Here is a 142642-nt window from a genome sequence, read left to right as displayed (position 1 = left end):
ATGTATCAATACCTTCACATACTGTGTAACCGTCACCACCGTCCTAGAGTTCATAATGTATCAATACCTTCACATACTGTGTAACCGTCACCACCGTCCTAGAGTTCATAATGTATCAATACCTTCACATACTGTGTAACCGTCACCACCGTCCATCTTCAGAACTCCATCCTCCAAAACGAAATTCTGCCCTCATGAAACGCCAACTCCTCCCGACCCCCAACCCCCGCCAGGCCCCGGCACCATCTGCTTTTTGTCTCAATGAATGTGACTCCTGTGGGAACCTCCCGTCAGTGGAGTCACGTGGCACGGGGCCTCTGCAACTGGTTTACTCCCTGTAGAGTGTCCCTGAGGCCACCTAAGCTGCGGCCCACGTCAGCATTCCCTTTTGTTTTAAGGCCGAATCATATTCCGTCATGAGTATACCGTCACCGTGTCTTCAGAAAAGCTATTTCTAAAAACATAATAAACATTTTTTCTCCCCAAAAGCAAGTACCAGCAGTCCACTTTAGAAATGCATATTTTTCTTTCACTGGTATTATCTAACTTCTTCTAGGAACTGACCCTAAGACCTTAAGAGTGGTTTCTCCCCCCACATCTGGCCTGGTCTGTGACTCGTGGGACCGCAGCTGATCTGCTGAGATTTGGGGCAAGTCTTGCGGTTGTCCCGTGTCCCGTCAGAAAGAAGCCTCCACACAGAATCCCCTCTTCACACCCACCCGGCATCCGAGCTCTGAACATGAGAGATGGACGTGGGAGGCAGCGGGGATGCAGAGAGGTGAGGCTGGAAGAAGCCAAGAGGGGCGCCCCCAAGGCCCCTCGGCCCCCCAGACCCTGCTTCCCACCAGCAGGTCCCAGGGCCCCTGCCGGAGCAGGAGTCATCAGCTCCAAGACCTACAGGACCGCAGCACACTGGAAGCCCGGCGTATTCCGGCACATCTTATTAGAGCACAGGTTTTGTTTCATTTAGATGAGAGGGGCGTGGATTTCTCTTTGGAAAAATAACACAGATCTCGGTCTTCTGAGGCGCAGGTCGCCAGGGCCAGCTTCTCCCCATCTCCTGTGGTTCCGGAGGCCATGGCAATTCAAGGCACTTTCTCCCTTCCTCTGTGAAGGTCTATGTTTTGTTCAGGGAAGATGACAATGAAAGTGATAGACAAAGTATTGATTCCAGACACCTGTGAAAGTACGAGGTTGATATTTCCCTTTTCTGTAGAGCAACACTGAAAACAGTGTTCTCAGAATAGGAGCTATTTGTCCTATTTGTCTCAAAGTCAGGGCGTTTATCTGGCTATAAATTCCATGGCTCTGAGGCAGAGAAAATGACCCCCTTGTTTGCAGGTGAGCTGGGCGTCCTCCAAAACCGGGGCTCATGTAGCACCACAGACGTTCAGCTTTCAGCCGGATCCACACTTTTTTTTTCTTTTTTGAGACGGAGTCTCACTCTGTTGCCTAGGCTGGAGTGCAGTGGCGCAATCTCGGGTCACTGCAACCTCCACCTTCCGGGTTCAAGCTGAATCATATTCCATCGTAAGTATACCGTCAGTGTCTTCAGAAAAGCTACAGCCTCCTGAGTAGCTGGGATTGTAGCCTTGTGCCACCACACCCGGCTTTTTTTTTTTTTTTTTTTTTTTTTAGTAAAGATGGGGTTTTACCATGTTGGCCAGGAGGGTCTGGATCTCTTGACCTCGTGATCTGCCCGCCTCGGCCTCCCAAAGTGCTGGGATTACAGGTGTGAGTCACCGCGCCCGGACCACACATTCATGGCGAGATGCCCCGACTTGGCCTCGCCACCTCCCTGGAAGTGAGCTGGCCAGGTAAGCGGAGCTGGCACTCCCGCCCATTTTACAGAAGAGAGAACTGAGGGGAGTCGAGGTGACTTGGCCAGGTCAGCATGCGGGGAAAGGGCAGCCCTGGCTCCAGGCTGGGTTTTCTGTTGCTGTTTAAACCACTGGTGGAAGTCCCAGGACACAGCTGGGGCAGCACAATGGGCCAGGAGCTGCACCCCGTTTGAGTGCCACCCGCTGATCATCGGGCCCCGACTGCTCTGGAGCTCTGGTCAGCAGGGAAGGCAGTGACGGCACCTTTGAAAGGCACCGTGTCACATCCCTGCTGAAACCCCAGCATGGATCTGATTGTGTTCCCCTGGGTGGGATGGGCTCACCGGTGCCTCTAGCGTGGAGGAGGCAGAAGACGCCCAGCCGCTGTGAACACCTCTGACCACAGTGTGCGTCTTCTGGCTGCCATCCAAGCTAAGCACCTCACTGATCCCATCAAAGGCACCAGTGCCAAGCGTCTCCCCTCTGCGGAGCTGTGATGACCACAACCCAGGCTTCCTGCAGCTGAAAGGTGCTTCCTCACAGCGCCTTTTTCAGAAGGGGAGGGGCACAGCCACCAAACAAGAGGGTGCCAGCTTGGCTGCCTCCCCCCGGACTCACCATAGAACCAGGCCACTCCGATGGCTTCGATGAGCACTCCAAAGAGGATGGACGTGCCGGCTGCAAAATGGTCCAGGAGCGTGAAGACGTAAATGCCACCCTGGAAGAGAGGGGAGCCTGTGGACCTACAGAAGGGCTTTCCCCAGAGGTAAACCCAGCCTGGGGATTCACTGTGCACACAAATTGTTTCACTCACTGCAAAACTCTGGTTTGAGTGCCTAAAATTCAACCCACATGCAGCTTCTTAGGGCCACGTGTATTACAAAAAATAAAAATAAAAATGACCTCTCCTTTCCCTTCCTAGGGCTTCATGTGCAATTAGAAATGGAAGCAACCGAATGTGGAACTTGGCAGTGCCTCCCTGGGAGAGGGAGTGGCCTGGGCTCCCTCTCCCACATAGATAGGCTCTGCCACCACACCCCCAGCGTCTCCTAGTCCCCAAACCCTAGAAGGAGGCAGCTTCAGCCTGGGGTGCTTCTGGGGGAGCTGTCCAGGTGCTGAAGTGACTCTGGGACCAAGCTCTGGATGTGCAGTTACCCTGTGCACTGCTACGAGTCATTTTCTGGGGTGGGTGGGTTCGCAGCTCCCTGGAAGTGCTGCGGTTCTGTCTGGCCTGACAGTCCCAGCCAGGGCGCCCCGTGCCACATGCTAAGGAGACATGACCAGGAGAAGGCGAAGCCGGCGATGGTACATACGTTGGTGACGCAGAACAGGGACAGAAGGAAGGTCGCCAGGACGATGAAGAGCGTGAAGAGCTCACGGTGTCTGTGCAGCAGCTGGAACTCATCGATGAGCCCGGTGATCACTGACTCCATACCGCCCATCTGCACACAGAGCACAGGGTTGGGCTGCAGGCTGGCGGCGCTCCTGACCGCAGCCTGGGCCAAGACCTACTTGTCACCCAGTGGACGCACACCCGGGGATGGACACGGAACAGGGGCCACATGGCTGTCCAGGGTGCAGGATGCCTGGTAGTGAGGACAGCTGTTGGCGAGGGCTTCTATGGCGGCACGACCACAGGAGAGAGGACCCAGAGGGACCACTGTATCCACGGTAGGGGGTTTGCAGCCTCTTTGACGTCTCTGGGCGGGTAAGATGTGGCATGGCTAAAACAATGCCACCCCGTCCACTGCTGCTGCACGGGCTCAGCTTGGCCAGATTTTCCTGAGCAAGATGCGTCCCCCACACAAAGCTTTCAGCTGCACCTGGCCTTGTCATTGGCTACGCCTTCCCGATGGAGCCTCCTGACTCCCGGCATCCTCCTGTGGGACACTGTCCAGGCACCTGACTCCTGCTTAGTGACCCTCTTCACCTTGCTTGGTCCAGAGCCCCCTTCATGCTCTCATGTCAGGAACATGAGGCCTGTGGTCAACCCAGGAGCCGTGAATGAGGTGGATAGGATATGAGTGGGGGCGGGGTACATGATCAGCTTTTATAAGGCAAGGCATTCTGGGTTCTTTGGTCCCAAGTAGCTGACAGGGAAGAAGGAGCCTGAGAAAGTGCAGCAGGCCCAGGGCCGATCAAGGGCTGGACCCGCTGCCCCCAGCAGCTGGAGGTGCAGGGGCCACACACAAAGCATTCAGGGCCAGGCCTGGGATTGGTGGGTGCCAGGAACTTCTGTTGCCCTCCTCATTCCTCGTGGGGTAGCTGAGGCTTCCAGGGAAAGCCACGAGATATGAAGGACCTGCCGTGTGCCCTCCAAGGCCCCACCACTCTGGTGTCCGGAGCCAAGTCTTTGGTGGCTGGGGCCCTGCTGCACGTGCATGCATGTCTGTGTGTATGTGTGTGTGTATGTATGTGTGTGTGCATGTGTGTGTTCGTGTGTGTGTTCATGTATGTGTGAGTGCATGCATGTATGTGTGTGTGCATGCATGTGCGTGGTGGTGTGCATGTGTGTGTGTTCGTGTATGTGTGTGTGCGTGTGTTCGTGTATGTGTGTGTGCATGTGTGTGCACATTTCCAGGATCTGTAGGTGGCTCAGGGCAGGGCACACAGGTACCCCAGAGTAGGGGGATAAAGGGAAAGGTAAACTCCAGTCACCACTCACCCCAGCCCCGAGAAAGGTCTCCCAAATAATCACGGGGCTCGCCCAAGTCAAGGACAGGAGGTCTGGGGGCCGTCCGTGAGCCCAGGGATCTTGCCTAGCCCTGGGAGGGCAGGGCCCCCTCAGGTGGAAGGAACCCAACTGCCGAGGACAGGGCCGGGCGGTGCGGGTTACTCACGGCGCTGTCGATACCCAGGGTGAGCAGCATGATGAAGAAGACCACGGCCCAGGCCGAGGACAGAGGGAGCGTGGCGATGGCTTCCGGGTAGATGATGAAGATCAGCCCCGGCCCTGAAACAGAACCCGCCCTGCTTACCACAGAGTCCACGCTGTGCTCTCTCACCCATCCTGCCCCACCCTGCCCCGAGAAGCATGGCCTGCCACAGGCCTGTAGAGACTAGGGCTGGTGCAGCTCTGCTGAAAATCCCCCTTCTGTATGTCCAGTAGACCTGGCCTGGGACTCAGGAAAGCGGAAACCCAGAACTGATCAGAGGGCTTTGGTTCATGCCCACCACCCAGCAATGGGGCTCCTCCAAATTACCTGGGTCCTTTTGGGCTATGGGGGTGCTTGGGGAAGAAAGGGGCAGAAACAAGGAGAGGGCAGGAGGGGTTTCCAGGCTGGTCCTGCCCTTCATCCCAGGGACACCTGCTAATGTCCTTCTAGTTAGTTTTTCCTGCACATATCATGTAATATACACACACAGACCCATGCGCGCACATGTATGAACACTCATTTGTGCATTCAAACTCATACATGCAAGAACACATCCACATGCACGCACACAGACCCATGCACATGCATGCACAAACATACACACACAAACACACACAAATCACACACGTCCACACTATTTAGTAGCCTAATTTCTAAAATTAGCAAAACATTTAGGGATACATTCCTGACCTCTGCCTTCCAGGCACACGGGGAAGCTGAGGTCCTCCCACCCTCCCGTGAGGTTAGACGTGGCTGCACTTGGCCAATGTGCTGTGAACCCACAATGAGCGGGTCCCTGCGAGTGAAGCTTGGTAGAGGAGTGTGTGGCTCCTTCACCACCTCCCCTGCCGCGGGGTCCCGCAGGCCATATTGAGACAGGCTCCTGTCAGCTGGGGCCCTGAGGGCTCAGAGGAGCAGCACATCCTGACGGATACAGGGGCCCAGATGGTGGCTTCGGAGATAAGAGATAAACCTGCTACGTTGCTATCCCTGCCAGCGAGGGGCACGCCAGGCTGAGGGCAGCATGGCAAAGGCGGAGGGGGGTGTTCCCCCACAGCTCTCTCGGGAAATGACACGTGCTTCCTGCTACCAGCAGGCAGACTCGGATGGAGGTGGAGGGGATGAGAGTGTGGCAGGCACGCGACCAAAAGTCAACGCAGTTTGGTCTCTGATGACCCCAAAGTAAAAACCAGTCCCATAGGCAATTGACCTTTGACCATTTCAGAAGCCTCGCATCCTCCACTGGCTGGCACCGTCTCCCGAGCCCAGTCTGCCTGCAACAGAGTCCCCTGTTCTCAGCAGGCACGTGTCTGGCCCTAGCCTGCAGGAATAGGCCTGCCCTGGCCTTTTAAATAATCAAAGGCCAGAGCCAGGGGCCGTTCCTAAAGGTCTTTCAGGGGCCTCACTGTCAGCCAAGCAGTGGGGTCAGACCTGGGCTCTCGCAGCTCCCAGATACCCTGGTGGATGGGGACAGCCTCCACGTGGGGTGGGGGAGGCAGGCTCGCCTGAGATGTTCCAGGGCTTAGATGGTACCAGCCAGGAGCCTGGGAAGATATTCATCAGCTCAGGGAATGTAATGTCAACACCCTTGCCTTCGTTTCTGTACCTAAGTTAACATTTCACCCTATTTTCTTGAGAATTAAGGCTGTAAATGACATTTACTTTGCTTGTCATGAAATGCACAGAAGAACATTCAACTTTATTTTCAGGGGTTAATAGAGGTTTTTGCAAACTATGCTAGTTATCATAATAAAGGGCAAAAAGAATGAAGAAAATGCATAAATGCGGCACCGAGTAAATTTCACTGCTCTGCATTTATTTGCATGATGTTCCCTTTCTCCCGCTTTGACTGAATTTTTTTTTCCTAGTGGAAAGAACATGGGCTTAGGAGGCCCACCTCTGAGCTGTGGCTCCAGCTCCGACCCTGGCTTTCTGTTGCAAGCATGGAGGGGCCCTTTCAGGTCTCCCAGCGTGTTCCTACCTGCGGTGCGAGGGTCCTAGTGCCCCACTCTGTGAGACTCAGGTGCGGTCAAGGCTGCCCCCGCTTGGTGCTTGTCGCTCCCCGCCTTCACTGAGACCCAACATCCAGGCAGAGATCAGTCAGCAACAACACCCACACAGGACAGGGGCTTTTCTGAGCACAATCATTCCTCACTAATGTAGTACCCCCACCCCACCCCCGGAGAAGACAGTCCAGAGGAAGCAAGGATGGGGACGCAGGATGGGAGCCCACCCAACCCAGGCCCGTGTCTGGAGGGAAAGGGCCTCCTCCACATCCATGTGGCAGAGCAGGCCGGGAGGCAGGCGGGGGCTCTGCTGGCTGACAGAGACCGAGAAGCCTTGGGACTCCCTGGAGCTCTCGGTTGGCCCAAGTTAGGGCTGCCAACGCCACAGCTTTCCACTGCAAGCACCGGAGCCAGGCACGTGGCCCCAAGTGCCTGGGCCCACTCTCAGCCCCTGCATCTGTGCCCGTCCTGCCAGCTCCATCCTGCCTGGCACACTTCTTGCTGTGGCCGAGGCCTCCCCGCACCACTCACCTGTGCCTGCCCGAGACCTGGACCCCTCCCCACCCTCTCGGAGACAACTCCAGGTGTGCAGGGACACTCAGCGTCATGCGTCGGCCTGGGGAGCGGGCAGGGACACCCTGTGCTGGAGGCCCCAGGGATCTCCCGGCTGCTCTGTGGCCAAGCTGATGTTTGCGGCATCCCAGCCTGCCTCCAGGTGTTTCTGGAACAGCTCATTCCTCCCCTTCCCTGAGCTGCATGTTCCCACACCACATGGCAAGCAAACATCTAGAGGGCCCTCAGTGACAGCATCTACGCCAGACCCTGGTGGGGCAGCCTCATGTGGCATCTGCAGGGAGCAGTCGAGGGACCGAGGCACCAACTGTGCTGCTCAGCTGCATTTGGGCTTGAGGTTCCCCAGCCCAGGGTGGAGGCCCCGAGAGGCACAGGGCAGGGAAGGCACTGGGTGGAGGGCCCGGAGGGGCAGGGCAGGAAAGGCACTGGGTGGGGGGCCTGGAGGGTCAGGGCGAGGAAGGCACTGGGTGGGGGGCCTGGAGGGTCAGGGCGGGGAAGGCACTGGGTGGGGGGCCGGGAGGGGCAGGGCGGGGAAGGCACTGGGTGGGGGGCCTGGAGGGTCAGGGCGGGGAAGGCACTGGGTGGGGGACCCGGAGGGTCAGGGCGGGGAAGGCGCTGGGTAGGGGGCCTGGAGGGTCAGGGTGGGGAAGGCGCTGGGTGGGGGGCCTGGAGGGTCAGGGCGGGGAAGGCGCTGGGTGGGGGGACGGGAGGGGCAGGGCGGGGAAGGCGCTGGGTGGGGGGCCGGGAGGGGCAGGGCGGGGAAGGCGCTGGGTGGGGGGCCGGGAGGGGCAGGGCGGGGAAGGCGCTGGGTGGGGGGCCCGGAGGGTCAGGGCGGGGAAGGCGCTGGGTGGGGGGCCCGGAGGGTCAGGGCGGGGAAGGCGCTGGGTGGGGGGCCCGGAGGGTCAGGGCGGGGAAGGCGCTGGGTGGGGGGCCCGGAGGGTCAGGGCGGGGAAGGCGCTGGGTGGGGGGCCTGGAGGGTCAGGGTGGGGAAGGCGCTGGGTGGGGGACCCGGAGGGTCAGGGCGGGGAAGGCGCTGGGTGGGGGGCCTGGAGGGTCAGGGCGGGGAAGGCGCTGGGTGGGGGGCCCGGAGGGTCAGGGAGGGGAAGGCGCTGGGTGGGGGGCCGGGAGGGGCAGGGCGGGGAAGGCAGTGGGTGGGGGCAGGTCTGTACTGTGATGTGTACTGCCATCCTTCAAGAGTGAGGTAGCAACTCTCACTGAAGTCGCTCAGGGCCCGTGCGTCTCCTTCCTCTTTCACAAGGAAAAAGGCTTTGCTGAGAGCTCGGTGCTGGTGCTACACGGAGCAGGCCCAGGTGCAGCAGGAGGGGCTCACCGTCCTTGGCCACGTCCCCGATGGGCACACTGTGCTTCTGTGCCATGTACCCCAGGAAGGAGAAGACGACGAAGCCGGAGGAGAAGCTCGTCAGGGAGTTGATGGAGGTGGTGACAATCGCGTCCCTGTAAGAACAAGACACGCCGTCTCAGGAACTAGCTGAGCTGCAGCAGCTGCAATTTTCCAGTCATTATTCTTAATTTACTGTGTCTGGGGAAGGGGGCGGGAGGTCTTCGGAGGGGCTACTTTTCCCAGTGAGCACGGCCAGCTCCTTAGCAGCCTGGCAGAGCTGTCCTTGGGCCACCTTGGTCCCCTGGCTGAGCTGCTCAAGGCTCAGCCATCAAGGCTCAGGGTGGGCAGAACAGACGGCCACCCCTGTGCCCTGCGAGTCTTGCTGTGGACACCTCACCCAGGGCAGATCTTCCAGAAGCTCTAGGAGCACACACCTCCCGGGGACCTCGCTAAGATGCAGATCCTGACTGGGCGGGTCTCATGGGGTCTCGGCGGCTGTTTCCCTTGAACTCCCAAGGGCGCTGGTGCTGCGGGCCTGGGGACCCCACTCTGAGGGCTGAGAAACCAGAGGGCTGGAGGCAAGCGAAGGAGGAAGAGGGAGGGTCCTGGGGTCGGTCAGGGCACCAGTGTCCTCCTCCAGGGTTCCTGTGTGGCCTGTCACTGGGGTGGAAGGACCACACACTTCATCTGCAGAGCACCTGGACCCAGGTGGACACAGGTGGGCTGCGGGCAGGCGCTGCCTCGGGACCTGCCTTCCAGCGCCCACTCTCAGTGAAGCCTGCTTGTGGTCTGCCTGGCCATTCTGCTGCACACACTGTCCTTGTATTTTTACCGTGTTTCTAGCCTCGTGATATGAAAGAAAGTAAGCACAAGTCCATAAAGGTCAAAGCAAGCAGATCCCGGATAAAATTCTGTTTCTGTTTTTAGAAGGATTTGGGGTCCGGCACGGGGCTTCAGGTGCCTGCCAGTAAGTAACACGGGGTGCACATGGGATGGGGGGACACACTCAGGGGGTTGTGAAGCTGGACCCTGAGCGAGGGAGGACAGAGACCCCCCGGGGCTGGTGTGAGGGAGGAGGGTGTGTCCTTGTGGAGGGAGGGGCAGGCCTTGCCACTCGGGGCCCTCAGTGGGGAATCTGGCCACAGGTCAAACCTGGGCAGGTCCCTCCCAGGAGGCGACACACCCACTGGCTTCAGTGCCTTCTTTAAAGTTGAAATCAAAATCGTGTTGGGAGCTGCCTCGCTGTCGCTTCTGTCTGAAAGGCCACGCAGCTCACAGGTTTGCGGGTTCAGTGGATCCGCCCTGTTCTCATGCAGGGACACACTATTTCTGGAAGTCAGCAACCTCTCCCCAGTATTGATGAGGCCCCTACCTGGCCCTGCTAGGGGCTCACCTGTAGCAGTTGTTGGTGAACTTGTTGTAGCTGGAGAAGGCGATCAGCACCCCGAACCCCACGCCCAGGGAGAAGCACACCTGGGTGGCCGCGTCGATCCAAACCTGCAGAGCCAGAGGGCGGTGAGAGGCTGTCCCAGGAGAACGCAGGCCACAGGCAAAGGACCTGAACACCCTTCCTGTCCCAGCCCCACGCCGAGGCCTCTAAACTCAACACCATCCTCAAGAAGCAAATGGCAGCAGATGACTGGTGGAAGACGCAGCCTCAGGAAGTGGACCCTCCCGGGCCAGCGGCCTGGAAGAGCCTGAGAAGCAGGGGGCTGTCTGTGTTCATTGATCTGGGATTCCCCATGGAGTATCAAGGCAGCGATTCCACAGAACCAGAGGTGCCCTGCTCCATAGCCCTCAGAACAGCATGGACTCATCCACACATGACATGACCACAGCATCCTAATAACCCTCGGAACAGCACGGCCTCATCTACACACAACATGACCACAGTGTCCTAATAACCCTTAGAACAGCACAGACTCATCCACACACGGCATGACCGCAGCATCCTAATAACCCTCAGAAGAGCACGGACTCATCCACACACAACATGACTGCAGCGTCCTAATAGCCCTCGGAACAGCACGGACTCATCCACACACGACATGACCGCAGCGTCCTAATAGCCCTCGGAACAGCACGGACTCATCCACACACGACATGACCGCAGCATCCTAATAACCCTCAGAAGAGCACGGACTCATCCACACATGGCATGACCGCAGCGTCCTAATAACCCTCGGAACAGCACGGACTCATCCACACACGACATGACCGCAGCATCCTAATAACCCTCAGAAGAGCACAGACTCATCTACACGCGGCATGACCGCAGCGTCCTAATAGCCCTCGGAACAGCACATGCTGTTCCACATGCTGCATAATGGTGGCACCCTGATAACCCTCAGAAAGTCATGAACTTACCCACACACGACATGATGACGGCACCCTAATAACCCTCAGAACAGCATGGACTTATCCACACTCACACCAGCCCTAGCGGGGTCTCCATCCTCCCTTGATCAGGGTCCAGCTTCACAACCCCCTGAGTGTGTCCCCCCATCCCATGTGCGCCCTGCTGCATGATGGCAGTGCCCTGAAACCCTCAGAACAGCATAAACTCATCCACACACTACATGATGGTGGCGTCCTGATAACGCTCAGAACAGCACAGACTCAACCACAGGCTACATGATGGCGGCTTCCTGATAACCCTCAGAACATCATGGATCATCCACAAGCTGCATGATGGCAGCGTCCTGATAACCCCCAGAACAACATAAACTCATCCTGAGGCTACATGATGGCGGCGCCCTGATAACCCTCAGAACAGCATGGATCATCCACATGCTGCATGATGGCAGCACCCTGATAACCCTCAGAAAGGCATGGACTCATCCACATGCTACATGATGATGGTGTCCTGATTGGATGCACACCAGCAATGCCTGCTTTGTATCTTTCCCAAAACATGAGCAGTACAGGTGCACAGTGGCACCTGGGCATGGCCAGGAGCCCACCTGCAGCTTAGACACTGGTGCTGTGCCTGCCCAACTCGGTGGATGGCACCCACAACTCTGGACGTGAAAGGAAAGGTGGGTGGGTCCACGATTGGACCATTGTGGTATTTTAAAAAGTCAGCCACAACCTGCTAAGGTGAGGGCACTGCGGAGACCATTCAGTGACTCAGATGCCCACCTTGCCCCTCCCTGGGCCTTGGATGGGGGAGAAGGAGCAGCCAACCCCCCCTTGGAGGCGTTTGAGGGACTGGTCAGTTAGGGCTGTTCCTGCAAGTCCCTGGAGCCCATGGTACAGGCCTGTGGGCCAGGATGCTGAGGCAGAGACACCAGATGCTCCTGCTGGGGAGGCCAGGTGGGTCTCAGGGCATCCCAGGTCCCAGGTCAAGCTTGCCTGAGCTTGACTGAGCAAGGGAACTGGTGCTGCAGAGGGGGCGGGGCCCTCTGTCCTTTGGGCAGCATGTCAGAGCCTCAAGGCAACCCCAGTTCCTGGGACAGTGTGTTTGGAGGCAGATGGCCAGGCCCCGCAGTCAGGACTGTGCAGGTGGCCAGTGTTTCAGCATGAGGGGAGGAGCCAAGCCGAGAGTGGCTGGGTGGGCAGTGGGTGGAGAGGCTTATACCCTGATGTGGCTCCCATGCTGGTCATCGTGGGCTGGATCAGGTGTCACAGGGGAGCACCTGCCTCCTCCTCACCCTGATCTGTGTGTGCAGCTCAGGCCTCTGCCCAGTGTCACCCCAGAGCCAGTGCCCATGGCTGCCTCCCTGGGCCTCACCTCATACACTTTCACTCCAGGACCTGCAATTGTCCTTTCCTTCCATTTCTTTCCTGATTTCTCTTCACTATACATCAATCCATCATCTATTATCTATCAATCAATCATCTATCTATCATCTATCACTGTCATCTATCAATCCATCACCAAACTATCATCTATCTGTCATCTCTATAATCTATCAACTGTCTATCATCTATGAATATATGAAGTACATGTGTGTGTATGTATCTATCTCCATCCATCCTATTGTATATCCATCCTATCTACTTACCTATCATCCATCCATCCACCCATCCATCATCCATCCATCCACCCATCCATCATCGTTCCATCCATCCATGCTATCCAGCTACCTGTCATTCATCCATCCACCCATCTGTCCATCATCCACCAATCCACCCATCATCCATCCATCCATCCATCCATCATCCATCCATCCATCCATGCTGTCCAGCTACCTACCTATCATTCATCCATCCACCCAAACATCCATCATCGAGCAATCCACCCATCATCCATCCACCCATCCATCATCCATCCATTATCCATCCATCCATCCTATCTAGCTACCTACCTATCATTCATCCACCCATTCACCCATCCATCATCCATTCATCATCCGTCCATCCATCCATCCATGCTATCCAGCTACCTACCTATCATTCATCCATCCACCCATCCATCATCCATCCATTATCCATCCATCCATCCTATCTAGCTACCTACCTATCATTCATCCACCCATTCACCCATCCATCATCCATTCATCATCCGTCCATCCATCCATCCATGCAATCCAGCTACCTACCTATCATTCATCCATCCACCCAGCCATCCATCATCCAGCAATCCACCCATCATCCATCCACCCATCCATCCCATCCATCATCCATCCATTATCCATCTGTCCATCCTATCTAGCTACCTATCATTCATCCACCCATTCACCCATGCATCATCCATTCATCATCCATCCATCATCCATCCATCATCCAACCATCCATACTATCCAGCTACCTACCTATCATCCATTCCTCCATCCACCCATCCATTATCCATACATCCAGCCAGCCAGGCTTCCATCCACCCATCCTATCTATCCATTCTATCCACCTACCTATCATCCATCCATCCTATCCACCTACTTACCTAGCATTCATCCATCCATCCATCCATCCATCCATCCATCCATCCAATCTATTCACTGTCTCCACCTAATTTTTGACATCTCATCTTTGTAATTTGTTCTCCGATGAGCATCTTTTCACACGCACTGGTGTTTGTTTTGCCTCCTCCTGGGGCTGCCTATTCTTCCTAGCTGGAGCACTAGGCTCTACGTTGTCCTTGTGGTATTTTTCTTTGATTCTATAACATGCCATGGTCCTGCAAACACACCCCTTGGCTTCATTTTGGCCTTTCTGGGGTCCAGACGCCCTGCTGACTTCACAGTTTGTCCGGCTCCAGCTCTGCACTTGTGGGCCCCCGGCCACAGCTGATTTTGCTGCCCTGGTTGTCCTCCTCTCTCTTCCTTGGCTCCCGTGGGTCACACGCCTGCTGCACCCATGGCTCCTGTCTCCACAGGGCTTCCCCTTCAGTGCTGCAGACACACTTCCACCCCCACCCCCACCCAGCTGCTTTGCAGGCTCATAGGTGCCATGTCCAGGTGCCCTCTGTCACTGCACCTGTCAGCTGCTGCCTCCCTGGGGCTTCCTGGGAGGCTTGCAGCCATGCCCGCCCATCCCTTCTCCCCTTCCTTCCCACTTCTGCCTTGGGTTTACACTTGCGTCATGACCCCCAGACCTGGCTCCACCGGCCCACCCACATAGGGCAGCACCTCTCAACGGCCTCCTGCCTCACACCCCAGCTGAGATGGCCCCTCCCCTCTTGCTGCATTGTCCTCCCACAGCAACACGGATGCCCCTGGGTGGCTTTGGGGCGTGCCACCTCCCCCACTTAGTCCACCTGATTTCCACGATGCCCCAAGGGAGCTGCCATTTTTGTCATGCCAGCCTTCCACCAACAGCTGCTTCTGTTTCTGGGCCTGTTTGCCAGGAATGGTGCAGCCCTTTCTCCTCCCTTTCTGGACAAGGGACCCATCCCCCATGGCCCAGCTAAGTCTCCTCTCTCCGGGAGGCTTTCTCCAAATATTTTAACCCTGAATTATTTCTTCTTTTGCTGACCAAATCTGCAGCCTGAGTCTAGATGGAGTTTCTGATGTAATTTGATTTAGATGAGTCATGCTGTATCACAGGTACTTGGGATTTGGCTTCCCGAGGAAAGAACCCTGGTGTCTGCAACTCTGACACATCTCAGCCCTGGCAGGCAATGAATATGGAAACCTGGGAATGCCAGAGCCCCTGTGGACTGTGAAGCAGTGAGCAGATTGTACTCACAGACGCCTCGCAGAGCCGGTAGAAGTCAACGCTCAGGTATGCTCTGATGCCGTCTATGGCTCCAGGGAGGGTGACCCCACGCAGGAGCAGGGCAGTGAGGACCACGTATGGCATAGTGGCTGTGATCCATACCACCTGCAGGAGAGGACAGTGTCACCAGGCTGCACAGGCAGGGCCCTTGGTGGGAGCAGACACTGGCACAAGGGTACCGGGTTGCCCTGACAGCTTGTCCTCTGATTGGGAGGCCCAATTCCCAAACATTTCCTGGGACGCCAGCTCAGCAAATGCTCATCGGAGTGAGAAGGTCAGACACTTTCTGTCCTGCACACCCTCCCCAGGGATGGAAAGGGAAGAACAACTTGGCAGGGAAAGCACATTCCTTTTCTGCATTCGGTCCGCCAGAGTAGCTGGGAGTGGCTGATGGGGGTTTTCTGATGCGTGGGATGTGAGTGGATTCACACTGGTGAACGGCACTGTGGCACGATGAAGGGCAGCTCTGGGCTGTGTCCCTGCGGGAGGCTCCCATGGCTGGTGCCATACTACACGCACTATTCCAAGGGAGGGGTCGCATCTTGGTCAAAACTGGTTTTGGCCCATATAACAACCAAAGGTTTGTTTTTTTTTGAGATGGAGTTTTGCTCTTTTTGCCCAGGCTGGAGTGCAGTGGCATGATCTTGGCTCACTGCAACCTCTGCCTCCTGGGTTCAAGCAATTCTCCTGCCTCAGCCTCCCACGTAGCTGGGATTATAGGCACGTGCCACCATGCCTGGCTAATTTTGTATTTTTAGTAGAGATGGGGTTTCATCATGTTGGCCAGGCTGTTCTTGAACCCCTGACCTCAGGTGATCTGCCCGTCTCAGCCTCCCAAAGTATTTTTATCAACAAAAAAATCATGTTGTGTGTGCCTTCCTGCCAGAAACACTGCTGTGGGTGCTTCCCTCCTGAGGCCCTTCCCCAAACACAGCCACATATGGACCCAAAACCCAACTGTGCCGTGTGTCCACCCAGCCCAGCCACGGCCACGTGTCCCCCCACCCACCCATGGCCAAGCGTCTACCCAAGCGAACCCGGCACAGCCACAGGTGTACCCTCAATCATGGCCACGTGTACACTCCCAACCTGATCATGGCCATATGAGTCCCTCAAACTCAACCATGGCCATGTGTCCACCCCAACCTGGCCATGGCCACATTTGTAGCACAAAACCCAACTGAGGCCACATGTGCACCTCCTGTCCAGCCACGGCCACATGTCCACTTGGTGGCCCCATGTCTACAGGCCCAATTGGTGACCCCCGAGCCTCACCTTCCCTGAGGTCTTCACGCCCTTCCAGAGGCTGAAGTAGAGCAGCACGATGACCAGCACCAGGCAGGCTGTGAGCTGCCACCGCGGAGGCCCCAGGTCGTCGATGCCATGGCTCTGGTGGAGGTGCAGCACGCCACGTCTGCAGAGGGGAGTCAGCGGGGGACTCTGTGGGTGGCTGTCAACCCACCTGAAACTGGACGGCTGAGCTTGTCTGGGGACCTGCCCTCCCCATCTCAGCAGGGCAGAAAGCATCCAGTCTGATGGACAAGAGATGCCTTCCAGGGAGGTCTGGCCCACAGGCCCTGGCAGAGGTGTCAGGGCTGCCCTTGAAACCCGTGGAGCACATGGGAGGCCCAGGAAGCCCTGCCTCACCATCTGCCCTTGGCACCACTGCTCACTGGAGCTGGGGAGGGGAAGGGCACCTTGGGTCTTTGAAGAAAAGGAGCCACAGAAACCAAAAGGAAGTTGCTGAGCAATGCTGGGTGCCCACCACTGCCCACAGTGCTGCCCACAGTGCTGGGTACCCACTGCTGCCCAGTGCTGCCCACGGTGCTGGGTACACACCGCTGCCCACAGTGCTGCCCACGGTGCTGGGTACCCACTGCTGCCCAGTGCTGCCCATGGTGCTAGGTGCCCACTGCTGCCCACAGTGCTGCCCACGGTGCTGGGTAACCACTGCTGCCCACAGTGCTGCCCACGGTGCTGGGTACCCACCACTGCTCACAGGTGCTGCCCACAGTGCTGCCCATGGTGCTGGGTACCCACCACTGCCCACAGGTGCTGCCCATGGTGCTGGGTACCCACCGCTGCCCACAGTGCTGGGTACCCACTGCTGCCCACAAGACAGCCCCAGGGTCCCTCTCCAGGGATGAGGCCGAGCAAACTCTAGCAATAACGCCAGGCACACAGGCGCCAGCCAGCACTGTTTTCTGAGGGGATGGCTCACGACACCTGCTCACAGCCCCTGCTGCTATGAGGATTCCACAAGGAACAGATTCAGTGGATGACTCTGCTCCAGCAGGAATCACTCACAGTTCCACTGTTTTTTGAAGGATCCCTCAGAAAGGGCAGAACAGAGGGTGAGGGATGGAGCTGACCATCGGCCGTGCTCCTTGCCCCAGGCACAGATCCTGGGCCCCCTTTCTGTGGGAACTCATTCCATCCTGGTGACACTCTCTGTGGGAGAACATGCACCAGGCTACATGCAGTCAGCTGCGTCACCACTGCAGACTGTGACTTGGGGCCAAGGCAACTGTAACAGCCATGCCGCTGCCACCGTAGAGTCAGGAGCTGTGACAGACAGGAGCCGCGTTATGAAAGGAGCTCCCACTTGCTTCTGTTGTGGGTCCACTGAGGTCCCCAGGAGATAACACCTGACACCCATGGTGGAGCCCGGCCGACTGCAGCCTTGGGGAGCTTTCCACCAGCTGCGAGGCATTCCAGGGCCACGTCCCAGGAATTTGGCTCTTCAAACTCCAGAATCATACCAGACACCCTGGCTGCTGCCAACAGGGAAGGCCCCACGAGCCCTGAAAGCGCTGGACAGTGCCTCCGTCCTATCCTGGAGGGCGCCCAGGCAGAGGCCCTAGGTTGGCACAGGCCCCAGGTTGGCCGGGTGGGCAGATGGCTGCACCACTGAAACCATCGCCACCATTCTCTGCTCTTCTCCGAGGGCAAGCCGCTCAGTCAAGAGGCTGTCTGTCACCCGCACTGTGCAGGGAAAGTCGTCTGAGCTGGTGGACGTCACGCCTGCCCTTCCTGGGGCAGTGGGGACTCCCAGGGCCTTCTTCTCACTCCTCCTGCCACACACCAGGCTCTGCCCCTGCTGGCCAATCCCTGTCGCTCTGCTCCCCCAGCAAAGTCTCATCACTGAGAGCTTCTGAGGCCTCACAGCAACTTTGTGCAGCCCGGACCACTCCTCCCTCACTGCCCATGGTGTCACTGACCCCAGCATGCCACCCGCCCACGCCTTGGCAGCCTCGGTGCCTCACACACACACGTGCATGAATTATACACCCAGACCAGACAGCACACCCTCTCCCCTTTCCCAGGTGCCTGGAGAAAATGCAAACTCAGTCAATGCCCATACGTGGCACAGGCCCTCCTGGACCTGAGGGGGAGGCCCAGGGAAAGTGCGCTGCCCCACTCAGGGCCTTCTCACAAGGTTGCGTCCACAGCACACACAGCTGGCTCAGCATTAAACACGAAAGCAACTTCAGATGCAGCACCTTGACACACTGGGTCGAGCCCCTTCTTGAGATTAGAAAGTCACTGTGCTTTGAGGTTATTTGAAAACCCACAGACAATTTAGAGAACCGGACACTCCTGAGTGCTGTCAACCTGAGAAGAGGGGTCCCCAGCGCTGACCACAGCATGGGAACCAGCCATGCCAGGAGCAGGGGAAAGCCGTGCATCTCCCAGCATGTCCATGCTTCTGAGGGCAGGGCAGGCGAGACAATCAAAGGACATCCGGGAAGGGGCATAAGTGCAGGCCCACGTGCAGGCGTTTCATAAGCCATAATAGTTGGGAGGACCAGAAAAGCGTTGGCCCAGGATGTTCACCAGGCGTGGAAAAGGCACGGCACCTCCCAATTTCTACTGGGCTCTTTTTCCTGGTGAATTCCTGGCCATGATTCAATTGGGTGACAGTGGAGCCACTGGTGGCGATCCAGGCATGCTCAGGCCTCCCATGCATCATTGTGATGACCTCACAGCAGCCCTCTCACCCCGTTTTACCAAGAGGGAGCCAAGGCAGTGAGGTGGTGAAACAAGCTTCCAAAGGATAAAATTGTGCCAAAGCACGTTAACTTCCTATTAGAACAAATCTAACACTCTCTAAACAAAGACGACAAGAGCTAAGTACCCATTAGTATAAAACTCACCAAGTCTAGCATCTAATAAAAAATTACTAGACATGACAAGAAGCAAGAAATGTGATCTACAACCAGAGGAAAATCAGTGAACAGCTACTTCACATGATATAGAAAAATTAACCCAAAATGGATAAAAGAGCCAAATATAAGGGCTAAAACCATAAAACTCTTGGAAGAGAACATAGGGTAAATTTTCACGATCTTGGACTTGGCAATGGTTTCTTAGATATGACACAAAAGATGAATTAGACTTCATCAAAATTTAAAACTTTTGTGCACTGAAGGATGCTATCAACAGAGTAAAAAGGAAAACTACAGAATGAGAGAAAATATTCACAAATCACCTATTAATCTGAAAAGAGAATAATATCTAAAATATGTAAAGAACTCCTAAAACTCAACAACAAAAAAACTGACAGCCCAATTCAAAAATGGGCAAAGGACCTGAATAGACATTGCTCCAAAGACGGTATACAAATGGCCAATAAACACATGAAGAGATGCCCAACAGTCACTAATCATTAAGGAAATACAAATCAAAAATACAATGACAGACCACTTCACACCCATTAGGATGGCTATTACCAAAACAAACAAGCAGAAAGTAAGTGTTGTCAAGGATGTGGGGAAATCAGAACCCTTGTTCCGATTTGCATCCACTGTGGGAAACAGCGTGGTGGTTCCTCAAAAAATTAAACACAGAATTATCACATAGCTCCAGCAATTCAACTTCTGGGTATCTACTCAAAAGCAGGTACTCAATATTGAAGTTCATAGCAGCATGTTTTTACAGTAGCCAAAATGTGGAAGCAACCCAAATGTCCATCAAAAGATAAATAGATCTGGCCAGGTGTGGTGGCTCACATTTGTAATCGCAGTGCTCCGGGAGGCTGAGGCGGGAGGATTACTTGAGCCCAGGAGTTTAAGGCAGGCCTGGGCAACATGGCAAGACCCCACTTTACAAAAAATTTTTAAAAATTAGCTGGATGTGGTGTCACATACCTGTAGTCCCAGCTACTTGGGAGTCTGAGGCAGGAGGATTGCTTGAGCCCAGAAGGTCAAGGCTGCAGTGAGCTGTGATCATACCACTGCACACTCCAGCCTGGACAACAGAGTGAGATCCTGTCTCTAAAAAGGAAAAAGATAAATGGATAAACAAAACATGATATATCCATACAATGGAATTGAAATATTATTTGGCCTTAAAAAGGAATGAAATTCTGGTTCTGAAATTCTTCAATAAACCTTGAAGACATATGCTAAGGAAAATAAGCCAGTCACAAAAAAATAAGTGATTCTACTCAGAGGAGGGACCTAGAGTAGACAAATTCACAGAGACAGAAAGTAGAATGGTAGCTGCCAGGGGCTGCAGTGAGGGAGGATGGGGACTTAGTATTTAATGGGGACAAAATTTCAGCTTTGGAGGAGAAGAAAGTTCCAATGGATGATGGTGATGGTTGCACAACATGTGATTGTACCTAATGCCACTGAACTGTGCACTGAAAAATGGCCAAGGTGGTAAAAGCAATGCTACGTATAGCTTACCACAATAGCCCCCCAAGAAGGCAAAATACTTTTGTGTAAAGCCCAAGCTGAATCACTGCCAGCAAGTCTACGCTATGAGAAATGTTAAAGGAAATTCTTTAGATGGAAGGAAGATGGTCTTAAATGGAAACCCCAATCTACATACAGGATCGGACAACACTAGAGATGGTGCCTATGCAGGTAAATATAAAACATTTCTTTGTTAGATTTATTTAAAATGTAAATGCTTAAAGCAGAAATAACAGCAAGGTATCATGGAGTTGATACATATTGTAGAAATAAAATCTATGACAACAATTGCACGAAGGATGTGAGGAAAACAGAAGTCTACTGTTGTAGGCCCTTCTGTTCTGTGAAACGGTATCATGTCACTTGAAGGTCAGTGTTGTAAACCCTATAAAATCCACGAAGAAATGAAAACAGAAAGCTACAGTTTATTAGCTAATAGTGTTGATAAAATGAAAGCCTAAAAAATTAATTCAAAACAGGGAATAAATAGAGGAAACAAGAAACAAAGAAGAGAGGGGGCAAAAAATTAGCACAATGAAAGACTTAAAGCCAGCCATGCTGACAATTATTGAATGGAAACTCTAATTAAAAAACAGAGATTGTCATATTGGATAAAAAGCACAACCAACTCGATGGTGTCTACAATAAATCCGTTTTATATATAATGACACATATAGTTTAAAAATAAAAGGCTGGAAAAGATAATACCACACAAACAGTAATCATACAAAAGTTGGGGTGGCCATATTACTACCAGACAAAGTAGACTTCAGAATGAGAAATCTAACCCAGAAGGATAGTTCAAATGGTAAAGCGGTCAATTCAAAGACTAATAATAATAAACATGTATGCACTTCATAGCAGAGTTTCAAAATACGTGAATGAAGCAAATACTGATAGAAGTGAAAAGAAATAGATAAATCTACAATTATAGTTGAGATTTCAGTACCCCTTTTTCAGTAACTGATAGAGCAAGTAGACAGAAAACCAGTAAGGATGTAGAAAACCTGAAAAACACAGTGACCTAACATGACCTCTCTGACATTTATGCAACTCTCCAACCAAAGACAGCAGAATACATATTCTTTCTAGGTGCATGTGGAACATTCACCAGTGTAAACCATCTAGTAGGTCGTAAACAAGTCTCAATATATTTTAAAATATTAAAGATGTATAAGCATATCATCTTGCCAAAACAGAATTAAATTAGAAATCAATAACAAAAATATCTAGCAAACCTCCAAATATTTCAAATTAAACAACAAACTTCTAAAAATGCCCTGTTAGTCAAATAGAAATCAAAAGAAAGATTAGGAAATACTTTGAACTGAATGAAATGAAAACACAGCATATCAAACTTTGTGGGATGCAGCTAATGCAGTCCATTTGAGGCAAATTAATAGCTTTAATTTATACCTTTATAATTTATATTGGGCAGTGTCGATAAGTATTTATGGAAGTGGGGAAACTGTAAACTGGTCAGAGTTATGTGGTCCTGTGTTGGGGTTTTGAAATGAAAACGCAGCATATCAAATGTGTGGGATGCAGCCAATCAATAATCTCCAGGTTCCTACAAGGAAGGGTTCCTTTCATTTCTCTCCAGGAACCATTTCTGCCACCTCCCTCTGGTGGGTGGGCTGCTGCCCAAGAAGGAAGTGGCAATGCAGGAAGGCTGGCTGGGACCCCTGGGGGCCAGGGGTGCCAGCAACTCCCACAGGATACATTTCATTTGCCAGCCCTGAGGAACACTGGGTGCAGGAGCCAGCACTGCACACGGCATTCATGGCACATGGAGGAAGCACTGTCAGTGGGGCAGCTCAGCAGTCTTTTCTGACTTAGGGCCCAGAAGACACGGCCAGCCTCTCACCCAGGCCTCATGGTTACTTCCTGAGGACCTGTAGTAAAAATGCACGATAAAGCCCTTTCAGATCTACTCTTGCTAACATCTTAGTTGTCAAATTTATGACACGGCATGTTTCGTACATTGTGTAGGAAACTCAATGCCTTTTGTGGTTACTGACAAAGTCAGGCATGCCCATTATCTAGGACAAAGAGCTGCACTGTCACACATCACAGCCACTCTGGCCTTTATGGCCTTTCACAGTGAGACATCCACTCCCTGATTACATGCGCTGGCAGGAACCTGACATCCTTTGTCCAGTGATCTGCTTTATAAAGCAGGTTTGAAATCCAGAAAACCCCTGGCAGACCTGAGCACATTACGACTGTCCTCCCTGCTCCCCAAGAGTCACTGGAGCCTGTTTCAGGGGACCCTCAGTCCCACTGGTGGGAAAATCACCTTCAGAAGGTGTGGGAGGAGTGCCAAGCACCTCAGTGCCTTGGGTCATTAATCATTTGTGAATTGATCTTAAACCTTCTCCAACTCCCCACGTCTGCTCTTGAGCTGCCGCCAGCTAAAGTGTACCACATGCCAGTGCGGACAGGGCTTCTGAGTGAAGGGCTGGGCACCTTTCTGTTTCCTTCCTTCCTTCCAGACTGAGAACTTCCAAATAGACTTCGCTAGTCTGATCGTTTAAAATAATAACACGTGTTCTTTCCTTCTAGCATTCTTAACAACGAATCACTGGACTAATCACTACACTAAGCTTTCCTCTCCAATTCTGTTATCTGAACATCACTTCAATGAGTCAACATTTCCCACACTGCCCAAACAAAAGGAAGGCAGTCCCCACATGGCAGCACTTGGCAGCTTTTTTTTTTTTTTTAATTTTATTTTATTATTATTTTTTTTAAATTATACTTGGCAGCTTTAACAGGGCGTTGGGTACCGGGAACTCTCAGGCTCTTGCCCCAGTGGCACCTCTGCGGCCACTGCCCCTGGCTCTGTGTGCCCCCCACTTTCTCCTGCTGTCCCCTCTCTTTGATCACATGCTAACCCTGAGAGCTGGGCACACAGCAAGAGCACATGCAGCCCAGGCCTGGGGTGTTCATAGAGTGTTTAATTAGGGAAATGTAGGTGTGAACAGGCCATCCACACGCAATGGGAGTTTTCTCCCTCGAGAATGTTAAAATCTACTTGGACAAATGGTGTGACTGTGCATTATTTGGACGATTTTATCATTTCCCGCTTGCCTGTCACCCACGAGAGTCCTGCCCAGACCCTCCCACGACCTTGCCTGCAGCTGCGCTTCCTATGGCGATGCTCGTCCAAGTGTCTTCAGGCAAACAGCCAGGACTCATCCCGGGTGCATCTTCTCTCCCGCCTGCCCCACCTTCTGAAACCAGCCCTCCTCCCATGAGCGTCTTCCTGGCGCCCCAGCCTGGACTCTCTCTCCTCCTGCTGGGTACTTGGTGAGCCACTCTCTCCCATCGTGGCACCGTCCTCCTCAGAGTTCGTCACTCTTGTCCAACTCCCAAACCACAAGAAAGGCCCACACAACGCTCACCCCACGCGACCCATGGTCTTCCTCATGCTCTAAGAAAAACGCCGGGTGGCCCCCCAAAACCTGCCTCCACCCCGGCTCCTCACCTCCGAAGCCAGTCCCGGCAATATGCTTCCATGCCCGAGGAGGAATTCTAGAACCAAGCACTTGGGTTCTGAATATCTGAGTGCAGAGCAGTTTGAGAGACCGAACGCCTGCCCACCATGAGAACTGGTCCCTTTCCGGCAGCATCAGCCCTACTTTCTCCAAGCCACACCCTCCGGCCTGCCCGAAGGCTCCATCTCAGCCATCTCGGACAAGACCCCCAGGAGAGGGCGAAGGTCCCTTCCTTGCAGGAAAAGACCTCAGTGATGTCTGTTGATACGGTTTTCAGATATAGAAAGCATCTCCCTGGGAGGCTGTGCACCCCGAAGGTGCCCTTGCAGACCAGGACCAAAGCTCTCGGGGATGATCCTCCCCCAGCAGAGGCGAGGTGGGGGCTTCTCTGCTCACCTCCCGCCTGGCTGTTCCTATCACCGTGACTTGTACAAACATAACATGAGATGCTTCATTTGCTTTCAAGCTCCCTGTTTTCTGACTCAAAACCGATTTTGCAAAGGCACCTACTGGCTGTTAAAACTGGAATTATTCTTATTGGTCAAAGTTCCTTTTCCTACCTTGAAGTGGACTCATTTTGGCATATAAACGTGAATAAGATGCGTCTAACTAGGCAAGCGAGCCCCCCAAACAGCAGCGCCCTGGCTGACGGGAAACACTGGATCTGGGGAGAATCACGCAGGCGTCCTCTCCTCCTCTCCAAAACGGCGGCTGAGTCGAAGAGTCCGCCTGTCAGAACGGCGACCCGGCACAAGGCCCCAGGCCCGGCTGGCGAGGGCAGGAAGATGTGGATGGCACCTGCCGGGTCCGGATTCTGGGAGGGGCCCAGGGGAAACAGGGAACCCCTGGGTGTCAGTAACGGCCCTTCCAGGCTGGGCCAGGCCATTGGTGATGAGGGAGGGCCAGCAGGAGCTGGCACGGGGCCCAAAAGGACTTCATGGGAGACATCGGGGTCCAGGAAAGCAGGTGCTGCAGGTGGATGGTGAGGGGCGGGCCTGGCCTGGGTGGACAGTGAGGGACGGGCCTGGATGGGGTGGACTGTGCGGGTTGGGGCTGGCCCGGGTGGACTGTATGGGTTGGGCCTGGCTGGGATGGACAGTGAGGATCAGGCCTGGCCGGGGTGGACAGTGAGGGATGGGCCTGACCAGGGTAGACAGTGTGGGTTGGGTCTGGCCGGGGTGGACAGTGAGGGATGGGCCTGACCAGGGTAGACAGTGTGGGTTGGGTCTGGCCGGGGTGGACGGTGTGGGGTGGGCCTGGCCGAGGTGGACAGTGAGGGAGGGGCCTGGCCGGGGTGGACCATGAGGGGTGGGCCTGGCCGGGGTGGACGGTGTGGGGTAGGCCTGGCCGAGGTGGACAGTGACGGAGGGGCCGGGCTGGGGTGGACTTTGTGGTTTGTGCCTGGCTGGGGTGGACGGTAAGGGTTGGGCCTGGCTGGGGAGGACTGTGCAGGTCAGGCCTGGCCAGGGCAAAGGGAGAAGGAGACAGAGACCCAGGAGGCTGCTGGACATGGGATACGCTGGCATGGGAGGTGGAAAGAGGCCCAGAGACAGAAATAAAGCCGTGCAGGTAAACAACAAAACAAAGTCTTGTGAAAAGCAGACGGCTGGGTCACCCTGGAGACAGAGGCTGCCTACTGAAGCCAGAGACTTCTTGCGCAGTGACACCCAGAAAGTTATCTTTTCTGGAGAGGGCAAGGGCCGGAGTGAGGCAGTTCGGCCCCATGCTATGCACAGAGAAAGGGTAGGAAGGAAGGGAGCCCAGACATGGGGCTGACTCACTCCAGAGGCACCACTGTAGCTCCCAGAGACTGGAGCTTGCCCACCTTCTGCACAGGGTCTGCTGTGTTCCCCATCAGCCCCCTACCGCCCTGAGCTGCTGCTGGGAGCAGCCAAGGGAGCTGCTCAGTGCCCCATCCTTGCTGAGGGCTCGCCCTACAGGAGCTTTGCTGAGCTCCTGGAGACCACCACAGTGATTCAGAAATGTGCCCCTCCAGAGCACTAAAGGGATGGAGTGCAGGAACAGATTCCCCCTCCCCGCACCCTGGGAGTCAGCAAGGGCTGGTGTCCAACCAAGGGGCTACCATGGGGGACCTGGCTGCGCCATCTCTCCCGTTCCCGAGGACCCGACTCCCACTTACTCAAAGTACTCGGCAGCAGGTGTGGTCCCAAAAGTGTCGTTGAGGCCCGAGCTGTCACCACTGGAGTCACCAGGATGGGCATCCGAGCAGTTGGGGCTGTTCCAGGAGTTGTTGCAGTGGATCCAGGGGAGCTCCGTGGTGAAGGAGGAGAAGAGATAGTGCAGCGCCCAGGCGATGATGACGTTGTAGAAGAAGCCGACATACAGTGAGATGAGGATGACCGTGAAGCCCACACCTAGCGGGAAGGGGGAGGCCATGGAGCCCACGCAGGTGGAGCACAGAGCCACCATCAGCAACGTGTCCCTTCCACCTCCCCTCACGGGAGACATTACCCTGAGCCCACAACTCCTGGACAGCCCTGATGCCAGACAGCATCTTCAAACATGCAGGGGAAGGCCCGTGAAAGGCTTGAGACCAGATTTCACGCTGTGACCACAGAGAAGAAGCTGCCCACTCCCCAAAACCATGCACTCCTACACAAGGACTTTCAGGGTGTCTCTGAGGGACATCCAGAGCCAGCAAGGTCACCCAGAGCTATGGCGAGTATCCAGGGCCACCCTTATGCACCCAGAGACCCCCAGGGACACCAAGGTCACCCCCAGCCACATATGGTCATCCATCCCCACCACAGCCATTCAGGATCCGTAAGAGTCATCCAGGATCATTGAGGCCATCTAGGGGGTACTCTGGGTGACCCAGGGCAACCCAACTCATGGTTAACCGGGGCTATCAGGCCCATGTGAAACCATCAGAATCATCCACGGCCACCCAGAAGCACCCAGGGCTACCTAGGGAACCCATGCAAATAGGGCCATCAAAGGTCGTCTAGGGTTACCCAGGAACACCCAGTGTCTCCCAGAGCCATCAAGACTGCCAATAGTCACTAAGGGACACCTGGGGTCCTTGACAGCCATCCACAGTCACCAGGCTCATTCAGGACTATGGAGGGCACCCAGGACCACACATGGCCACCCAGGCTAATCCAGGGCCACTTTGAGTTGCAAAGGGCCATCCGTGGCCATCCACAGCCATCTCCATTCATCCACAACTATCCACGGTCAGCTATAGCCATCCTCAACCATTCATGGCCATCCACGGCCATCCACATCCATCCACAGCCATCCACAACCATCCATCCATCCACAGCCATCCACAGTCATCCATGGCCATCCACATCCACCCCTGGCCATCAACAACAATCCACTGGCATTCACAACCATCCACAGCCATCTACAGACATCCACAACTATCCACGGTCATCCATAGCCATCCACAACCATTCATGGCCATCCACATCCATCCACGGCCATCCACAACCATCCATCCATCCACAACCATCCACAACCATCCACAGCCAACCACAACCATCCACATCCATCCACAGCCATCCATAGTCATCCATGGCCGTCCACAACCTCCCACATCCACCCGGCCATCCACAACAATCCATTGCCATTCACAACCATCCACAGCCATCTACAGACATCCACAGCCATCCACAGCCATCTGCATTTGCCCATAACTATATACGGCCACCCATGGCCATCCACAGCCACCCATGGCCATCCAGAGCCATCCATAGCCATCTATGGCCATCTGTGGCCATCTATAGCTGCTCATGCCTCTCCTGCAAGACTACTTAGAAGAGTCATCTGAGCTCATTTACGGTCATGTGGAGCCATCCAAGGTCACACTACCCGTGCATGACCATCCAGGGTTTCCTAGAATCACCCAGGGCCACATAAGACCACCAGGGTCCACCCAGGGCAGGTAAGATCATCCAGGGCTTCCTTGGGCCACCCAGAGCCTTGCATGACTATGAAGGACTACTCAGAGCCATGTTTGACCTTCCAAGGCCTTCCAGGGCCATGCAAGACCATCAAGGACCAGCCAGGGCCATCCATGGCCGTGCAATGCCATCCAGGGTCTTTTAGAGTGTCCTTTCCAGGATCACAGACCTGGAATTTGGGATCCATCATTTATGGGGTCTCCTGGTAAACTGGAACAGAACTCAGTGGTCAGCAGTCTTTGGAGTGGTGTCAGCCTGACTGGTGGGCAGATGGGCCTGGTGGTCCGATGACTTCCTCCTTGTTCACTGCTGGATGGGCACCATCACATTCTTGCTACTGGGGTTCACTTTACTAAGCTCCAGGAAGAATTTTTTTCATTTCCACATTTCTTCTCAGTTTACTGACATGATTAGTTTGGGTACAACTTTGATTTACTTTATTAAAACCCAGTAGGCGCCATGCCCTGTCTTGCCTGTTCATGGCCGGGGTAGGAGGATACCTTCAAGGTGACTTTTGCAGGGAGTGGCCTGGGTTGCTTTTTATAGTCTCAATCCTTAGGAGAAGCTGTTCTCATGCTCAGGGAACCTCAGTAAATTTCTCTTCCTACCTTGAAAGCAAAAAGAAGACTCAAAACTTTGTTTTAAACAGATCTAAGATCAGGAGTGCCGGTAATCCCTCTTGGAAAGCATGCTCAGTAGTGGTGATGATGAAAGCCAAGCTGCTGCCTTTGGAAGGTCTTCTCCTATGTGGATCTGGTCCATATTAAATAATTCTGTATTGCAGTCTGTCACGGATTGCCTTTGGAAGGCCTTCTCCCACGTGGATCTGGTCCATATTAAATAATTCTATATTACCGTCTGTCCGGAGTCCCTTAGGAGAGAGGCTGGGTTGTGATCCACAGTGAACTCACCCAGGCAGCCAGGTTGGGAGCCACACTGTCGGTGAGCCACATTGTTTCCAGAGAGCACTGTGGAGGGTTTTCCATGGTGGTAACTGACAATGGATGCCCAATTTGAAAATTTTGCAAGGTTAAAACTTTCTGTATCAAGTCCTTAGCTTGAAACCCTGGGAAGTCCTTGATCAAACAACACCAGAGTGGATCCCAATCCAGAGTCCGAAGGAAGGGCTGACTGTACCCTGGGTCCTTCCAGAGCCACTGCTTTTGTTTCCTGCCCTGCACCACAGATTGGCAGGGCCACCATGGGATCATGACGTCACCATGGCCACTGTGCATGACATCACCATTGGCCACACTGGCTGACACGGCTCCCAGAGCAAATGGGCCTGCTCTGATCCATGGGACAGTGCAGCTCCCACACCAGAGTCCCCCTTACCAAGAGGACCCCTCCTGGTTGTGGATGCTTCCCTGGGTACCTGGGTGAGGAAACAGCCTTGAACGGTGGTGGCCAGTCCCCTCCTGGATGCTTCCCTGGGCACCTGGGTGAGGAAATGGCTCCCTTGAACAGTGGTGGCCACTGTCAGCACTGGCCAGGCATTTGGTTGCTCCAAGCCCTGCCCTTCAGGAAGGCAGAGCCCCTGACCTGGGCCACTAACGTGTAGCCCCTCACCAACCAGCCAACTTCACCACAAGCTCCTCAAGCTCACTGAAGGCCCAGACACAGGAAACCCACTACCCTGTTTGCTACAGAACCTTCTAGTGATCTCTGCTCATGACATCACTGTGGGCTCCAGATGAAGCTTCACCTGACATATTTCTTAAACACCATTTAGTGACACGGGAGGCTGTCTCCCCAAGGAGGTGGCAGGCAAAGTCCCTGCTCGCGTTTCCAGGGAAAACATTCATGAGAACATGGTGCTTCCCTTCCCTCCTGTCTGACTCCCAGGAAGCTCGGCGCTAAGTGTGAATTTCAAGCATAGCTTTTAAGGTCCATTTCCTTAAATTTATTTTTGCTTAGTACCTTTCTTTTTTTATTAACCTTGTGTGTAGTTTGTTTTGTGTTTGAGAAATCACACTAAAATATGATTGACTATAAAATATTTTATATTCAATACAATCGAATGGTGGGGTTTCCAGGGCGTCTGTAAAATGGGGTTGCCCTTGGCAATGAAACCGAAACCTGACAAACAGAAGCTGGCTGAGGGTCGTGCCTGCAAATGGTGCTTCGCCCACCAGAGCACGGCCACCCTGCCCCACCCCTGAACACCAGTACACCCCAGGGCACCCACGAGAGCTGGCTTCAGGAGAGGGCGTTGTCAACGCATGCACGGATCCCGCTGGAGGAAGCCTCTGGTGGAGCAGCCCCTCCACACCTCACAGGAGGCATCAAGCAGGTCTTTGGAAGAAAGACGGGAGAGGGCCGGGCACGGTGGCTCACTCCTGTAATCCCAGCACTTTGGGAGGCCAAGGCAGGCGGATCATGAGGTCAGGCAATCGAGACCATCCTGGCTAACACGATGAAACCCGTCTCTACTAAAAATACAAAAAATTAGCGGGGCGTGGTGGCATGCACCTGTAGCCCCAGCTACTTGGGAGGCTGGGGCAGAAGAATCGCTTGAACCCGGGACGCGCAGGTGACAGTGAGCCAAGATCGCGCCTTTGCACTCCAGCCTGGTGACAGAGCGAGATTCCGTCTCACAAAAAAAAAAAAAAAAAAAAAAAGAAAAGAAAAGAAAGGGGAGAGGACGCCTCTCTGTGTCAGTCTGGGTGTCTTTAGTATGTGCTTGCTGTGTGTGCGTGTACCAGAGAGACAGAGAGGAGAAGAGACAGAACAGGAGAGACAGAGAGGAAAGGAGGGAGAGAGACAGAGACACAGGGAGAGGGAAAGAGAGCGAGGGGAAGGGAGGAGAGGGAGAGTTTTAAAGACCCACCTCTCAGGACCCTGGGGTGCACTGTGGGGCTGAAGGCCCCAGAGGCCCCTCTGGCTGTGGTGCCCATCCCAAGCTGCTCTGGCGAGACTATGGGAAATGCACGTGAGTCATGGCCGCCGAGCAGCTGGGCCTCACCATGAACTCCGCCCTCTGGCTTTCAAGGGTGGATCTTGGCTCCCAGTTAGGAGCAGGGAGCAGCTCGCAGGTCTGCAGGAGGGGAAGGGCCAGGAACAACCAGGCTTCCTGGAGAGCTGGCTTCATTTCCCCATGGAATTGCCACTTGCTCAGGGCTGGATGGCCTTTTAGCTCCACAATGATTGTTGTGGGCACTTTAGCTGATGTCTTAATTTACCACGTGGCACTTCTATTCAATGAGACATGAAAACGCATGCATTTTTATTAACCAAATTTTTAAAAAGGACAAAGGCACATGTATCAGGGTGCCGGGGGTGCATGGTGTACATCTGATTTCATAAGCAGTGTCAGTCTCCTCTACACTGGCGTCCTGAGCTTGACAGGTAGACAGAACAAACCGGACGCTGGCACCGGAACCTGCAGCGTTACCGAGATTCAACAACTCAAGGTATCTCGTCTCTAAAAAGAAGTCCAGCTTTCTTGCACTGATTCCTCTATCCCTTTGTGGGTCGAACAGTTCACTTTCTGTGATTTGCAATTTTCCTTCCTCACCAGGACTAGGTGAGTGTGAACAAGCTCTTCCCAAGATCCGCCCGCAGGGCCACGAGCCTTCCTTCCTGTGGCCACACTTTGCAGCCCTCCTCTGGGACTAGTCTTCAGAACGAAGCTGGTGGCATGGGATGTGGGATTGTGGGCACAGGGGCTGTGACACAGAGGAGACGACTGCCCAGCTTACCCTGGCTGTGCATTGTGGAGAACACGATGATATGCCCACATCCGCCGGCTGCATTTCTTCAGAACGAGGTGCCACTGCTCACGCTGATGGAAGTCAGAGGTTCTCTACTAGCCCAAGTCGAGCTGGTGCTCTGAAATTCTTAGAAATTGCTTCTTGACATTTTATGGACTACACCATGAAGACCCACAACGGCAGCTTTGTTGGTGAACATCCTTTCTGTGTGACAGACAGAAGGAAATGAGCTCTTATCTGCGGACCCACAGGTCCCTTTTTCTCCTGCCCTCCTCACCTGAATCCTGCATGTGAAGAGGTGATTTAACTTGCTCCAACACCAGGCTCACTGGCAGGAGTGGGGCACAGGGCTGTGCCATGTAAGACACTTGTGACAGACTCCAGGGTGGCTCTTGAAAATCCAGCAAAGCACAGTTGGATCCCGCTGCAGCCTGTGCCAGAGCACAATGTCATCTTTCCTCAGTTTCCCCTACCCCAGTGGGCCGGCTTCATCTCTGACTCAGCATCCCAAGGCTCTGAGCCCTCAGATACTCTCCAACACGGACCACGGTGCAAGCTCAGCGTCGCTTATGACTGCAGGCTCAGAGGCAGCATTCCTCTCTGAAACACATCCGTGCCGCTGGCCAGGGCCAGGGAGGACACAGGTAACGCGTGTGTGTCTTGAACTGTTAGCCTGGGTTCACCGCAATGCCGGATTTGACACGCGCACCTGTCTGTCTGTAACAACAGGCCTGGGTCTTCCGTTAGCTGCTGCATTCTTCCACTGGGGACCTGATATCAGGGACCTGACGACGAGGACGGAGGCATGTTCTGAGCAATTCTTGTACGGTTTGAATTCTACCTGCAGATCCCGCCAAGGGGTCGTCTGGCACCAGTGCATGCCCAAAGCATCTGTCTCTCACTCTGAAGATGTGTGTGGGGTGGGGGTGGGTGTGGGGGTGGGGAGGGAGGCCTCTTTTTGTAGCTCCATTTCAGTGCAGTCCAGTGAATGTGGAGCCCAGGAAGAAATTACTAAAGTCATAAGATTCACTAAGCAGCCCATTAAGAACGAATGAGTCTCGTGCCTGGGAAGAGCCATCACACCTGTCCGGTCTCAGCATTTCCACGGCTGCGAGACTGACTTCTCCTCCTGGAGCCTGACCTCAGCAGCTGTGAAATGCCATCTGTTCCCTCTCCTAAGGGAGGTCAGCGGCTCGCCTCTGAAGGCCCACCCCTGACCCATTGGTAATGCGTCCTGGGGCCGTGCTGGGCTCGGCTGTCTTCTAAACACACAGTTTTCCCAGAACTTCTATGAGTATCCAGAGGCTGACCTTCTAGTAGTCATTTTCTTAATGCCAATTTTCTGAGTGGTGCCTCTGAGTAAATGCCTGAATCCTCCCTGAACCACCAGCCCCTGAGAGGTGGCTTTGGCCCACTGGGCAAGTGTGACCTGCGTGCAGGGATTGGGGAGTCAGAAACATCTGGGATCAAATCCCACTCTGCTCTGATGGGGACACCAGGGGGAACGACCCCAGCCCCCTGGTCCTCAGCATCTGCATCTCCAACACAGAGACATAGTGCGTGCCCTTCCCGGGGTCTCATGAATATGGAGTCAGAAATGCCGGGAGAGGGCTTGGTGCTGGGCAGGCCACTTGCACTCAACACGAGGTGTGTCCATTTCATGGTGCCAGAGCAGGACACCAGCAGCCGGAAAGGTTCAGTGACAACTGGATGGATCAATAGCTAGTAGATAGGTGGATAGGTCGATAGGTGGATGGATGGATGAATCCATACATAGATGAATGGATGGATGGATGGAACAGTGGATAACAGATGGATGAATGGATAGATCAATAGATAGAAGATGGATGGATGGATAGATCCATAGATAGATGAATGGATGAATGAATGGATGGATGGATAAATAGATGGATCAATAGATAATGGATGGATGGATGGATGATAGATCCATAGATAGATGAATGGATGGATGAATGGATGGGTGGATGAATGGATTGATAGATAGGTGGATGGATCAAAAGAAAATAGATGGATGAATGGGTAGATGACAGATGGGTGAATAGATGATTGATAGATAATAGATAGACAGAATTGTGGGATGTGTCCCTCCCCCAAGTTCATCTGTTGAAGTTCTAACCCCCCAAACCTCAGAATGTGACTTTATTTAGAGACAAGGTCTTTACAGAGGTGATCAAGTTAAGTGAGGTCATTAGGGTGTCCCTAATCCAACAGGACTTCTGGCCTCATAAAAAGGGGGAATTTGGTTACAGAGATATGCATAGAAGCATGCAGTATAAAGAGGCACAGGGAGAAGACAATCTCTGAGCCAAGGAGAGAGGCTAGAACAGATGCTTCCTCACAGCCTCGGAAGAAATCAACCCTACAGACACCTTGATCTTGGGCTTCCAGCCTCCAGAGCTGTGAGACAATAAACGTGTGCCTTTTAAGCCTCCTAGTTTGTGTCATTTGTTACAGCAGCCACAGGAAACAGACACAGATAGATGATGATGATAGATGGATGGATTAGGTAGATAGGTAGATAGATGGGTGAATGATTGATATAAAGACCAATAATAAAGACAGATAATGGATAGATAGATAACAGATGACTGATGGATGGACGGATGGATGATAGGTAGATGGCAGATCCATAGATAGACATGTGTTTTATCTTAACTACATTTTAGCATCTTGACAAAGTAACACCACAAATGAATTGCAGGACCCTCACCTAGAGCAAGGGAATGAACTATCCAGTCCTTGTCGTCACAGATCTTTAAGGTGGGACCCAAGTTCAAGTGGCGTGTGCCATGCCTGTGTCTTAGCAAAGCAGGGCTGGATGCCCATGATGCGGCTGGCTTGCTTTGAAAGCTCCAGCGTCACCACCATGATCCACGCTGTGCCAGGGTGAAGGGAGGCACCCACACATTACCTTTCAGTATGGGGCAGATCTTCCAGACACCAGCGGCCCCTTCCCTGTTGAACTGGCCGAGGGCCAGCTCCATGTAGAAAAGTGGCATCCCAGCAATGACCATGAAGAGCAGGTAGGGGACCAGGAAGGCACCTGCGGGGCAGAAAAGCACCTTGAGTTTGGGGCCTCGGAAGGGCCCATCTCTCCTCATGGGAGCTCGGGCGGCTACCCCAGTCAACCACCCATGTCCTGGCCCGACCGTTTCACCCTACTCTCCAACGGGAAGTCCCAGGCTAGGGTAGATGAGTCCCAAAGCCCGCCCTCCACTGCTGTCAGTGCCTGACACGTCCCTCCTGGATCCCCTTGTCATTGCGCACCCCGAGCCATGAAGTCAAACCCAAGAGCAGCACAGGGAGGCCCTGCCCATGCTCAGCGGTGCTCTAGGTACTATCCTTCCCCATGGTGGTTCGGGGTGCCCTTCCCTGGCCTGCGCCCCCCACTTTGCCCTGATCCTCTTTGCCTCTTGAGTTGTGAATCTGTGACCCCCCAACTCTGCCCCTGAGCTGAGTGGGCCCTGCCGTCCTGTCCCCAGCTTCTGGGGCCCTCAGAGGCTGCCCCTGTTGACTGTGGCTGAGGGTCTTTGCTGCCCCAGGTGCTGGGAGCCCCTCCAGGGTAAGGCCTAGTTCCTCTGAAACCTGCACCTCCCCCGCCCCCAGCACAAAGCCCAGGGAGCCCCGGTCTCAACCTCCTAAATTCCCTCTGCTCCCCTGGTCTGACTGGAGTGAGGGAGAGCTTTGCCACTCTCTCTCCTGGGGAAGGGGAGGCGGAGGCATGGGGCCCCTCAGCTCTGTCTTTGGGCAACTTCCTGTACCTGCTGAGGCCTCTGTCTTCCCCTCTTCAAGATGGGCATAAAAATGCCAGCCTCCTCCCAGGCATCCTGTGAGGCTTCCCCCCAAAATTCTTCCCCAGGCCTCCCTTCCCAGACCTAGCATAGAGGCCAATGAGGGAGGCCAGGCAGGGAGGCTGGGAGGCCCAAAGAGGCTCCTGGGAAGGGATCACCAATGTTCTTGGACATCCCAGGTGGCCCTGCCTCGATCTTCGCTTTCTGGCTCTGTGGCTGGGTTCTGGAGGGTGCAGGGGACACAGGCACTTTCCAGGGGCCTCCTCTGCCACTCCAGGCTCCAGGGCCTCCACATGCTTTGCAAAGGCTGCCAAAGTCAGCCACAGGCTGTTCTTTGGACCTTTGAGAATTTTCTTTCCAAAGCGAAAATAGCCTCTGGAAACAGGAGGCAGAGCCACGCTGCTCCGTCTGCCGCCCCCCACCCCCCAGCTTCTACGCTGGCCTCCCTTTCCTAAACTCTGAAATGCAGGCGTGGGACAAGGCAGCTCCGAGTCCTGCTCTATGGTTTTGTGACGTCCTCTGGGAAGATCTGCACCGGCCGTGAGCTCTCACACGGAGCTCCGTCTTCGTGCATGGGAACAGCTTTATCTTGTTTGGGTGCGTGCCTTGGCCCCGGCTGCCCCCATGACCCCCGCCCGGCCAGCGTGCTCAGGGAGGCTGAGATGGGACTTACCCCCGCCATTTTTGTAGCACAGGTAGGGGAACCGCCAGACGTTGGCCAGGTCCACAGCAAAGCCAATGACGGACAGGAGAAAGTCGATCTTCTTGCCCCAGGTCTCCCGATCCTGGGCCTCCACGGGGCTCTGCCGTGGGTTGGTGAGGGTGGAGCTGGTGAGCTGCACTCCGTTCTGCTCCTTGACAAGGATGAGCTCCACCTCCTTCGGGCCCATGGCATTGGGCTCCTTAGCCGGGGCCACCACGGAAGACATGAGTCCCACGGAGCATTTGCTCTTACTCATGGGCACACTGGGAGTTGAGGAATTCTGTGCTTCTTCCCTCTTGGTCTTCAGCCAATATGAAAAATAAACACACAACAGGAATGCAACAATTCAGCAGCCAGGGCAAGGGACGCGCCTGGTGTGGAGGGCAGAGCCCCGAGGCATTCACGGGCATTCCTCTGGGAAGGGATGGGTGCATTCCCAGCGCCAGAGATGGCACAGCTGGGGCACAGGAGCTGGGAAGTGCCAGCCCTCACCACAGGGCTGGGGCCCTGGCCCATGGAGGCCTCAGGACAGACACTCTGGTTTGCCCCTCCTTCCCCTGCACCCCTCCTCACTCCTATCAAAGTGCAATGCTGTGTGAGCTCTAGCGTGGCTTTCTAACCACAATGCATGGATATCACTTCCACCTTCCCCCACACTTCCAGAGAGCAATTTTACAATCTTCTAAGAGCATTCAATAATGTCTTTATGACTGTTCATCTGTATTCTTTTTTCTTTTTTTTCTTTTTTAACATGAGGTCTCGCTCTGTCACCCAGGATGGAATACAGTTGTGATTACAACTCACTGCCTCAACCTCCTAGGTTCAAGTGATCCTTGCACCTCAGCCTCCTGAGTAGCTGAGACTACAGATGTGCACCACAGCACTGGCTAAGTTATTTTTGTGTGTATTTTTTTTTTTTTTTTGTAGAGACAGGGTCTGACTATTGTTGCCAAGGCTGGTTTTGAACTCCTGGTCTCAAGCGATCCTCCTGCCTCAGCCTCCCAAAGTGCTGAGATGACAGGCATGAGCCACCAAGCCTGGGCTTGTATTGTTTATACTCAGTAATAAAGAGCAAAATTTATATAAGCAAAATCAGCCACTGTAAAGAGAGTTTAGACATAACCATCACAACTGCTTCCTCAAAAAGTGTCTGTACAAGCCACATCCACCTAGGGCAGGTGGCACCACCCCGTGTGAGAGAGCTGGGCGGACGATGGACAGGGCTTCATCGCGGGAACTAGCTCCTGGGCCAGCAGGGCAACCCGGGAAATCCCGTCCAAACGGCTACATAAACCCCCCTGCAACGCTGAGCAGGAGAGCAGGAGCGTCTACACCGCCCCAGCCAGGGCGACTCCTGGCATTTGGATCCAGCAGCAGCGTGTTTCAGTCGAGCGCACGCACACACAGACACACAGACACACACAGACTCACAAACACACATACACACACACACAGGCGAGCACATACACTTACACACATACACACTCACACACACACACACAGGTACGCACACACACACAATGACTGAAGCAGGGCGCAGGTGGAGGCTCTAACAGGCAACTTTCCCCGCATCCAAGTTTGCACAAAACCTCACCCATGAGATATCACGAGCTATGCCACGCACCCGGTGACAACCTCAACCGGCACGACCCCTCCGATGGGTGAAACACCCGACGAAGGGGTTCCGCGGCGCGAGCAGGAGGCCGCGTTGGGAGAGGGCGTCGGGTGCGGAGCTCGCGAGTCTCCGGCAAGCCGCCGCCGCCCTGGGGCCACCTGACCCCGCTCCTGAACGCGGGGCCTCAGAGGCGAGTTTTGGGTCTACACAGCAAAATGTGGCCCGTTAGAAAGCGTCCTTCTTCACCGTGCCCAGAACAAGAAGCGGCGCTGCCTGGCGAGTCCTCACCCGGCCTCCCAGCCCTGCCCAGAGCACCAGCGCGCAGCCCGCGCCCGCCACCACCCCCAAAACAGACAAAGCCCCCGCGAGATGGAGCGGCGGTGTACAAAACCCACTCCGATCGGATCTGGGATGCGCCGCACCCCTAGTAGGGTTAAGTTCCACGAGAAGAAACCAGGACCCCAGAGTCACAGCCATAGACACCCACGCGTCCCCTAAGCCGGTGATTGCACCAGGTGCCCACCTGGTTCTGAGCCTGGAGCGGGGCCGGGGGCAGCCCTGCACCCTCCTCGCGCCTCGGACGGCCTCAGGGTCCCATGTGGCGCTATCGGGGGGCGCTCGACACCCGCGACTGTTGGCGACTTTGGAGACGGCGCGGTCTGCGGGACGCGGGGACCCCAGACTGTGCCCGGCCCCCGGCTCCCGCCCCTGCGCCCCACTTCAGGGTCTGCGGAAGGAGCGGCGCCCCCCGATGCGGCGAGCGACCCTGGCCTCACCTGGCCGCCCGGGCCTGGGCTTTGCACGCGAGTCCTGGCGCCGAGAGCGTTCCGCGAAGCCTCCCCTCCCGCTCCGCAGCGCTGGGCGGTTTCAGCCTCGGCCTCGGGCTCTTATCCAGTCGTCAGGGTCCGCCCCGCCCCGCCCTCCCGCCGTCGGGGTCGCCCTCGCGTCCTGGCTCCTCCTCCTCACCTCCCCGGGCCGCGCCCCCGCCCCCGCCCCCCGGACGCAGATGGCTGGGAGCAAGCGGTGGCCACGGCTCCACTGTCCTGCGCGTTCCGGAGCCTCGGACACGGGGTGCGGGGACCTGTGGGTCCGAGACGTCGCGGATCTAGACGGGCGCCTTCCACGCGGGAACTGTCTGGGCCGCCCTGCGCCCTCGCCCGCACCCCTGGGAGCTGCCCCGGGCACCCGCTATCTTCGGACGTCCAGGGCTGGCGGCTCCCAGCTGGACGGGGAGGGAGCCGATCGGCTGCGCGCGGGGAACTGCTGGGACCCCGTTGGGCCGACCCTTCCCTCCCTCCCCATCCGGGGCCCCTACGGTGGCCCCGCGCTCTGGGGACCACGTCCCTCCCAACCCGCCGCTCCACGCTCTGACCAGCGGGCTCGGGACCCCGCCGAGGACTCTCCACGCTTCCCGGCGTGCGGGCTGCGGAGACGCGGGTCCTTCCGTGGCCTTGGGGTCTCCGCGACCTCGAGGCGACCGAGGTCCCCTAGGCCTAGTCCCCGCCTTGCCGGCATCTAGTGCGCCTGCATCGGAACCGAGGGGCCCGCCTCGCACTCGCCTAAGAAAACCATTTCCCGGGACGGGCCTGGAAAGCCCTGGCGGTTGGCATCCGGCTCCAGGGCCGAATGGACTCCGAGGCTTTCCTTCCGAGATGCCCGGGCGGGATTTCTTCCATTCAGCGCGCGGAGGAATGGAGCCCCCGGGCCGCCAAGGCCCAGGATGTCCAGGTCCTTAGAAGGCACCGAGGTGAGTGGCCGCGCCCAGCTCTGTGCGTCGCCCCTAGGGTCACCCAAACCCCGGCGTTCCTCCCCGTGTACCCTGGATGCTCCCGTGAGCACCCTGCCCTGGGCGTCCAGGCGAGCCCTGGGGCTCTCCAGCCATTCCAGCCTGCAGCCCGCGCTCAGCAGTGAGGGGGGCAGGGACCCTTGGTGCCTGACTCCGCAGTACCCGCCCGCAGCGCGGTGCCCCACCCCCTGCGACCGCCCCGCACTCCCCGCACACCACCACTCCCCTCCCCGCCCCCCCTCACCTGCTCAGGGGCTGGCACCCAGGCAGAAGGCACTCAGGGCTGTGACTTCATGCTGAGTTGGAATCTAGTGGGAGCCTGGTGACCCCCTGGGGCTGCTATGACAAAAAACTCCACAGCCTGGGGGCTCACAGAGAAGCCTTCAGTTCTAACAGTTCCCGTGTCCCGAGGCCAAGGCCTGGCCGACTCTGTGTCTGGTGAGGGCCACTTTTGGGTTGCAGACAGTTCTCTCCCTGTATCTCCCCACAGTAGGGGCTGGGGAGAGCTCTCCGGGGTCTGTTTTATGAGGGCACTGGTCCCATTCCTCAGGGTGGAGCCCTCCTGGCCTGACCACCTGAAGGCCTCCTGACACCACCTCCCATCAGGGGTGGGACTTCATCACCAGGGAGGTGAGGGGACTTCAGGAGAGGGGGATGTGCCACCTCGAAGCTGTAGTGTGTCAGTGGCTGCCACAGAAGGGATCTCTCTACCCCTATAAGCTCCATGGCACCGGTTTCAATAAAAAGGAGTGAGCCAGGGCTTGGCCCCAGAGCAGCAGGGTTGAGGAAACAGTCTCCCAAGGAAAAGACTTTGCAGGTGACTAAGGGAGGCTGTTAAATAAAACACACAGAGAGAATGGATGTTCAGATATATTAAAAATACACAGGCCAGGAGTGAGGGCTCACGCTTGTAATCCCAGCACTCTGGGAGGCCGAGGAAGGAGGATCTCTTGAGGCCAGGAGTTTGAGACCAGCCTGGGCCACATGGCAAAACCCTGACTTTGAAAAAAAAAATTAGCCAGGCATGGGGGCCCACACCTGTAGTCCCAGCTACTGGGGAGGCAGAGGTGGGAGAATAGCTTGAACCTGGGAGGTGGAGGTTGTAGTGAGCTGAGGTTGCGCCATGGGCCACAGGATGAGACCCTGTCTCGAAACAAAACAACACACAGGCAAACAACGTTCGGGAAGGGATTGCAAGCGCTGCAGGAGTGCAGAATTGTGACCCAAAGCTAACAGGGTACAGGCAGGAAGGTGCAGGGACCAGAGGTCACACAGATCCAGGCAGCCACATCCTTACTGACCAGTAGCACACAGAGAATGCACCTGCCACACTCAGGAGGGGCCACTGAGTGATCACACCCATGTAACCTGCACTCTGTCAAGACAAAGAGCATTCCTCCACCCCTGCCTCAACCCCGACTTCCAACCACATGAATTAGGATAAAGGAGCTTTGGGTGTTCTAAGAACAAACTAACTGTGGGAGTTGGGCTCATGGATGACACAGAGAAAGCGCAGCTGCCAGACCCATGGGTCTCCATCCTCCCACAACAGGAATGCTCTGTGAACTGTGCAGGTAGAAGCAGTGTGGTTATGAGCTGATCAGACCTGATCAAACGGCCGACCTTTGCATGCTTGGAACTTTGCCCTAAATGCCAAGTCGGCTTTATTATCATTGTGGTTGCTGCTGTGGCTGCTGTGGGCTCAGGGCGTTGGGTGCAGGCAGGTGGAGCCCCCCTGCCTCTGCACTTCCTGCCCATGCTTGGCACCTCTCCCCACTGGCTGGGACCGCAGCTGCAGAGCCCACAGGGAGCCCCTGGCCACTGACTGCTGTCTCCAAAGCAACCTTGCCCCACGGGTCCCCCCCTCCTTGGGTGCTGCCTCCTGGGAGGCCCTCAGTGCTGGATGTTGCGCCGTGTCTCGCCTGATTTGGAAGACAGCGTGGATGCTCCCCCCATGAGTGCTGTATCTGAGAGGGGACAAGGACAGTGGCAGTGAGATGACAGTCATTTACCTGCCTGCATATTTACTATATTGAGGGTGTCCTGTGTGCTTTCAGAGGAAGTCCCAGGGAGCCCAGCTCAGACTTTAAAGACCCTGACCTCTCACTGGTGCTGGGAAGGCCCTGGGGGTTGGGGGGCTTGGGGAGGGCAAGGGTGAGGGGCCAGTAGGCAGGAGTAGCTTTTGTCCAGGGGTGTGGGAGGTCAGATCCCAGACCTTGTCTGTCCAGGTTCTGAGAATGATGGAAGGCGCTGGCTCCAGGCAGGAGGCCCTGCTCACTGCTGCACCCCTGTGCCCTCCCTGGGGGCCACCTCAGGAGGAAGATAGTTTCCTCTCGCATGGCAAGGACAGCAGTACACTTCCAATGTCTTCTCTCAGAGCTGTATCATTTTCCGGCTCACTGCTGGTTTCAGTCACAGACATCTTGATGGTCTTGCCACTGCACAGCATGTCACAGTGGTCTGCCACACTGATGACATCAGGCTGAATCAACCCGGGGAGCAAAAAATGAAAAATGCCAAGATGCCTTGGTAAGACACGTGCTTGCTAAAAATTGAAAGAGAAAATAACACATTTTCAAAACCTGCCACCTTGGTGAACTTTCTTTGGGTCCATTGGTCTGATTGCTCAAATATATATCCAAAATGAAAGAAAACACGCAGTCTCTGGCAAGCAAGACTACCACTAAGAAAGAAGTATCATACCTGGTGAGGCTCTTCCGATTTGCAAGGTGAGGTGCAAGACACTCGGGGATGCTTCTCTGGCCTGTTTTGTGTTACTCATAAAGCGTTTGGTTTCGAGTAGGGCCCAGAGTAAAAAGATTCTGCTGCTGGTCTGGATGGGCAAACTGCTGCCCCAGGAGGCCACACAATCTGGTGTTGTTCTCAGACTTTAGCTGGCATCAGAGTCACCTACATAAACCTTTACATGCATAGAAGGCACAGATCACCTCGCTCCATCCTTAGAGATGCAGGTTCAGTAGGTCTGAGGTGGGACCTGAGGACCTGCGTTTCTAGAAAGTTCTCAGGTGACACTGACGCTGCTGGCCCAGGAACCACACTTTGAGAACACTGATCTGGCAGAACCAGCGGGAATTGGAGGGTCTGTGGCAGACGGAGATGTTGTAGGCAATGCAGAAAATAACAGTTGAATAAGAGCTGAACGCTCTCCTGAAAATACGTCTTCTCCTTTTGAGTAAGAGCACCCCTGAGCCATAGCAGAAACTCAGGGAGCTCTGTTACCATAGAAGCTGAGCGGCCCAGCAGAAGCTATTTGTTATCGGACCCACAGAGGTTGTGTAGACAGCATCCTGCCGTCATCAGGTGGAATGTTTACGACACAAGGCTTGAGCAGGTCTGGAAGGCGCCGTAAGTTCCATGAACAAGCACCCACTCTTGCTGCATGGAGACCGCTTCCTTAACCCAGACCTCTAGCTACATGAGAGTTTCTTATGACATTGAACGGAGAAAATGCATGCGTCGGGGCCTGGATTACATGTGTCTATACACAGCACACTGCCCCCACCAGAAAGTGAAAGGCTGTGTCATCATGGCCTTCCGTGAAAGACCAATGAAAGAAAGCTTCCCAGTGGGCACATATTCAAACCATGCATCAGGTTCATCATCTAGCCAAGGAGGGATGGCCGGAGGATGGCCCTAAATGTAGTCATAGGCAGTGGCGAATGGTCTGGCTACAGAGCAGGAGGCTTCAAAAAAATTGAAATATTGATGACAAGATTTTTCTTGGTAGATTTCATGTTTGTAGAAAATCTTGAGGAATTTACCAAAAAAACTACTAGAATTTATAAATGAATTTAGCAAGGCCATGGGATCTGATGAAAACCAATTGTATTTCTATGTACTGGCAGCAAACAATTCTAAAATAAAACCTAAAATAATTTCACTTACAATAGCATCTGAAACAAAATGCTTGGGGATAAACCGTATCCGAGACTTGTGCACCGAAAACCTAGAATCCGTTGCTGTGAGAAACTTTTGAAAGTCTAGACAAGCAGAGGAGTGTGCATGTTTATGACTGAAAGGCTCAATATTAATGAGATGTCAGTTCTTCATAAATTGACATACAGATTCAATGCAATCTCAATCAAAATTCTAACTTGCTTTTTTGAAGAAATTAACCAGCTGGTTCTAAAATGTGTTTGGAGATGTGGGTGACCTAGAGTAGCCAAAAGAATCTTGAAAAAGAACAACATTGGAGGACCTAGGAGATGCCTTTCATGATTCCACCATCCTAACAAAACTAATTGGACTTTTTTCTGTAATTATCTCGGCATTTGTGTCTTTTTAAAAACAACCTTACTGAGGCGTAATGGATATGCAATATTCCCAGTGTACGATTTGGTGAGTGACTGATGGGGTCATGGCAACGCGATCACACGCGAGATGATGGTGGTGCTCCTCCCTCGCTGACTTCCCTCTGTCTGTGTCTCTTTACCTCGCCCCATCCCCAGGCAACCACTGATTTGCTCTTCTTTTTCTTTTTTTGAGATGGAGTCTCACTCTGTCACCTAGGCTGGAGTGCAGTGGCACGATCTCAGCTCACTGCAGCCTTTGCCTCCTCAGTTCAAGCAATTCTCCTGCCTCAGCCTCCCAAGTAGCTGGGATTACAGATGCCTGCCACCACACCCAGCTAATTTTTGTATTTTTAGTAGAAACAGGGTTTCACTATGTTGGCCAGGCTGGTCTTGAACTCCCAACATCAAGTGATAAGCTCGCCTTGGTCTCCCAAAATGCTGGAGTGATTTGTTTTCTATGATTACAGAACAGTGTGTTTTAAATAGAATTTTATATAAATAGAATTATACAGTAAGTACTGTTTTCTGGGTCTGTTCTCTTGCGTTCATCATATTTGAGAAGAATCCACATCATTGCATCAGCAGTTAATTCCCTTTTAGTTATTTGTAGTATCCATTGTGTGGATATGGGATATGATGTACTTGGCTTTTCCATCTGCCTATTGATGGACATCTGGCTGTTACAAATAAAGCTACTATGAACATTTGTGTGCAAGTCTTTGTCTGAACATAGGCTCTCATTACTTTGGGGTAGGTAAGAAGTACTTAGTTGTGGAATGGCTGGGTCATTTGGTAGATATATGTTTAACTATTTTTTTAAAACTGTTAAATTCTTTTGCAAAGTAGTTGTATCATTTTATATTTCCATGAACAGTGTATGATAATTTTAGTTACTTCATATTCTAATGAATCCTTAGTATGGTCAGTCTTTTGAATTTTAGACATCCTAATATGTTTACAGTAATATCTTCTATACTCCTCTAACGAGCGTGATCTTTGAACAATTTCTCATGTGTTAGCTGCATCAGTGCCACTTCGTGTCAAGTGTCTGTTCAAATCTTTTGCACCTTTGGGTTGTTTAATTGAGCTTTGAGAGTTCTTTACTATTCTGAATACCAGTCCCTTATCAGATGGGTACTTTGCAAATATTTTTCCCAGTCTTGGACTGTCTTTTCATTCTCTTAATAGATTCTTTCAGAGAAGAGTTATTAATTTTGATGAAGTCTAATTTATCCATTTTTCTTTCACAAATCCTGCTTTTAGTGTTGTATTTAAGAAATCTTTACCAAATTCATGATCACCAAGATTTTCTCCTAAGTTTTCCTCTAAACTTTTTAAAATTATAGATTGCATATTTACACATAGAATGCATTTTAAACTAGCTTGGTGTAAGACACCGATTGAAGTTCACCACTTTACCTCCAAAGAGCCAGTTGTTCAGTGATCCGCTGAGTTGCTTTTGCACCTTTGTTGAAAAGTCAGTTGTATGTATGTGTGTGGGTTTATTTCTGGGCTCCCTGTTTTATGATCTGTTAATCCATTTTGATGCTAATACCACACTTGCTGTGGACTGAATTGTTTATCCCCAAATTCATAGGTTAAAGCCATAACCCCCGCAAGGTGACTTTATCTGGAGATAGGGACTTTAGGAGGTGATTAGGTTAAATTAAATTGTAAGGGTGGGGTCATAACCCAGGAGGACTGTGACCTTATAAGAAGAGGAAGCTCTCTCTCTTTTACTTTCTGCCATGTGAAGATAGAGTAAGAAGGCGGCCATCTGCAAGCCAGGAAGAGAGGCCTCACCAGGAACTGAATCAGCTGGTGCCTTGATGTTGGATTTCCAGTCTCCAGAACTGTGAGAAACAAATGTCTGCTGTTAAGCCCCCAAATCTGGCGTATTTTGTTGTGGCAGCCTGAGGAGATTAAAATAGCACTATCTTCATTATGGTCCTTTTGTAATACATTTTTAAATCAGGTAATGTAAGTCAGACAACTTTGTTCATTTTCAAAGTTGTTTTGCGTATTCTCGGTCCTGTGCTTTTTCATATGAATTTTGGAATCAACTTTTCAATTTCTTCCAAAGTCCTGCATGGGATTTCTTCGGGTGGAGGCTGCCATCAATTTTTCATCATTATTCCTTTCTGAGGCAGGCTTCGTGTCTAGATTTTCTTCTAAGTTCTGATTTAGCCAAATTCCAAATGGTTTGATATGTTGATATGTTGTTTTGTTTTCATTCAGTTCAAAATATTTTCTAATTTCCCTTTTGATGTCCTCTTTGACCCATTGTTATTTAGATATGTGATTAGAAGATTGTCTGGATATGCTTCTTTATTTTTTGCCAAATGTATTTTTCATTTTGGTATCAAATTTATTTGCCTCTTTGTTGGAGAACTTGCTTTACATGACCTGAATCCCTAAAGGGAATTTTGTGGTCTGGACTGTGGTCGATCTTGGTAAGCTTTTCACATGCATTTGAAAAGAATGTGCGCTCTGCTATTATTGGATGAATTATTGTATAAATATCAAATAGGTCATGTTAGTTCGTACTGTTTTTGAAGTCTTCTGTATCCTTAAAAGTTTCTGTGTATCTGTTCTATCAACTATTGGGAAAGAGGTATTGAAATCTCCAAGTATAATTGTGTGAACTGCTCCTTGCAGTTCTATCAGTTTTTGCCAAATTCATTATGAAGCTATGTTATTAGGTATGTAAACATTTGTCCTTTTGGTGAACTGATGCTATCATAAAATGACATTGTTTAGACATGATCTGTTTTGAGGATTCCTATGGCTTGCATATTAGGTGGCTTGAAGTCCCACAGTTCTCTGATGCTTAGTTCATTTTTTTGTCTTTTTTCTTTATTTCATTTTGAACAGTTTGCACTGCCATCTATGTCTTCAAGTTCATGTATCCTTTCTTCTGAGATGTTGAATCCACCCCTCCTCTCAACCAGTGCATTTTGCATCTGAGACATTGTGGTTTTCATCTCTAGAATTTGGATTTGTGTCTTTTAAAAAATATCTGTCATGTCTCTATTAAACATATTCAGTCTCGCCTTTGGCTAGCTCTTGGAATGAGGTAACAGTTATGATTGTCAATGCCTCTCTAATTCTATCATTTGAGTCGTCTCTGGGTCTGTTTCTATTGACTGTAGGTCACAGTTTCCCACCTTTTTGCATTGTGCTAATTTCCAGTGGATGCCCGTCATTGTGAATTTAACCCTGTTGGTTTGTGGATAACACTGTACTAATGTGAATATTCTGGAAGTTTGTCTTTGGCCACTGGTAAGGTCCCTGTTGTAGTTTGGTCATTCTTTCAGGTTTTGCTTTTAAGCTCTGCCCAGGAGGACCAGAGCAGTGCTTTGCTCAGGGCTGATGCTTCTTCCCTGCTGGGGCAAAGCCCATCTTAGTTTCCTGCCTGATGACCATGTTTCCCAACGGAGGGTAAATCCAGTCTCTACTCTTCCATTTTGACTGGAAGCAAAAATTGTGGGCCCATTCACTTTTCTTTTCTTTGAGATGGAGTCTCACTCTGTTGCCCAGGCTGGAGTGCAGTGGTGCGATCTCAGCTCTCTGCAACTTCTGCCTCCTGGGTTCAGGCAATTCTCTTGCCTCAGCCTCCAGAGTACCTGGGATTACAAGCGTGCACCACCACACCCAGCTAATTTTCATATTTTTAGTAGAGATAGGGTTTCACTGTGATGGCCACACTGGTCTGGAACTCCTAACCTCAGGTGATCTACATGCCTCAGCCTCCCAAAGTGTTGGGATTACAGGCATGAGCCACTGCGTCCAGCCCCCATTCACTTTTCTTACATTTAAGGGAGTTAATCTGCACCTCACCAGCCCTTGACAGTGTCACATGACAGACAGTGGCCTCCTCATCAGTATTGCTGTTTCTGTTGTCCTTCCTCAGCAAATGTTTTCCAGTTACTCTTGTAGCTTCTCAGCCAAGCAGCTCAGTTCTGCCCTGGGGAATATGGGCAGAATTCATGACATTTAGCTTCATTTAGATGAGAGAACATACTCTGTGTGATTTAAACATCTTGAAATTTATCTGTGGTCAAGCACATGGTCTGTTTTGTCAACTGCTTCATGTGCACTTGAAATGGCACATCATTTGGTGAATAGAGCTGTTTTTCTATGTAACTACATTTTTCCCTGATGGTTATATCAGTTACTAAGAGATCTATGTTAAAATCTCCAACTATGTTTGCAGATTTATTTCTCCTTTAAATCCTGTCATTGATGCTTAATATATTTAAGCTATGTGATTAGATACATGCACTTTGAAACATTGTGTCTTCCAATTGAATTGAACTTTTATCATCATGAAATGTCTGTCTGTAACTCTGCTAATTCTCCTAGTCTCTAAAGTACACTTAGTATGACAATCTTGCCAAATAAACTTTCTTAAGCTTCTGTTTGCATATTATAAATATATTTCCTATTCTTTTAGTTTCTTACCTTTTTGTTTTGTTTTTTTATGAGACAGAGTCTCGCTGTGTCACCCAGGCTGGAGTGCAGTGGCGCAATCTCAGCTTACTGCAACCTCTGCCTCCAGGGTTCATGTGATTCTCCTGCCTTAGCCTCCCAAGTAGCTGGGACTACAGGCATGTGCCACCACGCCCGGCTAATTTTTTTGCATTTTTACTAGAGATGGGGTTTCACCATGTTGGACAGGCTGGTCTCGACCTCCTGACCTCAAATGATCTACCTGCCTCGGCCTCCCAAAGTGCTGGGATTACAGGCAGGAGCCACTGTGCCCAGCCTATTCTACTTTCAACCTATATTTAAACAGCATATAGTTAGGTATTTTATTTTTTATTTAGTCCAACGAGTGTCATTTAGGAGTTTTTAGTCTGTGTTTAATGTAACTACTAATATGATTGGATTTAAATTTACCGTTTTGCTATTTGTTATATATTTCTATTCTCTGTCCTTTGTTCTTTCCCTCCCACCTTCCTTCTTAGTTTGGGTAAAATTTACATTTATATTAGTTATACTTCTTTGGTTCTGTTTTCTATGGGAGGGGGTCTTACTATGTGTATTTTTTTTTTTTAGATGAAGTTTTGCTTGGTCACCTCAGGCTGGAATGCAATGGCGCAATATCAGCTCACTGCAACCTCCACCTCCAGGGTTCAAGAGATTCTCCCACGTCAGCCTCTCAAGTAGCTGGGAATACAGGCACCCACCATCATGCCCAGCTAATTTTCATACTTTTAGTAGAGATGGGGTTTTACCATGTTGGCCACAAGGTCTCCTGACCTCAGATGATCCACCCACTTCAGGCTCCCAAAGTGCTGGGATTACAGGCGTGAGCCACCATGCCTGGCCACTATGTGTATTTTTAACTTACCACAATCTACCTTCAAATGCCAAATTTCTGCATGGTATTCTCTTATTTCTGCCTGTAGAACTCTGAACATTGTTGGTCATTATGAACCACTGGCAGTGAATTATCTCAGCTTTTGCTGATTTCAAAATGTTCCTATTATGCCTTGATTTTTAAAAGATGTTTATTTTAGCATAGAATTCCAGGGTGGCCGCATTCGTCTTTAGTCTCTTTGAAGATGTCATCAGTCATCTGGATTGCATAGTTTCTGCAGAGAAGTCAGCTGTCATTCTTATCTCTGTTCCTTGACGTCTGGGTTGCATAGTTTCTGCAGAGAAGTCGGCTGTCGTTCTTATCTCTGTTCCTTGACGTCTGGGTTGCATAGTTTCTGCAGAGAAGTCGGCTGTCGTTCTTATCTCTGTTCCTTGACGTCTGGGTTGCATAGTTTCTGCAGAGAAGTCGGCTGTCGTTCTTATCTCTGTTCCTTGACGTCTGGGTTGCATAGTTTCTGCAGAGAAGTCGGCTGTCGTTCTTATCTCTGTTCCTTGACGTCTGGGTTGCATAGTTTCTGCAGAGAAGTCGGCTGTCGTTCTTATCTCTGTTCCTTGACGTCTGGGTTGCATAGTTTCTGCAGAGAAGTCGGCTGTCGTTCTTATCTCTGTTCCTTGACGTCTGGGTTGCATAGTTTCTGCAGAGAAGTCGGCTTTCATTCTTATCTCTGTTCCTTGATAGTATGTTGTTTTTCTCCAGCTGCTTTTAAGATTTTTCTCCTTTTCAGTGGCTTTCAGCAGTTTGTGATGTGTGTCTTGCTGTGTTTTTGTTGTATTTTTTCTGCTGGGTGCTTATTGAGCTTCTTGGGTATCTTAGTTTATAGATTTGGAAAAAAATTCTGGCCATTATTTCATCAAATAATTTTTCTGTCCTGTCCTCCTCCTTTTCTAGGGCTCCAATCACATGTGATGGACCTTGTGGCATTATTCCATGGCCACTTGTGCTTCATTTCTTTCTGTCTGTTTCTCCCTGTACATCACTGGGATCACACATAGCTGTATTTTCAGGTTCACTAATATTTTCTCTTGTCGGGTCTAATCTACTATAGTCTCTGCCAGGGTATGACACAGGCAGTGGATGTCAGCCTGTCTCTTTCCCAGCCAACCCAGTGTTTACCTAGTAGAACCATTCACAAACTGGCACTGGAAATAGGGATGGAGATGAGTGGGATCAACAGCAAAGAGCTGACCCATCAACAATAGCCTAGGCTGATGCAGTTATCACTGGACTCCCAACATGTTGGAAGCAGGGTCCCATACTTAGCCCCAGGTACCATTCCTGGGAAGAGGACTAGCCAGCCCCCTGGAGGCAGGTTGATCACACTGGACTCTTCCATCATTGAGGGGAATATCTCTTGGTTTCAGTTTCCCTTATTCCAGATATGGATATGTCTTTGCTGTCAGTGTTTCTGCCAGCACCATCTGTGGGCTTGATGAATGGCTTATTCACTATTGCCCACCTCCTATGGCATTAAGGAATTTACTTTACAGCAAAGGCAGCATGGGAACAGGTACACACTTGGAATCCCTACGTTTCCCATCACCCAGAGGTGGCAAGTCTGATTAAGCATGAGGATGACTTCTTGAAGCTTCAGGTGTGCTGCCCATGGGGAGGCAGTGCCCTAGAACATTGGACTGCCGTCCTGATGGATGACATAGTGCCTCGAACTGTGGACCAAGACATGGCACCATTTCATAGCCAGAATAATGTCTGTAATGTCAATGGGTGGAATTAGGACTGGCCCTGCTCACCACCACATCCAACACTTACTGCAGGGTGGCTGGTGCTGCTGTTCAGAAGATCCTTCACCTCCTCTGAGGGGCTCCCTTGCAGGACTGTATGTCTCTGGCTGTTGAATTCAGCTGTGACCACATGGCTTACTGTGGCCAACGAACCAGGAGTGGGCCTGCTGTATTTTGCATCTGTGTGGCAGATTTAGCATGTAGGCAGGCTTGCTTGTCACCTCTTCCCAAAGCCATCTGACTGGCCGAGTCCCAGGAGGGGCTGCTGTGCTGGGCTGGATGCAGATGGTGACCTGGAGCAGAGCTGCAGCTGACCTGCCTGGGAGAGACGGGCGAGGACCACATCTGTTTAGCTGGCCCTGACATTTTATTGGTTTACATTTGTTACTGCAGCATCAATGATCCCAGGTAGGCTGATAAACCCATTCACAAATTTTTGCTTTTCTCATCTGTGACGTTGGGCTCTTTTGCTTTCAAGGTCCTAGTTCCCAAGGCTGGAATGCTCTTACCTGGGACCTCAATGATCCATCTGCTGCACTGAAAGTTCAGACGGTCATCAGCTATTTGGGGCTGCTCATGCCACTTAGCTAATAGTTCAAGAAAAGCATGCTGTCTTGGTGGGGATGGCTAACCTCAATGAAAGGGCTATCTTGGAGCTCAGTGGATTCTCTAGGTACTTCTCAGTGCTTTCACGACTAATATTGTGACTAATAAAGGCAAGACGACAACTGCATCAGACACACTGGAATGAAAATTTGAGTCCTCTCACTGGGTAAAGAACCCTGACCATCCAAAGTACTGCTTAGGGTCAAGAAAACGTGGAATGGGTAGTGGAAGAAGGAAGGTGTAGCTGCTGATCACAGCCTCACAGCTAGCCACAGCACGAGGACAGTACCGGGCACGCAGGCTGTCCTCTTTGCTTGCTGTGTGTGTGTGAGCATGTGTGGGAGCATATAAGTGTGTGTGCATTAGTGTGAGCATGTGCATGCATGTGAATGTGTCTATGAAGACGTGTGCATGTGAATGTGCTCATGAGCATGTGTGTACATGTGTAAGCCTCAGCATGAGTGCATGTGAGCATGTGTGTACATGTGTAAGCCTCAGCATGAGTGCATGTGAGCATGCGTGTACATGTGTAAGCCTCAGCATGAGTGCATGTGTATACACGTGTAAGCCTCAGCATGAGTGCATGTGAGCATGTGTGTACACGTGTAAGCCTCAGCACGAGTGCATGTGAGCATGTGTACACGTGTAAGCCTCAGCATGAGTGCATGTGAGCATGTGTGTACATGTGTAAGCCTCAGCATGAGTGCATGTGAGCATGTGTGTATCATTGTGTGAGCATGTGTGGATGTGAACGTGTTGTGCATATGTGTGTGTGCACGTGAGCCTGGGTGCACGCAAGTCATTTGTTAATTGATTACTCCTTTTTCCACTTCTCAGCATCCCCACTATTTTACACAGGGAATATTAGTGGTGATAGATGGTGAACTTTGAAACTTAGTTTTTCATGTCAGAGAATGTCCAGATGGGTTTGTGGCTGTACCAGAGAAACCATTAGTGGCAAGGAAGACTCATGGGTCTTTACTGTTTCTGGGGAAGGTAAAAGCACCTGTGTTGGGTGGTGTGAGTACAGCACTGTGTTGGAAGATGTCTGAGTGTGTGACTTACTTGTGGACACAGAGCAGCTATGGGTGGGCAGTGCTGCTCCTTCACTACCCCGTTTGCCCTCAGCCCCACTTCCCACATTCCCGAGCTCTGCTTCATGGCCCAGGGGGCCTCTCCTCCCAGCCAGCTTCCGGTTAGGATCAGCATACGGCAGCAGCAGGTGCAGCTGTGTCAACTCTTGCGTGAACACCGGGGGTGGGTTTCCTTTTTCCTGAGGGTCCCACCTTCATTTCTCCTGGCTCCAATGCTGAGTGGAGCACTGAACACACAGAAGCAGAGGCATGTTCGATGACAAACACGTGTGCTGCAAACCACACGAATTACCCTGCTGTGCACCTTCCTGGGTGCACCCGCCGGGCACGGCCACCCTGCCCACAGCCAGCACCTGGAGCCAGGCACTCCTTCTCGGTCTCACACCAGCCGCGTCTTAGTAGCAGCTGCCTCATCCAGTGCTGATGTGAGATGTGCAGATCTAGTTTTTGTTTTAACCCTTGCTTTACTTGGAAACTTGGACATATTCAATCAATTTCAACGGCAGTATTCCTTTATTAAAAATGGCAAATGCATACAAGCATGAAGAAGTAAAAATTGCTGTTGCTTGAAATAATGTCATTTTGGTGCACATTCTCTCACTGAGTGAGGTCAGACTGCACAGCTCACTGGTAGCCCATGTCTGAGACTTACCTTCCTGAACAACATAACGATTCATTTTTCACCCTCTCAGTATCCCCCATAATTGTACACAGGGAAATGAGTGGTGGTGGATGGTGAACTTTGAAACTTGGTTTTTCAAAGTATTAAAAAGGAGAAACACCTGCAGATTGGCCATTTGCAGGCTTTTCTCCTTAAGTTTTCTTCCATCCTTGACGCTGGTGGAGACACAATCTTGATTCTTCACATGCAGTTTTGGAGAGTGTAACAGGTGAGCTCGGTCTTTTACCTCTAGTTCCAAACCTTCTACTGACTCAGTAGGACTAAAGGCCAGATCCATTTTTCTCTCTGCTTGACAAAACACGCTTAAGGTGCATGTGCTTAAAACTGAGAAATTACGTAAGTCAACCCCCCAGGCAGGCAGACAGCCATCCACGTTTCAACTCTGTAAGATGTCTGCTACTGTCCGCAAAATACCAGAACACTCCAGAGCGTCCCTTTGCCACCAAGACAGCTTTTTCTACAGAATTTCAATTCTTGTGTTTTCCAAACATGCTAGAACCACACCAAGAAAATCTCATCTGGATTGGCTGTCCTCTCACAATGCCTGTTGTTGTCTTTCTAATAAGGAACCACACAAAACAACATCATTCCCAAGTATAGAAGACTTTGTTTTATTTATTCCGTTGAAAATCCCAAGTTCCTTCATGGCAACCCTCCCTCTGCCCTCACACCCCAGCAGGTCCCTGCAGGCAAGGGCCCATGCCCCACCTGCCCACGGGTCTGGCCCCCAGGCCACCAGGGGCCCGTTGCGTCCTGTCTCACACACAAGGGGTTTAACTCAATGCTATGTACATTCACAGTTCCGAATATCTGCCAACTCTAAGTCGCCACAAAGAGAAAAGAGAATCAGGAGGAACAAACATCCATTCAAAGTCTGTTTATCAGAGATTTTTTTTCTGAAAATGCACAGTGGCATTTCATTCAAAAAACCCTTCATCTGCAGACCTGCGGAAGGGAGACGGCCTGGGTCCCTTCCCTCGGAATATCTTAGTTTATTTACCTCCTTCATTGGCCATTTGCAGGCTCTTCTCCTTGAAAAATGAATCTTTACGCATTCTCCAATTATAAAATCAATGACTGTTAGCTACCAAAGGCTGCACTAGGATTTCTTCTGTGTCCAACACGCCAAGAGCCCTGAAATTGACTTCGGTTTACTCCATCCCTGTCTGTCCTGCTGGCAGTGTCCATGCTAGAAACAAGTCGAGGTGATTGATTGAAACGGAGCTGAAGGTTGTTTTTAAATGTCTGTCAGTGGAGAAACGCGTATCACGAATCTCTGAGGAAGTTAGTAAACATTTTTTCCCGTACTTACTGGCCTTGGTGGTCACTTTCTATAGAGATGCCCCAAATATAAAAATCAATTCATTTCAGAAATCAAAAAAAATTTCCAAACAAACCCGGAGCCTTTGCTTTAGGAAGCAAACTCAAGTCTGATGATTATTGTGCTTGAAGGATGGGTTTCTAATTATGTCATAAAAAATGATGAAACAAGGTGATGTCATAGGGACTTCAGGTGACACCAAAATACCCCATCCAGGGCCTGGAAGCCCCTCTGCCTTTGACTCTAAGATGGGGCAGGACCCCCGCTCTCAGTGGGATGTGCCCGCGACCCTGGCGCTGGGATGCAGTGCTGCAGAGAGGAGTGGTGTCCGCACGGCTGTCACCAGACATCCTCATCACCCTCCGCACCGCACAGCCCAGCATCCCCTTCCACAAGCGAAAGACTGCGGCTCCTCTCTCTGCAGGAAGGTCAGCCACACTCACGTGGCTGCGTCACGCCAGTCACCATGGAAACCAGGGCTGAGAGAAAGATGCAGCCGCTTCCAGCAGGGACCTGGCGTGAGAGCAAGGGAGGAGTGGCACGGCAGCGGCTGCCTTGAGCTTCCAGCTCGGGCCCTGCTCATTTGAACAATATCCAACCTCGGATTGGAGTTCAGGCTACAGTGAAATGGATTACGTTATGCCGAAACAGAAACATCAAACTGCCAACGTTTATAAAAAAAGAGGGGACTGGAAAAGGATTAAGAAAAGCAGAAAAAGTGTTTTGGGGCTAGGTCCTTGAGTTCACACCTCCCCAGGGGACCCAACGGAAGGAGAGGGATTACCTGCTGGAGAGAGGCCTGATGGAAATTTAAGTCAAAGCCCAAACAGCCTCAGATTCTATATTTAAAAAAAAGGCCTATAAATAAATATCCTTTGACTCTAAAAGGAAAAATGAAGTAGAAAAACAATTTTCATTTTTTAAAAAATGCTGCATGTTTCCTGAAGTACCTAAATGGAGTTTATAAAATACTCATGAGCTCCAGCACACAGGTAGAAACACTGAAAAATCAGGTGACGGCTCTGCCAGGCTGTGGATCCACAGAGGCAGACAGAGGTTTCGTGCCAGAGTGACACGCAAGCACACGCTCTGTGTGGCAGGCGTGTGCTGAGTGTGCACAGAGGCCCGCCCGGTGCACGCTGCCGCTGGAAGAGGCTGTGACAGAGACTCGAAACCAGGACCCCGTGGGAGAACACGGGGCGGCACCAGTGCCCCCCGCCCGGCAGGGAACCTGACCCCACGGGGTCCAGGCCAGGCGGGGGATCCGCGTGCGCGCCCTCCGATTCTCGCACAGTAAGCGTCGGTTCTGCAACAGACTTCACAAAGGAACAAGAGACAAACAGCCCCCGAGGCCCCCGGAACTCGGACTGAAGACAGTGCCTGTACAGCAGGAGTGAGGAGCGGAGCCCAGAGGTCACTCGCAAAGAGGCTCATGGCGGTGATGTCCACGCGGGAGGGGCCGCATCTCTCCGCAACCCTGGATCCTAATCCAGCTTCTTGCGAACAGGCTTCTGCCCAGCGTCTGAGTTTTCCGGGCTGAAATCGGCACAGAAGCCGTTTGGGATTGGCGCAGGTGGGGTCTCTGCACAGCTTTCGAAATGTGTCTGATCCGGGTACAGGTATTCCTCTGCGAAGTCAGGGTACATTTCTGCAAACCTGTGGAAGTCAGCTGGAAAGACAAAGGCACCTGTGGTTACGGAATGGGGACCAGCAAATGTCTAGGATTTGGAGGCTCTTTTCCCAGGGCCCTGGTGGGTGTCCACCTCACGCCCTCCAGGGAGGGTTAGAATCGTCTGTGAAACGGATGCTTTCGGGGTGAAGAGAGGAACTTGCGCTTACTTTCTTTGCAGTGCACGAAGTCACCCTGACAACCGGGGCATGCTGGGTGTCCTCCTAGCTACTCCTGCTTTTGGGAAACCCTACAGAAAGCTTCTGGTTTTGAATTCGACAGATATATCCTGGGGACTTAGCACTTCTGAGGCACTGTAACCAGAGGAGCTGGCTCAGGGACAAGACCAAGTGTCTGGACAGTGATCTGGCGCTCTGAGGGGGTGCCCTCGTCCACACTGGGGGACCCGGTAGGCAGGGGGCCGTCCTCACAGAGCCTCGGACTGCACTTCCTGGCCGCTGTGCCTGGCTCTCATGTGAGCGCCCTCGGCTCCTACTGATGGCGCCGTGGAGGCTTCCGGTGGGGCTGGAAAGATGGTGCTGGGGGCTGGTCATGCTAGGCAGCTCCAGAAACACTCAGAACCTGGGCCACCCGGCGAGAAATCCAAGGATGGTTGTTACTGGAAATTGTCTGCAGCTGGTCGGTGCCCACTACAAACATCAAAGAGCCCGAACACACCAAGGAGCATTCCGCACTTTCAAAATGGAAACAAGCGCACGCATGCGCACACGCAAACACACACACACGGTAACCAAACACACATGTGCACACACACACAAAACAAGCACACACACGGTAACCACACATGCGCGCACACACACACAAAAGTGCACACACACGGTAAATAAACACATGCGCGCGCACACACACACAAAACAAGCACACACACACGGTAACCACACACACATGTGCACATACACACACAAAACAAGCGCACACACGGTAATCATACATGCACGCACACACACGTGTGTGCACACAGTAAACACATGCGTGTACACACAAAGCAAGCGCACGCACACACGGTAACTACACACATGTACACACACAAAACAAGCGCACGTGCACACAGTAACTAAACACACATGCGCGTGCACAAAACAAGTGCACGAACACACACGGTAACCACATGCGCACGCACCCAAACAAGCGCATGCACACACACACACGGTAACTAAACACACATGCGTGCACACACACAAAACAAGCACATGCACACACAGTAACTAAACACACATGCACACACACAAAACAAGCTCACACACACACGGTAACACACATGCATGCACACACACAAAACAAGCACACGCACACAGCAACTAAACACACATGCCCATGCACACACACAAAAGTGCACGCACACACAGGGTACTAAACACATGCGCACACACACACAAAACAAGCACAAGAGCACAGACACGGTAACTAAACACACGTGCGCTTTCAAAATGGAAACAAGCATGCACATGCACGCACACACACAACATACATGCACGCTTTCAATACTGAAACAAGCGTGCACATGTGTACACAAACGTGTGCACACACAGTAACAACACATGCACACTTTCAATACTAAAAGCATGCACATGCGTGCACACATATGCACACGCACCGTAACTAAACACACGTGCACTTTCAGTACTGAAACAAGCGCACACATGCGCACACGCACACACACGTGTGCACACACACGGTAACTAAGCACACATACATGCTTTCAATACTGAAACCAGTGCGCACATCCGCACTCCCGCCTCCGGCTCCCACACAGACGCTGTGCACGCAGCTCTCTCGCGTGTCTTCTCATTTGCTCTAAGGCCACACTTCCAGGTGGGGATTGCAGCATCCACTGGGATGAGCCAGGCCAGGGCCTGCCGCCCTGGGAGCCTCGGGTGGATGCAGCGTGGCTCATTCACACTGCAGGGGAGGGAGGCGCCCCGGGCTCGGGTTTGCGGATTTTGCACAGCAATTTAAAAATATCAACCGCCATTACCGACAGCTCGTGCTCTGGAAACAGCCGTGTTACCAGTCACCTCATCAGATGTCCACAGACAGGTGAGTTTTCTCGGGAGGAAGTCGCCCTGGGCGGCACGGGGGTCTGCAGCGCCCGCCTCCTCGTCTCTCCTGACAGACCCCTCCCAGGAGAGGGGGGATGTGAGCCACACCCCGGCTGGCAGTGACAAAGCCCACAGCCAGCGGCCTCAAGGGCTGGGTGCGGGTATCCCCCACCTCCAGGCACCTGAATCCCAGCCTGAGGCCATGGAAGGCTCAGAGCTTCGGAACTGGGCTTGGAGTTTGGTTGTATAAATCGCCAAAACAAATCAGATTGGAAAGCTCCCTACGAACCCTGCCAGGTCTCCAGAACCTTCCTTCTCAGGGGTTTCTTTGTTACACAGGGCAGTCTGGTGAATGGAGGCATGGCGGGGACTCCACTCCTGTCCTGGGCTCCCACGGAGACTCGCCCCACACTCTGCCCAGCCCCCGCCCAAGGGTCGCGAGGACGACCCCACTCCTGCGGGCTCACCGAATGTGATCTTCCCCTTCTGCTCTTGGTCAATGGCTCGGAATAGGTCGGTCACGGTGAGCTCTGCCACCCCCAGGGCCGTCTTGAGGATGCAGGACAGGTCACCTTCGCCGACGCTGCCGTCCTCTTGCGCTCCGTACATCTGCAAGGCAAACTGGGTGTCACCTTGCGGCCTCCTCCCCTGCCCCACCAGGCCCCGCTGTCCAGGGACACCCCAGCGGCCCTGCCCCGCTTTGTCAGAGCTGCTGGGGACCTGCAGGGCCAGCGGCTGGACACGGGGGACTCGAACTTCCATGTGGAGCCATGCGGCAGGGCCCTGTGCCTTGGATCTGGCCCCTCCAGGTGCCTCGTGGACACACAACAGATGCTTCTCGGGCAAGGACTCAGACGCTGCCCACCCCACCCGTGATAGCTCAGCAAACCAACCAGCACCTGTGGCTGCCACTGGGAGGCCGCGGAAGGGTCCTGCCTGGGCCACGGGCGAGCGTGGCGCAAGCTTGGGCTGCAGAGTCCCCCCCACGGCCTTCTGCCTGCGTGAGTGCAGGCTACAGCAGACGTGTTCACAAGCATCACTAATAACATGAAAAAGCCCTGATGGTTAGAAATCAACAGGGCAGATCAGGAGCAGAAATGAGAAGGACCTGGGAGGGCAGGGAGGGCCCCAGCGGGGAGCGGGAACCAGGACCCGGGCTCTCTCCTGAGCCTTACAGGTGACGCCTCCGGCCCTCTCTGTGCAGGGACCAGTGCCGAGGCGCCTGCCGCCCGCTCCCCACGACTCCACGGCGCTCCCCTCCCTGGCTTCACAGACCCTGGGACCTGGGGATCCCCCAGACCCCCTGATCAGGGCCTGCCCATCCCTTTGTCCCTCTACCTCCTGGGAAACACTTCGGCTCCCTGTGGGGTGCAGGGTCCTGCCCCAGCCCTTGAGGCTCGAGCCTGGCCCACGGGCTCTGAGGTCCCGACGCCGCCCGTGTCCTTCCGCTCCAACCCCTGGGCTCCCTCAGACCCCTCCCTGCCCCCTCAGATGGGCCAGCTCTTCTACCTGGTTCTTCCCCGAGTCCTCTACCTGGGGCTGCACCATCCCCCGCCGCCCTCTCTCTGCCTGGGGCCCGTGGTTCCTGGGGCTCCCGACAGGGCCGTCGCCCTGACTCCGAGTCCCCTTCTCCTGCTCCAGTGCGCTGTGATCTTGGGAGCGTTTGCTCCATCCTCCGAGAAGTGGGCTGCATGTGAGGGGCGTCGCCCTCTCTTCAGGGAGGGGCTGCGCCTTCACCTCGCCCGGCTCCTCCTTGTGGTGCTCAGGGAAGAAACGCTGACGCCTCCAGCCTTCTGGCCCGGCAAGCTGTCCTAGGGTTCACACCCTCTTCCCGGGGCTCTGCCTCTACCCCATGGACCGGGTCTGCTCCAGGCTCTGGAGACCCCATGCTCACCCTCCACTCTCCCTCCCCTGGGCCTCATCCCACAGCGCTGCTGCACGTGGCCACCCTGTCTTCTGTGGTCTATGTCTCTCTCCTGCTTTTAGATTTGCTGAATCAAACATCTGCAGACGAAATCCACGTTGGTGCTGCTGGAGCCTCAGAACGGGCCGGGTCAAAGCTTCAGGGCCATGGCCTCCAGCTCCTCGGCCGACGTGGATCCCACTCAGCCCCCAGAGAGCAGTGCCTCCTGCCCCCTAGTGGTTGCAAGGCTGCTTCGGAGGGGACGACCTGACATCTGTGTCCATTTGGACATGAGAACTGCAGAGGCAGACTTTCATCCTCGGAGCCTCGTGCAGATGCTGCACGGGAAACGCAGAGGTAGGACTGAGGCTACCACGGGCAACAGACTTCAGGTTCTCACTGTCCACTCTCTGAGCCGCTGGAAGTTTTACCAGGACCACATCTTAAGGTTTTACACAGTAATAATAACAAAAAAGAACAACAACAAGGGCCCCAAGGCGTATGAAGCACATCGGTGCGCTGCACATCTGGAAAGTCTTGAGCACCGGCGGATGCCTCTGGGGTCCTAGGTGCTAGGAGTTCTGTGTCCACAGTCAGCCTGGGGGGCAGCTTCCTGGATCTCTATGTCCCAAGAGCAGCACGCTGGTGCACTTCCCACGCTCTCACACGAGACTGCTCCGTGGAAGCCCTTCCTGCTACATGCAGTCCCCCCAAAATGTGCCAGGCTCCCAGAGCAGCAGAAAAGCACAATGGCCATGACTTCAGGAAATGATGACACCATGAAAGGTATAGGCTGCAGAAAGGGACATGGGGAAGCAGCCCGCAAGAAGGTGGGAGGAAGGCAGGGCATGTGCCGTCAGGGCGGAGCTGCTGAGGGTGGAGGTGAGGCGGGACCCTGGTGTCGCCGTGGGGACGCAGCCACATCAGCAGCCTGGAAGCCTGTGAGAAGTGATCGCCCATCCTGCCCCCAGGTGGTCACTGTAGGGCAGCCTGGGCCTCACCCATCGCCTGGTTCACCTAAGAAAGACCTCCCAGTGGCACGTACCCCACCCCAAGCAGGGACCCGGTGCACACTGTCCTCCCCAGTGGGCGTCCTCAACCCTACCACAGCCAGTCACCCTGCCCACCTGCAGGTGGGGCCTCTGCAGGAGGAAGGTCGGGCTCCACAGCCCATTGTTCATGTTGAGAAACAAGGCAACTGCCACCCCCACCGCTGCTGTCATTCGTTCCAGATTATACTTGGTGGCTTTAGAGCAGGGGCTGGTGGGGCCAGCAGAACGGGGGGCGGTGGCTCATGCCTGTAATCCCAGCACTTTGGGATGCTGAGGTGGGCGGATCACTTGAGGCCAGGAGTTTGAGACCAGCCTGGCCAACATGGTGAAACCCTGTCTCTTCTAAAATGACAAAAATTAGCTGGGTGCCATGGCATGAGCCTGTAATCCCAGCTACTTGAGAGGCTGAGGCACGAGAATCACTTGAACCTGGGAGGCAGAGGTTGGTTGCAGTGAGCCAAGATTGCACCACTGCACTCCAGCCTGGACAACAGAGCAAGACTCCGTCTCACAAAAATTAAAAAAAAAAAAAAAAAACAGGGCACGGTGAAAGCAGGGCCAGCGGGGGCCACAGGGCCACAGGGCCACAGGGCCTCGCTCAGATCAGGGGCCCTAGGAGGCAGGCTGCCCAGGCCTGGAGGAGGCAGGGAGGTCAGGCTTTCTTACACAGAGCTGCCAAATGTTGAGGTCATCCAGTTCATCCTGCCTGGGGAGACCCCCACAAGCCACCTTTTCATGTGGGGACATTCCCCAGTGTTGCTATGGAGAGGGTGTGCTGGCGTCAGAAGCAAGAGAAGGGAGTTCTTGGAGCAGTGAGACATGCAGCTTCTTGACTCACACATCAGGCCCTCGAGAGTCTGGCTAATGTGAGTCATACCCTGTGAGAAGCCTTGGTAAAGTTGTGCCTCTGTATAGGCAAAGCCGGCCCAGCTCTATCCCAGATGAAATCCACATTGGTGCTGCTGGAGCCTCAGAATAGGCCAGGCCAAACCTTCAGGGTTACCTGGCCTCCCGCCCTCCAGGCCTGACCCAGACCCCACTCAGCCCCCAGGGAGCAGAGACTCCCTGCGGTGAGGCAAGTCCTGAGGGCTTCCCAGGAGTCTGCAGCTGGGCTGGGACCCCAGACTCCCCCAGTGGTGATGACTGGGCTCTGACATGTTGTAGCCCCTGGGGTTAGCTGAGGCGGGCAGCTCCTAAGCCATGCTTTCTTCACCAGTCCACAGTCTGAGGTGGAGAGAGGACAAGGTGTGTGGCCCCTGTGTTAGGTGCCCTGTAGTGTGTGATGGTGTGTGACACCACCAGCCCCACCCAGGTGCCCCACGACCCAGGAAGAACCTCAGCCATGCTTTCTGATGAGTGTGGATTGCTAATCCAGGAAGAAATAAATCTGGGAGTTTTCTGGGCATTTTACAAACAACAGCTAGCATAAAAAGCTTATGTAAAAATAGCAGTTGGGCAAATGATCAATTAACTGATATTATAAGGAACTAGAGAAATGAACAATGGTGCTGACGTGACTGCACCGCCCTGTCCCCCAGTCAAACCCATGTGAACTCTGCACTCACCTTGAAAGCCAGCTGGATGGTGTCCAGGGTCCGGGCCGGCCGGCAGACGACAGACAGGGCAACCACACACTCTCGCAGGTCCACCTCGCCGCTGCCGCTCTGTGGGGAGAGACGCTCTCAGCCACAGCTCGGCCGCCTTTGGCACTGGAGAAATGCCAGGGTTTCCCACGGGTGCTGGTGTTAAAGGCCAGTCCCACTCTCACTCGGGAACATCTGCCCACGTGAAAAGGGAATCTTGGAAGGACATTCCACCAAGTGGGTTCTCCAAGGTCACTGTGCTGTGTACACTTCTTGGGGCCATTACAGTGACTTCCCAAAGTTCACAAGGCTGCCACAGGAAGCACCTCAGCAAAGCACACGCGATGCAATGCCTGCCACCTGCCAAGACCTGCATTTGAGAAAACCCCCTAAGCACCAAGGCTGATTCTGGGCTCTAGGAATTTAGTCTGTTGATGGCAACCCATTCATCCTGCAGAAAGAAGGTGAACCCGGAGCTGTGACATGGAGCTAAACACGCAGCCCGGGCCAGCTGTGGAAGCCAGTCAGCCCCGCGCTGACCATTCTCAGTAACTCCTCACACCCAGAGTCTCCAGGGACATGCTGATGTGAGTGAGCAGGGTGGTGAGAGGCACAGGTGGGGGCTGACAGGGTCTGCACTTCTGATGATGATGGGGACGGTCTGAACGTGGCTGCAGGGTGTGCCCAGGCCACAGGAAAGAACCTCCCAGGTCAGGGCGGGAGGAGATGAGGAGCACCCTGCACAGGGGGAGGACTCTCTGGTCAGACAGCAGGAGATGAAGGGCAACCAGGAGTGGAGGGAGGACTCCCTGGTCAGAGAGCAGGAGGAGGTTCCAGGAGGAGAGCAGCAGGAGCATCCAGGGGTAGAGGGAGGGCTCCCAGGTTGGAGAAAACAAGAGAAGGTGGGGAGCACACAGGATGGGGGAGGACTCTGGCCAGACAGCAAGTGAGAAGCACTCAGGACAGGGGGAGGACTCTGGCCAGAGAGCAGGAGGTGAGGAGCACCCAGAGGCAAAGGAAGGACTCCCTGGTTGGAGAGAGCAAGAGAAGATGAGGAGCACCCAGGACAGTGGGAGTACTCTGGCCAGACAGCAGGAGGTGAGGAGCACTCATGAGCAGAGAGGACTCTAGTCAGAGAGCAGGAGGATGTGAGGAGCACGTGGGGCAGAGGGAGGACGCCCTGCTCAGAGAGCAGGAGGAAGTGAGGTGAGGAGCACCCGGGGCAGAAGGACTCCCTGATCAGAGAGCAGGAGATAATGAGCACCCAGGATGGGGGAGGACTCTGGCCAGAGAGCAGGTGAGGAGCACCCAAGGGCAGAGGGAGAACTCTGGTCAGAGCAGGAGGAGGCGAGGTGAGGAGCACCCAGGGGTGGAGGGAGGACCCCCCGTTCAGAGAGCTGGGGGTGAGGAGCACCCAGGAGCAGAGGGAAGACTTTGACCAGTAGTTGCCCCTCTACGCTTGTGTCAACCACAGGCTGTAGGTGCTAGGGGTGAGACGCACACAGGTCCCTGAGGGTCTTCTGAGGGAACTGATAGCTTTCTTTGTGCTATGCCACACCCCTTGCAAGGCATGGCGTACCGGGACTGGGGCTTGGGTGTCTGGCAGGTGGAAATGACTACAAGTCCCTGGCTCTGGGAAGGTCTCGGGCTGGGGGTCTCAGGTCCTGGGTGTAAATGGAGAATATTCCTATCTTATAAGATCATGTGCATTTGAAATTGCAGAAAATAAAAAATTAACCGCACAGTGTCATAAGTTACCTCAGAATGCTGCCTGTGAAACCAGGAATGCTGCCTGTGAAACCAGTATTCACCATTTCGCGTTTCAATTCCAACACTGTGGTAAAGCGCCTGAGTGCAAACGCAGCTGCAGCTGTGGCACGGACACCAGGAGGGAACTCGCATCTGAGATGCTGTTTCCAGCTGCCCCGTAGTAGAGGGCCCGTGGCTGGGGGCCCCTTACGGACACCAGGCAGGACTCGCATCCGAGACACTGTTTCCAGCTGCCCTGTAGCAGAGGGCCCGTGGCTGGGGGCCCCTTACGGACACCAGGCAGGACTCGCATCCGAGACGCTGTTTCCAGCTGCCCTGTAGCAGAGGGCTGGTGGCTGGGGGCCCCTTACGGACACCAGGCGGGACTCGCATCCGAGACACTGTTTCCAGCTGCCCTGTAGCAGAGGGCCCGTGGCTGGGGGCCCCTCTGATGCGTGTGGGAGAATGCCCTGAGCCACGCACTGTGATCCTTGGTTCACACTCTGCATACTTGCGGGGCGGCCTCCTTCCCCTGTCCGGGTGCTCCTCATCTTCTCTTGCTCTCTCCAACCAGGGAGTCCTTCCTTTGCCTCTGGGTGCTCCTCTCTCCTCTCTCCTGCTCCTCCTGCTCTCTGGCCAGAGTCCTCCCCCTGTCCTGAGTGCTCCTCACCTGCTCTCTGGCCAGAGAGGCCTCCTGCCTGCCCGGGTTCCACCCAGGGCCACACTGCAGCTGCTCCGTGTTGGTGCAAAGCATATATGGCGCTGTCACACGGGACATCTCACGCTGTCACGGGACGGTCATGGCTGAAGGAGCCTTCTACACACACCCTGGCGTATCACCAGCTCCTCCAGGACCACAGCGTAAGTGTCCATGCTGTGACACTGACACCCAGAAAAGACCAGGATTGGCTGACCTGTGGCGCGCCGTGGCAGCCTGTCCCGCCCCTGCGTGCCGCCTCGCCCCTTCCTAAAACCCCGAGGCTGCCCGCCATGTTCAGGGCCACCTGGCGTGACCGTGGATGCCTCATCAATGACGACGAGGACCTGGGGATGACGTGCAGAGGGCGGAGGGGAGTGGGCGGCTGCACCAGGAGGAAGCCCTCCCACACCCACAGGCTGGCGGGGAGGCTCTAAGCCGATCATAGAGGACGGGCGTGTTATTAGAAACTCTGACGCTGCAAAGAGCAGCTCTGGTGAGCAGGGGCCCTGCAGGGGGTCCCTTGGAGACCCCAGGCTGGGTGTCACAGTTTGATATTGTTAGACTCCGTAATCAGACTGAAAAACCCCAAACCACAGGCACATTCATCAGTAATTTAAACGTCAAATGTGCACACGCATTTAAAAGCATGGGAGGAAATACCTCAAAATGGTAGGGTGGGGTGGTGATAGGTGGTTTTCCTTCTCTGCTTTCAAATTCGTGTGAAAATAGATTTATATTAGAATGAGAACAATTTATGCTTCAAAAAGCAGGAGGTTTTGCCGACACCCCGCTCCACAGGCGACAGGCCCTACCTCGTCGAACAGTGAAAACATGTCTTCCAGCAAGTCAGAAACGGGGACTTCCAGGGAGGCGGCAAACTCCGCGATACCTATCTTCTCTCCTCCCTTCATCCTGGCTCTTTCTGAGTATCTGTCCAGATCTTTTTCAAGCTTTTCTGGTTTTAGCCTAGACAAAAAAAGAGGGAAAGCTTTCTTTTTCAATAAAATGGCGGCATGCTAACACTAGATTTACTTCTAAGACTCATCAAAATATTAAAATTGACAGAAGTAGCAGCAAGCTAGTTTTCAAGAAAAGGCATTCTCCTAATTGGAAGGTGCGAGATGTGTTCTGTCCAAGTGTCAAGCCAGGTGCCTGTGCCCCTGAGACCCGTTCCCTTCCCAGGGCAGACGTGGCAGGACACAGGGTGGCCCTCCTGGGGCGCCGTCCACACAGACAGCTGACGCCAGCATTAAGGGACTGAAAGACCCTATGTGGGCTTAAGTTGATGTTTGAAAAAAGCCAGAATAAACATCATTAATAATGATCTCCTCAGTTCCCCACCCTGCAACCCCACGCAGCCCCCGCCAGACCTTGGCATCACGGGTTCTAGCTAATGCTCAAGGAAGAAGAACCAGGTACTCACCCGAGGCCCCGCACGAGCCTGGCAAATTCTAAAAGGCAAGTGTCAGCGGGGAGACGGAGCTGTCCTTCCGCCAGGGCCAGCTGGCAGTCCTCGAACGTGTAGTCAGTCACGGAGACACCCAAGGCCCTACAAGGAGGGCAGCACCCCCGTCAGCCCAGCCTCGTGGCAGCCAGTTCCCACCGCCCCACCAGAATAACCGTCGATGGCTCAGGGGAGAGGAGGGCTGAGGAGAGGCAGTGACACAGGGGAAGGGCCAGTTGGTGGGGCAGTCACACATTCATCGATCAGCTTCACCTCTCATCTGGGTGCTCTGAAACAATGACGGCAGCCACACCAAAGGTCACTGACGCAGACTGCCATCACGTGAGAACCGTGAAAAAGTTTGAAACAGCGTGAGAATTACCAACATGTGACGTGGAGACATGAAGTGAGCTCATGGTGCGAGAATTACCAACATGTGACCCAGAGACGCCAAAGTGAGCTCACGGTGCTGGAAAACGGTGCTAATAGGCTTGCTCAACACAGGGTTGCCACCAAGGTGAAGCAACTGTCTGTGAAGCACAGGATGAAGCAGAGTGAGGCGGGCTGTGCCCTCACTCCCAGAGCTGCCCTGACCGTGCCGTGTGTGCTCAGGTGATGAGAAATCGGTGCCTCTCTAGTCCTAGTTGAGAGCCGCTGAAGTTCCCCTTGGCAAACTTAGGCATCATCATTTGGAACAGGAGAGTCTCAGGCTATCCACAGGAAAGGACAAGGCCCAACTGAGGGGCTGCCTGTGAAGGTCACAGCAGTCCTGGCCCCGCCACATGTGACTCCAGGTGAGCCAGGGACCAGGAGCCCTGGCTGGGAGAACCACCCACCTCCGCCAGCCACACCTGGGGCCATCCCCGGCCTCTCCTGATGGCCCGTCCTGGGTGGCACCTCTCTCCAGGCCAGCACCGCACACGTGCCATTCAACTCAGAACCCCAAATGACTCAGAGGTGAGCCCCATCCCAGATGAAAACCAAGGTTGGGGAAGGATGTGTGCGCTCTGCCACCCTGGGGTGCCACCATCCTTGCAGCGGGCAGGGGAGGAGAATGTGCTTCCAACACTGCCTCCTAGGACCCACTACAGGAGTGGGAAACCAGCCGGGAGGAGGCACTGCCAGGGTCCCTCTGCTCATGATCAACTCCACTCCGAGTGGGGCTGCACAGGCCCCGCCCGGCCCAGGAGTCCGAGGCTGCTTCTCCCTCCCATGTTCCTTGGTGGGGGGTTTTGCTGACGGTGGCAGACCCTCCAACGGCCCTGATGTGATGAAACATGGCTCCCGGTAATTTGGAGTGGGGTTTTAAGAGAATTCTGAATTACTACAATGGAAATGGCAGCACTCTCGTACCCTAAAAGAGGTACAAGTTCCTCGGAGTCTGTTTGAAATGGAGGGTTCTAGAATAATCAGTGAGGCCCACAGGCGATCTCTCCTTGAGCTCTGTAAAATCTGTTCTCTTCCTCCTAAGTCCCCAAAAGTAGCCAGTATTGGCAGCAGTCCGGAGCACAGGTGCTGGGCTTGGAGGTGGGAATGCATTCCCCTGGCTCGGCGCCTACTCAGCTTTTTGTATTGTTCAGAGCTGCCTGTGGTGGGTGTTGAGTGGAGCTTTGCGGGACAGAGACTGCCGGGCCCATTTCTACCCTCGGACACATGCTTTGGGAGGGAGAGGATGGGAATGTGAGGGGACGGGCCGCCCAGCTGAATCTTCAGGGTGTCAGCGGAGTGTGAACAAAGTGGCTCGGAGGTCAGAGCCAGGCACACTCTGATGGGCCCGGCCGTGGCTGTGTTCCCCTCTGGGCTCTCTGGAGAGGCGAATTCCCAGCCATGCCCCGACCTGCTGCAGCAGGAGCCTGGGGGTGGGGCCGGTGGACCAAGGCTGATGTGGCTTCCAGGTGGCTCCTGCAGCTCAGGTCTGGCAGCTGCCTGGTGGAGGGGAGGCTCTAGCTCCACTTGACAGAGCTTTGCAGGAGGAAGCACTAGGGAGGCATTCACGTGGGGGTAAATCCAGGTGGGAGGACCTGGTTGCAAGGACAAGTGTGGGGGGAATGGGACCCTGAGGGATGGAAGTTGCTGAGGGAGGGAGATGGGGAGGGCGTGTGAGCTGACGACACCGAGGGAGGGAGAGGGGGAGGGCGTGTGAGCTGATGACACCGAGGGAGGGAGAGGGGGAGGGCGTGTGAGCTGACGACACCGAGGGAGGGAGAGGGGGAGGGCGTGTGAGCAGACAGCACTGCCGGCCATGCAAGCAGGGGACCTGGGACCATGGGAAGCGAGGACATTCCCTCTTCCTAACTGCATGCACGACAACTGTGTAAGTAGCACAAGTCACCTTACAAGATTAAATGTGCAACCACCACTCCACCCTGCCAGATAGAGTAAGGGCACTGGTAAGTATCACACAGGCAGATGAGCAAAGGTAGGCGTGGAGGCCGCCGCACAGATGTGAAGTTGGCCCAGATCAGTGCCCCGTTGGCTCATTTAGGGCACAGGAAACATAGGACCTGGGGTGACCAACGGCTGCAGGCAGGTCTGGAAGAACCAGTCATGCATCTTCCCAACATCGAAGAGGGTGAAATGCCATCAGAGGGAAACAAGGGACGCACAGCACAAGGCCAAGCACACTTCACCAACGTGCATGAAGCTGGTTCCCGCACTTTTGCAAGAATGCCTTTTCCTAACGCTGTTGCCTATTTTAAATATACAGAGAGCAGCACTCTGGGAGACACCCCTGACTCGGCGATGGGGGAAGGAGCTGCTCACTTACTCGGCCATGACTCGCCGCACGTTGCTGGCATACAGCGCGGGGTTCCTCTTCTCCTCCTCGGAAGGGCTGTACACAGGAAGGAACTGAGCATACAGAGAAGCTGCGTTAGTATCACAAGACGCTGACCTCAGCAACACCACCATAACGACAGCCGGGAGGCTGACAAAATTAAGGTCTGTCAAAGTAACGCCCATTAGAACCGTCTTCAAAGTTGTCATGTGCACATGTGTGTACGCACACACACACCCCATGATGCATGGACTGCACACGTGTGCACCTGAACACTCACCTTCACCGGTGCTCCCTGGCAGCGCCTGCTGCCTACATCAGAACATCCAGCTCTCTGATCTACACTCACCCCCATCAGTGCTCCCTGGGAGCGCCTGCTGCCTACATCAGAACATCCAGCTCCCTGATCTCACAGAGGGGCTTACGCCCATTTCTGACAGAATCAGTTTTGTAATGGGGATAATGCAGCATGTTATTCCTACATTTGGAACAGATTATTGGCAGCGTTTTTGCCACCTCTTGCTTTTTGAAACTAAAAGAAATTGTCCAATGAATTTGTCCTTGCCTGAGTGACACTTATACAGCATTTTAAATGAATATGACCCACATTGCACACCGTGCAGGAAAGGGCACAAGACCACCCTGGATGTCCTTTTCTCTAATACGGAATATTTCAGAATACAGGAACATCCTGAAACCCCAATTCTCGCTGTTATTTCTAAAACTTCCGTAAACTGCCATGGTTCCTTGCATCAACATTTGCATCTTGTATGAACAACGTCAGTAAGGACAGAGCAGTTGTGCAAAGCCATTCACTTTCTTTTCAACTCTTAAAATTAGAAACCAGGCCTGTAACACAGCCATTCAACACCAGGGAGCCCTCAGGAGCTCAAGCTCAGTCCCTGTGTTCTGTGCTCGAGGCCTGTCCTGTCCTGCACCCTCCCGGCCACTGCCCATCCAGCCACATAATCCTGCTGGGTGGGGGGACTGCCGCCCTCAGGCCCGGGCCAAGGCCCTTCAGCCCAGTCCTCTGTAATGAGAGCAGCTTATCCTCTATGGAAGTGAACAGCCGGGCTGAAAGCTGGGCTTATCAGTATATTTCGTAGCGCTCTCCAATATTTATTGGAAGGCAGCAAATTGTTTTATTAAATATTTAAGTTGCATGTGACTCATCTTTTATTTCCAGATGCAAGAAGTGCATATTAATTCCCCTTGCAAACAAAAAAAGAACTACTCCTCATCGACTTAGATAAAATTGTGCAGGCTACACAGAGGTGACTATTTAGCCCAAGGTCTTGACTCTGGAGACCTGGGTCAGGCTGAGAAGGGGGATCTTTGACTATGTATTAAACAGAGCATGGTGCTATGACAAACTCAGCGGTATTAAATATGTAAAGTAAAACTAAGAGCCAAACAAATAATTATTTGCATGTGGGCCAGCTTCATATGCCCTTAAGCTACAATACCCATAATAATGAATAGTAGGTTTAAAAAATCCTTTCCAGCTGGGTGTGGTAGTTCACGCCTGTGATCCCAGCACTTTAGGAGGCCAAGGCGGGAGGACTACTTGAGCCCAGGAGTTTCAGACCAGCCTAGGCAACAAAGTGAGACCCGTCTCTACAAAAATTAGCTAGGCATGGTGGCGTGTGCCTGTGGTCTAATTATGTGGGAGGCTGAGGTAGGGAGATCGCTTGGGCCCAGGAGGTCGAGGCTGCAGTGAGCCCATCGCTACACTCCAGCCTGCGCAACAGAGCAAGACAAAATGCTGTCTCAGAAAAACAAAAAACAAAAACCCAAATCTTATCCAAGTGGTTCAGACTCATAAAAGAGACATAAAGTCATTGAGGTAAAGCAACCAGAGGCTCCTCGAAGGAGCCCTGAGAAATGGAAAGATGGGAAAGCAAGACAGATGATATGTCACATTGTACAAGGCTTATCTGGGCATCCTGGTGTAACCTTGTGTCTGCATCAACCACCGTGAAGAGCACTGTGTAACTCTGTATCCATACGAACCTCGATTTCCACGTGGTTGTGAAACTGACACAGCGTGAGCCACAGGATTTCCAGCCTTAAAAACAGATCACACGATGTTGAGCAGATTTACAAGTCGGGTTAACAAGTAAATTACTCCCGATTCTGGAGTGAAACCTCCAGACGCGCCCTCCAGAGGGCGCTACCGGGCAGTCAACGCTCCCGCGGAGGGGGTGCCGTGCCCACCCAGCATGAGCCCCAGTGTGACGTACAGCCGTGGGTGGAAATGCTGCTTTTCCGATTCAACACCTGCTTATGTCTTTGGTTCGTCTAGCAAGACACCATCTCCTGCTTGTTCTCCAGCTCAGGAGACCTCGTGCAGCCCACACCTGTCCCTCCACACCTGTCCCTCCTCGCTGTCCCCAGGCAGCACAGGCCCTAAGTCATGCCACCCCTCCAGCCTGGATCCAGAGTTCCCAACCTCAGAACCAGGATCACCATGCCTTTGCCGCAGGAGTTGACATGGGAGACATCTGGAGCTGCTCCCAGGGCCACACTCACGCCCCCGACAGCCCACTGCCCCAACCCTGTTTCTGCACTGTCATGCCAGCCCCAGGGACCCCAGAACCCCTATACCCCCCAGAGCCCCCTCCCAGATCTGCTCCCAGCTGGGAGCCTCCACAGGCCAGCCTGGGAAGCGCTGACCTCAACACCTTCACCTGAACGCACCAGCGGTCCCACATCCTCCCAAACGCCTGGAATGGAGCTGCTCTCTCTTGGACTTTCCCGCTCCCTCTGCCCTCCCGACGTCAGCTCACACGTCAGCACCCAGGAGGCCCTGACGAGCCTGCGGCCCCGGGCTTCTCCTCTGGGGCTCGTTCCCGTTTCCGTGGGGTTGTTCATTGTTGCATAACTGACCTTCGGTGTCTGTGCTGGGGGGACAGGGACACTGACTTACAGCAGGGGCTGGCCTCCCACCCAGCACTACTCAGTCTCTGTGCCTGTGCAGACGGGGTCCCCCCAGACACCCCTAAATCTCCACTTTCCTTACCAGGGGCCACCAGGTGGACGATGGTAATTACTGAGCTGGCAAACTCGAGAGCAGAATGCAAGACTCACAGTTCCCTTCCTGCTGGTACTGAAGACGTGCAACTTAAGACCCCAGAATCCAGGAGTGTCAGGCCTGAGCCACGTCTGTACGTTTAGTTTTCACAATGGGCTGAACCTAACGGCTGTCCCACACCTGCTTTCACAACTGCAAAAGTAACTAGCGTGCACAGCAGACCCCAAGCAGCCCCTACGTGTTCATGGAACAACAGGACAAAGAGGACGACACGGCGTTCAACTTACGCTCCAGGTCCTTGCCACGTCCATGTGATGGTGTCCTGGGGAGGAAGAGGCAGGGTCAGTCAGCATGGGGCCTGCACCCAGGGCCTGCACCCAGCACCTGCGTGTGCCGGCCTCTCCCTGCACCTCCCACCCCACAGAGGCGCTGCAGCCAGGGGGAAGGGAGGAGGGTGCTAGAGCTCCAGCTTTCCAGAGTCCCTGAGGATCCAGGACTCGGACCAGCCCCCCAGCCTGAGGTCCCCAGAGCCTCTAAGGACCCAGAGAACCACCTCCTTACAGGTCCTCAGAGTTCCCCCAAGATCCCCAGAGTCCCTGAGGACTCAGAGCCCCCTCTTATAGGTTCCCAGAGCCCCTAGGACCTGGGAAAAGGGTCCTCCCTCCCTCCATGCTCTCCGCTTTCCTCACAGACCTGGGGACACCAATTCCAGTGTGCACCCGGGACCCCGGCCCTCTCCTGCCCACCACTCTCTCCAACTGCTCTGAGTGTTCCCCCAACCACGGTGCATGTGCAGGGCCCCCCCACCCCGGGTGCTCTGGAAGTCCCATCTTCAGCCTCAGCGCCACCGGGCAGGGACCACACAGCAGGGGCCGTGATGGCAGAGGCCCGGACACCGTCACCCTGGGGTGGACCTTCTGCTCCCCTAACAGCTAAGCTAGTGCTTCTTGGTGCATCCAGTAATAGTGTGTTGCTTTAAACACACTGATGAAACAATCTTAAAAGTGGAAAATCTAGATGACTGCACAGATCGGAGTCTGTTGTCCTCGGGTTGACTTTTTTGCCCACAGGAGTTGCACTGGGGCATGGTTTCTGCAGCGGAGGCAGGAAGGGGCGCTTGGCCAGGAGCCTGGCTGACAAACGCACGCCTCAGTAAGAAGGATGAGGTCTGTCAGTCGTGTGACTACCGGCCCTGACTCCATTTTATTACCTGACCGTCAGCTCTCCGGGCAAAGTGAAGCCCGGCAGGCATCGGACGGGACAGGCCCTGAGGCGGATGGCCCAGAACCCTGGCACCCAGAGGTCACCTGTATTCCTGCCCCACTATGTCCTGACCCACGAGGTTTTTCTTTCAGTGCTTTCCTTTGCCATCACAAAAAGGAACTGCTATAGACGGGAAGCTCGCTGTGATGGGCAGGCCCTCCTCGGCGCTCTCCCAGGTGGGCGCTCCACCAGGAACCTGCAGTGAGCCCAGCACCAGTGGGCTGCGGGGACTTTGAGTCCGCCTGGGCTGTCTTTATGCTCCAGGAGCCCATGAAGGGGCAAGGACGTGCAGGAGTCATTGCTGTGGAAGGGGGAACACAGCTGGCACCAAATGAATGCCCTGAGCTCGGCGGCAGGCCTGTGAGGCAAGGTCGCCTAAGTGGGGAGGGCCGATGGAACCAGAAGTATTCTGAGCATCCAAGAGCACCTGGAGGAAGGTGCAGCAGCCACCTTACAGGTATGGAAACTGAGGCAGGACATGGGCAGGGGCGGGGCCAGGGGGTGGGGCTGCGGCCAGGGGCAGGGATGGAGCAGGGCCTGGGTCAGGGGTGGGGTGGGCCGGGGCAGAGCCAGGGCAGGCTAAGCCTCCTTCAGAGGCGGCAAGGCCCCATGAGGAACTGCTCTGAGGCCTCGTCCAGACTTTCTCCCCAAAGGTGGGGTCTACCACCTTCACCCCAGGAGCTCTGGACCCCAAACGCCTTAATTCTCTTAAACCAAACAAAACCTGGGCACTAAATGATAAAACCACAGAAATGACAAAGTCACCTCCTTTCTCTCCAGCTGCCTCCACCTTCCAGAACTTAAATGTTCTTAATTTTTAAACTTCCTGGAGCATGAACTGGGTACTGAAAGCTGCTGGGGGCCCTGGCCGGTGATGTGGGGTGGAGGGGTTCCCTCTCCAAAATGTCAGGTTTGGCACACAGAGGAAAGGGCAGCTTTGTCAGGAGCTATGGAAGCAGGGCTCTGGAACAGTGGGGACCACTGTGGAATCATGGGGTTGATCAGGGACACGTACGTAGAACAGGTCGCACTCAGGAACGTGCCGAGCCCAGGGCCCGGGCCTGTCCTGCCCTCTCCAGCGCTGAGGCTGGATGGACTCAGCATGGCCAAGTGGGGGCTGTGGCGCAGATAGAGGGTGTGGAGAGACAGAGACACAGGTGCACAGAGGCAGCTCGCAGTTCCCGTTCCCAGAGAATTCCCCTGGAAGCTGACCCCAGGAAAACACAACTCACCAGTTTATTTGGATATCGTAAAACCACAGGCTGGACGGGCGCTCCAGGGATGAATGCACCTGCCGAGAAAGGAACAGCGGTGTTGCCCATGGCAGCCCACGCAGGACAGCGTCTGCTGCGTTTCTCATGCTGCCCTTGGGATAAAAGTGAGCTTTTCTGTCTAGGCCTTCCTGGTCAGCAAGGGCACTCCATGCCTGGACTATCTCAACATCTGTCCTGACCGTAAACACCCAGCGCCACAGCACGGATGGGCAGGAACATCGGCCAGGGGCGCTCCCCGGCCAAGGAACACTTTCTGTTATAACATCGCACACAAGCTGGAAGGCGTCTGTGGAGGGACACTTGCTATTGTAACATTGCGCACGAGCTGGAAGACATCTGTGGAGGGACACTTGCTATTATAACATTGCGCACGAGCTGGAAGACATCTGTGGAGGGACACTTTCTGCTATAACGTTGCGCACCAGCTGGAAGGCGTTGGTGGGAAGTGGGGGTCCTCATCACCGGCCATGCTAATCCACCTGATGGGGTTAGGGTCTGCCCTCACCAAGCACATACACCTGCCTCGGGGCCCCACCCGCTGCCCTCACCTGCCCCTGGGGCTCAGCTCCAAGGACAGGCGGATTTGGTCACAGCTGCAGGAGGACTTGCCCGGGATCTGCCTCTCTCTCTGAGCGGCTGCCACCTGATGGGCTCCCAAGGAATCAGGAGGAGCCCCAGCGAGGCCCAGCTAGAGCCACAGGCCGCAGAGGCTCAGGAACTTCCCCGTTCCCACTGGAATTATGGCTGTACCCAGCAGCCGCTCCGCCTTCTCACTGGCCGGAGTTGTGCCCTTGCGGGCTGGAGCAAGGCACCATGGACTCTGTGGATGATTGTTTCTATTTTAAATTCTATTTAAATTTCTATTGAAAGAGTTTTTTTTTTAACTGGAAAACTCAGGCATCAGAAGTACTCAAGTTTTAGAACAGGACAGGCGGTCTGAGAAGGGCTCCCCTGCCTGGCGACCTGAGGCCAGGCGAGTGAATCCCCAGGCAGCGCGTTCCTCCCAGGCTGCCACCGAGTGCCACTATGTGGTCAGGAATTTGCGGTTGGTCCTGGCTGCAGGATTCTGCACAATTCTGGGAGAATGGAGCCCATGCTTGCCCCTGGGGCTGCCAGGAGCGTCTGTCCCTAGGGCCAATTCTCCTTTCACGGTGGCCTGAGGCCAGAGGCCCGTGTCAGGGCTGAAACCTCGAGCTGACCACCCAACCCACTCGGCTTTCGTCTCATGCGGGACATCCACCTGCAGCCTTGGTGTCCAGCTGGCACCCCAAGTCCCTGGGCCCGTGTGCCGCAGCTTCCCCTGTGTCCAGGGCTGGGTTGCCCCCTTCCTGCTGTGGGCTCAGCAAAACCTGGGAGCGAGCTCACGCAGTTCACCCAGCACTTCTGTGTGCCCAGGTGGACGGGTGGCTGTGTCAGGGGAGGCGGAGGACGGCAGGGCTGGCACAGACCCAGGCTCAAGCCCCAGCTCCAACGCCCGGCAGCCGAGTCCCAGCCCCTGAGACACGCAGTGTGGAGAAAATAGTCCTCATTGCCTGGGACCGAGCCCAGGAGCTCGCGTGGAGTGCCGAGACCTGCTGTGGGTGATAATGGCTTTGCTGCTACAGCTCAGCCGACCATCTCAACCATGTGTCAAGGGGACATCACTGAAACTCAGTAAGAATCAAAGGAAACCTCAACACCCTGGGGACCTCTCAGGAAAGTCCCCAAGAGCACAGAAACCCCCCATGAGCCTGAAAGGTCAGTGACTTCATGGAAACCCCGGTGGGAAAGTCTGCAGGGGTCTCTGGCCTCCCTAGTCTCCCAGGGGCCCCTGAGGGTCAGCAGCACCCAGACCCCGCCAGCACTGTGCACCCAAGGCAGGCTGCACAAGGGCCAGGCTGGGAGAAACCAAGATGAGGCAGTCAGAGCCCAGGGCTTCTGAATGCAGGAACAAGGCAGAGGCGAGGAGGCATGGGCTTCTAAACCGCACAGAAACCTCCATATTCACACATATCTTGTGCTGGGCATGGGTCTAACTTCACTAGTTGCAACAATGAGGCCGGAAGATGGCTCAACAGGGACCCCTGAGGCCCCCAGAAGGCCATCACCCCTTATTCACCCTGACCATCCCCCACAGCCCACCCTACAGGAAGAAACAGTCCACCATGGCCCAGGGAGAGCCGTGTCCACATCTGCTCACAGCCCGTGCAGGGAGGCCAGGGAGAGCCACATCCATGTCTGCTCACAGCCCGTGCAGGGAGGCCACTGTGGCCCAGGGACAGCCACATTCATGTCTGCTCACAGCCCGTGCAGAGAGGCCAGGGAGAGCCACATCCATGTCTCCTCACAGCCCATGCAGGGAGGCCACTGTGGCCCAGGGACAGCCACATCCATGTCTGCTCACAGCCCGTGCAGGGAGGCCACTGTGGCCCAGGGACAGCCACATTCATGTCTGCTCACAGCCCGTGCAGGGAGGCCAGGGAGAGCCACATCCATGTCTCCTCACAGCCCGTGCAGGGAGGCCACTGTGGCCCAGGGACAGCCACATCCATGTCTGCTCACAGCCCGTGCAGGGAGGCCACTGTGGCCCAGGGACAGCCACATTCATGTCTGCTCACAGCCCGTGCAGAGAGGCCAGGGAGAGCCACATCCATGTCTCCTCACAGCCCATGCAGGGAGGCCACTGTGGCCCAGGGACAGCCACATCCATGTCTGCTCACAGCCCGTGCAGGGAGGCCACTGTGGCCCAGGGACAGCCACATCCATGTCTGCTCACAGCCCGTGCAGGGAGGCCACTGTGGCCCAGGGACAGCCACATTCATGTCTGCTCACAGCCCGTGCAGGGAGGCCAGGGAGAGCCACATCCATGTCTCCTCACAGCCCGTGCAGGGAGGCCACTGTGGCCCAGTGAGAGCTGCGTCCACTTCCAACAGCCACATTTGACAGGCCCGCCTCTGCATCCTCGGGCTGTCAGTGCCATCGCTGGGCCCACGCAGCATCCTAGGGCCTTCTCACTGTCTTCGTTCTGCTCTGAGAGCTTGGAGCTGGCAGGCAGGTGGGGTTTGGGCATGTGGAGGGCGTGGGCCCAGGACCTTCCAGGAGGGTTCTCCAGGCACCCAGTCAGCCGATCCTGCTCTAGTGCCCTCTGACAAGGAGGGTGAGTGTGGGCACTGGAGAGGAAGGCCCCACATGGGCCTGTTTCAGGAGCAACTCAATCCCTGCAGAGCCCTGAGGGTCCCAGCCCTGCTGGAACCCACCACATCCAGCAGACCCCACAGGGCTCTGCTGAGCTCTGTCACCCCCATCTCAGAGGCGGCACCCCTGGCCTGGGTCAGAACAGGGGGACTCAGGTGGACAGTGCAGCACAGACAAGAGACACTCAGGAGAAAGAAGGCACCTGGGCCCAGGAGGACCCTGTTGGAGGCTCCAGGAGCCTGAGGCTGGAGGCTGGGCCCAATGTGGGAAGGTTTCCGGGGATGAAGGCGGGGAGTCAGCAGTGGTGCCCAAACAGGGGTGACCCCAGCAACGTGACCCCAACATCAGGCGATGTGATGGAAGGTGGAGGGAGGGTCTGAGTGGGTGGGCCGCCATGGAGCTGGGGCAGCTGGAGCCCAAGACAGCAGGCAGGTTGTGGGTGCCTCTGTTGTCAGGCTCAAGGCGGGAGACGCTCACAGCTCTGGAGGGCTCCACCACGAGGCGTCAGGATCATGCACCACACACCAATTTCACCTCCAAACAGGAGGCTCCAAACCTCACTAAAAAGTACCCAGCTAAGACGCATGAGGGCCTGTGAGATTCCGAACACGTGACTCGAGGCAGCCGGAAACCCGGGCCTGCGGGTGACACGCGGAACTCATGGCTGGACCCACTGGAAATGGAGACGGGGAAAGGATCAAGCCACCGTGTCATCTCCCCAGACCCCGTGGAACCCACCTGGGGCACAGCGAGTGCCCTTCCTGGACTGCACACAGTGAGCTCCTGCTGGGCACCACCATGACTCCCCTCAGTTTCATGATATGCGTTGAGAGGTGCTCACACGCCCTCCTCACGTCTACACAAGGGCCGCCAGCTCCAAAGGGCAAGGCGATGGCCCTCCCCAGGGGCCTCCCTGCAGGCACGAGGCTCCACTCACGAGGAACACCTGCCCTTGAAGACAGGGCCCGGCACTGACCCCAGCCCCACACCTTGCCAAGGAACAAGACCTGACGTACTTGCCAGCTGTCTTCTGCCTGGGGCCTTGGAAACACGGCCCACTTTTGGCCTTCACCAAGGTTGCCCACAGGCCACGCCCAGGCATGGGCCCAGTGTGGTGGGGGCACGTGGATTCATGGTCACCGGGTGCCGCCTCCACCCTCTGCATCTCTGGTTCTGATCAGAATGACTCAGAACCACGCGTGGTGAAGACAATGGAACGGGAAGACCCAGTATCTTCCATTGAGCTGCACCTTGAAGCCTCTGGAAGCAAAACCTGCCATCTGCCTGCTGCACCAAGGAGGGTGGAGGGTGAAAGCACGCGCATCTGAGCTGGAGAGGATGGCCACAGGCTCGGAAACCCCGGTGGCACACGTAGGTGAGTGACTGCACACTTCCTCGACCCAGCTCCCATAAATGTCCAGACACTCAGGTTGTGCGGCCCCAGAGGCACGGCAGCCGGTGCCAGTGTGAGCGAGGAACTGGCTTTTCCACGTGGCTCTGATCCAACCACAGAGAACAGGTCTGCATGCCCCAGTATGGACACAGTTGATGAAAGCCACTACTTTCTAAAGTAGCCCAAGGGAGACGACAGGATCCAGGTGGACCCTCTGACACGACCAAGGGTGTGCAGAATTCCAAACAGACTCAGCGCAAAAAGAACAGTGGACTCTGCTGCCTGCTCACTGCCACACTTCCCACGTCAGGGGTGCAGACACAACACTAGACCCAGGTAACCGCCGCGGGAGAGGCCCAATGCCTGCTCACTGCCACACTTCCCATGTCAGGGGTGCAGACACAACACCAGACCCGGGTGACCACCGTGGGAGAGGCCCAATGCCTGCTCACTGCCACACTTCCCACGTCAGGGGTGCAGACACAACACTAGACCCAGGTGACCACCGCGGGAGAGAGCCAATGCCTGCTCACTGCCACACTTCCCACGTCAGGGGTGCAGACACAATACTAGACCCAGGTAACCGCCGCGGGAGAGACCCAAGTTCACACGCATTTGAGTCCCCCCTCCCCAGGGAGAAAGAATACTGTCTAACTGGGGACCTGGGGACCTGGGCATCTGAGGATGGCTCGCAGGGATTTGCACCTGGGATTCCCAGGCGGGTGTGGGGCGTGAGCTGCAGGCCAAGAAGGGTACCCTGAGCCATTCAAAGGCAGGGAGACCCCTTCTGCACCCAGGACCCTCCAGCCTGGACCTCAAAACAGAGGCAAACATCTATCTCCACCTCACTGGAAACGCCCTGAAACCATAACTTCTCCATCTTCCTGCAAACATGATAATCCTTGACTCACATTCTCAAATTTACTTTGTGACTTTTTTTAGGAATACCTCTAGGAACCCCAGCACACAGGATAAAAACAGAAACTGTTCTTATGTGCACAGCACATTATTAAAAAACATCTCTTTAATATTTTCCTTTTCTCTAGGAGAAAAATAAACATTTAAGAAAACTACATACCAGGTTTGAAGGTAATTAGGCAGGTCCTGTTTGTACAAGTTCCTTCTGGAAAAATCATTATCTGGAAGCGGGAGAAAGAAAAGGATCAGCATTAAACTGTACATAATTATAATTCAGAACTTACAGAAGCCAATCTTCACAATAGATTTTCTTTTCTGCTGACATAATTTGGACACTGGAATCACATTCAGTATCTAAATTATTAAAATGCATTATGGAAGCACACACTGATTTCCGCTCTGCTGGTTTTATTAAAGTGTGGCAGCAGTATCAATACACAAACAGCATCTGTCTTCTTCAACTACAGCTCCTGGAAAGCAGGGTAGTCGCGGTGCCCACCTCTCAGACACTGTGAGAACCAGGTGCAACTAAATATAACCCACGGTTGGCACAACATAAGCACCTCCTGCGGGCAGCACTCATTCTCATCAGGAAGAAGGTGGGGAGGAGAGCAAAGACCCACAAATGGCAGTGCCTGGCTGATGGAGCCGAAGGAGGGCTGGGACCCCAGCAACGGGCTGGATGAGCAGGAGAGCCAAGCCCCAGTCAGGCAGCACCCTCCACACCGGGGTTTCAATTCCTCTGACTCACACTGGCCTGCAGTAGCAGAAACTGCCCTCAAACTCCCAGCCCCGCGGGCTGCTTTCTGTTCTGGACCCTGCGAGGAAGACAGACCTCAGGCGGGCCGGCGTGGGTCCACCCAGATCTCAGGTGGGCTGGCGTGGGCTCACCCTGGCGAGCCCAGGGCCAGGCAGGCCAAATGGGTGGGGGAGGAGACTGCCTGTGCTTGTGGGGGCAGAGCTGGGGCACCCTGGAAGTCACAGCCCTCTAAGGGGCTGCCCCCAGCCAGACCCTGCAAAGCTTCGTGAGCAATCAGATCCCAGACAGTTCTGTGAAATTTCCAGCTTCTTATGCTGGCTCAGCTGGAAAGAAGAAAAACAGCGTCCAAGCTAATGTCAGCCAAGCTGCCCCTACAGCTGGGTTCAGGGCTTCTGAATGCCTGGGAACCAGCATACAGACCAGGAAGTTTACTCCAGGACTTTCAGAACCACCCAACACACAGCAGGCTGACACATCAACTCCAAAATCAGACTGCACCAGGAGGGCGGGTGAGCAATGCTCTATCTGAGTCAGAACTTAGTTCAGAAAAGATGATTCAGGAAGCTGAGATGCATTTGAGAATTGTTTTTCTTTACTTTAACTTTAAATTTCGGGCACCGAAACCAAATGCGCCTGACAGCACCCTCCTGAGTTCACGCACTCACTAGAAGAGAATCAGAATCCAGCCCCGGAGGAAGGGCCCCAGTTTCTTTCTCCCCACTCTCGAAGTTCGCATCTTTCGGAATAAAACCACTGAAACGCAATCAGGGCTACGTGCATTACCTGTGGCCACTTTCCGTTGGACTGCGCCCGTCTCTTGATTTCTTCTACTGTTTTCCTGCGAGAATCCTGGTCTGACCGGGACACGAACACAGGCCGTATATACCGGATCAGAGCTGGAAGAGAGGAGGGGAGACGGATCACGTGGAATGCACGGCTCCCGCCAGGCAGGGCTGAGGAACGAGGGGGCTGCTGCATGGCGCCCAGTGGGGCGGGAGACTCCAGATGCCCCAGGGGCTGTGCCATGGGTGGGCTGTGAGTCCCTGCCTGAGGGAACGGGAACAGCACCCGGGCTTCCCATGTCTGTGACAGCAGGAAGCCCTGTAGCCTCAGTGCCACAAGTAACAAACAGCAAGTCCATGGCACCCACTGAGGACACGGAGCACAGAACGGAGGTCAATGAAAGACAACCGCCAGGAAGCAGAAAGTCTTTAGACCCAGTCTTCACAGAGGACAGGGTTGAAGGTGCCAGGTCCCTAGATTGGACCCCGCCCGCCCCCTGTGGGTTGAACCACATCCCCTAAAAGACAAGCTGAAGTCCTCACTCCTGGTACCGGGAATGGGACCTCATTTTGAAACAGGTGGTAGCAGATGCTCAAGGTCCCGGATGAGGGTCCCTATGGGAGGAGGAGACAAAGCAGATGCTCAAGCTAAAATCCCAGATGAGGGTCCCTATGGGAAGAGGAGACAAAGAGGGGGAGAGAAGGCCAATGATGAAGGAGGCCATAGGAGGATGCGGCCACAGCCCCCACCAGGAGCCGGGAGGGCCGAGGGAGCTTTCAGAAGAGCCCAGTGCAGCCAGCACTTTGTTCTGGCACTTTTGCTTCTAGACGGTGGGAGAATACGCTCCTGTTGTTCTAAGCCACCAGCTTTGTGGTGCTTTGTAGCACAGCCCCAGTTTAACCATGGCACCCCACAGCCTCCTGGAAGTTGCGGGGTTGGGGTACAAGGGACACCCCGCCATGAAGGCTGGTGCTCAACCAAGGCAATGTGGCCACGGCAGCTGTCTTTATGCAAGAGGATTGAACGTGGAAACATACTTCTTAGAAGAGAAAACTCTGAAGACTTTAAAATGAAACTATCCCTGAGTGGAGCTTCCTTTTTGAGGACAGTGAGCAGGATCCACGCTCGGCGCCCCCCAGGCCAACTGAGGGTGTCTCTGACCCCACCACGGGCTCCTAGGCTGCTGCAGGTCAGCCCCACCTCCCCACCCCAGTTCAGTTTCCAGTTTCTTTTCTTAGCGTTTTTATTACTTGTAAGGAGTAGCATTTCATGACTTTTATTCTTTCTTGGAGGTTCTTTCCTCCAAGAACGAGAAAATTGAAGCCAAAAAAAGAAAATTCCTTCTATCCTATGGTTGTCTGTTGGGTCTCTGTGGTCTTTCCTATGTCTTGAATCATTTTGCTTTTTCACGATTCCAGTACTATTTCATGCTTGCTCATTGGTTATTCCCAACTCTGCTAAAAAGGACGAAATCAGAAGGAAGGGAAGAATGGCGGAGTCGTCTCGCAGGATGGCGCACGCGTGAAAGAAATGGCCCTGATTGCGTGGTCTTTCGGTGCCCACTGTTTTGGGCAAAGCGTCCCATGGTCATCCCGGGGCACACGGGGTCTGGAGATGCCACCCTGCCACCTTCGCAATCTTGTCAGCTGGTTTGTTTTGTGAACAGAGTAGAGATTTCAGAAGTTGTCTATAACGGCGAAGAACAGAACAGTCACGTGGGGGCGTTTCACACTCAGATGGGTCGGGGGTAAATGTGGGGTGCAGGGGGAGGACTCTGAGCCAAGTCTTGGGCCGTGCGTCTTCATGTGGGTTGCCCGGTGTGCGTTTCACGCTGAGAACTGGGCAGTGAGGACAGCAAGGAGATGCAGCTCCTCCCCGGGAGCCCTGAGGAGGGAAGGGTGTCACCACGCCGCGTGCACAGCCACACTGTGACTGGCGCATTTTGCCAGCAAGAAGGTGACAGCGTTCTGCCGTCTTTTGGGCATTTGAGGCTCAAACTTTCCTTGACAAGGTTTGTAAATAGATGGTGCGGATATGAAGGTCACTGAAAGGAAACTAAGAATGTGAAAAGGAAAAAATCTACCTGGTTGATCACTCTCATTGGTATTGATACATCTAAAAATGAAAATATTTTGAACATTTTCAACATTCATCTCTTCAACAAAGTTGTGAGCTGTCAAAGGGTCCACGAAAGGAACCAGAAGTCACCACAAGCTGGGACTGGGGAGATGTCTCTGAGCTGGAAACCTGGGAGACGTCTCTGAGCTGGGATCAGGGGAGATGTCTCTGAGCTGGAAACCAGGGAGATGTTTCTGAGCTGGGACCAGGGGAGATTATCTCTGAGCTGGGACCACGGGAGATGTCTCTGAGCTGGAAACCTGGGAGATGTCTCTGAGCTGGGATGGGGGAAGATTATCTCTGAGCTGGGACGAGGGGAGATGTCTCTGAGCTGGGGCCAGGGGAGACGTCTCTGAGTTGGAGCCTGGGGAGACGTCTCTGAGCTGGAGCCTGGGGAGATGTCTCTGAGCTGGGGCCTGGGGAGACGTCTCTGAGCTGGGACCTGGGGAGATGGTTCTGAGCTGGAGCCTGGGGAGATGGTTCTGAGCTCCCGAATCAGAGGGTGCTCTAGGTGCGCAGTAGAGGGGTCGTCAGCCATGCCCCAGGACGATGGCCCTTTCAGGCCAGGACAGCAGGGAGCAAAATGTGGTTCCTGCTAAGTCTGAATTCTAACGAAAATTTCTGATAAGCTTGTTTGTCACTATCCTCTCCCTCGCAGGTCCGTGGATTATCTCTGAAATGACAAGAAACACGCAGGGCTCCACGAGGGCCCTGCACACAGCAGCATGGCTGTGGCCGTTCTTCCTGCTGCACCGAAATGAAGGTCAGTGCTGGGTCACCTGGGTTGGTCTGGAAGAGGTGGAATCCCGGGCCTCTAGAAAGACAGGACTACAACGTCCAGCGTCACCGCACCAAACGCTCCCTCGTGTTGGCGATCTCCACAGGGAGGCACCGAGGGGCACAGGGAGAGCCCGGCCAACGCTCAGATTCACTCTGGGTGGGCCAGCCCCCCTGTCCAAGGACCCCTGCAGCTGCGAGGGTGCCTGGGCACACAGCTCCACAATCCCCCTCCCTGAGCGGATGACGAATGACCACGGGCCTCTGCCACGGTGGGGGCGCAAATGTGGTTTCCTGGGTGTGCCAGAACCACAGGATGCAAAGGGTGCTGAGTGGAGCTGGGGCTGCCCCATGAGCCTGTGGAGCTTGCAGAGCGGGGAAACCTGCATGTGAGAGCCAAGGCCATCACTCGGATGGTGCCTGCAGTCCAGTCTCGCCTCCAGTGCCGGCCTTTCCAGTCTCCTCCAGGCTTCCCCAGCCAGCCGAGTGCAGCGAGCCCTCCAGTCCCACCAAGGACCATCCCCGATTGCCAAGCCTGACCCAGGCAGAGTCAGGCCACCCACAACTGCCCAGTTGCAGGCACAGTCTGGATACCTTCCAGCTGCTGCAGGCCCAATCCCCCATGGGCCATGCCGGGGTTCCTCACCCCACTTCCAGCCTTCCTATCCCAGCTGTGGCCGCCACCCTCAGTGGTCAGCACCACAGAATGTGTCCCCACCCAGTCCCTACTGAATGTGTCCCCCCAGATATTTTCTAGAAAACTGTCACATGAATGCTAACGTTAGGTGCTGCATGGAAACAGAGCCGGCAGGAGCGGCCAGGTGAGGGCCCTGGCCATAGGCGACGCCCCTCCTCCCAGCAGCTCCTTCCCTCAGCACCGCCCCCTGCCAACCCAGGACCCGCTGTGCCCCAGAACGTGCTGTGCTGTGCTGATGGCGGCCATGAAGGAAGCACGAGGACAGAGCTCTGGTGGGTCAGGGCTGCGCACAGGTGGGTGAGGGGCCACACAGGGCTCCCTACAGTCCTCCCAGAGCAGTGGGTGCATGGGATGCGGCCCCCAAAGATGGGTCCACATGCTGACCCTGGAACCTGTGAATGAGGCCTTGTTTGGAAAAAGGTTTTTACAGAGGTAACTCGTTAAGGATCTCAAGATGAGAGCATCCTGGATCACCCAATGACTGGTCCTTGTAAGAGACTCACGGAGGAGACACTTGGAGGGAGCCAGGCCAGTCGACCACTGAGGCAGAGTCAGAGCGACGCAGCCCCCAGAGGAGGAAGAGGCAGGAAGGGGCCCCACAGGGCCTTCGGCCCAGAGACACCTTGATTTTGAACATCTAATCCCCAGATGACGAGAGGGTGAATCTCTGCTGGAGTGAGCCCCCGGCTTTGGGGAGGGGTCATGGCAGCACCAGGTGCTCAGGTCCCTGGGTTCACGGCACAGCCCCGGTGCAAGGGCAGCCCTGCCGACCTGCTCCCAAAGACTTCCAGAACTGCCATCTGATAAAGGTGAGCCACCCTTGCCAAGCAGACCTGGAGCAAGCACTGTAGCCTGTTAATGATAGTGAGGGCACTCAAGTACCAATAAAAATAACAATTACAACAATGAAAATTACACAGGAAACCCCAACACAGATAATGGGGCACAAGGCCAATGTGCCTGGCGGTGGGGGCTTGATCACTCCCAGCAGCGTGGGGGGGGGGGGGTCCCTCACTCCCGGCAGGGGGGTCTCACTCATTTCCAGCAAGTGGGGGTCCCTCATTCCTAGCAGGGAGGGATCTCTCATTCCCAGAAGGGGGGGTCCCTAAAAACCAGCAGGGAGTCCCTCACTCCCAGCAGCAGAGGGGGTCTCACTCATTCCCAACAGAGGGGGGACCCTCACTCCCAGCAGGAGGGGAATCTCTTATTCTCAGCGGCAGGGGGATCTCTCACTCCCAGCAGGGCAGGGTCCCTCACTCCCAGCAGGGGTGTCTCACTCACTTCCCCAGATCGGGATGTCTCTGCTCTCTGCCTTCATCACGATGGAGGACATCGTCATGGTCACAGGGATGGCGTCGAAGTAGGACGAGTGAGGCGCGAGCGTGAGGATGGCCGCCTCGGTGGGCAGCGCCTGCCGCCCCTTCACGGCCACCCGGTGGAAGCCGCCGGCGAACCACATGGTGCGCATGATGGCCTTCAGCAGGAAGTCCACAACCCTGCAAAAGAGGGCGCTGCGTCACGCGGGCACACGTCCGCAGTCTCGGAGTCTGCGTGAGGCACAGGGGCGGTCCCACGGGAGAGCCCTCCAGGGCGCAGTCCAGGCCACGGGCTTCCTGTGGTCGCCGCCGCTGGGACATCTGCTCGAGGGAAGAAAAGGCGCCGCGCCTTCCTGGCCTCCGCCTGTGTCCTCGCTGGCTGCGCTCTCGCCTACGGAGGAGGCCGCGGGGCCCTCGCTGGCTGCGCTCCCACCTATGAAGGAGATCGCGGGGCCCTGTGTGGTGGTCACGGCCACGTGACAGGCAGCGCTAAGCCAACATGAGACTCCGGAACACAGACAGCACAGGTCCCAGGCCAGAAGACCTCCGGACCTTCATGTTAGCAACTTATTTATCAGCATCCTATCATTCTGAAATGGGAAAAACATTAAAACACCTAAAACGCATATCGAAATATGGGGGGGAGCTCAGAGCTGAGGGCGGATGCTGAGACCTGCGTACGAACTTCCCCATCTCATTTCCACAGGAAGCCCGGGGTTCCCACAACCAGGCGTTGTGTTATTACAGTGAGCTGTTTCTGGAAGAAATTAGATGGCCAATAAATTTGGAAAATAAAGTAAAAATCAGCCTAGGTTAACTGAATTTGTGTACTCTTTATCTCTTTTTAAAATAGGTACAAATTTAGCCTTTTAAATGTGTGTATTCTCTTTCATATGAGGCTACAGATTAGGCTGTTATTCCACACCTCAGGGAATTGACACGCAGCAGACGGCCACGGTGTGTGAGAAGCCACAGGCCAGGCACACAGAGAACATGATTCAGCCTCATGAAAAGCCACGTCTCACTCGGCCACTGGGTTAAGTGGGCGCATCACACTGGGTAAAACTACTGCACAGAGAAACAAGAGCCTGAAGCCTTACTGGATTCACATTCCCCTGGGACAGATGATCCTCCCAGAAGACTTCCAGGACAGGAGTCCCCATGGATCTGAGCCAAGGCGGTTGCTAGGAGGGCACAAAGCCTCCTCTTGTGGGGCCACCTTGGAATGGCCTTTGTGTATGCGGATGATAAACGATGGTGTAGTTACACATGGAGATGCTGGGGACCAACCTAGGGTGCTGCTTTTCTAGAGGAGGGGGGATTACACAGGCGTGCACTTCTTCACCACCTGTTCAGCTGCATATTTAAAAATGTACTTTTCTGGCCAGGCATGGTGGCTCACGCCTGTAATCACAGCACTTTGGGAGGCCAAGGCAGGTGGATCACTTGAGGTCAGGAGCTCAAGACCAGCCTGGCCAACATGGTGAAACCCTGTCTCTACTAAAAATACAAAAATTAGCTGGGCATAGTGGCAGGCGTCTGTAATCCCAGCCACTCGGGAGGCTGAGGCAGGAGAACTGCTTGAACCCAAGGGGCGGAGGTTGCAGTGAGCCGAGATTGTGCCACTGCACTCCAGCCTGGGCAACAGAGTGAGACTCCATCTCAAGAAAACTAATCTAAACTAAAAAATAAAGATGTACTCTTCCGTACACATGTTATTTTCCACAAAAAAAAAACAAAAAACAAACAAGTACAAAAACAAAAGCCAAAAGACAGCAATTGATGCCTAAGATGGAAGAAACAAGGCAGCGGCGGAGGGAGAAGTGAGGCTGCAGAGGAGGCTGTGGCGGGCACAGGAGCCGGTCCCGGGCAGGCTCAGCTGCAGAGGAGGCTGCGGCAGGCACAGGAGCCGGTCCCGGGCAGGCTCAGCTGCAGAGGAGGCTGCGGCGGGCACAGGAGCCGGTCCCGGGCAGGCTCAGCTGCAGAGGAGGCTGCGGCGGGCACAGGAGCCGGTCCCGGGCAGGCTCAGCTGCAGAGGAGGCTGCGGCGGGCACAGGAGCCGGTCCCGGGCAGGCTCAGCTGCAGAGGAGGCTGCGGCGGGCACAGGAGCCGGTCCCGGGCAGGCTCAGCTGCAGAGGAGGCTGTGGCGGGCACAGGAGCCGGTCCCGGGCAGGCTCAGCTGCAGAGGAGGCTGCGGCGGGCACAGGAGCCGGTCCCGGGCAGGCTCAGGGGCAGAGGAGGCTGTGGCGGGCACAGGAGCCGGTCCCGGGCAGGTTCAGGGGCAGGAGAGAGGACAGCAGGAAAAAAGGGATTCAAACCCGGGCGGCCCTTGGAGGAACACACCTGCCAGCCCCCAAATCGAATTGCAGGGACAGACGGTGCTCAGGGGAACTGTACTGGGTGTCGGGGCAGGGAAAAAGCAGCTTCAGCTCTTCTCTAAAGATCTTGGAGGAATTTTATACCCAAACTATCCACATGTGAAAACCCGGACTGCTGGTGTGGATGACAGCCTCAGAGAAAAGCTCCACTCGCTGTGGGGTTGGGGACCCAGCACCCACTCACCCCAAGGCAAAGGGAGCCAGCACAAGCCCAAGGTGCTCAGGTGCCTGGGCAGCCCATTCCCAGGGGAATGTGAATCAGGAGACAGATCTATCTGCATACACAGGAGCGGGGATCTCCATCAGCACCCCCAGGAAATCCACTCCGTCCTACCGCCCTCACACGGACGACACCCAAGAATCCTGAGACGTGTGAGCAGAGCAGCTGCATGGCAGAGAAGCAGAGGACTGACCCCAAGGAGACAGAAAGGGTGGGCATCAGAAGAGGGGTGCAAAACATCCACCATGCTCGCCAAGAGAGTCAGGAAGAACAGGGCGCTGAGGAGCATCAAAGAACAAGAAAACACTCTCAGAAACCAAGACTGTCACTGTGGAGACAAGCAACTCACAGGAAAGACTGGGAAATGAGGAGGAGGAAATCTCCCAGAACATGCAGGGGGAAAAGGAGGAAGGCCGCTGAGGCCTGCATCTCCTCAAGCCAGCTGGCATGTGGAGGTGGGTGGGGGAGGCCCACACGTCTAAGCATGAGGGGCAGGTGCAGGCCCCGGCTCTGCAGGTTCCAAATGTTCTGCTGTGAGCGGAGGCAAGAGGCAGAGCGGAGCCGGCCCTGGAGAGGACCTATACACATGTACACAGCCTGAGTGCTGGCTACGGTGCCAGGCCGGTGGGGCAGGGCAAAAGAAGGGGCCCTGGGGCCACGTCTGGCGGGGCTTCAAGGAGCCAAGTCTGGTGATCCACGTGGACTGGCTTAGCTGGGTCAGGGACGGCCCCTGGGTGGCTGGTGGGAGGGCTGTGTTGGGCTGGCAGGTGTGGAGGGGCAGCCCCAGGCTGAGACGCAGGTGGCAGGAGCTGCTGGCTTCTGGGAGACCAGATAAAGTGGTTTGATGCTCAAGTTCAAGCTCCAACCTCCAGGCCAACATACGGGGAGTACCTAGAGTCATCATGGGGATGGCATCCCCAAACTTGGGAACAGGTGTTCCCACACAGAGCATTCAGGAAAGGGCACCATCCATCTGAACCATCCAGTCAGCCAAGGGGCAGCCCCTGGAGGACCTGGCCCAGCTCAGGACTTGGCCCGTGGTCAAGGATTCAGCGCCAGATGGTCGGGTTTTGCAAAACGATGCTACGGTTTTTACAACACTGTGTGTGTTGAAAGTAACCTAAAATAGTGCCTTTTGCGAAACTGTGTCATTCTTTCACTGAAAACCTAAGATTTTTATTTTAGGAAGGTTTGAATGACACTAACTTACATTCAGCAAAAATGCTTTAACTCAACATCAATCTATTCAAAACTGCAGAGCAGTGCATAACGAGAGCCAACTTAAGTCCCAAACCGACTATGTAATTATTATTCAGCAGTACACTCTGAATCTGCTATTTCAAATTCAGTTTTCTCCTGATCCCTTGCGTCCCTAACTACTGTGCTTTTGTGACTAGGTTTCCCCTTGGGGAGTTCAGAATTCAGGGTTTGTTCTCTCTTCTGTTTCCCTTCAAGCACCAAGCCAAGCCCAGGACTGTGCACCAAGGGAGCTTTCATCAGTGCTGCTGAAGGAGACGCCAGGGGCTCCAGGGGTGGGATTCAATGCCAGGCAGCACGGGCAGCTTGAGTGCCCACAAGCAGCCGTGCATACTCCCACACATGCACGCATTCACACACATACACAGACATCGCTCTCATATATACTCACATGCACACACTCATACATATGTACACACATATACTCTCATACACATATGTACATACATCATACATATGTGGACACCTGTACACATGTACACTTGCACGTATACACGCACGTACACAGACACAACACTCATACACATGTACATACTGTCATACACGTACATGTATGTGCACACGATAGACATCCATCCATACATACACACATATATACATGCACTCACATGTACACACATGCAACACACACAGGTACACAGCACACACATATACACATGTACACACTCTCATATACATACTTGCACTGGCGGCTCACATACACACACTAATGCAACCACACACCTATGCACATGTACCTACTCCCGTGCAGGCACATACACACGTATGCACACTCACATGCGCATATGTACACACATACACACGCGTGCACACTCACACACACCCTCTCTGCACACATACACAGAATGATACACAGTGAGTCTCCACAGACCCAGATGCCCAAAGATCTTATGAAGCAGAGGTGACAGAAACCCCAGCGTGTCATGTCACGGGACACTTTACACGTGCATGAGATGTACATATGAAAGCGTCTCTGAAGTACAGCTGCTAGAATAGGAGTCCGTTGTGGTCCATTTATCGCTTGTTGAAGCCAAGTCAATTATTCACAGACAAGAAAAGCCACCAGGGTTATCATGGGGAAACGGAGAATTGCCCCAAGCCATCTATTTTGAAAAGTGAGAGCCTGTGCTCGCACGGGGCTCCTGCCTCCTGAGACAGAACAGAGGAGGCGGGGAGCTCGGCCCAACAAGGACACAGGGAGTAAAGAGAAAGGGTGCCAGGAAAGCACCATGAAGCCATTGCTACCCACAGCACCACATTCAGCCAGGTCACCTGCAGCCTGCTTCACACTACAGAACCCCCACTTTCTAGCTGTGGCTTCTCAACTCAGCAAAACTGAAAGCCTGACTTTGATTTGGCCTTGATTTACTTTGCTTGGTTATATATTTGATACCCAATTCCTATTGTATGGTTAAAACGTTTCAAAAGCAAACCTCAAGATAAAGCATAAGAGAATTTTAAAAATCTAGAAAGGCTAAATGAAGAACTAAAGCCGGTGATGATCCTGTTGCCCCTAAAGAACCCAGGCTGCCCCGGTCACCACTACCCAGCAAGCTGCTCAACATCCACCCGCTCAGCAGGGCCCAGAGTGAGGGACCCCCAATGCCCAGGCTGCCCTCTACTATGAGTGCACCATGTCTGCACGCAACGGTGCGGCAAACCCGGGACCCTAAGTGGCCGTCTTCCCCCTGCACCTAACTGCGTGTCTGAGTGTGGCCCTGGGTATCGAGGAGAACCGAAGCTCAGGCAGATGTCAGCTCCCATCAGCCTCTTGGCCGTGAAAACTTTGCTGTACATACAGCCCACAGATCAGACACCTTCCAGAGAAAGGAGGGGCCTGGGCGTGCCCACTACACCTGTTGGAGGCCAGGCAGTGAATGCATTAGGCTCTACGGCCACACGGCCTGTGTCCCAACCACTTGGCCCGGTTCCCCACCAATGCAGCCCTGAACATCACGCAGGCCAGCGGGCGTGCCCGTGCTCCAGTAAAACTTTATTTATAGTCAGGCAGCAGCCTCCAATTAACTACTAATATTCCTGTTTCTGAATAAAAGATTCAGGGAGCCCCTCCAGAATGATGAGAGATGTTAACAACACATGGAAGGGTTGTCAGAGCTGTGGTTATAGGACATGCGTGGTAACTTTTAAGGTACTGAAAATATTTATCAAAGTATTTATGATATCTCAACATTTTCATTTGCTAATGGCAGATACTTTCAGTGAAAGCACAGCTTTAGGAATTTAAATGAAACAAGAAAATATTGTGATTTAGTTTAATTTTTGGTGGTCTGTTTCGGATCTTTAGTTTAGATGTATTCCTCATCGGGTAGGTGTGCTTTATTTATATTCCATGCTTAAAAGCCAGGAAGAGTTTAGGTCCACAAAGCAAGGGAAAGACAGCCCTGGAGGGGTGGTGCCAGCAGGCAGCAGGCCAGGCCAACGTTGGCTGACATGCAGTCTCGGAGGGCGGGGGAGGACCCGAGCCTCCTGTCCGAAGGCAGGGCTGGGCCTGGCTCCAGCCAGTTGCTGGCCCTGGGGAGCAGGCCCACTGGCCAGAGCTTCTGCTTTTCCAAGACTGGCCAGAAACGGGGATTTTGATGTCAAGTCACTGAGCCTTTATGATGCGGCAACCTGTTCCCACTTAGCCCAATTTTAATAAGACCAGGTTGGCAGGAGATGCCATGGTGGCCACCTGCCCCCTGAGCAGCCGTTCCCCTCATTGCTGCTGCTCTTACACCTGGAAGACGGCCCCTCCCGGACCCACGGCACCCGCACCAGGTCCAGCTGCCTCTGCATGGGGGCCACTGAGGCAGGGACCTCCCTAGGCAGGAGGCCTGTGTCACTGTGGTGCCCTGTCACTGCAGCCCAAGAGGCCGTCCACTCACAGCCTGAGGGTCTGGGGGAGGCCACCAAGGGCAGGGCCAGAGCTGAGGGTCTGAGGTGGGAGGGGTGAGGGGGCTGGCAGTCACAAAGCCAGGAGAGGGTGTCCAGAAGCCTGACTTTCGTCAGCAACAGGGAGCCCCGGCAGGTTCTGGAGCAGAGAAGGCCACGGTGTAGGGGGGTCTCTGTGCTCAAGGGTGTGAAACAACGGCCACACATCCTGCAGAGCCCTGGAAAATGAAGCCTCAGAGCAGGACTGTGGCGGAGGCGTGGAAGACGGAGGCAACGGGGAGGTGGCCGAGTCCCCGCCGGCAGGGGGCAGCCCTGGTGGACGCTGGGCTCAGAAGGGAAGGACGGATGGGCTAGGGTGGAGACACACAACCCCACTGTGAGAATGGCTTCCCACTGTTTGGCCGCGTGACCCCCCCCCAGGAGGAGAGCACGGCACATGCACAACTTACTTCCTCCACAGGGCCAGGGGCTGCTCGGGTTCCTTCTCTGCAGAGCCCAGGGATGCGACAAGTGCGAGGGGCCAGGCCAGCAGCATCATGGCAGCGGCAACCAGAAGCCGGACCGGGAAGAGCGTCAGTGTCATGAGGGCCACCTGCGGACAGAGGGGGGCATTATCCAGAGAATCCATGTAGGACACCAGGCAGCTCCCCACCCGGCAGAGGCCAGCCCAGGGGAACAGCGCGCCCCACAGAGTGGAGAGCTGGGGAGGGGCTGCAGCCGGCACACAGCTGACCAAGGCTGACCAGCACTGACCGAGGCTGACCAAGGCTGACCGAGGCTGACCAGTGCTGACCAGCGCTGACCAAGGCTAACCAACACTGACCAGCACTGACCAAGGCTGACCGGTGCTGATGCTGACCAGCCCTGACCAAGGCTGACCAACATTGACTGGCACTGACCAAGGCTGACCGGTGCTGATGCTGACCAGCCCTCACTATGGCTGTGGACACTGACCAGTGCTAACTGACATGCTCCATGCCCACTGCCTGCTTCCTGCCTCCTTACTGGAGCTCCCATGCGAGTGGCTTGGGAAAGACACAGTGGAGCTTCCTCCTGCAAATTCAAGGGCCACTCTGACGCATAGCACACAACCCCAGGCAGCTCCACCCACCAGGACGCACCCCCAGGCAGCTCCGCCCCGCAGGACGCACCCCCAGGCAGCTCCACCCCCCAGGACGCACCCCCAGGCAGCTCTGCCCCGCAGGACGCACCCCCAGGCAGCTCCACCCCCCAGGACGCACCCCCAGGCAGCTCCGCCCCTCAGGACACACACCCCCAGGCAGCTCCGCCCCCCAGGACGCACCCCCAGCCCCGCAGGCCTCACTCAGCAGTTTCCCCTGAAATCATTTATGTGGACATGAGGGTGCATACGCCACCCTAGGCAGTGTTGGTGACGGGGAGGTAGCTGGCCTGGAGTTTGCAAGGTTGGACCTCAGACCACAGAGAAGATGGCAGAATGAACGTGTGACTTTCCAGTCAATGGAAGACCCGGCGCAGGAGAGTGAACTGGCGGGAGGGCAGGGGCGCAGGTCAATATGGGGGCTCAGGAAGGCCCCCCAAGCCAGGGCAGGCCCCCACGCCAGGGAAGGCCGAGGCTGCGGGATCCCAGGCAGCCCAGGGTCTGAGGATGGAGGTCCCTCCGGGAGGCGGGCAGGACTCCGTGTAGAGGGGCGGGAGGCTTTGGGTGAGGGGAAACACCAGTCCTGAGGTGCAGGTTTAGTGCAGAGACAGAAAAGACCCAGGAGACACAGATCGCAGTTGGCTCCCCAAGCAGCAGCCATCCCTAATTTCTGATGCCTGTCATGAGAGCGCTCCCACTCTGTTTCCTTGGTTTGTCCCTAGATTCTTTTGGGTTCTCAACGGAGACCAGCATAGCCCAAGAGAAACATGCCTGCCACATGCGTCATTTTAAATTTTCGAGTGGCCACATTTAAAGGGAATGACAATTTAATACATAGCTCATTTCGCCCGGTATATCTGAAATACCATTTCGACACGTACTCAACATGGAAGTTGCTACCGGCTAGTTTGCATTTTCTCCCGCTGCCTTGGATTGTGCAGTGTGCATTTCACTCTCACGGCTTTATGCCACCCGTGTCTCCACCCTGTCAGTGTCCAGTGGTCAGGTCAGCCTGTTGGGTGCACAGATCTAGATGATGTTTGGTTTGCGAGAGATGACGACCTCTAATCTGCCTCCCCTTCCCCGCTTCTGGGGGCTGCTCCTCACCCCACCTGGGTCCCCGCTTCAGCATCACACTGGCTGCACCAAGCAACCACAAATCTGTTATCCCGCCATTGGTGACGATCGTCACCGTTCCACATCGTGTTACTGGCGTTCAGCAAATGTTCTTTACTGCTGAGAAACCTTCCCAGGCCTCATCCTCCACGAGTTTTGTTTTGCTTTAAATCATGAACGGGTGCTGAGCTTTATCAGAGGTGCTTCCTGCATCTGTGGGGAGAGCCACGTGCTGCTCCCCACTTGAATCCACTAACGTGATGCCTCACGGCCACGGTCTCTCTCATATTGAAAGCTAGCTTCAGCGCTGTGCAGCTACCTGTTAGGATTGTTTTTTAAAAGGAATTGGTAGGTCTGTTGGCCACTGTCACCAGCTGTTAAGTAAGACGCGCCTGTCCGCTCCTGTCACTTCCTCCCAGCTGCTTCCTCGTGCAGTCGCCCTACGAAACCAGCGTGCACCCATGCCTGCCGGCAGCTCCTGACCGTTGCTTCACTGTTTCCAACCCTACTGTTTATAGAGTCCCTCTTTTTTCTTGGGTTGACTTCACTGTTTTTGTCAATGAGGAAGTCTCTTCCTGGAAGCTTTTGGCATATTTTTCCCTCCCGCTACCAAAGGTCTCCTCCCAGCTGCCTTTAAGATAACTGAGTCAAGTTGCCTGCCACACTCTCCTTGGGTTTACACCAAGCCTGCTCTCTGGTTTCATTTCTAATGTTATCTGTGTCTGCCAAAACTTCTAAACCTACGTTGCCAGATATTTTTCTATTTTATCAATCTTCTAACAGAACCATTTCAGATTTGTTCATTCTCTCTGTTGTGACCTAATCATATTAATTTTGGCTCTTATTAGTTCCTCTTTCTTCTGCTTTGAATTTAGTCAAATATTCTTTTCAACTTTTTGAGGGAAAGGCCCACTTTGTTATTTTCAGAAACGCCTTATTTCCTGATAGTCACATTTAGAACACAGCTCCCCCTAAGGATCACCTTGATTTAACCCCACGAGCCTAAGGGGCAGCCTTTTCCTTTATTTGTAAAATTTAGTTTTAAATATTTCGTCCATTCCCATCTACTGTTACTGTTTCATATTTTCTTGCAGTGGAGGAGAGCGCAGCGGAGGAGACCGTAGCCTCGGCCTTCAGCCCACCTGGTCCCGGGGCTCCAGGGCCACTGGCTGGGAAGAGGCCACTCTGGGGTGCCCAAGCCTGGCTCTGCTGTTAAAGCCGACAGCTGGGCGGGGCGCAGTGGCGCATGCCTGTAATCCCAGCACTTTGGGAGGCCAAGGTGGGAGGATCGCCTGGGGTCGGGAGTTCGAGACCAGCCTGACCAACATGGAGAACCCATCTCTACTAAAAATACAAAAGTAGCCGGGCATGGTGGCGCATGCCTGTAATCCCAGCTACTCTGGAGGCTGAGGCAGGAGAATCACTTGGACCCGGGAGGCAGAGGTTGTGCTGAGCTGAGATCCTGCCATTGAACTCCAGCCCGGGCAACAAGAGCGAAACTCCGTCCCAAAAAAAAAAAAAAAAGCCAACAATAAGTTACTGGGTAAGTTTCTTCTTCCCATAAATTGTTCTTAGAACCTGTTGCCTCCCTGGGCAGACGCCATGAAGTAGTGATAACCAGCACTAAGAGAAAGTCTCAGGAAGTTCCCCAGTCTGACCCTGCGGCCACGGCGGCCTCTGCCCACAGCCTGCTTCAGTCCACCTCTGGTGCTGAAGCCAACTCTGCTACAACACTGCTTCCACCAGACTGCGGAATAAAATCACAGTAACCCACAGTGTTCCTGAAACAGCACCGGCCGCAACACTGCTTCCATCAGAGTGCGGAATAAAATCACAGTAACCCACAGTGTTCCTGAAACAGCACCGGCCGCAACACTGCTTCCATCAGAGTGCGGAATAAAATCACAGTAACCCACGGTGTTCCTGAAACAGCAGCGGCTGCAACACTGCTTCCACCAGAATGCGGAATAAAATCACAGTAACCCACGCTGCTCCTGAAACAGCACCGGCCGCAACACTGCTTCCACCAGACTGCGGAATAAAATCACAGTAACCCACGCTGTTCCTGAAACAGCACCGGCTGCAACACTGCTTCCACCAGACTGCGGAATAAAATCACAGTAACCCACGCTGCTCCTGAAACAGCACCGGCTGCAACACTGCTTCCACCAGAGTGCGGAATAAAATCACAGTAACCCACGCTGCTCCTGAAACAGCACCGGCTGCAACACTGCTTCCACCAGACTGCGGAATAAAATCACAGTAACCCACGCTGTTCCTGAAACAGCACCGGCTGCAACACTGCTTCCACCAGACTGCGGAATAAAATCACAGTAACCCACGCTGCTCCTGAAACAGCACCGGCTACAACACTGCTTCCACCACAGAGTGCGGAATAAAATCACAGTAACCCATGCAGTTCCTGAAACAGCACCGACTGCCAGGCCATTCCATATGGGACCGCCCACTGGGAAAGGCTCCGGGGCTGGGGGAGCAGCGCCCCATCCCCAAACAACACGGGGCATGAATGAGCCCTGGGTGGGGAGGCCCCGCCTGCATCCCGGGTAGTCAGGCTGCTGGTTCCTTAGCACATGGGGTTCGCTGGGCCAGCCAGTAGGGGGATGCACTGTGCAACCACGTGACCCACAGCCCACGCACCCCCACGCCTGCTCCTGCGCACACAGGGAAGACTGGGCGACCACCTGAGCCTCGACTTACACATTCCTGCACCTGCTCCTTCGTGCACGGGTTAGACTGCATGACCACCTGACCCTCACTTCACACATGCATGCATCCATGCACCTGCTGCTTCGTGCATGGGGAGGACTGTGTGAACAAGTGACCCTCTGCACCAGCTCCTTCCTCTATGGGAAAGAATGCCTGACCACATGATGCTCCCCATCTGTCAGTGCACCTGCTCCTGTTGGCGTCCCAGAAGACTGCGTGACCATGTGACCCTCAGCCCACGCATCCTTGTGCCTGCTCGTGGCCCATCAGGGAATGCGGCCCACACTTCTGAGCTTAGCAGCAGCAAGGAGAGGGGCCTGTGGGCCACAGTTGCAATTGCTGACCCTCAGCAAACAGGGCTGATGAGTGGAGGGTGGAGAGGGAACATGGCCAGGGAGGAGCTCCCCAGGCCTCCAGCAGATGGAGAGGGTGTGGCTCTGCTCTGCAGTGCTGTGAAAACTGCTTGGAGAGGGGGCCTCTGGGAGCCCCGGGCAGGAGGAGGAGCAGTGCTCCTGGTGAAGAGCCCGGGCATCTCCACTGATCTGCCTTCACCTCACCCAGCTCTGGGCCTGTGCGCTCTTTCTCTGCCAGGCTCGGCCCGCCCACAGGAGCCGGGAGCCCTCACCAAGGAGAACAGGACTTGGGTGACTGCTGTGGCTCCTTCCAGAAGCTTCTATGACCCTGCACCTTCTGCCCACCTGTCTCCTCCACAGGCCCCACCCCTGCGTCCAGCCTCAGGCCCACCCATTGGGATCCCTCCATTCCTCATGCCCTCACGCCCTGGTGCAGATGGGTCTGGATGGACTCTAGCCCCCCAGGAGATGCCAGGATGGCAGAGCTGCAGAGAGAGAAGCTGGCTGGGGCAGCTGCGGCAGCCAAGCCCCTCAGCACTGGCAGGGGTGGCCAAGGGAGGTGCTGGGTAGGCAAAGAAATTCTTAGAAAATCCTGGCTAGACCAGAAACTCCCAGAACAAAGGCCCTCTAAGGAAAGGGGCCTAGCAGTGCGGTCTCCCAGGCAGCATTGCTGGAGACTCACGTCGCTAAAGTGGAGGCACTGGGCACAGCCATTCCTCCCCAAGGCAGCTTTGCAGTGTCCACTGAGAGCAAGCGTGCGTTTACAGACCTGCAGCCACAGGGACACCTGGCAGAGAGGGCAGGTGTCTCTTCTCCTCACCCAAGCAAGGCCCAGCACCCTGGCTCAGAGGCTTCCACAGAAGCCCCCTTGGCACCTTCACCAGAGGCAGCAGGGGCAGCATGCGGAACCAAGACATCACTGCAAGTCGTGGACAGGGATAAGCGGGCTGTTGCGTGGACAAGGTGGGCAGATATGGGGAGCGGGAGCAGCCTCCAGGCAGTGTGGCCAGAGGCTGAATGCGGGGAGGGGGAGGGACTCAGAGAGGAGAACACGGACCACGCTCCTGGTCACCACAGGTCAGGCCTCCATGCGGCAGCCAACTGGGGAGGACACTGTGGACGCCTACAGAGGCTGAGACCTGCAACCTGGCCCTCCCAAGACAAGCTGCTGATGGCTGTGGGCCGGCTGTCACCACAGGACCCTGATCACCCTGAGAAATGCCAGTTGGAGGAAGCAATATGGTCACCCTGTGTGAGCCGTAAGTGAGGGTTTATAGCATAATCCTAATGAGGAACTTTGTCTGAAGTCTGAGGCTGAGTTACTTAAACTATTTGAAAGTTGGCTACGATAAACCAAGGCGTCCAGGCAGTGACCTGCCCACACGCAGGGAGAGCTTTGGTGCGGACTGCGACCGCTAAATACCACTTCCCAGCAGAAGGCCCAGGGCTCCTCAGCCGGGCTTGCTCCAGGTCACAGGTGGGAAATGCAGAGATGAAGATGGGACAGCACGGCGCAGCCCACATCAGGGAAGCTGGCAGGGGCCGGGTGCGGGCGCTCACGCCTGCAGTCCCAGGAGCACGGCGCAGCCCAAATCAAGGAAGCTGGCAGAGGCTCATGTCCTGAGGGCTGGCTCGAGGCCTACCCAGCTCACACTCAGGTGACAGGGATCCAGCAGCAGCCAATGCCGAGCCTGGTGCAGGAGCAGCACAGCAGACCAGTGGGAACTGACCCTCTCTGGGTCTAGATGCAACCACCAGCTTCCAGAAAGCCCCAATGACAACAAGGAGATGCAGTCAATCAGAAAATGCAGAGAACTCCACAAAACACAAAACTCCACAAAACACAGCCCAAATCCATTGCAGCAAACAAGGAGGAGCTGGAGGACCCTCCTGATCCACATGCACCAGAGGCCCGAGGGAGCTCGTTCACCCCTCCACCTTGCGGGGACACAGAAGGTGCCATCTATTGACCCGGAGGGGGTCCTTGGCAGACACCAAATCTGCCGGCATCTCAGACTTCAGCCTCCAGAATGGTGAGGAGTCCGTGTCTGCTGTTTGGGAGGCACCTCGCCTGTGGTCCTCTGTGACAGCAGCCGCGCCAAGCAGGGCGGGCACAGTGGGAGTGCACGTGACCCCGGCCTGGCCACACGCCGTCATTCTCCGGGCTGGGGGACAGGTCCCAGGCCCACTGTATTATCACTGCTTTGGTGTTCTGGGTTGAATTTTGCCCCCCCTTCCCCAATTCCTGTTGATGTCCTGACCCCCAGGACTCCAGAGGGTGACTGTATTTGGAGAAGGGGCCGTTAGAGAGGTGATGAAGGTAGAATGAGATCATCTGGGGGCCCTGAGCCAACCTGCCTGGTGTCCTTATAAGAAGAGGAGATGAGAACACAGACACCCAGGGAGGGACGGCCCTGTGAGGATGCAGGGTGAAGGCGCCATCTGCAAGCCCAGGAGAGGCCTCAGGAGGAACCAGCCCTGCTGCGCCTCGGTCTCGGACTCCAGCCTCCAGGATGGTGAGACAACAATGTCTGTGGTTTAAGCCCCGTCTGAGGCACTTTATTATGGAAGCCGGAGCTGAGAAAGACATTTGACATATGTTTGAAATTTCCCGTGATAAAAAGTATAAAAGTGATGACTCTTGGTTTAAATGTAAACAAGGCCATCCAAATGTTGGCCTGGAACTCTCTGGAAGTCTCTGAGTGAAGGCGCCGGTGGTCACAATGCCCAGGCCCAGGCTCTCTGATTTCAGGCAGCTGGCAAACCCCTCCCTCGTCTCTGCCAAGGCCACCAGGGCCGTAAGCAGCCCCAGGCCCCAGCATCACCTGGCATTTCACAAGCAGTGCTGAACTCAAAGACACGAGGTCGCCAGAGAACATGTGGTCCCTCTCGTGTGCACTCACGCCATCGCAGCGCCCGACAGGGGTGCTGTGCTGAGGCCCACCAGGTGCAGTGATGCTGCGGCCCCTCCGAGCCCACTTGTTGGAGATGTCACACTGCAGTGCCCCAGCCAGTGAAGGGTCTCCAATGCACCTGCAACGAGGCAGGGGTGGAGGGGAGGCTGCCCAAAGGATGGCGCCCGGAGACTCGAAGGACGCGAGGCTGCGTCACCCCGCACAGGCGGCCAGGGCAGATGCTCAGTGCCAGCCACCCCAAGCTCCACGGTTAGCGCGGTGGAGGCAGCTCACAGGAATGCTCCCTCCTGAAGGTGCATCCCAACATTGCTGCTTTAATTCTGGGGAAAAAATTATCCCGACTCCACAGGATATGCGACAGTGCACTTGCAAATCCACGAAAGAACGTTCACTCCTCCCACGGTGAGAGGGCGAGCGGCAGCACACACAGGCACCTGCTGTCCAAGGTCTAATTTTCTTTTGCTTTTTCCTTTTAGAGAAAGAACAACTTTTGAAAGCACAGCAGTTCTCTCAGGCATCCCATCGGACGGAGCCGGCACTTCCATCAGCAAACACCACCAGCCCGCCCTCGGCATCTGAGAGCTGGAGGGAGCTTCGGGAATCACCCACTCCCGTCCAGCACCCACAGACACAAACCGAGCAAGGCAGCGGCAGGAAACGCCCTCCTTTTCTGTCTCCCCAATCACCAAAACACCTTTATTCATATAACATGCCTTCTGGTCCAAACCAAACGCTGCATTCAAATATGGAATCAGCGATCACGCCCACAATGAATTCTCATAGTTAACGATACTAAAAGCAGACACGAAATGTGAAAAACTGGCACCGTGAACCATTGCCGTGGGCTCTCTCTGCACACACACAACCACTCTTACCTTTGGAGCCCGAGGCACGGCCCGCACCCCAGGCGCTACAGATCCCAGGTGAGACCTGCAGGAGGAGGGATGGGCTGCCAGGAGCGCAGGCCACATCACGGGGACGGTTTCATTGGGAGGGACATTTTATGTTTACTGGGTATTCCCATTTCTGTTTGTGTAATTTGCTCATTTATATAAATGTATATACATCTTTTGCCAAATTTATGGTGGGTTTGTCTTTTTCTCACCCCTGTGAACATCCATCGTCTCCCTGACCTTAGATTTCAGTGAGGTCACACTCTGGAGCTTTTCACCCCCACCCCGTGTGACTGCAGGAGGATCTGCGCCTCCCCGCAGGAACCCCTCTCCCCCAGAGCCCGTGCTTACTGCTATCTATAAAGCTGTTTCTTCTTCGCTCTCCCACTCAAATCTAAAATTAAATATAGCTTTTCTAAAACTGAACTCTTTCTTTGCAAACCCTCAACCAGCCGTACCGCCTCCTGCCGCTGTCATCTCTACTCCACCGTCCTCACCAGAACCCTCGGCACCGTCACCTACCCGACGCTCTTGCCTGCGAGATGACGGTGTGTTCAGTAATTCCCTTTGGATTTGCGAATCGGCCCCGCAGTCCCACAGCACAGTGATTCTCCTAGACCACTCCTTTACCATTTTCAACCCACTCCAGTCCACGGGCGTCTTACGAGGATGCTGCACGGTGTTGAATGGGATCAAAGCCAGTCTGGTCTTGGCCATGTCTAAACCATGACACCCTGTGACTGGGGAACCCCCATCAACACCCAACCAGCTCCCCTGTGAGCCAGCTTCCGGGATACAGGGAAGGCCCTGGGACTGCTGGCACCAACATAGTCACTGGGACTGGATGGTATCATGCAGGTAGCACCCTGGGGTGACACCAATGCCGCCTGGGCCGTGGTGCTGCATCTGTGGGATACCGGAACATGACCTGGAGGGCAGGCAGGCCCGGAGGAGCATGTGGTGTCTCTGGAGCAAGGGCTGCTGCTGGAGGGCAGGCGGGCCTGGAGGAGTGCAGTGTCTCTGGAGCAGGGGCCGCTCTCCGCAGCGTGGGTGGAGGCTGTCTCCCATGGCTTCTGCAGGCCCTGGTTAGTCCTGCTTTCTGGAAACAGCCATGGGGGAGCACATCTTCCTCCTGCGGGGCGTCCCCACCAGCGTCTGAGGGGCACTGGCTCTGAGAAAACCCTGGGCCCCTAAGACGGCACTGAAGCCCCATATCCCAGCAAGAAGAGACCAGGGAGTCACTGCGATTACTTGCTCATGCCCACGCAGGCCTTTCTGTGGATCTCCACACACAGCACCTCCGACTGCGACCACACAGCTCCTCACTTGCACCTGGGCTCACGGTTGGCTCTGCGGGGTTGACCTCCCCGGCGCGTGCTGTTTGCGTGTCCCAGTTACCTAGGTTCTGTAGCAGACGTGGTATCAGAGACCACGTGGCCCCAACCCCTCAGGGGACACCACCTGCACGCCTCGCTCACCCTACGTGGGGACACCACCTGCTCACCTCGCTCACCCTACGTGGGGACACCACCTGCTCACCTCGCTCACCCTACATGGGGATGCACCTGCTCACCTCACTCACCCTACGTGGGGACGTCACCTGCTCACCTCGCTCACCCTACTTGGGGATGCACCTGCTCACCTCGCTCACCCTACGTGGGGACGTCACCTGCTCACCTTGCTCATCCTACTTGGGGATGCACCTGCTCACCTCGCTCACCCTACTTGGGGATGCACCTGCTCACCTCGCTCACCCTATGTGGGGACGTCATTTGCTCACCTCGCTCACCCTACTTGGGGATGCACCTGCTCACCTCGCTCACCCTACTTGGGGATGCACCCGCTCACCTCGCTCACCCTACTTGGGGATGCACCTGCTCACCTCGCTCACCCTACTTGGGGATGCACCTGCTCACCTCGCTCACCCTACTTGGGGATGCACCTGCTCACCTCGCTCACCCTACGTGGGGATGTCACCTGCTCACCTTGCTCACCCTACGTGGGGATGCACCTGCACGCCTCACTCACTCTGCCATCAGGACACCGCTTGAATTCCTCTCTTGAACACAGAGCTGCTTCCAGCAGACAGGGTCAGAGAACAGCCAGGGAATCCCAGAGTGGGATCAGGCCACTCCAGTCTCGGTTGGCCAGGAACCGAGCCCCTCCAGGAGGGAGGTCCATCCAGCAGCCTCATGCATCTGCACAGCAAAGCTGGGCATCATCCTCTGCTCCCAGATGGTGGCACCCTCCTGCTTGCCACTGAGCCAACAACCCCAAGGAGGCAGCCTCATGGCTGGGGCTGGCTGTGTTGAGCTGCAGCCCCAGCTGTCCCTAAGCCCTGTGGCTTGGGAGGAGCATCACTTCCCGGTCTCAGCGGGTGTCTGGAGGGTGGGCTGGGTCCTGCTGAGGCCAGGCAAGGAGGCTCCACCTGGGCAGCCCCACATCACCACCAGGACACAGCAGGTGGCAGAGGGCGTACCACACTTAGAGCCCTGCTCATTTGCCAGTAGAGCGAGCCCCATGGCCACCCAGACAGGGCTTGGCAGGCACAGTAGTCTGAGCTCCTGTGTGGGGTGCGGCCCCGTGAGTGGCAGTGGGGCTATGTGCTGGGTGGTGCCACAAAGGCAGGCCCTCCATGCCCCAAGTCCAATCAGGAAGATATGGAGCCGCTGGGCCGGCCACACCCGCCTTCAGAGTCACCGTCAGCTCAGCATCATCATCCCACGGAGGCTCACAGGGTCACACGGCCCCGGCCCAAGAGCAGCCCCACACTAGAGCCTCCCTCTCACTCTATCCCTGAAGCACCCAGTGTCCGTGCTTCCCGTAGAATCAAGGGCCATAGACCCCCAACATCTGGGGCAAGCACCCTGCAGTCACTGGAGAAGACACAGCTTGCTGAAGTGCCCGCGGGGGGGCCACATCTCAGACTTTTAACCTTGTGTACTACAAATGCAGATTCCTGGACACCTTGTAACCTTTGGAATGAGGCTGTGCCCTGTGGGCTGACTCCCTCAGGCCCCCTGAGCTATGTATGGCCCACGCCTTCACCTGGAGTCTTCCTCCCATCAGGGGGCTCTGCTGTCTGGACTAAGAGCTCCCTGACACCCTGGCTCACACCCGTGATGCCAGCACAGGGCACGGTGCTCACACATTGGTGCTGTTGGAAAGTAACTAGTAAAAAGGTGTGTGAAAGAAAACACGTTTACTCATTCTGCAGACACTTCCTGAGCACCTGCAATGTGCACTCTGGACAAATGGTGTCCAGGTGCAGGCAGAACGAGACCGACGGAGACCGCAGCACCGCCTGGCTCAGACGGCACAGGTGCAGCCCATGTAAAGATGGCATGCGCAGGCGTCCAGGTGTGGGCCTGCGGGAAAAGGGCATGGGGGTGGAGGTACAAGCTCAGCTGAGAAATCAGGAGTAGAGAGTGCAGAGCCCCACGGAGGGAGGGCCCAGGCAGGGTGGCTATGTGAGCATCACAGCCGATGCCCCAGTTCCTGCTTCAAGATGACCGATGACAGGCAGGTGCCGGAGCCGCTCCTCTGGTCCCCAGGCTGGCCTCTGGGTCCTGCCCACACGCTCTCCCGGACAGTCCTCATGCCTCCTCACCCGCAAAGCTCTGCACAAATCCCCCTTCCCTGAAGGGTTTGGGACACCCAGCCAGAGTTCTGTCCCTCTGGTCCCTGCATATGAGGTCCCCCATGTCCAACCTGCAGCCCCACACTCTAGAGGAGAGATTCCACGACAATACAGGCTGCAGGCTGGGAGGCCCTTCCATTGCTGCCTGGTGACCCCGAGGGCCCAGCTCCTGCAAGGCCTGGCTCACGGCAGGTGCTCGCAAGAAGAATACAGGAGGGAAGGGAGCAGAAACTCAGAAGTGTAAGCTTCTGGGCTGCACACGTTCCACTGTGGGAACAGGCTAAGCTTCAAAAGCAGAAAGTGGCTGAAGATTCCTATTTGGAGGCTGCGGGGACTCGGTTACACCTGACCCATCTCCACAGGCTCTCACCCGTGGGGCGGGACACCCTGCGATTACATTTCCTCCCTTTCCACGGGCTCTCACAGGTGGGGCGGAACACCCTGCGATTACATTCTCACTCGTGGGGCAGGACACCCTGTGATGACATTTCCTCCATTTCCACAGGCTCTCACCCGTGGGGCGGGACACCCTGTGATTACATTTCCTCGGAAGGCAGCTTTCAAGGCAAAGCTCCCACGTGCAGAAATGGGCCCTGGAGGCAGGAGTCCCAGGAGCCGTGGAGAAGCTCCAATGAGAACGGGGCCAGATGGGCAGCCCGAGAGCAGAACCCCCACCACCAGCGGCTGGGGAGAGGCTGGAGATGCCAGGGCCCTCCTGGGAGGCACCAGCTTTGTCCTCGAGGCCAAGGGAAGGAGAAGCGCAGGAGATGCTGGGCACAAGGGGCCCGGCACAGGGAGGCCCCAGCCTCATCTGCCCAGTGAGCGATATCCAAAAACAACAAACAGGGTCCACATGCCAGCGCTGCAGCCACAGCAGCACGAGGGGCCATCGCAGGTGCACGGGCCTCACAGCTTCACAGAGCAGAGCCATGCCAAACGCTCGCGGTGAAAGGCAGCCTGTTTCTTCAGTACTGTTCTTTCAACAGGTCATTCCTGAGCCCCAGGCTGTGTCCCAGGACACTGGGGGTCTGCTCCGCACTGGGGGACTCAAAGTCCAGACAGGGCCCACAGGTGGTCAAGTGAACCAAACGCCCCACACCCTGACCCCCAGGTGTACATTCTGCACATTTTAATTCCGAGGTTGGGAATGCACCCTATGCCGCCAGGCCGAGGTCTGCAGCAGCATTTCACTCTGTTGGTGTTCGAGGACCTCAGGGGCTGTGGACCATGCAGGCGCTGCAGACAGTGATACATCGTGGGGGCTCGGGAGAAGCAGGCTCCTGGGATCTTTCCAACAAAAAGGTCCCCCTGCGTGCTCCACCAGGACCCCGCCTTCCACCTCCAGCCAAAACAGGACCTTCACACATACCAGCACATTTCCCAGTCAGCCCAGGCCCTGAGACAGACCCTCCGGAGCTGTGGCCCAGGGAAACGCCAATCTCCCCGACCTCCTGCACGGTCTGAGTAAAAAGAATCCTGAAATTCAGGATCCGTGGCATTTCTAGCTGCTTGCATTTGTTTAACAAACATCTGCAGAAAGCCAGTGGGGCCCTGGTGGAGAGCACCTCCCAAGCCCCCTGTGGTGGGAGCCCCACCCCCAGCACATCCTGCATCAGGGGATCCTGCTACAAGAGTCCCCAGCCTGCCCGGCCCTTCCTACTCCGAACTGGCTGCAGATACAGGGAGCCCCGGCCCTTCCTACTCCGAACTGGCTGCAGATACAGGGAGCCCCCCCAGCACATCCTGGCCCAAACCCTCAAAAGCTGCAGGAGCCCACAGACTGCCCTGTACACCCTGCCCCACACTACCCGCAAATACAAGGCCCCCCACCTCCCCCGCCAGCCCAGAACATCCTGGCCCAAGTCCCACCCCCAGCCTGCCCTGTACACCCTGCCCCACACTACCCGCAGATACAGGGGCCCCCCAGAACATCTTGGCCCAACCCCCTGGCCTGCCCTGTATACCCCGCCCTGCACTATCTACAGATACTGGGACCCTCCCCCACCTCCCACTGCCGCCCACACAGAACATCCTGGCCTAAGTCCCACCCCCTTAGCTGCAGGAGCCCCCGGCCTACCCTGTACACCCTGCTCCACACTACGGGCAAATACAGGGGGCCCCCCGGAACATCCTGGCTCACCCCCACTCCCCCGAGCTGCAGGAGTGCCTCTGTCCCCACAATTCTGGGTCTGCGCCACCATCTCCAGGGAGCCCACCAAGCACATCCTGGCCCTGTCCCTGGCTATGGGAGACCCTCCACCCAGGACTTCCTGCTTCCCCCAGCTGCAGGGAGCCCCTGGCCCACCAGTAACGTCTGTGAGGCAAGGCTGACCCCTGCTCAGCCAGTGGGTAGAACAGGAGTGGGCAGGGGCTGTGAGGCAAGGCCGACCCCTGCTCAGCCAGTGGGTAGAACGGGAGTGGGCAGGGGCTGTGGGCCCTGGCAAGTATGTCCACTCCTCTGAGTGTAGGGAGGGACAGAGGTGACCAGCCTGACGTGCAGCTGTGGACAGAGAGGGAGGGCTGCTGGGGGCTGGAGGCCACTGCCCGGTGGCAGTTGTGGGGGAGGCAGAAATGACCTGATCGCTCTAAGGTGAGGGAGAGGAGAGCCCACTCTTTACAGAGACTTCCCCACCGGCACAGGCGCCACGTGGTCCTGGGGCCACTGACTGGGCAAAGACAGCCTGGCACAGGGACAGGACAGGTCTAGTCTGGGATGTGCTGAGCTTGATGGATGCATGGGACCCATGAGGATGTCACAATGATGATTCACATGGCACACAGGTGACCATGACTCTTCCCTGATGGAGACAATGACTCACTGCTGCAGAAGGGTGGATCTAACCCCTCCAGGGTAGCCTAGGAGAGCAAACAGACTCCACTCTAAGGAGCCCAGACATTCCATGCTGATCCACGCCTGCCCAGCCCGGCGGCATCCCCACTGTCTGTGCTTGGACACCAGCCCTCCCTGGCTCCAGGGCCCTTGCCCTCCAGTACCTTGACCCAGCTTTGGTTCTACCCCAAGGGTTTTAAAACATTTAGAACTGGGAGAGAGACTGTTTTCTTTCTTTCCTTTTTTTTTTTTTAAGCTTGTATGTGGCAAATATCTTTAAGAGGAAATAACTCACTCCTCTGGCTCTAAGAGGGAAGTGTGAAATTCAAGAGTAAAATCAAGGTTTGGAAAAGGCTGCTGTCCCCAGGTACCAGCCCCCACCCCAGCAGTGTCTCCCCACACAGGGGACGAGGGCACAGGGGATGAGGTTGGAGGGCCACCAGTCACAGCAGAGGAAAGACCACACTGAGGGAAGCTGGGAGCTGACTGTGCTGGAAGTTCAAGAACAGCACCTCACTTTTAACACACCTGAGCTCATGCTGCTGGCACATGGCCGAGAAGCCAGGGATGCACTGGTTTTAATACAGCAAAAAGTATCCCCCAGGGTTGCAAAAGGACGTGGGTTTCAGAGGGACAAACACCGATCACATTAGAAAATAATGTTATTTCCAAACACAAGCCTAGCATCATGCTTTTTTCCTGGGCTCATTTTCAGAATGACTCACAGCTAGATTAAAGGTTTACACTGGAAATGCTGGAAACAGTAACCGGGAATGGTAAGCATGCCCCAGCACCCACAGGAGGCCCACAGGACTGGGAGGGGACGGTCGCGGCTCCTGGCCATCCTGGGAACCATGGCACTTTTGTCATGGGCCGCGTGGGGATGAGGGCCCTGGAAACAGGAAGAGGAAGGTCAGGAGGGCTCCTCCTGCAGTCTCTGTGTCAGACGCAGGGACATGGCTTAGTAAGACAGGTGACCTCGTGGAAGCCTAGCTTGGACACTCCCAACCAGTCATGCCCAAGCAGTACAGCACAGGGCGCCTTCTCAGACAAGAGCGGTGAGACGGAGCGGGACAGGGAGCCACGTTCTCCACTGCCTGGGCCCTCCCAGCACTCGAGGGCGCTCTGCCCCTGCAGGCACAGGAGGCACCGGGCATGGGCCAGACACCCAGCAAGTGTGGTAGTCGAGTCCCGCGCCCGGCTCCTGCAGCAGGGCTCCTGAGTGGCCACTTTTTCAGGCACAAAATCCTAACATGTTTATATGAGAAATAGATAATTCAACTGCAAAAAAAAAAAGCCAATGTTAGGAAGAAAACGATTTAAATAAAATGGAAGCAAGTAGTGACCATAGCTTGACATTTTCTAAAGACTACAGTTCGTCTAGGAACAGAGGCGACGTGTCGAATCCAAGAGTAAAATCAAGGTTTGGAAAAGGCCGCTGTTCCCAGACAGGAGCCCCCACCCCTGGCAGTGCCTCCCCACACAGGGGACGAGGGGACAAGGGGACGAGGTCGGAGGGCTCAGGAGAGCTGCAGCTGGAATGCATTCTGAACGCAGCTGTGGGCCGCCTGCCTCCTCTTACTAAAGAAAGTGGACATCAGAGAGGAAGCATTTGCAAAGTCTGATGACGGCTCACATGGACTAATGCAGAAGTGAACCCGCAGGGCTGACGGACGCCTCAGGGTTCTCGCCCCCCTATGAGCACGGCCCTGCGGCCTCTCTCGAGCCCACCCACTCCTGACCCTGGGTCCCACAGGGTGGGGGATGCACCGTGGCCCCATGCATGGGATGAAGGGCCTGGGCCGGGTGACTGGCTGGACGCCTTCCAGAGAAAAGGCAATGCGTGGTTTAAAGCGGAAAAAAAACACAGCTGAAAAAAAGAGAAAAATATAAGACAGAGCTGATGTCTTACCCCAGGTTGCTTGTCCCGGGCACAGTAAAAACTTTTTCCTTTTCTTTTTCTTTTTTGAGATGGAGTCCGGCTCAGTCGCCCAGGCTGGAGTGCAGAGGTGCGATCTCCGCTCACTGCAAGCTCCGCCTCCTGGGTTCACGCCATTCTCCTGCCTCAGCCTCCTGGGTGGCTGGGACTGCAGGCGCCTGCCATGACGCCCGTCTAATTTTTTGTATTTTTAGTAGAGACGGGGTTTCACCGTGTTAGCCAGGATGGTCTCGATCTCCCGACCTCATGATCCGCCCGCCTCGGCCTCCCAAAGTGCTGGGATTACAGGCGTGAGCCGTTGCGCCTGGCCCACAGTAAAAACTTAAAATGCACCTGCAGCGGCCAGCACCGACCATGGCTGTGAAGAGCAAGCAGAGGCAGGAGCAGAACCCACATGGCCCCGTGTTCCAGTGGGAGGAAGGAGCAGCCCTGAGTGCCAATGACGACAGGGGGCCGGACCCAGGCAAGAGGCCAGCATCATTCTGAAATGTGTAAAAACATGTGCTCCTTTAGAGTTCCGGAGCCACGACCACAGGCAGTGAAGGAGGCGCCCTGGGTGTCATCTCCTGTCTGGGAATGGAAAGGTGTTGTCTCACTTGGGCTGATGTGAGAAAGGAACCGTGCCTGCAGGAAGCTTGCAGAGCAGGGTGCATGAGTGGGGGGAAGAAAGCAGCTCCCATGGCTCACGCCAGCCTGGAGTCCTGAAACAGACCCAGAAGCTGCAGAGTTTTAAAAGTTGGCACAGATGCGTGCTGACAATATAAGATAAAGGGCTCTTTCTCACAATGAAACAGGAGTGCAAAGACAGTGTCCGTTTAAGACGAGCTTTGGGTCACAATCACAGGCTTCTGCATGAAACTGATGGCGCTTTGCTGTCAGCTGTAAAACAAAACTATGTGCGTGAGCTTCTGTGTGTATGTGGGTATGCTTATGTGGATGTTTGTGCACACTCGCATGTATATGCCTGTGTATGCACTTATGTATATGTGTATGCGTGTGTGTACACACATATTCTCATACACACACTCATATTAGAAACCCAAGTTTTAGGACAGAATGCTATAAAAAATGAAAAGTAAAGTCTTTTCCAATTTTGAACCCTCCTTCCCATTTTGCAAAGTTAACCACAACTAAGTTTCACGAGAGAGTCATTAGGAAAATTCATTCGGAAAATTAGACAGGATTACAGGAATGCTCTCGATGACTTTGAGAAAAAAGCCAGTTCCCTAAGGTCAGGGCTCCTTGTGAGGTGAGGGCAGGCATCCATGCTAAGCCAGCCCACGCTGCCCTCCCTGCCTGGGAGACGGCACAGCAGCTGGGCCTCTGTGTCCTCACCTGTGCTTCCTGGGGCAAAGTAACCAGAGGCGAGGACACGGGAAATGACCCTTGGGCCTCTACTGGGCCAAAACAGTTGGCACCATCACACCCAGGTCATAGAAGGCAGCTGGGGGCCATGGGCCTGGCACCGTCTCCAAGGCCTCTGAGGCATCCAGGGAGACAGCAGGCCCTGTACATCCCTGGCCTTCTCCATCCTCCCCAAGGGACAGGCACTCTCCTGCACATCCTCCACAGGGTGTGGCTGCCCTGTGCTCCCACCGGGTACACTGCCCAGGGCTCCTTGGCCCACCCCACCCCTCCACATCCACTGCCCGGCAATGGGGCTGAGCAAAGAGCCAGTCTTACTGAATCCAGGCAGGCAGCACCCAGGGACCCAGTGGGCAGCAGGAGCAGCTCAGAGAAGCTTGAGGAACCCCCATCCCCGTGCATGTGTGCCTGGAGGGCACCAAGGGTCAAGAACACACTGCAAACACAGCCATCCACGTGAGGAGCCTGGCAACGTGTGCAGGCACACGAATTCCTGTTCTGCAGTGGCCACACTGGACTCAGGAGCGAGGCTGAGAGGGCGGAGTCCTGCTCCTGAGTTTTTTAAAAAAATCACAACTCAGATATTTGTATAAAAATGTGGAGAAAAAGATGGCCCACTTTTGGGTAAATTCTATGCAGGGCCACCAGGCAGGGAGGGGCAGAATCTGTCCCTGGACTCAACCCTCCTCATAATCCTCTCTGTGGATTAGCCAGCGTGGGCAGGCGGGCACCCAGCAGCCTCCTCCACTCTGAGACAGCAACGCCCGTCCAAGGACTCAGCTCCAAGGTGCACAGGAAGGCATTATGCTTTCCAGGATGTAAGTTCTTGCCAACTCTGGTTCTGAGCAGCAGAGACTTTAGAAATGGGGAAAATGGGCTGGGCACGGTGGCTCATGCCTGTAATCCCAGCACTTTGGGAGGCCGAGGCGGGAGGATCACAAGGTCAGGAGATCAAGACCATCCTGGCTAACACGGTGAAACCCCGTCTCTACTAAAAATACAAAAAAAAATTAGCCGGGCGTGGTGGCGGGCGCCTGTAGTCCCAGCTACTCGGGAGGCTGAGGCGGGAGAATGGTGTGAACCCGGGAGGCGAAGCTTGTAGTGAGCCGAGATGGCGCCTCTGCACTCCAGCCTGGGCGACAGAGAGACACTGTCTCAAAAAAAAAAAAAAAAAAAAGAAATGGGGAAAACGCATCAGAACCATAGTGGGAAATACTCATACCCACAGATTCCAAGGAAAGTACCGAGAAAACCCTGGGTGACAGAAACCACTTCATGACTCCAAAACGATATACGAATGTGTGACTATGAAGAACTTCAGCTGAACTCACTAAGATCCTGTACCATACTATTCACCACTCTCTACTAAATCTATATCCTTGCTTTAGCCAGAGGATTAAAACATTGCACGTATTACAGACCCTGATGGCTTTGATCCCTCTTTTCAGATCTTAATGTGCTGTTTTCTGTCCAAAGAGATACTTAAGCTCCTCACTAAATCTGTAGTTAAATGACAGATGGGCTGGCTGGAGGAGGAGGTGTCCCCGCATGGCGCTAATCCGAAGACACACAGCAGCCCCTCCCAGGCAGCAAATGCTCACAGGTAAATGCAGGTACTCACTGCTTTATCTCAACTGGGAACTTAGCTGGGTTTCTGCGGGTTCTTGAGTGTGTCAGCCACTACTGGACCCATTTCTTTCTTTGGGGAAGAAGGCTTTCTTGGCTTGAAAGATAGGCTATTTCACTCTGTGGAAACTTTACAAGAATATATCACATCAAAGTAAAAGCTTTGCAAAGCAATGCTTGGTGAAAAGCAAAATGTTTCTGCAGAGAACTTTGAGAATGTTTACAAACTATACCCTTGAGCCACACATTGCAGACATCCAGCAGAAACGACTGGATGTACAAACACACCTAATTCCTCAGATGGAGCCTCTGAAGTGGCAACAAAGCAAGCCCCCTCTCTGAGAGGCCCCAACACCTAAAGCCAAGATCTCTGCCTGGCTTCGGCCCAAGGGAGAACAGCTGCCCAAAGCCTTCAATCTCAGGACCAGGAGCCTCTCCATGACCCCCTGCCCAAGAGCCACTGGGAGCAGCTTGCACCCTGAGGTCTCGGGGAGGAAAGCAGGCCCCCCTGGGCACTCTGGCTGTGCCCTGACATCTGTACCTACCCATGAGAGTCTCTGCCCTGCTTCTCGCCAGGGCAGTGGGTGCACACTTTTGGACAGAACACACCTCAACCGGGGGCTGCAACTATGACAGGGATGATGAAGTGGCCTCCGGGGACCTCCAGGGAGGAGGGGCTTGATGTTTCCCCCACAGGTAGCCAGGAGCGAGTAGGAAAGGCAGGAAGAGAGAGCATGCCTGAGGCGGCCAGAGCTGGGGCAGGAGCAGGGCTGGGGAAGCCCTGGAAACCACAGCAGGGGTTCGAATTTCATCCGGGGGCGTCCCCGCTGAGGGCTTCCGAGCAGCAGAGTGCAGGAGGAAGAAAGCCTGCTGGGAGTGACTCAGGGAGAGTGACCAGGGAGAGAGCCTGGTGGCTGGGCGGGGGTGAGGATTGAAGAGGAGGAATGGTTGAGGGGCACAGAATGAGCGACCGTGTCCCAAGCCCTCCTTTGAGGGGCACAGCACACGGCAGCTGACAGCATGTGGCAGACAGAGGGCCAGGCAGAGCGGCGGCAGAGGGGCCGGCGCCGCCCCAGCCCCAGAGTCCAGCTCCCGACACACAGGGAGACGGGGGCCAGGGCCTGGGAGCCAGGCTGGGGACGACCTCACCCTGTGTGCCACCAGGAGGGGCGGCACCATCGGGCTCTCCTGCTCCCCGTCCCCTTCCATACCCTGAGGACCAGCCGCATCAAGGGGCTTTGAGCAAAAGCAGGCGTCCTGGGAAAATGACAACCTCAAACTGGCCTCAAGAACTTTTCAGTTCAGGGTTCTTTCAGATAAAGTACTTTATGCATTAACAAATCCCCATCTTCCCGGAAATCTATTCTCACAATTGGAAGCGTGCTCCCTACAAACCGGACAGCCCCATAGGCCCCGAAACAGTGCTTGCTTCTAGGAATTATTCTAGAGTCAAAAGTAAGGTCCTCTCGAGAATGGATCTCAGGTAACTCCAAGCCCAGCTGGCAGCCAGGTAGCCGGAAAAGCCAGGCTGAGCCAGCACATCCCCGGTGCAGCTTCCTGCAGCGAGCGGCCCCCTCCCCACGACGCCCCCGGGTCTCCCCTCACCACTGTCCCATCGCAGGATCTCAGCAAACCGTTCCCCCCCACGTGGCAGCCCAGGTTGCATAAAGTTGATTCGGGTCAGACCAGCCCCGAGAAAGCATCCCTTACAACAGGAGCGAAGCATGCACCCCAGAAGGCAACGTGCGGCCGCAGAGCAGGGAGACCCGTGCGCCTACAGGGGACCCTACAGGGGACCCGCACCGCCTGCGCGCCCTGTCCCGGGCACCACCAGGCCCCGCACACGAGGCTCACCCAGCGCCGCGGTGCCCTCCCGCCCGCGGGCCGCGTCCAGGCAAAGCCGCTCCGGAGTCCCCGGGCTGCGCGCAGGGCCTGCCAAGGCGGGCGGGGCCCGGACCAGGGACGAGCGCGGGGACCGGCGATGCGGGTCCAGGCTCCCGCGGGGGCCGAGGTCGGGGCTCTGGGAGGCAGAGAAAGGGTTGTGGGCCCAGTTCAGGGTGCAGGGGTCGGGGGGGAGGAGCAGAACGCGGGGCGGGGATGGGAAGCGGGGACCCCGAGGAAGGCGCTGAGGGACCAGGATGCGCGTGCGGGCGGCGGGAAGCCGGCGCAGGGACCGAGGCATCGGGTGCGGGCGGCGGGGACGCGAGCTGAGGGGCGGCCGCGGGGAGGGAAGGCGCCGCGGCTCGCAGGGCCGCGCCGCGCCCCAGGCCCCCTCCCCGGCCCCTCCTCGGCCGCGCCTCCCTGGCCCCAGCATCCCTGGCGTCCGCGCCGGCTCCCGGGGCCGCGCGCCCTGGGCACCCACCTGGGCCTTCTGCAGGGCGCTGAGGCGCAGCTCGTGCACGAACGGGTTCCGCCCCGGGGGCGCCAGCAGCCGAGCGTCGCTGGCCCCTGCGCTGGAGGCAGGGGCGGCCCGGGGTCCGCATCCCCGCAGCCTCATGGCCGCGCCGTCCCGCGGCGAGCGCAGCCGAGCTGCCTGGGGCGCCGAGCGGGGCCGGGGCTAGCTGGGCGCGGGTCTCGGGGCGCGGGCAGAGGATGCGCGGCGACTGGAGCGGGCCGGGCGCGCAGGCGCGGGAGGTGACGTGGGCGGAGCGGGAGCGCCGGCCGGGGCGGGGCCGGGGCGGGGCGTCCCTGGAAGCCTCGCCTCCCGCCGGCCGGCAGGGGCGGCACCAGCCGGAGTTCCGCTACCTGGTGGTTTCTCTGGGGTCTGTGGGGGGCCGGGGCCGTTGGGGACCGGGGGCGCCTCCTGCAGCCACTGGAGCACAGGGATCCCCGGCACGGTCTGCGCCAGGAGAAAGGGAGGTCCCCGGGGCCCGCAAGGCTGCCACGTCGTCCCCTTCCGCCGCTCGGCCCGCCTGCTCGCGGGGAGGGAGGAAGGGGCGGGCACGCGTCCAGCTTACGCGCAAGGCGGGCCAGGCTGTGGGTGCCGAGCCCCGGGCTGTTCCGGCCAAGGCCCCACGCCATTCTTCTTCTTCGTCGGGCTTCTAGCTCGCACCGGCGACCCTGGAAGCTGCCCCGGGCTGAGGGAGCTTCTTCCAGCAGCGCCTCAGCCCAGGCGACTCCCGCCTGAGGTCCACTCGACCTTAGGACCCCCCAGACCTCGGGATCCCCTCAGATCTCAGGACCCCTCAGATCTCAGGACCCCTCAGATCTCAGGACCCCTCAAGCCTCAGGACCCCCTCAGACCTCAGGACCCCTCCGATCTCAGGACCTCTCAGGCCTCAGGCCCCGCAGGGATGGCCCATGCAGGAGGCGCACATAGGGGCCCTGACTGTCCGTGCTGGTTGTGCAGGGGCTGCGATGAGATCCCAGCGCTTTCTCACCCGTAGCTGCTTTGGCTCGGGCATTGCCTCCGTGGTGCTCAGGAGCCGTGTGAGGAGCCCCAGGGTGGGGCCCATAGTTAGCCGGAGCGAGAGTAGGATGGGCTCCTGCCTCCGGGTGAACACGCTTGGATTTCAGAGCTCACGCAGGCCTTCGGTCACAGTGCTCACGGCTCCCTCACCCCGGCTGGCCCTGTTGGTTCCTTCATGGCCAATGGACCTCACCCAGACAGAGCCGGTTTGGGCCACCTGGCCAACCCCCCAGGGTCCTGGCTCCTGGGGATGTCACTGCTGTGTTGGCCCCAGCTGGGCCCCATCCTCAGCAGACGCCAGGGAGTGCCCCGACCCCTCCAATGACCCTGCCTGCGTCCTTGTGGACCTCATAGTGCAGCGGGCTGGCAGAGACCCTTCTGTGTCTGAGACCTGGGTACGGGCCAGGGGTCTGTGCCATCCACATATCATGCACAGAGAAGGCCCCGGCAGGCCAGACCCGCTGCATGGCCTTATTCCTGCCCCATAAGAGTCCCTGCCCCATAAGAGTCCCAGCCCATGCCTAGCAGCAGCACCTGTCCCAAGTGCTACACCCATGGGGATGGGGTGAGCCCTGTGTGCTGGTGGGCATTGGTGGCTCTGTGGCCCGGCCACCAGCGTTGCACCCACCTCCTGGGCTTTTAGTGGCCACTTGCTCTGATCCCCAAAACCAGAGCCCAGCACCCGAGGCCACCCAAGGCTCCTCACCAAACTGATCATCAAGAAAGCCCAGGACACAAAGCCTGCCAGCCACAGGGCAGCACCTGCACCCCAGCGATCCAGGCGGCCCCACCTGCTGCCTGAGTGCTCTGGAGAGGAGGGGCCCTAGGGTGTCCCAGTCCTGGGATGAGAGCAGCCTCAGGACTGGACTTGGAGAGCCATGAAAGTGGGGTCCTCCCAGAAGCACAGGCCAGGAAGCAGTGTGTGGTGGAGGGAAACCTGCTGGAGATGGTGCAGAGCCAGATTCAATGGGAAGAGCTGCCAGAGAGTCATGGCTGTGTCCCCAGAAGATGCAAAAGTCCTAACCCACAGCACCTGTGGCCGCGACCTTATTTGGAAACAGGGTCTTTGCAGATGACCAGGTTAAGAGGAAGTCATTAGGGTGGGCCCTAGTCTGAAGGTATAGAGAGGGAGATTCGGGCTCAGAGACAGACACAGAGAGAGCTCCACGGGAAGGCCAGGGTTCTGCTGCTACAGGCAAGCAGTTCCCAGGAGCTGGAGAGGCCTGGGGCAGGTCCTCTCTAGTGCCCTCAGAGGGAGCCTAGCCCTAGGGTGCCATGATCGCAGGCTTCTGGCCTCCAGACTGGGAGAGAATAAATTCCTTCTGCTTTAACCTGCAGAGTGCAAAGTGAGTTGGAACCCAGGGAAGGAGGTGGGGAGGCTGGGGGAAGAACCTCATACTGCCCGGCAATCTAAGCAGGGTCAGCAGGTTGTCCTTGAGCCAAGGTCGGTGGAAAGAGGAGTCCCTCTCCCAGAGAGGTCTTTGGTGGAGCCACTGTGGGCAGCATGGCCTTGGTGTAGAAGCTCAGTGGATCCTTGGGTCACAGGCACCATTTGGAGGAGGCGCAGAGGCCCAGCTCTGGGGTCAGTACACAAGGGGGCACAGCTGGGAGGGTGGGTGTGACAGGGCCAAGGGCTGTGCAGAGCAGGGGGCAGGACTGGGGCACACTCGTCCTCACCAAGCAGAACCCAAGGAGGCCCCAGACAGCGGCCAAGGAGCGGAGGCCCCCAGAGGGGCTGAGTCCACGGAACTGCCCCATCCAGGAGGACTGGCCAGGAGAGAACTGGGAAGGCCAGCCAGTGGTAGTAGCAAGGGTGGAGACCACCACCCTGCAGGGTGCTGTGGAGTGGGCAGGAGTTACAGAGGTTCTTTCCCAGCTACCTGAGAAAGGAGGAAGCGTGATGGGCAGGAGGAGGAAAATGGATGCTTGGCGGGAGGCTGGGATCCAGGGCAGCAGCTCAAGGAAGGCGCCCAGGACATGTTCCTGGGTGGAAGGCAACAGGCCAGCCTCACAGGAGACGTTGAAAACCCCTGTGAGAGGGGGTGTCATGGGCCCATCTCAGTCTGGAAGGATCCTGCGCTCAGCGGAAGGAAAGGCCTGGGGCCCGGAGCGGGGACTCCTTCTCTGCTGCAGCTGGAAAGGGTTGGATGGTCCACAGGGCACGTGCCCAGGGGGTGGGGAGCTGGGGCACTGTTTTGTGTGGGAGTCAGTTTTCTCCTGGGGACTGCGAGGGGTCGGGGAGAGGGCCTGCTTATGGGGAAATCAGCGCAAGCGTGGAGGAGCAGCAAGGAAATTCCTCCGCCCACACTGGGCCTTCACACTTAGGCTTTGGTTCTGCTATGTAATGGAACGTTCTTAAGACCTGGAGGGTCTGGAAGCTTGATTAAGAGAAGTTGGTCTTGGGTGGGGAGGTATAAGCAGTTTTTTCTGTCTAGCAGGGGAAAAATGAGTTTCTCATTAGGACTTAGTTTTGGGAAAACCACCCTAAGGGCCCTTTAACTACAAAGGGAGCCCCCACTGTGGTTCTCAGGAACCTCCTGGAAGCCCCCCACAGCTCCCTGGGGCTGGTAACCACACCCCTGAGGCTTCTTGCTCTGGTTTTGTCTCTGTTTTAAGAGTGTAAGCTCACAGAGAAGTGTTTCCTATACTCCAAGTGCATTGAGAACACGAGGTACCTGCTTGTTCTGGTAAGGCTGAGTATTTTTGTTTTGTTTGTTTAATTTTTGAATTTTAGAGTTATCTATAGGATAGAAAGAGATATTCTCCTTCATTTTCTACTAACATCTTTTTTCAGTTCTGCCTTTCATGGTTGCATTTTATTCTATTTGAAGATTTTTTTCTCTGCATGGAGACCTGATATTCTCAACACCACGTATCAATCACCGACTCCCACTTGTGGGTCCACTTCCAGCATGAACAGAAAGAAGGGTTCCTGAAGCTCCTTCTGGCTGCCCCATCTCACCCATTGGTCCGCGTACTCCTTTACTCCCGTCTCACACCTTTCAACCGTCTGCCTTAGTAGCTGTAGAGGGGGTTCCTTCCTGTTGGCGCTTCTTCCCAAGAATTGTAGTAGGAATTCAGGGAATTTTATTTTTCCATCCAAATTTTGGAAGCAGTTGTCCGCATTGCTAAAAATTCCCACTGGAAGCTTCCTTTTGAATCACATTAATTGTACAGGGTACTTCAGTAAGAATGTTACTTCATTCTTACTGTTCATTCTCCCTGTTCCCTAAGAATGTTACTTCAGTAAGAGCTGGCTGGTCCTGGGAGGGACCCTCTAAGGGCCAGCAAGGCTCCAAGGCTCCAAGGCTTCAAAGCACTAGAAAATACAAAAAAACATTTTTTTAAATGGATGATGTGGCATGGACACTTTATAATTTTCAGAACGATTTTTCACCAACATGGTTATTCTACCATTTATTTAGATGTTCTTTCATGCCCTTTGATAGCATTTAAAATTTTTCTACATAAAGATTCTGTATTTTTGTTAATTCCTTGATGCTTCATACTTCTGCAGTGGTGTAATAATGGTTTCAAAAATTACCCTTGGGCCGGGCGCGGTGGCTCATGCCTGTAATCTCAGCGCTTTGGGAGGCCGAGGTGGGCGGATCATCTGAGGTCAGGAGTTCGAGACCAGCCTGGCCAACATGGCAAAACCCCATCTCTACTAAAAATATGACAATTAGCCAGGTGTGGTGGCACACGCCTGTAGTCCCAGCTACTCAGAAGGCTGAGGCAGGAGGATTGCTTGAACCTGGGAGACAGAGGTTGCAGTCAGCCAAGATCACGCCACTGTACTCCAGCCTGGGCAAGAACAGAGCGAGACTCTGTTTCAAAAAAAAAAATTACTCTTGACAGTATGGATTATATGGAGAACCACTACTGATTGTGTAGAGGTTGTATGAAGACAGACCCCAGGGTACAAGAGGACCTGTGGATGTTCCAGATGAGGAGTGCACAGCCCCAGAGTGAGGGACTCCATCATGTACAGTGGATGGACTTCCTATTCAACCCACAATCACGACAAACAGAAAATTGTGGTGGTTTTCAGTCACTACAGACTGAGATGGTTTGTTAAGCAGTGATAGTGTCTTTCAAAGAGCAGATATTTTAAATTTTGATGAAGTCCAATTTATCAGCGTTTTCTTTTAGGGATCATGGTTTTGGTATCCTCTTTTATAAATATTTACCTGCATCAAGGTCATTCAGATTTTCTTACTTCAGAAGTTTTACAGTTTTGGCTTTACCATTTAGGTCTGTATTCCATTTCAAGTTGACATTTGTACACGGCATAAAGTAAAGTGGAGGCAGAGGCTTTTTTAGTTTCAAATGTTTTCGTCTGAATATTCAACTGTTTCAGCACCATTTGTTGAAGAGAATATTCTTTCTCCATTGAACTACCTTGACAACTTTGTAAAAAAATTAAGTGGCCATATATGTATAGTTGAGTCTATTCCTGGACTCTGTATTTTGTTCCATGGATCTGTACGTCTGCAACTGCCAACATCACACTATCCTGATTACTAAAGCTTTATATTAGTCTTGAAATTAGACTGCACTGCACTGGAGTGCAGTGGCCCGGTCTCGGCTCACTGCAGACTCCGCCTCCTGAGTTCCAGCGATTCTCCTGTCTCAGCCTTCGGAGTAGCTGGGACTACAGGCATGCACCACCACACCCAGCTAATTTTTATATTTTTTTAGTAGAGATGGGGTTTCACCATCTTGGCCAGGCTGGTCTCGAACTCCTGACCTCAGGTAATCTGCCCGCCTCGGCCTCCCAAAGTGCTGGGATTACAGATGTGAGCCACCATGCCCGGCCAAAATTTTAGAATCATTTTGTCAAGAAACTGAAGTATCCAGGAACAAACAAACAAAAGGTTGGTGGGATTTTTAATGAGATTGTGTTGAATCTATTGATCAATTTGGGAAAATTGCCATGTTAGCAATATTGAGTTATCCATCCATGAGCATGGTATACAGATCATTTATTTAGGTTTTCTTTAATTTCCCTCAGCAATGTTTTATAATTTTCACTGCATAGGTCTTGCATAGGTTTTTCTAATTCTGTTCCTATTTCATGTTTTGATGCTGTTATAAATGATACTGCTTCTTAATTTCAATTTCCAGAAGTGTGTTGCTCGTATATAGAACTACAACTGATTTTATATATTTACTTTGTAGGCATTAACCTTGCTAAATTCATTTATTAGTTCTAGTGACTTTTTTTGTAGATTCTTTAGGATTTTCCCCATTTCACAATCATAATACCTGTAAATAAGGAGCTTTATTTCTTCCTTCACCAGCAACACGTATGCCTTTCGTTGTTTGCATTTCCTCTTGTTCCACTGACTGTGACATCCTCTACAGAATGTTGGACAGAGTGCTGAGACTGGGCATCTTGTCTTGTTAACAATCTTGGGGATTGTTAGTACCCAGTGCCCAGTCTTGATGTGAGCTGTGGGTTTTCACAGATGCCCTGAAAAAGGATGAGGGCGTTCTCTTCTATTGCTAGTTTACTGAGTAGTTTTTATCATTTTGGCCAAAAAGCTTGCTTGCGTCTATTGAGGAGATTATCTTAAAATTTTCTTCTTAATCCTGTGAATATGGTGAATTGAATTGGTTCATATTCCAATTTTAAACCAACCTTGTTTTTCTGGATAGGCCTCACTTAACCATACTACACGATTGATTTATTACTGAATTTAAATTGATACATTTATGTTAAAGGTGTTTGTGTCTATGTTCATAAGAAATATTGGCCGTAGTTTCCCTTTCTTATAATGTCTTTGCCTGATTTCTAATGAGGATAATACTGTCTTTAAAACATGAGTTAGGAAGTACTCCAACTCATTTCTAAATAAAGAGTGAGTAGGGTTGGTATTATATCTTCCTTAAATGTTTGTTAGAGTTCATCAGGGAAGCTATCTGGAATGAGAATTTTCTTTTTCAGAAAGATTTAAAGATTATGAATCTGAGTGCTTCATTAGATAGGTGTTATTCATCTTTTCTATTTCTTCCATCTAAAAATCTAAATTTTTTTAGTAATTTAGATATTTCCAGGAATTTGTCCGTTTTATCTAAGTTATTGATTTATTGGCATAAAATTGTTTATCATAATCCCTTTTATCCTTTTAATATCTATAGGATCTAGACTGATAGCCCTTGTTCACGTTTATAATATTGGTAATTTGTGTCTTCTTCCTTTTTCTTGATCACTTTGGCTAGAGGTGTATTTTGTTATTGATCTTTAGAAATAGCTGCCTTTTGAATTCATTGATTTTTTTCTTATTATTTTTCTGTTTTCTATTTTTGTTGATTTCTGTCTTTATCTTTATCATTTTCTTTTCTCTCCTTATTTTAGGTTTAATTTGCTCTTCTGTTCCTACTTCCTTAAGTTGGAAGTATAGACCATTGATTTTAGACCTGCCTCATGTAATACCACAAATTTCCTTCTAAGTTCTGCCATATCTGCATTCCACAAATGGTGGCATGCTGATTTTTCATTTTCTTTCAGTTTTCAATGTACTTTCTCTTTTCCCATGTGGTTTCTTCTTTGATTCCTGTGGCTTTTTTGTTATGTGTTAATTTCCAAATATTTGGAGAATTTCCAGTTAATTTTTATTATAATTTATTTGTGGTCACAATACATACTCTGTATGATTTCAATCCTTTTATAGTCTGTGTTTATGATTGTTCAGGTGCATATTATAAGAAAAGGTTCTCTTGTTTTTGTGTGGAGTGTTCTGTGAATGCCAGTTGACTCCATTGGTTGATAGTTTTGTTCAAGCTTCCTGTATCTTTGTGCTTTTCTGTTACTGTTATATGAATGACTGAAAGACCAACTATAATTGTGGATTTGTTTGTTTCACCTTTCAATACTGTTAGTCTTTGCTTCATATATTTTGAAGCTATGTTATTAGGTACATATATATTTGAAATTATTCTGTCTTCCTGGTGAATCAATCTTTCCATCATTATGTCATGTCTCTCTTTTACTCTAGTAACATTTCTTTTTTCTTTTCTTTTCTTTTTCTTTTTTTTTTTTTTTGAGACAGAGTCAGTCTATCGCCCAGGCTGGAGTGCAGTGGCACAATCTCGGCTTACTGCAACCTCCACCTCCTGGCTTCAAGTGATTCTCCTGCCTCAGCCTCCCGAGTAGCTGGGATTACAGGTGTGCACCACCATGCTCAGCTAATTTTTGTATTTTTAGTAGAGATGGAGTTTCACCATGTTGGTCAGGCTGATCTTGAACTCCTGACCTTGTGATCCACCTGCCTCAGCCTCCCAAAGTGCTGGGATTACAGGTGTGAGCCACTGCGCCCAGCCTCTGGTAACATTTCTTGTTCTGAAGTCCACTTTGTCTGATATTCACATAGTCACTCCAGATTTCTTATGTTTAGTGTTTGCGGGGCATATTTTTCCATCCTTTTAATCTTTCTGTGGCTTTATATTTAAAGAAGGTTTCCTGTATACAGCATAGAGTTGGATCTTGCTTTATTATCTAATCTTAAAATCTTTGTCTTTTAATAGGCATGTTTAGATCATCCATATTTGATGTGTTAATATGGTTAGATTTAAATATACAACCTTGCTATTTGTTTTCTGTTGTCTTGTCTGGTCTTTTGGTTTACTCTTTAACTGCAGTCTTCTAGATTAATTTAGTATTTTATCTCCACCATTGACTCATCAGCTATACCTCTGTTTTAACTTTTTAGTATCTGCTATTAATATGTGTATTATTGGAAGACATTTTAAATAATACACTGCTTCACATATAATTGAAGACCTTTGCAGTATTACACTTCCACTTCCCTTTTCATCCTTTAGGCTAGTGCTTTCATACATTTCACTCTTATATATGCTGTAGGCCCCACAATATATAATTTTTTTGTCTTGAACAAAGTCTTTTCAAGCAATTTAAAAAAAATTCAGAGGTTTTTGTATTTATCTGTATGTTTGCCATTTCAAGCACTTTCATTGCTCTCTTGAGATTTGAGTTTCCTTCTTGTATCACTTTTCTGCCTTCTGAAGAAATTTTACTAATATTTTTTGCAGTGCAGAGCTGTTTGCAACTAATCTTTTGGATTTGATCTGTATAAAAAACTTTTTTATTTTACCTTCGTTTTGTAGGATTTTTCCCCTAATATAGAATTCTAACTCAACAAGTTTTTATTTTGTGTATTTATTTGCTTTCGAAATTTTGTCTTTATTACTGTTTTCCTGCAAATCAATTATGATGTACCTGTGTGTGAGAAATCACTGAGCTTCTTTGATTTATAGGTTTATACTTTTAATAAAATTTAGAAAACTAATAGTCATTATTTCCTTTTTATCATGACTTTATTGAATTATAATTGATATATAATAAACCACATACATTTAAAGTGGACATTTTGCTGTTTTTATATATACACACATATATATGTACACACACACACACACACACACATCCTATGAAATTGCCACTGTATTTAAGATAGGAAACATAGTTATTATTCCCAAAAGCTTTTTCACTCCCTTTTGTAATCCCTACATCCCACCCCTACACATTTCATCCTCAGGCAACCCCTGTTCTACTTTCTGTCGCTGTAAGTTAGTTTGCATTTTCTGAAATTTTATACAAATAAAATCATACAGTTTCTTCTTTTGTTCCAATTATTTCACTCAGCATAACTATTTGAGGTTCACCTTTTTTTTGTTTTTATCAATCATTTACTTGTTTTTATTGCTGAATAGTATTCCATTGTATGGATATTTGTTTATCCATTCTCCTGTTGATAAATATTTGGGTTGTTTCTCGTTTGGAACTATTACAAATAAAGACGCTGTGAGCATTTGAGTACAAGTCTTGGTATGGATGTATGGCTTTCATTTTTGTTGGATAAATACTTATCAGTGGGAAGCTGGGTGATACATTTTGAAAGAAACGTTCAAACTCTTGTCCACAGGGGTTGGACCATTTTACATCCCCCAACCCAGACTGTGTATGAGAGTTTCAGTTCTTACATATTTTTGCCTACACTTAGTATGGTAAGACTTTTAGGTTTTAGGCATTCCAATACATATGCAGTGGCGTCTCGTTATGATTTTAATTTGCTTTCCCTTTGAACAATGACCTAGAACATCTGTGCGTGTGCTCATTTATCATCCACAAATCTTCCTGGATGATGTGTTCAAGTATTTTTCTCATTACAGTATTCTTCTTTGTTTTATTATTAATGGGTCTAGAGAGTTTTTATATATTGTGAATACAATTTATAAGATAAGTGATTTGCAAATATTTTGTACCATTCTGTGGCTGCTTTTTCATTGTTTTAACAATATTTCTCAAAGAGAAGTTTTTAATTTTTATGTTCAATTTACCTTTTTAAAAAACAATCACGCTTTTGATGTTATATCTAAAAATATCTCTGCTTAATTCAAGGTTATGAATAGTTTCTCTTGTTTTCTTCAAGAAGTTTTATAGTTTATATTTTATAATTAGGTCTATAATCCATTGTGAGTTAATTTTTACATGGTATGAGGTATAGATATAAGTTTTTTATTTTTATTTTTTTTACCTATAGATGTAGAATTGTTCCATATCATTTGTTGTAAGACTATCCCTTCTCCACTGAATTGCCTTTGCAGCTTGGTGAAAAATTGATTGACCACATCTGTGTGCTTCTGTTTCTGGGCTGACTATTCATTGCATTGACCTATTTATTCATTTGGATGCAAGTCTTGACTACTGTAGTTTTATAGTATGTCTTAAGATCCAGTGACATTAGTTCTTAGTTTTTCTTTTTGAAAGTTGTTCCAGTTTTTTGAGGTCCTTTTGATTTCCATATGAATCTTAGAATCAGTTTGTCAATTACTACAGAAAAAATTATGCAATTTTGAGATTATGTTGGCACCGTGCACAAATTTTGGGAGAAATAACATCTTGACAATATTGAGTCTTTTGACCCCCTGTCATGGTACATCTCTCAGTTCATCCAGGCTTTCTTTAATTTCTCTCAACAATGTTTTGTAGTTTCCAATGTGTAAATCTTACCCATCTTTTGTCAGATTTATCATTAAATATTTAACATTTTGTGCTACTGAAAATGGTACTTAAAAATTTTTGTGAACTTGTGGAGAACGTATATTCTGCATCTGTCAGGTGTAGTGTTTTATAAATGTCAATTAGCTCAAGCTTGTGGATAATGATGTCATGTCTTCTATTTTTAACTGATATTTTTGTCTGATTGTTTTTACTGATGTGTTGTTCATATTGCGATATGGTTTACTTCTCCTAATTCTTTTTTCTTTTTACCTTTGCTTTTGGTGATTTGAAGCTCTGTTATTAGGTACACACATATTTAATTATGTCTTTCTGATGAGTTGAGCCTTTTAACATTATGAAATATCTCTATTTCTGGTAATACACTTCATTTTGAAGTCTGTTTTTTCCTGATATTAATAAACTCACTCTAGTCTTAGTTTTGCATGGTACATTTACTATCAACCTATTTGTGTCTTTATATTTAATATGGATCTTTTGTAGACAGTATATAGTTTTTTCTTGATTTTTCATTCTTTTTCTATCAGCCCATTTACCCCCATTCTTCATAGCACACTTTTAATGTGCCTTATATCTACATTGATTACCTACCCTATAAGAGAATATAATAATTTTTGCTTTTAACAGCCCTATGTATTTTAAAGAAATTAATAGTAAATTAATAATCACTTCATTTACTATTTCTGAAGCTCTTTATTCCTTTCTGAAGTTCCCTGTTTCCATAAGGTATAATATATGTTCATCCTGAAGAATTTCCTTTAACATTCCTTACAGTACCTGTCTGCTGCACGTGAATAGTTTTTTAAATCTGAGTTTTTAAATCTTTGTTTTGCTTTCACTATAGAAGGATATTTTAATGATTTTAGAAATCTAGGCTGACAGTTTATTTTCATTCCGCCCTTTAAAAATCTTGCTGCCCTGTCTTCTGGCATCTAAAAATGCTGGTGAGAAATCAGCAGTGATTTAAGTCTTCATCTTGTGTGTGTCATGTGTCATTTTTACCCAGCTGCGCTCTCTTTTTATCTTGATCTTTGGTCTTTGGCAGCTTGATGTTAATCTTCCTAATTGTGGTTTTCTTAGAGTGTATCCTGCTTGTAGGTTTTCTGAGATCCTTGAATCTGAAAATGTACATCTTTCACTACATTTGGGGACTTACCGGCTACTATATCTTCGGATTTTTTTTCTGCTACTTTTTTTTTCTCATTTCTTCTTCTGGAGCTCCTATTACAGATATATAAGCCTTTTGATATTGTCCCATAGGTTCCTGAGATTCTGTTCATTTTTTTTTAATTTCCCTCTTTCTTCTTTATATTGAGCAATTTCGAATGATCTGTCTTCCATTTTAATTCATTTGTCATTGCCATTCTGCTGTTAAGCCAACCCAGTACATTCGTATTTTCAGATATCGTATTTTTCAATGTTAGTTTCTCACTGGGTTCTTTTTAGTAGTTTCTTTTTCTCTGCTAATATGTCCCATCTTTTTATTTATTGTGAGTGTGTTTTCTTCGCTCTAAGCATAGCTGGAATGGCCGCCTTACAGCCCACATCTGCTGTCTCCGCACTGGCTCCTCAGGGCTTAGGTTGGTTGGTCGTCCTGTTCTTTGAGATTGGGTCACGTTTCTCTGTTCTTCATGTGGGACGTAGGAGGCTCTGGGGTGCACATTCTCGCAGTGAATGCTGGTGGTTTCCCTTTGGTGCTGTTTGGTTAGGTGTGACTCACATGTGAACTCTGTCTCCTGGGTGGCAGCCTCTATTTTGGTTCAGTTCAGTCCTTGGCTGAGCTGCTTTGGGTCACTCCACACCTGGTGATCCTGGTATTAACCAGTGACGTGACATAGATAGAGCTTATGTACAGAATTTGGGGTTCCTCTTCATGTCTTTTCTCTTTTTAGGGTTCCCCCTTACCCTTCAGTGGATTTTCTGTCATAGTATTTGCCACTCTGTCTGGTTCTAACCTCTGGCTCAAAGCTACAAAATGGGACAGTTCCCTGTGTATATCTCTTCTTACAAGGTTACCTCCCATCCCCAATTTGCCAGCTTTTGTTCATTCTCCAAGATAGGTCATCAAAACATAAAAAAAAAAAAAAAAAAAATTCTCAGGAATCTTGTCTAGTAGCAGCTTACACGGACACAGCCAAAGTGCAAAACTCCAAACTTATGTTTTTAAAAATGCCTGTTCTCTCTCCAGATATCTTAATGCACTTCACAAATTTTTAAAAAACGGAATCAATTGTAACTCTTTCACTTTCACGTTTAGTTCTCATCTAAGATAAACTACCATATGAATTGAGTTGAAAATCCACACTGATGAACTATTTAATAGGAAATAATATAGGTACTTGCCTACAATTTAGGCTTTTTCTGATTTCCAGAAAGGCTACAAATGAAAATGTTTGCTCAGACGTTTACTGTACCTGAAATAAGAAGGATGTGGTCCATCTGGTCACTGTGGCCCTGTTTGTGGTGGGGCTGGTGTCAGTATTCTAGCATCAGCGGTCACCTGGGTACTTTAACATGAATTATCTTCTTGTTTATTAACTCCATAAGGAAGTGTTAATCCCAGTTTTCAGAGGAGGACGTTGAATCTCTGCAGGTTGCACAACACAGCCCACGGTGTCAGAGGAGGCCAGGAACAGCACTGAGGTTGGAAACCAGGTTTATGCCTCGAAATCCTGTGCCCGTCCCACCACAGGGACTACCTCTCAAACTTCCAGGTTCTAAATTTGTTGGTTTTGTTCACTGTATGACAGTTGTAGATAGAAATTTAGAAAACGGAAAAGGTTGCCACAAAGCCCTCCTAATTTAATAAAGTCTGTGACTCGACTCTTCTCTTCTGAGCTGGGGTCGGAAGATGGCTCTTTCCCCAGGATGGAGCTCCTTTCAAGGGACACAGCTGCGGTTCCAGGGTCTGCCCGAGCGAGCCTCAGGGTTGGGGGATTCTGTAGTTTGTAGTTTGCTCGTGTTTGCATGGAACTCATGACAGAGTTTTCCCTTGGCCCGTGTACTCGCTGCTTAGGGCTGGTGTAACAAATTACCACAAAGCGGGGGTCTTAAAACAACAGAAATATGTCGTCTCACAGTTCTGGAGGTCAGAAGTCTGAGATCAAGGTGTGGGCAGGGCTGGTTTCTTGAGGGCTCTAAGGGACGGTCTGACCCAGGCCTCTCCCAGCTCCGCCGCCCCGCCACCCGAGTTCACGTGGCTGCTCTCCTGTGTCTGTGTCTACAGTTGCCCTCTTCTTTTTCGGATAAGGACCCCAGTCATGGGATTTAAGGCCCACCTTAAATCCAGGATGATCTCGTCTCCAGATGCCCCTCCTAATTACAGCTGCAAAGACCCTGTTTCCAGATAAGGCCACATTCACAGGCACCAGAAGTTAGGACTTGGACACATCTTTGTGGGGCCACTCCCCAACTCTACAGCCATCCAATCTCGTACAATTTGGGCAAAATCCATGACAGATGTTAGCGATGAAGTGTGGTCCCCGCTGGCTGTCCATGCCCCCTTTGCCACTTACTTCTCCTTGCTGTGGAGGTCAGTGCTAAGGCTCCCTCCTTGTGGCGCTGGGGAGTTCTGATGGCGGTCCAGGGCCCTCGCCACCATCACCTGGGCGCTCACGTTGCCCACACAGCGGGCCTCGCCGCCAAAGCCTTTCTCCCTCGGACTTCAGGCGGAGAGGCTGCTGAGGTCTCTCCCCCTCCCTTTGGGCTCTGGCCTCTCCTCCTTGTCTTGGCTGATGGCTCCCCCTCATCCAGCTCTGAATGTGGCTCCCTCCACGCCCCTTCCCTCTCTTCTCTGCACACGCTCGCCCTGTGTGCTCTGGACCACGCCTGTGCCTTACACACTGCTTGCCCATGGGTGACGCCTGCATCCGCGTCTGACCTCCTTCTGAGCTCAGATGCACACGTCTGGCAGTGATTTCATGCTTCCGCTTGGAGGTCTGTCTTAGTCTGCTCAGGCTGCTGAAGTAGAAGCCACCATAGGCTTGTGGCTTAAACAACAGCCGCTTTTGCTCACAGTTCTAGAGCCTGGAAGTCCAAGCTCAAGGCATGGTAGATTTGCTGTCTGGTGAGGCTGTATCCTGGTTTATATACGGCGCCTTCTCCCTGTGTCCTCATGTGGTGAAAGGGGCGCGGGAGCTCTCTGGGTCTCCGTTATAAGGACACTCATCCTATTCATGAAGGATTAGGCACCGAATCACCTCCCAAAGTCCCTGCCTTCTAATAGCATCACCTTAGGGGTAAGAATTTCAGCGTAGGAATTGGTGGGGGAGGGGGGCGGTAAGGGGGGCACAGTTCAGTACATAGTGGGGTCTAACAGGCATTTCAAATCTACAGCATCCGTGGCTGCACTCCCATCATCCTTCCCAAGCCTACATCCGCTGCTCCCGGGACCACCCCAGGGAGGGCAGCCCATACTGTGGCTGCTCAAGCCAAGACCCAGGTGCCCTCGGACTGCCCTGCCTCTGCCTCTCACCCTCACTCCCATTTGCATTTCCTCATGGCCCAACCTTGTTTGAAAACGCAGGTTTTATTATTATTCAGGTATGGCAAGGCCAATGTGTCAGGAGATGATGCCCACTGACAAAAGAGTTTCTTCCCCACAGTGCCCAAGATGGGGGACTAGAGGGACAGCATACCACGCATGGCCACACAGGCCACATGGGGCCACACGGGGTCACACAGAGTCACACAGGCCACACAGGGCCACACAGAGTCACACAGGCCACACAGGGCCACACAGGGTTACACAGGGCCACACGGGGCCACACAGGGTCACACATGGGGTCACACAGGGCCACATGGGGCCACACAGAGCTACATGGGACCACACGGGGCCACACAGGGTCACATGGGGCCACACGGGACCACACAGAGCCACACAGGGTCACACAGAGCTACACGGGACTTCACAGGGCCATGTGGGAAGAACCCGTCAGGAGGCATTTCAGCTGGACAGGGCAAGCAGGCTTAGGGTTGGCTCACTGGATTAGTCTGTGGTTCCATGGGCTCCAGGGCACATGTAGAAGCTGCCCCCTGCTGTCCAATACCCGGCCCTGGGGTGGGCAGGGCAGGTGGAGAGCGGGAGGCAAGAGCACCCTGGCCTGTTTGGTTTCCACATGGAAAGTGATGTGGTTTGTCTGTGTCCCCACCCAAATCCCACCTTGAATTGTAATAATCCCCACATGTCAAGGGTGGGGCCAGGTGGAGATACTGAGTCATGGGGACGGCCTCCCCCATACTGTTCTCATGGTAGTGAATAAGTCTCATGAGATCTGATGGTTTTATGAATGGGAGTTCGCCTGTATAAACTCTCTTGCCTGCCACCATGTAATATATGATTTTGCTCCTCATTCGCCTTCCACCATGTGTGAGGCCTCCTCAGCCATGTGGACCTGTGAGTCCATTAAACCTCTTTCCTGTGTAAATTACCCAGGCTTGGGCCTGTCTTTATCAGCACGTGAGAACAGACTAATATGGAAGGTGTGCTCACAGGTAAGCAGCTTCCTGACTCTAGGTGCTGGCCAGGCCTGGGAGAGGTGATGGCTCCAGGGTCAGCAAAGCCCCAGAGTCAAAGCTCGGAACATAAAGACGACTGGGACCCATTCCCTCCTCGCCACGCCAGCACCTCCTGCCTGGGGAATCTCTGGCTTCCTGGCTGGCCCTGGCTGTGCCCTGGTTTTTCTTCTCTGTGGCCAGGGGATCCTTCCGGACATAAGTGGGTGGATGGGGCTTCCTTGACTGGGGCCACCAGTGGCACCCACCTCTCCAGCAGGGAGATGCCTCTGGGCCTGGCTGCCACTGTGGCCCCTCATTCCTGACCCCTCTGCCTCATCCCTGCCCTTCCTGAGGGTCCTCCCTGCCCCCCAGGCTGCTGTGCTCTGGCCAGTGGGCTCTTGCCCCTGCTGTTCCTGCAGCCACTTCTTTGGGTCTTGACCCAAAAGTCTGGCAGACAAGCCCTGGGCCCTGCTGTGTGCACAGCTCTTGTGAGCCCACGCATCCTGCCTGCATCTTAGAGGGTTTCATTGCTTGGTATAGAGTAGTTTCCAAGGCATCTCGGTGAGTGAGTTAGACCATTTTATAGACAGGGAAACTGAGGCACAAGAGACTGACCCGGGTCATAGCCAGGACCAGTGAAGGAAGGTGGTGACCTCATTCCCAGTCTTTGGGGTCTTTCTTCTGGGCACTCATCCAGCGTCCCAGGTGGAGTGTGCCCTGTGACCGTCCATTTCTGCAGGTGACTTTCTAGAAGGAGGCTCTGGTTCATAACACTTGGTTCCCAGAAGAAACCATTTTCCTCAACTACGGTACATTTGACATCAAATAAGGATTTAGATACTTGACATTGTTTTTATATCCTATTAGGAAATTCTGGCTTCATTTACTATATTTTGATAAACATTCAAAGCCCACGGTAGTAATTCTGGCAGCAGAGCTGGCATGCTGAAACCGCTTCCATGGAGATGCATCTCACAGGGTCCCAAGTGATGTAAAAAAAACTTGTGTAATGAACACAGCATCTCCCTCAGCGGCTGTGTCTGTCCCATTTTCTTTGACTTTAAATACGTGATACTCTGTGGGAAACATGAGCTGAAATAATGATCTCGTCAGTGGGTCTTTGTGAAAACTAAAAAGATTTTTGAAATCTAGAGGCACGCAGCTTTTTTTAGTATTTGAATGCATCTTTCTTCACACTTTGGGTTTGCAGAACAAATGTTTGCATGTAATTTTGCTTCCTAAAATGTCAAAAATAGCACAAATATGAAAACAAGTATTCTCAAAGAGTGATCTTTTATGGAAAGACTGCTTACAGTAACTCGTTCCAGTTGGCTTTGAAAAATGCTGCGTGGAATTATCTTCACATACTTGGGAACAGGGAGTGTAAGGGAAACCCCTGCCTCACCGTCTCAGGAGCATTGTGACGAGGGCCTCTTCCTTTCCTGGCCTCCCACAAGCCCCAGCATCTGTTGATTGAATGAGGAAGGTGTAGCTCCTATTTTAAAATCATGTGTAATTTTATATTGTCTAAAACATAACCATGGCTAATTGTATGATTGCTTATGTCATTTGTAAGGAATTCAGCATAAAAAAATTTTTCTCAGCTGGGCATGGTGGCTCACGCCTGTAATCCCAGAACTTTGGGAGGCCGAGGCGGGCAGATCACGAGGTCAGGAGTTCGAGACCAGCCTGACCAACATGGTGAAACCCCTGTCTCTACTAAAAATGCAAAAATCAGCCAGGCATGGTGGCACACACCTATAATCCCAGCTACTCAGGAGGATGAGGTAGGAGAATCGCTTGAACCTGGGAGGCGGAGGTTGCAGTGAGCCGAGAGCTCACCATTGCACTCCAGCCTGGGCAGCAGAGCAAGACTGTCTCAAATATATATATATATATGTTTTTTCTCAGAGTTGCAAAGACAGAGACCTCCTTTGGTTGAGAGGAGGGCAAGTTTCGAAAGGAGGAACTTTGCTGTGGGGAGGAGTCAGTGGCCAGGCCCCACAGAGTCTGACGGCCTCTCCTGGCATCCAGCCTCACCTCCTTCCTAATGATACAACCTGCATGTTTTAGCTGGATGTGTGGCTACCCAGGGTGAAGACTGTATTCCCAGCCTAGGTGTGGTTGTGTGACTAATTCCTGGCAGCACATTGGATATGATGCCAAGATTGTGGAGCTTCTGGGAAGTGCCCTTGAGTAACTTCCTGTTGGCTGGAAGGTGGCTGTGTTGGCTAGAGCTCCAGCATCCATCTTGGCCTATAAAACAACTTCAGGAAGGGAAATTAGGCCAGCAGCAACTGGGGAGAAGGAGTCTGGGTCCTGGGCCTTTGGAAGGGCCCTCTCAGTTCTGGACTGGCTACCTCTGGCCTTAATGAATGGGAGGGAGGAATGAATGGGAGGGAGGAATGAATGGGAGGGGGGAATGAATGGGAGGGGGGAATGAATGGGAGGGGGAATGAATGGGGGGGGAATGAATGGGAGGGGGAATGAATGGGAGGGGGAAATGAATGGGAGGGGGAATGAATGGGGGGGAATGAATGGGAGGGGGGAATGAATGGGAGGGGGAATGAAGTTCTATCTCATTTAGGTGATTATTGTTTTGGACATCTCTGCTGCTTGCAAGTACAGCTGATTCTAATGGACCTGCATGCTCCTGGAGACACTTGGACTGGAGAAGCAAAACCAAGGCCCATGGCATCTATCTTTGCATATTGAAGTAGATTTAGAAAACCCTTTCGAATCCCTCTGAGTACTTTTATTTGCTGCTCCCTCTCAACCTCGATTTTGTGCCTCATCCCACTTTCTACTGGACATTTTGACCTGGCCCTTTGCCCTCCCTTCCCTTTGCCCTCCCTTCCTGCATGCTGCTGAGCTGTAGCTCTCTCGGGGGTGCCCAAAGACTCCTGCCCTCCCAGCCCCATCTCCCCACCCTCGCCTCAGCCCTTTCTCCTCACTGAGCCCCCGTGCCTAGCTGTCTGCTGACCGTGGGTGCTGCCTCACACTCCAAAGCCCATCTCCTCCTCAGGTCACCCGTTGGCATCTGACACCCCCAGAACCTTATTCACCTTCTCTGCAGGTCCAGAGCCCAGCAGAGCTCTATGCCATGGCAGGAGAGCAGGAGGCATTTCCTAGGAATGCTGCCTTTGGCTCTGAATTCCCAGGACATTTTGGTTGCATAATATTCATTGTCTGAGAAAAGAAAGAAAAGAGACTCATTTGGAGAATTAAAAAAATTATTGTAGAAAGATTTCATTTAATAAATCCTCATTCTCATTAGTATCTAAGTAGCCCTTTTACTGTCCTAAATAGATGCCAGGGCAGGAACCAGGGTGCAGAGGGCTCTGGCCCTGGCAGCAGCCTGGGACTCACATTGCTATAGGTGGGCCCAGAGGCTTCAGGGAGAAGCCTGTCCCCTTCTATCTCCCCCCTTCTCTTGTGGAGAAGCAGCTCCTTCCTGCCTGGGAGTCCCAGGAGATCTTCGAGGAGGGGACATTTGAGAAGGATGGGGGAAGAGGCCAGGAGAAAAGCAGGGAGCGAGGAGGGAAACCCATCATCAGCTCTGGCCGAGGCCTGTCTTGTAAGACCCCAGGGCCAGGGCGAGGCCGGATGTGTACCAAGTCGGACCACGTGGAAGAGGCCTGAATGTGTGAGAAGATGCCCTCTCCCTCCTTCCCTCCTTCCCTGTCCCCTTCTATCTCCCCTCTTCTCTGTGAGCAGGCATTGGCTCCTCAGAAGGGCCTCTCACTCAGTTGGATGGTGATGCATTCCCCACTCATGCCTGGAAGTAAGCGGGCGCAGCCACTGTGGATGAGTTGCCAGTATAACCATGAGTGTTCCTGCGTGCGGCCTGCACCTGCACACACGGGCACCTATACACACACTTGTCCCTGTGTGCACATACCTGCACCTGCACACACACCTCCAAACACACCTGCACCTCTACACACACTTGGCCTGTGAACACACACCTGCACCTGTGCACACACCTGCACACACGGGCACCTGTACACACACTTGTTCCTGTGTGCACATACCTGCACCTGCACACACACCTCCAAACACACCTGCACCTCTACACACACTTGGCCCTGTGAACACACACCTGCACCTGCACACACCTGCACACACGGGCACCTATACACACACTTGTCCCTGTGTGCACATACCTGCATCTGCACACACACCTCCAAACACACCTGCACACACATGTGCACCTCTACACATGCTTGGCCCTGTGAACACACACCTGCATCGGCACACACACCTGCACATGCACCTACACGCACCTCCACCTATACACAAATTTGCCCCAGTGAGCACACAACTACACTTGCACACACATCTGCACACAAACTTCTGCACACACCTGCACACACCTGCACCTATACATACACATACCTGTGCACACACACCTAGAGCTATATACATACTTGCCCCTATGCACTCACACCTGCACACACACCTGTACCTGTGCACACACCTGCACACATACCTACACACACCTGCATCTATACACACTTTCCCCTGTGTACACCTGCACCTGCACTCACACCTGCATGCACACCTGTACGCACACCTGTACCTCTGCACACACACCTGCGTGCCCACCTGTACCTCTGCACACACCTGCACACATACCTACACACACACCTGCATCTATACACTTTCCCCTGTGTACACACACCCGCACCTGCACTCACACCTGCACGCACACCTGTACCTCTGCACACACCTGCACACATACCTACACACACCTGCATCTATACACACACCTGCACCTGCACTCACACCTGCACGCACACCTGTTCCTCTGCACACAGCTATGTCACCCCACATGTGCACTCTCACCTAAGCTGGAGCAGCCCAGAGGGTTTGCTCATTTGCTCATTAAGTGGTTCTTGCTTGAGCAAACCGGAAAGTCATCTTGAGTGGAAGCACCTGGTCTCTGGTAACAGACGCTGAGAATCACCTGATTCGACCCTTCGACAGCGAGATGACTGTCAGAACAGAACCCTTGTGCATATTTTCAATATGAGTTGATGAGGCCAAGAGCTCTTATTGGATGGGAGGTTTATTTCATAAGCCACTTGATTTTAAAGACTCAACAGAGAGGACATATTTCTTAGTACACTGAGTAAGACATTAACATTTGTGTTTGAGGGAGGACATTTGAGCCAGGATTTTGCAAACATAATTGGTTTGCAGTCCTTGACTCCTTGGAGTGTTTGTGTCAGTTGGGATTGAAACGGCATATATTTAACTTTATCAGTATGTGTTCAGAATGATCTTCATTTAGAAAACGCATTGATAACCCAGAATGAACATATTTTTTGCAGTGATATTCTTTAAGCTGAAAATGAAATATTTGCTTCTACACCATTTAGTTGTGCCAGTCGCCTTTGATTTAGCAGACGATTTTGCTCTGGCTAAGTTGCTCTTTTAGACAGACGTTTATATGGGCGATGTTTTCCAGCAACGTGTTTAGCAATTCTCCTTTTCTCCATGTTCACATTTAAAGGATTGTCTTAGACACCCATTTGCAGCCAACATGATCCCTAAGCTGGGACAAATGCAGCAAGTCAGGCCCTTCTGTTCAGGAAGTTACTCGTCGTGACCCAGGAAGGCAGTGACACAGGGAGTGACAAGGCTCTGCCCTGTGATCTTGGGAAGTGACTCGGCTTTTCTGCCTCACCTTCCATCCTCTGCAAAGCAGGGGCGAGGTGGAACTTACCTGTAGGACCGTGGCGTCTGGAGGGCTCGCAGCTGTCCGGAGACCGGGCCTGGCCCACAGTGCGTGCTTACTCAATGCTAATGTCTCGGCACGTGCGTCATGTTCCGTTCTGGAGTCAGTCGTCTTTCATGAACATGCGGGAAATTTTGGGGTGGGCAGGGGCCCATCACCGGATCAAGGTAGGGTTTGAGCCGATGTGACTGGTTAGCTGGAAAACATTGATATTTTATGGGGGTGAAGAACCAGCCACACTTTTTACGGTGTTGGATCTCAGATTGCAAACTGTGTTTTGTGAAAAGCTGGGAATTTCAGCTTCAGCTACTGATTAAATTACCACAAAAAAGCACTGCCAATTTAGGGTATTTCAGTAGAACTCCGGGTTTGAATATTTCTGATTTCTAGAGGAAGAGACAGCATATTGCGTCTTGGACAAGTCAACACCTTCTCTTTGAGCAAATTATTTCTTCTATATTCACAGTTGATTCAGAATTAGATGGACCCAGCAACGATGTGTCCTCAGTTCTTCATTTTGACAGTCTGGGTTTGTTACTGCTCAGAGCGCACGTGTTTCTCCGGACATACATCCCTCGCACATCTGCGCAGTGACAGGACTTCAATGTATCAATGTGCACACATCGGGCACTAGAACCGGAGGCTGTCCACTCTGCTCTGCGGCTACCCTTGCCCTTCAGGGTCTCCGGGGAGACAGTGACACCGTAGGGTGTGGGGCAGGCACCAGGACTCTGCAGCTAGAAAGGCCTGGGTTCAAACCTCCGTACTGTTTTTTACCACTGGGATAACTTTGGAAAGGGATTTCCACTTCTAAGCCTTGGCGTCTCCTCTATAGAAAGGGGTGAATAAGAAGACCTGTCTTCAGGGCTATTGGAAGAGCATCGTGGTAGAATGCTCTTAGTCAACAGTCACTGCCATCGTTAGCTCCCTAAGTGTGGGTCTCCTCTAACCTAAACACAAAATTCTGGTCTTTCTCCCTCACTGTGCCAGCAAAGGGAATGTACTCTTCACCACCCATCAGGTTTGAAGCTGTGGCTTCTTCTCGTCCGGGAGTCGGCTTGGTGCTTGCGGCTGAGCTCCTCCAGCATCCTTGTCAACACGGCCTCCTGACAGTGGTGCTCTCCAGAAACCAAGTGCACTGGTGTTCTGCTGTCTTTTTCTTATTAACCATGAACTCAGAGAATGTTTCAGCAGTTGGTATCATGTCTTTCAAGGCGATGCTTACTTTTTTTTTTTTTTTTGAGATGGACTTTCGCTCTTGTTGCCCAGGCTGGAGTGCAATGGGGCGATCTCAGCTCACCGCAACCTCCACCTCCCGGGTTCAAGCGATTCTCCTGCCTCAGCCTCCCTAGTAGCTGGGATTACAGGCGCATGCCACAACACTCGTCTAATTTTGTATTTTTAGTAGAGATGGGGTTTCTCCATGTTGGTCAGGCTGGTCTCGAACTCCCGACCTCAGGTGACCCACCCACCTCGGCCTCCCAAAGTGCTGGGATTACAGGCATGAGCCACTGCACCCGGCCGGCGATGCTTACTTTTATTAGAACATGTTAGCTGGCATCTGAGTGTCACAGGGATGCTGTGTGGCAGCCAGCCCGGTGCTTGAGTCACAGCTCAGCTCTGCTTCACAATTCTCATTCCATCCTTGTTCCCTGGAGTCCTGCGGGAGTGGCTGCTGCTGGATGCTGTCTCTTCTTTGGTAGCTGTCAAAAGAGATTCATGAAAAAAGTGAGTAGGTAAACGGCCCAACTACCTTACTGACCTGTAACCCTAGGAAATAAGCTGGGGTGGTTGGGGGCACAGGATCCTCTAATGGAGACCCCAGGGACCCAGGCGTGTGTGTATAAAACCAGCCAACAACAAATCAATCTGTAACAGGCAAGAAGATCTAAGGAAATGTTCTCTTTTCCTTTTTTAAGAAGAACGGTGGGAAAGCGATGCACATGGCAAAACGGTGCAATCAGAGGGGCTGATAAACGCTGTGATCGGAGGGGCTGATAAACGGTGTGATCGGAGGGGCTGATAAACGGTGTGATCCGAGGGGCTGATAAAGGTGTGATCCGAGGGGCTGATAAAGGTGTGATCCGAGGGGCTGATAAACGGCGTGATGGGAGGGGCTGATAAACGGTGTGATCCGAGGGGCTGATAAACGGCGTGATGGGAGGGGCTGATAAACGGTGTGATCCGAGGGGCTGATAAACGGTGTGATCGGAGGGGCTGATAAACGGCGTGATCCGAGGGGCTGATAAAGGTGTGATCCGAGGGGCTGATAAACGGTGTGATCTGAGGGGCTGATAAACGGTGTGATCCGAGGGGCTGATAAACGGCGTGATGGGAGGGGCTGATAAACGGCGTGATGGGAGGGGCTGATAAACGGTGTGATCCGAGGGGCTGATAAACGGCGTGATGGGAGGGGCTGATAAACGGCGTGATGGGAGGGGCTGATAAACGGTGTGATCCGAGGGGCTGATAAACGGCGTGATGGGAGGGGCTGATAAACGGCGTGATGGGAGGGGCTGATAAACGGCGTGATGGGAGGGGCTGATAAACGGCGTGATGGGAGGGGCTGATAAACGGTGCGATGGGAGGGGCTGATAAACGGTGTGATCCGAGGGGCTGATAAACGGCGTGATCCGAGGGGCTGATAAACGGCGTGATCCGAGGGGCTGATAAACGGTGTGATCCGAGGGGCTGATAAACGGCGTGATGGGAGGGGCTGATAAACGGTGCGATGGGAGGGGCTGATAAAGGTGTGATCGGAGGGGCTGATAAACGGTGTGATCCGAGGGGCTGATAAACGCTGTGATCGGAGGGGCTGATAAACGGTGTGATCCGAGGGGCTGATAAACGGCGTGATGGGAGGGGCTGATAAACGGTGCGATGGGAGGGGCTGATAAAGGTGTGATCGGAGGGGCTGATAAACGGTGTGATCGGAGGGGCTGATAAACGGCGTGATCCGAGGGGCTGATAAACGGTGTGATCCGAGGGGCTGATAAACGGCGTGATGGGAGGGGCTGATAAACGGTGTGATCCGAGGGGCTGATAAACGGTGTGATCCGAGGGGCTGATAAACGGTGTGATCGGAGGGGCTGATAAACGGCGTGATCCGAGGGGCTGATAAACGGTGTGATCCGAGGGGCTGATAAACGCTGTGATCCGAGGGGCTGATAAACGGTGTGATCCGAGGGGCTGATAAACGGTGTGATCCGAGGGGCTGATAAACAGTGTGATCGGAGGGGCTGATAAACGGTGTGGTCAGAGGGGCTGATAAAGGTGTGATCCGAGGGGCTGATAAAGGTGTGATCCGAGGGGCTGATAAACGGTGTGATCGGAGGGGCTGATAAACGGCGTGATCCGAGGGGCTGATAAAGGTGTGATCCGAGGGGCTGATAAACGGCGTGATGGGAGGGGCTGATAAAGGTGTGATCCGAGGGGCTGATAAAGGTGTGATCCGAGGGGCTGATAAACGGCGTGATGGGAGGGGCTGATAAACGGCGTGATGGGAGGGGCTGATAAACGGCGTGATGGGAGGGGCTGATAAACGGTGCGATGGGAGGG

At 53.5% G+C, this 142642-nt stretch overlaps 2 protein-coding genes across 5 annotated transcripts in view; both read right to left on the bottom strand.

Annotated features, from left to right (window-relative positions):
- SLC6A3 (solute carrier family 6 member 3) overlaps positions 1–39981 on the bottom strand; it is a 54889-nt gene extending 14908 nt beyond the window's left edge. The window contains exons 1-11 of one of the 4 annotated variants that reach the window (XM_055367012.2): positions 39910–39981; positions 36106–36436; positions 34553–34684; positions 26119–26353; positions 16052–16190; positions 14747–14881; positions 10011–10114; positions 8606–8730; positions 4661–4773; positions 3134–3262; positions 2439–2538 (exon numbers count right to left, since the gene is read on the bottom strand). In XM_055367012.2, the coding sequence (XP_055222987.1) occupies positions 2439–2538; positions 3134–3262; positions 4661–4773; positions 8606–8730; positions 10011–10114; positions 14747–14881; positions 16052–16190; positions 26119–26353; positions 34553–34684; positions 36106–36391 (1498 nt within the window). In that variant the 5' untranslated portion in view covers positions 36392–36436; positions 39910–39981. Of the gene's footprint in view, positions 1–2438; positions 2539–3133; positions 3263–4660; positions 4774–8605; positions 8731–10010; positions 10115–14746; positions 14882–16051; positions 16191–26118; positions 26354–34552; positions 34685–36105; positions 36437–37729; positions 38046–38526; positions 38715–39909 lie in introns of those variants that run through there. The other 3 variants (XM_055367011.2, XM_055367013.2, XM_055367015.2) reach the window with 3 other exon arrangements.
- Positions 39982–53943: 13962 nt separating this feature from the next.
- Positions 53944–117031, bottom strand: LPCAT1 (lysophosphatidylcholine acyltransferase 1). The gene is made up of 14 exons (XM_004059081.5): positions 116754–117031; positions 94317–94459; positions 87086–87300; positions 82213–82325; positions 80830–80890; positions 75143–75201; positions 72935–72969; positions 71627–71681; positions 69605–69687; positions 66817–66942; positions 66206–66359; positions 62927–63025; positions 58874–59015; positions 53944–56346 (listed from the first exon to the last, which is right to left on the bottom strand). The coding sequence occupies exons 1-14, from the start codon at positions 116886–116888 to the stop codon at positions 56162–56164; spliced, it is 1605 nt and encodes a 534-aa protein (XP_004059129.3). The 5' UTR covers positions 116889–117031; the 3' UTR covers positions 53944–56161.
- Between the last annotated feature and the right edge of the window lie 25611 nt (positions 117032–142642).

This window comes from Gorilla gorilla, chromosome 19 (genome assembly GCF_029281585.2).
Source record: "Gorilla gorilla gorilla isolate KB3781 chromosome 19, NHGRI_mGorGor1-v2.1_pri, whole genome shotgun sequence".
In the NCBI taxonomy this organism is placed as follows: domain Eukaryota; kingdom Metazoa; phylum Chordata; class Mammalia; order Primates; family Hominidae; genus Gorilla; species Gorilla gorilla.
This window is presented reverse-complemented; position numbering and strand designations above follow the sequence as displayed.

Coding starts and splice junctions, on each gene's coding strand:
- LPCAT1 (XM_004059081.5), bottom strand. CDS start 116,888: ATGAGGCTGCGGGGATGCGGACCCCGGGCCGCCCCTGCCTCCAGCGCA. Junction 69,688..71,626: donor ACAACCACGTGGAAATCGAG/GTTCGTATGGAT, acceptor CTGTATGCTCAG/TTCCTTCCTGTGTACAGCCC. Junction 66,360..66,816: donor AGGCTCGTGCGGGGCCTCGG/GTGAGTACCTGG, acceptor TTTTTTGTCTAG/GCTAAAACCAGAAAAGCTTG.